General features: G+C 35.5%; 12 protein-coding genes across 15 annotated transcripts; 5 read left to right on the top strand and 7 right to left on the bottom strand.

Annotated features, from left to right (window-relative positions):
• Window positions 1-594: 594 nt before the first annotated feature.
• Window positions 595-7,736, bottom strand: LOC142618305 (UMP-CMP kinase). 2 transcript variants are annotated; one of them, XM_075791212.1, is made up of 9 exons: window positions 7,458-7,736; window positions 6,306-6,359; window positions 5,147-5,201; window positions 2,457-2,574; window positions 2,210-2,366; window positions 1,805-1,885; window positions 1,618-1,725; window positions 1,333-1,398; window positions 595-1,003 (listed from the first exon to the last, which is right to left on the bottom strand). In XM_075791212.1, the coding sequence occupies exons 1-9, from the start codon at window positions 7,524-7,526 to the stop codon at window positions 989-991; spliced, it is 723 nt and encodes a 240-aa protein (XP_075647327.1). In that variant the 5' UTR covers window positions 7,527-7,736; the 3' UTR covers window positions 595-988. The 2 variants fall into 2 exon arrangements, with proteins under 2 accessions (XP_075647327.1, XP_075647326.1); XM_075791211.1 differs by having other exon boundaries at window positions 595-1,000; window positions 7,458-7,671.
• An 11,459-nt stretch (window positions 7,737-19,195) lies between these two features.
• LOC142619028 (MYB-like transcription factor ODO1) lies at window positions 19,196-21,464 on the top strand. Its single transcript, XM_075792100.1, has 2 exons — window positions 19,196-19,514; window positions 20,346-21,464. The coding sequence occupies exons 1-2, from the start codon at window positions 19,252-19,254 to the stop codon at window positions 20,863-20,865; spliced, it is 783 nt and encodes a 260-aa protein (XP_075648215.1). The 5' UTR covers window positions 19,196-19,251; the 3' UTR covers window positions 20,866-21,464.
• Window positions 21,465-30,917: 9,453 nt separating this feature from the next.
• Window positions 30,918-39,831, bottom strand: LOC142620852 (putative serine/threonine protein kinase IRE). The gene is made up of 17 exons (XM_075794155.1): window positions 39,318-39,831; window positions 39,150-39,229; window positions 38,873-39,052; window positions 37,082-38,383; window positions 36,372-36,544; window positions 35,946-36,192; window positions 35,352-35,444; window positions 35,121-35,261; window positions 34,917-35,009; window positions 34,002-34,203; window positions 33,831-33,916; window positions 33,149-33,237; window positions 32,755-32,806; window positions 32,614-32,670; window positions 32,372-32,530; window positions 31,913-31,993; window positions 30,918-31,578 (listed from the first exon to the last, which is right to left on the bottom strand). Exons 1-17 carry the CDS (start codon window positions 39,799-39,801, stop codon window positions 31,507-31,509), a joined length of 3,591 nt encoding a protein of 1,196 aa, XP_075650270.1. The 5' UTR covers window positions 39,802-39,831; the 3' UTR covers window positions 30,918-31,506.
• A 13,199-nt stretch (window positions 39,832-53,030) lies between these two features.
• On the bottom strand, window positions 53,031-55,404 carry LOC142619572 (large ribosomal subunit protein eL38z/eL38y-like). Its single transcript, XM_075792716.1, has 3 exons — window positions 55,264-55,404; window positions 53,513-53,696; window positions 53,031-53,365 (listed from the first exon to the last, which is right to left on the bottom strand). The coding sequence occupies exons 1-3, from the start codon at window positions 55,264-55,266 to the stop codon at window positions 53,343-53,345; spliced, it is 210 nt and encodes a 69-aa protein (XP_075648831.1). The 5' UTR covers window positions 55,267-55,404; the 3' UTR covers window positions 53,031-53,342.
• Window positions 55,405-58,782: 3,378 nt separating this feature from the next.
• Window positions 58,783-66,132, bottom strand: LOC142621010 (FAD-linked sulfhydryl oxidase ERV1). Its single transcript, XM_075794334.1, has 6 exons — window positions 65,847-66,132; window positions 64,599-64,676; window positions 64,006-64,053; window positions 61,242-61,306; window positions 59,853-59,930; window positions 58,783-59,123 (listed from the first exon to the last, which is right to left on the bottom strand). The coding sequence occupies exons 1-6, from the start codon at window positions 66,063-66,065 to the stop codon at window positions 59,003-59,005; spliced, it is 609 nt and encodes a 202-aa protein (XP_075650449.1). The 5' UTR covers window positions 66,066-66,132; the 3' UTR covers window positions 58,783-59,002.
• Window positions 66,133-76,584: 10,452 nt separating this feature from the next.
• Window positions 76,585-77,229, bottom strand: LOC142620278 (uncharacterized). The gene has a single exon (XM_075793677.1). It carries the CDS (start codon window positions 77,227-77,229, stop codon window positions 76,585-76,587), a length of 645 nt encoding a protein of 214 aa, XP_075649792.1.
• A 5,356-nt stretch (window positions 77,230-82,585) lies between these two features.
• LOC142620277 (uncharacterized) lies at window positions 82,586-83,113 on the top strand. The gene has a single exon (XM_075793676.1). The coding sequence runs from the start codon at window positions 82,586-82,588 to the stop codon at window positions 83,111-83,113; it is 528 nt and encodes a 175-aa protein (XP_075649791.1).
• A 2,690-nt stretch (window positions 83,114-85,803) lies between these two features.
• Window positions 85,804-86,454, top strand: LOC142620276 (uncharacterized). Its single transcript, XM_075793674.1, has one exon. The coding sequence runs from the start codon at window positions 85,804-85,806 to the stop codon at window positions 86,452-86,454; it is 651 nt and encodes a 216-aa protein (XP_075649789.1).
• Window positions 86,455-105,707: 19,253 nt separating this feature from the next.
• Window positions 105,708-118,583, top strand: LOC142619686 (mitochondrial intermediate peptidase, mitochondrial). Its single transcript, XM_075792896.1, has 17 exons — window positions 105,708-106,023; window positions 106,128-106,209; window positions 106,789-106,841; window positions 106,937-106,991; window positions 108,846-108,984; window positions 109,092-109,146; window positions 109,298-109,520; window positions 109,793-109,888; window positions 112,316-112,435; window positions 112,546-112,671; window positions 112,854-113,009; window positions 113,782-113,898; window positions 115,413-115,538; window positions 115,647-115,714; window positions 116,956-117,091; window positions 117,200-117,365; window positions 117,971-118,583. The coding sequence occupies exons 1-17, from the start codon at window positions 105,818-105,820 to the stop codon at window positions 118,219-118,221; spliced, it is 2,175 nt and encodes a 724-aa protein (XP_075649011.1). The 5' UTR covers window positions 105,708-105,817; the 3' UTR covers window positions 118,222-118,583.
• A 431-nt stretch (window positions 118,584-119,014) lies between these two features.
• On the bottom strand, window positions 119,015-125,403 carry LOC142619687 (uncharacterized). 3 transcript variants are annotated; one of them, XM_075792899.1, is made up of 15 exons: window positions 125,065-125,403; window positions 124,907-125,032; window positions 123,804-123,937; window positions 123,544-123,693; window positions 123,316-123,427; window positions 122,858-123,161; window positions 121,973-122,186; window positions 121,698-121,787; window positions 121,306-121,561; window positions 121,026-121,138; window positions 120,191-120,289; window positions 120,053-120,100; window positions 119,802-119,912; window positions 119,592-119,682; window positions 119,015-119,463 (listed from the first exon to the last, which is right to left on the bottom strand). In XM_075792899.1, the coding sequence occupies exons 1-15, from the start codon at window positions 125,246-125,248 to the stop codon at window positions 119,363-119,365; spliced, it is 2,133 nt and encodes a 710-aa protein (XP_075649014.1). In that variant the 5' UTR covers window positions 125,249-125,403; the 3' UTR covers window positions 119,015-119,362. The 3 variants fall into 3 exon arrangements, 2 of the variants coding, with proteins under 2 accessions (XP_075649014.1, XP_075649013.1); XM_075792898.1 differs by having other exon boundaries at window positions 124,907-125,377; XR_012841534.1 differs by having other exon boundaries at window positions 119,444-119,463; window positions 119,592-119,696; window positions 124,907-125,381.
• A 961-nt stretch (window positions 125,404-126,364) lies between these two features.
• On the top strand, window positions 126,365-130,065 carry LOC142619000 (protein LPA2). The gene is made up of 2 exons (XM_075792073.1): window positions 126,365-126,853; window positions 129,599-130,065. Exons 1-2 carry the CDS (start codon window positions 126,388-126,390, stop codon window positions 129,742-129,744), a joined length of 612 nt encoding a protein of 203 aa, XP_075648188.1. The 5' UTR covers window positions 126,365-126,387; the 3' UTR covers window positions 129,745-130,065.
• A 5,867-nt stretch (window positions 130,066-135,932) lies between these two features.
• LOC142619058 (protein EXORDIUM-like 3) lies at window positions 135,933-137,272 on the bottom strand. The gene has a single exon (XM_075792134.1). It carries the CDS (start codon window positions 137,183-137,185, stop codon window positions 136,163-136,165), a length of 1,023 nt encoding a protein of 340 aa, XP_075648249.1. The 5' UTR covers window positions 137,186-137,272; the 3' UTR covers window positions 135,933-136,162.
• Between the last annotated feature and the right edge of the window lie 6,907 nt (window positions 137,273-144,179).

Raw genomic sequence — 144,179 nt, 5'->3', positions numbered from 1 at the left:
TTTAGGTACCAAAATTTATATTGATAGAAAGTTTCAATTTATTAACTCAAATTTTGTATTGATGGAAAGTTTCAGTCTATTAACTCACCAGCTATTGTAAATTATAATTCACAAGCTATTGTAAATTATGAAGTGTATTTATATGACTGGTCATCAAACCATTATAAGGTTTATATTTGCATCCAATTGAACTAATGCATTTTTACATAACCAAAGTAACCTAACAATGAAGGAGTTGCATTCACATTGAGACCGCTAATAAAGACTTTGGTCCAAAAATGAACAAGATATTGGGGCCTTTCCTAATCAGGGATTCTCTGTCTAAGACATTGCCTTATGTCAAGAATGGATTCACCATTCACCAGCATGAAAACTAACAATCTTAAGTGATGATTGTAGAGACAAAGTCGTAGTTTTAGATTTCTAACAGATGATTGTAGCAATCATCGGATATGCTCACCTTGAAGGCTAATCATAGAGTTTACTCCATGTATAGATTTGAGATCAATGGTATGCATTTTTTTTTTTAATCTAAGATATAACAAATTGAGTGTCATGTTATAAATGGATTTTTACCTTGTAATAACAGATCTCTTTTGTATTCATTCATAATATTTATTTCTAATCTTTTGGATAGTAGAAAAATGTCATTTAATTATAGTACATATGTATTATCACATTAATAGCAACTAGCTATATTAATTTGTTTCCCAGATTACCATTTTCATTACACAATAAAATGAGCTCTACTTGGCTCTTTTTTTTTTGGGGGGGTGGGGTTGATTGTTGTTAAGAATAGAGGAGTTAAAGCTGCAACACCAATATTTGCCTCAACTGATTTCCCTGCAACTTATACTAAGAATCCCCACCTCCTTAGAAAGCTGATAGTAAGCCCTTAACCTCTAGTAATATCAGCATAGGCAGAGTAACTCCCAACTAAAACCAGGATCTGCCCCACTTCTACTTTTCTTGTCACATAAATTAACTTTCACTGAATCACCTGCTGCAAAATAAATTCCAAGTCATGGTCCTTCAACAAACAAGAATATGATGCTTTTTGGCTGATTGGTACTCTTCCAGCTTGCCTAAAAGCTTATATTAGAACGTTAAAGTATAGAGGCACAAAATTAAATTACATGCCATATTAATTTGTATAGGCATTCCACAAGGTGATTTTGCTAAATACCTATTTATAAGTATCAGAGATTAAAAATTAAGATTTAGTGTGCATGAAAATAAAGTTGTTAATATCATGATAATCATGGGAAAATTCTCGAAGAGAGATGAAGATAAGAACCTGAAAGGGCAAATGTTACTGGCAATAAAACATACCTTGCATGCGGCAAAAACTGGCCAAACTTGTTCAAATATTTCATCTTCTGTTCCTAATGCAGAGATCTGCACACATTTACTTCTCTTATGACATGTAAAATATAATTAAACACCAAATAGGAAATAGAATTCTTTAGACTCAACCAAAAAAAGAAAAGCGAAAACAGGCAGGCAAGCCAATTAGATATATTCGCTTATACATGACAAGGCCGTAAGGCTTGAACACCACCTACTAATAAGAAGATGTAATATTACCCCTGATAAATCATTTAAATATTAAAATACCTTATGAAGTTTTCCTTTCTCCGCATAGTAATTGACAACAGGAAGATTTAATTCTTCAAACACTTCAAGACGTTTCTTGATTGTATCCATATTATCATCAACTCGGCCCTACAATAAACAACATCATACCCTTGAATAACGGTTTCTACATGATCTGAGCATGTGAATAAATATAATACATAAGAACCTGATTACGGTTTAGCAGTCTTTTCACCATCTCTTCTACAGGGCAGTCAAAGAAAAGTACAATATTTGGTTCTGCACCAATCTGCATTTGGAACACAATATGGTAGTATTATATACAAGCAATGTTGTGAAGCTTGTTATGAATGGAATTATTACTGCTTCCAACATCCTTACTACAGTTTTTATATCTGATCATATTCATCCCCCATTTCATCCATCTATAAATTACTTTGCTACATAGTCAAATTTCTTTCAATTGCAACCAGATTTCTATTTCTCAATAGTAAATTTGGAAGGTAAAATGCACATATCTCAATGAGTTCCCTTGACAATTATGTTGCATGGATAAAAATTAAATTTTCTTTAACCAGTTTTAACAAGACAAGTATTTGGGATAGAGATTCACGATTTGCTCAAATGCTACGCGATTTTCCTCACATCGTGGGAAACCATCAATAAGAAATTTTTTATTGTCACTTGACTCCATCTCCTTTTGTATCAGTTTGATCGTCACTTCTGAAGGAACGATTCTTCCATCTTTAATTGTATTAAGAATCATTGACCTGAAATTTTAATTTTATCATCAAAAAACTTCATAAATTTGACAATGTGGATAAAGAATATTCTCAACAATGAAGATGAGGCATCATCACCCATATTCACTCTTAGAAGCTATTTCCCGCCTTAACAGATCTCCGGCACTCAGATGCTTAAATCCAAAAGTTTCAACAATTTTTTCACATTGTGTACCTTTTCCACTTCCAGGGCCACCTGAGAGAACATGAAAAAACAAAAATAGCTTAATGCATAAAAGAAATAAAAATGTCACCAGTTCAACAATTTTGCAAGTAGTTTTTTTTTTTTTTTTTTGGATAAATAATTTTGAAAATCATTAAAGAAAATGCATTAAGAGGTGTAATTCTATTACACGGGGTGCATACAAGAGTAGAACCCTTAAAAATTAGCCATTTTGTGAGCAACATTTACAAAAAGACTTTTTTTAAAGCATAATTAGGAAAAAGTGTTGTCAACTCCCAAGAATCCAATCGTGTATATATAGATTTGGGGGTAAGAGGAAAACTTTCTTTACTACCTGTTCATTGAAGATGTGCTACAAAGAAAAGTTTTGTATGTCTGCTAGATGGCATGTTATTCATATATATAGATTGAGGATGCAAAAATTGACTTTTTTTTTTTTTAATAGGTAATAGAGATTTAATTGAGTAAAAATTACATCGTATTCATGATGATGAACACTCTGTATTTGAAACAATTACAATAAATAAATAAAAAATACTAACAGATTCTAGAAAATCAGAAATGGAAGTACAACTTGTATAGACCCAAATGCGAGACCTCTCAAACAAAGTCCCAACTAGCAAAGACTTCAAAAGATCTAAGGGTCTCTCAATATCTTCAAAAGTACGGCTATTACGCTCCCTCCAAATTAACCACATTAGACAAGCTGGTACCATATTCCAAATATTTGAAAATTCTTTTCCCAACCAATTCCTCCGTGTAAAAAGTAAAGATGCAACCTCTTTCAAAATCACCCACTGAATCCCAAACATAATTAAAAAAAAAATTCACTCCACAAAGCATGAGCAAACTTACAATGGAGTAAAAGATGATCTACAATGTCCCCATTACATCAACACAAGCAACACCAATTAATTAGGGACAATCCCCTCTTAACAAGATTATCAATGGTAAGAATCCTATCCCAAACCGTTGTCCATAAAAAGAGAGACTCTTTTAGGTGCCTTTATTCACCAAATACTCTTCCAAGAGAAAGAAGCATTAAGAGGACTAGACTATAAATTATAATAAGAGCGCACATCAACAACTCTGTCCGAGTCAATTTCCAACTCAAATGATCATCACCCTCACCCCTTGGCAATTTGGAATAAATAATCTCAAGGAAAGAATATACACCCTCCAATTCCCAGTCATGAAAAGTGCAGTGGAATTGTAAATTATAGCTCCTACTTCCCTCTTCTGAGGCTTAGAAAACCAAGTAAGAAATCCAAGCTTCTTTAGACACAAAACATGCAAATAGAACGGGATAAAGGTCCTTTAGAGGAACATTCCCACACCAAGGATCGTACCAAAACCAAATATGATAACCCTCTCCCACCATATATACCACATGTCCAAAAAAACTCTCCGCACCTGTTCTAATATTCTTCCACATCCCTTAGCCACGAGTACCTCTAAACCACCAATCCCCTCTAGTCTCTCCATATTTGGTTGCTATAACCTGATGCCATAACCGGTTACCTCAATTCCTGAAACGCCATAACCATTTTCCAAGCAAAGCTTGGTTAAACAACCCAATCCTTCAAATCCCCAAACCACCGGCCTCCACCGGCATACAAACCTTGTCCCAAGCAACTAGTGTGTTTGTGTGTCCACGGAAAAACCACCAGACCAAGTGGCATACCATTGAAATTCCAGAAATTTTATTGACATATTGAATGTACTAATAATTTGTTCATTAGCTTATCAAAATATCCATCAAAGTTACCAGCAAGGCAAGTTCTCTGTGGTATAGTCTATAGCAAAACAATGGTGTTTAATGGCATATAATTAGCATACTAGTTCAAGTTAAGCAAATATACAGTCTTCCTTTTCAACGTTTTCTTAAAATTAAGATTTAATTACTTAATTCTTATGAAAAAATGCTCATGTCTGTGATTGATCATCTACCAGTAGCATTTGTACTTAAGTAGTATTTCTTCTCCTTTAAGGAGGAGTTCTAGGGTTCAGTTATGGCAAGGGTTTGTGGGGTTAGTGATTTTTTTTATCATTTGACCAAAAGAAAAAAAGTGATCATCCGGTCTTGAAAAACAACAAAGACTAATTAATAACAATTTGGAGGTATATTTTATTCTCAGAGGAAAGTTAGTCTACTGCAGCCAGCTACAGCAAATTTCCCACAAGAAGTTAAGCTGAAGCTGCTGAACTAATATTATTTTGAGATTCTTAATGAATTCATAACTAATCATCTAGTCTTACATTAGTGAAGTTCAAATCGTTTTCTAGTTCCATTTATTATAAGAAAATAGAGAAAAAAAAATTGCTCAAATTCATAATTTGGATTAATCAAACCTTTTACAAGCAGTTAGTGCAAGAAGCAAACATGCAGTGAGCCTAAAGAAGTGAGGCTCAAGAAATGAAAAGAAGGTGAATAACTTCCAACATCTGTTTCTTCGGGCCCAAAGCATTTATTCTGAGAGAACGATTTAAATCATCGAATCTTAAGAACAGAAATATTTTCCCACATAGTGTATATATGAAAATGACCCCATTATTCACCCAACCAATAATGCACTATTATTACCTAAGACAAAAGTTATGAAAGAGATTCTATCTTTGAAGGATATTCCACCTTTTTCCTGCATCAAAATAAGAACAAACAAGAAAATGAATCCCTTGGAACACATGAGACATTGAAGCTCAATAACTGGAACATTTGTAGGTATACCCCTCCTTGCTGAACAATTAATATTGCCACCTCACCCAAGGTATTGATACGACTCGAGCAAATATTACACATAAAAGATATCAACAAATTAATTTTCTTAATCAATATTCTTCAAATAACGATACAAAGAGATCAACCAAAAAATTGGGACCCTACGATAGTTGCTAACTTTTCACAACCTTATTCCATACTCAGGCTTACTACAAGCATGTGAAAGCACAAAGTCTAGACACAACAAAGAAACAATCCTGGAAATTCCTAAAGAAAACCATATGAATAACAGGGAGAAATACAATTGCATGTTCTGTAGAAAAATTGGTGGACCCAAACAGAGTTGTTCATTTATGTGCATGATTTTGCTCAACCAGGAAAAAGCTCAGGTGTAAACAGTTTATCAAGTTAGAAATCCCAGTTCAGACCAGGTCTCTACATCTTGGCTTAATGTCCACAATTTGTTTGACCACCATAACCGAAATTTCACATTGAAAGATTTGAAAGTCCATATAGAAGATATTCTAATATCTAGGAAATGCAATATAATCAAATAACATTTTCTGTGTAATAGCAAGGACCAGATCAGGTTCTAAACATGGCAAATAAGCTGTTGCGTCGTCAACATCTGACACAGACTTGACTTAGCTCCCAAGCTGCCAACTTTACCAAAACCATTATGACAAAATTAAAAGGCAAGTGATAAGTCTCTATCACTAATGATTTAACCACGAGAAAAATGGTGCCAAATATTCATCTAGCCTAGCTCAAATAGCTTAGAAAACACAATGTCAATTATGGAACAAGTTTCTTTCAAAATGCAATCTTGAACATATGGCGTTTACAGTATGTATTAAAAGCACATCTCCATAAATGTAATCACCACAACTTTCAAAACCTTCAGCAAATAAACCTCTAATTCATTGAGCAGTGTTCATACATAGAAACTATAAGTAGAAAGTAGCACATTCTCATAGTTCTCCATGATATAGCACTACCATAAAAGTAAAAAATTATATGGTACCAAGTTGGGTAACTGTGTGGTGAATGATTCCCAAATCTTCAATGTATATGCTGGCTGCAGTCAATATTAGAAAAGAAAAGGTCAAAAGCAGGCCCAAAGTCTGGGCACAAAACCAGAAGGGATGGAGGATTTATGTGTAGCACTTAGAGACAGTTAATTATAGAGGCATAAAACTTATCAAAAAGGATAATCATAAAAGCATTAAGATTGCAGCTTCGGGTGAATAATTGGATATAAAAAATTACGCAATTTACAAAAACCTGAAGGAGCCTTTTCAATCCTCATTATTGTCCCAAATTTTAATCTGTTCTTCAAACCTGGCAAACATGGCCTACCTTTACATCTAAAAATCATATATAATGGATGGGTCATTCTATGATGCACGCACTTTTTTTTTTGTATGTACCATACCTGCCTAATCTAAATCTTCATCTATTATTATAATATATATAAATAAGGCTATATTCAATATTAAGAGTTAAGATTAGGTAAGTATGGGACATGCCAAAAAAAGGGTATGTACTGTAGAACTCTCCACAATTTGATACATACTTACATATAAATATACAAGCACGCATATATATTCACATATGTATGCAAATATAGCTATGGCTTAAATTGGCACTTTCTCCTACCATAAGAAAAGGTGAACTGTGAGGCCGTGGATTCAAAAGTCTACTCTCATTGGGTGTGTAAAACTTACAATCAAAACCACATACAAAAGTAAATGCATATACATGTATTAAACTCACTTGCAATAAGATATGATCATTACTCAGTCAAGATATTGTAACATGTCAAAGTGAGCGATTGGGGAACCATGTGAAGCATAACACTTCAATTTTATAGCTTAACCATCAACCAATCTCAACCAGAAACTTAAGAAACAAAGAAGAACAAAACCATTTTTGGTTTCCCAAAATATCTTAATTCCCCACTTTACAAGTGAAATTATCCAACTAATCAACCTGATTATAGAACTCTTCTAATATCAATAGAAAGTTAAATTCTACTATGATCCATCAAAGTCAGCTCCTTTCATAAACAAAATCTAAGTTCCAGCACTTCTTTCGTCATTGTTAGTTCATTTATGTATACATATGTATGTAAGTATGTATTTTTTTTTTCATTGAGGTTGGAGCTGTTACCTACCTGGTTGAGAATGGATGATGATTTTGTGGGAGAAACGAATTGGGTAAGTGAACTCACGCGCCTCCACATCTCTCTCTCAGTTGGTTTTGATCTGGGTTTTTTGTTTTGGCTTTTGTTTGTTTTTTGTGTTTTTTTTTTAACTTTAGTTTTTAGTTTTGGACTCAGTGAGGCATTATGTCGAACATGTAGCGCGCAATTACTGGTTTTCAGAGAAACGTGCAGCACCGTACGTGGCCAACGCCACAGCGACTTTGTTAAAGCTTGCACGTTCTTTGCAACTGCGATGAAATTGGACCAATTTGTTTAGGTCCCACTTATAACTATCTCTCTTTTTTTCTTTTTTTCTTTTTTTTTTTTAAATTCGGGTGGTCCAGGTTTGTGGGCTTATTTGGGCCAAGGTGAGCAAAATAATATACTATGGGCTGAGTTTCATTTCAATTGGGATTGGGTTGAGTTTAGTCCAAACTCAAACCAACTGTGATTTTGTTGCGTGGTCCAAATCCAATTCTCCAACCATGAGTATTGAATCACACAATTTCACAATTACATGATATGTTGTGATTAATGTTCGATAAAAATTTGTGAATGATAGGCCGGCCATGACAGCATGTAAGCAAAACACTTAAGTATATTATTGGTGAACAAAAGAACATGGGAAGATAAGAAGAGAGGGAACATAATAATTGTAGTATTTATATATTTATGTTGCTCAAATAAATCTATGAAGAATGAAAACAATTAGTTTTCAATTTTCTTTTGGATCAATGAAGTCACATTATCTATATCTTTTATTGTATTTTTACAGCAAATATGTTCCATATATGAGCAAAAATTTATCATTTTTCTTTTTTTATAATTAAAGATATTAGAATCATATTTACAATTGTCACTTGTAACTAGTTTGTAGAGATGCTGAATCTATTGAATGGTTTATATTACAATAAAAATTCACCATTTTATACGCTAAAAAAACATATTGCACCCACCAAAGTTGATAAGACGTCACCCTATCATAAGTACTACCTCATTCATACCGAGCGAGTTCTATCCATAACTATAAGATGGGGAGCTGGGGTCCTAGGGGACCAAATGAAAATGAATGTACTATGAAAAGAAATATCAAAGAATTAGAATAATTAAGTATAGTCATCCATAGGCCGATGGGTCTGGATTCTCAAAAGAAAAAAGTATAGTCATCCATGATTATCAAAACAAAACAAAAAAAAGTCTAGTCATCCACATTCAATCATGATCTAACAATTATAAGTTGGACAAAATTTAGCTACAAAATTTGTTGTAGCTTAAAGATATAACTTTACTCAATAAAATAAATGTTATTACATATTTTGAAAATCTAACCGTTGAATTACATGTTCTACATGCTCTTATTACACATGCCAAATTTTGTGTCGATCAGATATTATTTATGTGGGGACACAATTTTCAGACCAAGCCCAAAATGTAAGGGATCTTGGCCTAGTGAACCCAGTACAATAAATTTGTAGAGAGTGGGTCAAAGAGCTAGGTTTTAGTGCTTGGATAACAGTTAATATGGTTTTGGATGATGAGCCAACAAGAATTGAACCCGGTTTGTGCGAGAAAGTTGGTTCTCGGCACAGTCCGAGGAGCTCTGTTCTAGCGTATATTGGATGACCATGGTTACAGGAGTTGTTGAGATTGCTATAGTGCTTTCTCTTCTCCTTTTTCTTTTTTCTCTCTCTGGGATCTCTACCCTTATTTATATTACATCTCTCCTTTCATCCAAACCCTACATGTGGACTACATGTGGACAGTTGATGGTTTATGCTGATACTTGTCCCATCAGCCCCCTCTAAAAGTCTTCTAGGGTGGTTGTAAGGCTGCCATAATACTGTTCAGAGGTCACTTCCTCATTAATGCAGTGGTAGCAGCTTCCCCTTAGATATTTTTGAGCCCTTATCCCTCTTGTACATTCATGGTGCTCGTTGCTATCATTAGAACTTCCTGAAAGGTCATCTTTAATCATTAGGATCTATACTTAGATTTGCGTTTAACTTTAGTCCGAGGAGATAGTACTCCTCGGACTCGGACGACGCATGCTTCTCGGCCAAAACCACATGCTCTCGGCCAAATCCCAAAATCCATGACCCCACAATAGCCCCTCAAAACTCCGGTTTTCTCCTCGCATCCGAAGAGAAAAGTGGGGTTTTGAATTCTTAAGAGTCGATTCTGCTTTGATCCTTTGATTTACACCTGAGGGAGTGTCGTTTCATGCGCCCCATATTTATACTATGAATTGCTTCTTTCAGAGCTACCAATCTGAGGATTTGGTTATAATATTGGGTCTGTCTTGACACTTAGTGAGAAACAAATAGATGTTGTGGAATGATACTTTCCCAAAGTATGGGATCCGAGGACTGAGGCATGATTGAGTTATAATTTACACTTTGAAGAGAAATGTTATGAAGTTTTAACTTTCTCATATCATCTGGTCCGAGGACCGAGGCATGATTGAGTTATAGTTTAAACACTTTGAAGAGAAATATTATGAAGTGTTTATCTTTCTCATATCATCTGGTCCGAGGACCGAGGCATGATTGAGTTATAGTTTAAACACTTTGAAGAGAAATGTTATGAAGTTTTAACTTTCTCATATCATCTGGTCCGAGGACCGAGGCATGATTGAGTTATAGTTTAAAAACTTTGAAGAGAAATATTATGAAGTGTTTATCTTTCTCATATCATCTGGTCCGAGGACCGAGGCATGATTGAGTTATAGTTTAAAAACTTTGAAGAGAAATATTATGAAGTGTTTATCTTTCTCATATCATCTGGTCCGAGGACCGAGGCATGATTGAGTTATAGTTTAAACACTTTGAAGAGAAATGTTATTATGTGTTAATTTCTCCAAAGCAGGAGGTCCGAGGACCCGTCATAGCTAAGACTCTTTTAACCACTTCAATAGATGTCAGTGTGTGTTAATTTCCCCAAAGCAGGAGGTCTGAGGACCCGACATAGCTAAGGTTCTGTTTAACCACTTCAATAGATGTCAGTGTGTGTTAATTTTCCCAAAGCAGGAGGTCCGAGGACCCGTCATAGCTAAGACTCTTTTAACCACTTCAATAGATGTCAGTGTGTGTTAATTTCCCCAAAGCAGGAGGTCTGAGGACCCGTCATAGCTAAGACTCTTTTAACCACTTCAATAGATGTCAGTGTGTGTTAATTTCCCCAAAGCAGGAGATCCGAGGACCCGACATAGCTAAGGTTCTGTTTAACCACTTCAATAGATGTCAGTGTGTGTTAATTTCCCCAAAGCAGGAGGTCCGAGGACTCGTCATAGCTAAGGTTCTGTTTAACCACTTCAATAGATGTCAGTGTGTGTTAATTTCCCCAAAGCAGGAGGTCCGAGGACCCGTCATAGCTATGGTTCTGTTTAACCACTTCAATAGATGTCAGTGTGTGTTAATTTTCCCAAAGCAGGAGGTCCGAGGACCCGTCATAGCTATGGTTCTGTTTAACCACTTCAATGGATGTCAGTGTGTGTTAATTTCCCCAAAGCAGGAGGTCCGAGGACCCGTCATAGCTATGGTTCTGTTTAACCACTTCAATGGATGTCAGTGTGTGTTAATTTCCCCAAAGCAGGAGGTCGGAGGACCCGTCATAGCTAAGGTTCTGTTTAACCACTTCAATAGATGTCAGTGTGTGTTAATTTCCCCAAAGCAGGAGGTCCGAGGACCCGTCATAGCTAAGGTTCTGTTTAACCACTTCAATAGATGTCAGTGTGTGTTAATTTCCCCAAAGCAGGAGGTCCGAGGACCCGTCATAACTATGGTTCTGTTTAACCACTTCAATAGATGTCAGTGTGTGTTAATTTTCCCAAAGCAGGAGGTCCGAGGACCCGACATAGCTAAGGTTCTGTTTAACCACTTCAATAGATGTCAGTGTGTGTTAATTTTCCCAAAGCAGGAGGTCCGAGGACCCGTCATAGCTAAGGTTCTGTTTAACCACTTCAATAGATGTCAGTGTGTGTTAATTTCCCCAAAGCAGGAGGTCCGAGGACCCGTCATAGCTATGGTTCTGTTTAACCACTTCAATAGATGTCAGTGTGTGTTAATTTTCCCAAAGCAGGAGGTCCGAGGACCCGTCATAGCTAAGGTTCTGTTTAACCACTTCAAAAGATTAGAAGATATCAATATATATACCTTCAAGGACTAGCCCCGTCGCAAATCCCCATTAAATTGTTCATATGTTGCTGCCACTTCCTCTAATGGAGGTTCAGCGAACTCGGCCACCAAATTCGCGAGGACCTGGCCCCTGACAGAGGTACAAGGCATGTGCTTGATGTCAAAAGCCCCCAGAACTGTGCCCCATTTAGCAATCCTCCCCGTACAATCCACACTTTGTAGTATAGACCTGAGCGGAAGCTAAGTTAGGACAACAACTGTGTGCCTCATGTAGTGACTTGCTCACATAGCAAATTGGCCACCATAATGGCTTTCCCCAGGGACTCTTACTGATGGGAGCCCAATTGTATCATATTTAACCGTTGCACTCACTATCACACAAGCTCTTCCCACAGACGGCGCCAATTGTGGGGACACAATTTTCAGACCAAGCCCAAAATGTAAGGGATCTTGGCCTAGTGAACCCAGTACAATAAATTTGTAGAGAGTGGGTCAAAGAGCTAGGTTTTAGTGCTTGGATAACAGTTAATATGGTTTTGGATGATGAGCCAACAAGAATTGAACCCGGTTTGTGCGAGAAAGTTGGTTCTCGGCACAGTCCGAGGAGCTCTGTTCTAGCGTATATTGGATGACCATGGTTACAGGAGTTGTTGAGATTGCTATAGTGCTTTCTCTTCTCCTTTTTCTTTTTTCTCTCTCTGGGATCTCTACCCTTATTTATATTACATCTCTCCTTTCATCCTTACCCTACATGTGGACTACATGTGGACAGTTGATGGTTTATGCTGATACTTGTCCCATCAGCCCCCTCTAAAAGTCTTCTAGGGTGGTTGTAAGGCTGCCATAATACTGTTCAGAGGTCACTTCCTCATTAATGCAGTGGTAGCAGCTTCCCCTTAGATATTTTTGAGCCCTTATCCCTCTTGTACATTCATGGTGCTCGTTGCTATCATTAGAACTTCCTGAAAGGTCATCTTTAATCATTAGGATCTATACTTAGATTTGCGTTTAACTTTAGTCCGAGGAGATAGTACTCCTCGGACTCGGACGACGCATGCTTCTCGGCCAAAACCACATGCTCTCGGCCAAATCCCAAAATCCATGACCCCACAATTTACTATATGATCTATAAGCTTATATATCATGAATAATTTTAAATTACAAAAACTTGCAATTTAAACAATTTATTGATGACATGGCTATTAATCTTTAATTTTTTAGAAATTTTGCACGTATAAAGTATATAAGAAGAAGATGTAATCCAATGATGGATTTCTCAAAATTCACTTTCAATAAAAAGATATTAAGTAAATTTGTAGTCTTAAATTACAACTAATTTTGTAACTAAACTTTTTCCTTACAAGTTTTAATATGTACTCTTGAACCAAAATGAAAATTACCAAATTCAGTAATTTTCATGATAGGCTTTCGATTCCTATTAGACTCAAATGATAATTACCAAATTCAGTAATTTTCATAATAGGCTTTTCATTCCTATTAGACTTAGACACAGTTGGCCAATCAAGGCCCATTTAAGAAGCCGTGTCCTTTCTTTTTTTTATTAAACTTTTAAAACATCGATCATAACCAAAGGTCATAATAATTAGCAGATGGTTTATGAGTTATGACCGCAACTAGAAAGGAGCTAAAAATCAGAAATTTTCACAAATGTAAACAAATTTACTTGACCCAAAAAAAAAAAAAAACTTAATTTTTGTTAATACTATGTGAGCTCGATCTATCATCATCATTACCAAACTTCATTTATGTTATACCAAACATTTATGAAGTCATTTTGACATCTAATCACAACTGGTCAAAAAAATAGCTGTCTTATCTCTCACGAGTGCAAGAAAAGAACCATGCTCTACTCAAAAGCTATATAGCACATTCTCAAAAGAAATCACACATTAAGGAACTAATCCTAGACCTAGAGAGTTTGATTATGATCCATACCTTTTGTTTTACACATGTAAATTACTAAATTGTCGGCAGATGGGTCTCAAAGTCTCACAGTCTCACCCACTTTTTTTGCACAGGTGAAAAAGGTAATTGTGGCCTTGTTGAATATTGCGGATTGCATGGTAATTAAAAAGGATGTTGCGGGCTTCATACTCCAAAAAAAATCCGAAGGCTGGGGGACAAGCTGATATGCTTTACTTCCCCACCATACCACCCATCTAAACATGCTTGAAAAATCCATACCTGCCTTTGAAACATAAATTATGAATCAATTACAACCTCTTTTTAGCCTTTTATGTATTGGGGAAATTAGTTTAATCATAATGACGATATAACTACCACACATTACATCATTAATTCGTAAAATGATATCATATGGTTTTTTTACTATTTTTTCTTATAGTGTACTTTTCATTTTGAGAGGAAAGGGAGAAGATATGTTACATCCATGACATGAGAAACGGAGATTGATAAAGTGTTAATTGAACTACAAACCTATCAACAAAGTGGACCTCATTGTTGAAGGCTAATGGGTGCCTCATATGACTTAGGTACTAGTATTAGAGCAAACTAAACTCATGTTATGTACCGTCTTCCCTATCCATAATAAGATTTTAAATTAAGTGCTACTTCTGCTTTCAAGTCCTACATTGCCAAAATTTGAAAATTTTCATTTTCAATCCTAGGTATCACGGAAAATTATTTAATACTTCCATTGTACAATTTTTTTCTCACATGAATAGTAAGTCCCACTATTCATGTATTAACTATTAAGGAGTATTACATCGTTGTACTTTGAAAGTACTAAATAATTTCTTTTGTATATTATATAGTGAGAATGCAATACTAATTCTAATTACTTAGGCCTTTCTTAAGCTACCATTTTTTTATGTACATAATCATTATTATTTATAGATTTAAAATTTAAATCATTCAAATATATCTGTGTGTGTGTGTGTGTGTGTGTGATCTCGACATCTAAATATAGGGTTAGGTTTAAGTTACATCTAGTGTAACTTTAAGTAAAATTACACCACTTAATATTTTTTAATTAGATACGAATTTTGACAAATTTATTATTAGATTACATTATATTCGTATATTCTCTATGCTTGCAAAATTACAAGGTGATCAAAGATTAATAATTATGTCGTCAATCAATTGTTTAAATTCAAGTTTTTGCAGTTTAAAATAATATAGAATTCATATCTTGAAAATCCCACTATTGAATTACATGTTCTATATGTTCTTAACAATCATGCCAATTTTCATGTCAATTGGATTTTATTTACCATTCGATCTATAAACTCAACTTTTATGCATTATTTTAAATTACAAAAATTTGAATTTACAAAATTGATTGATGACATGGCTAATAATCTTTAATCACCTTGAAATTTGTCAAGCATGGAGAATATACGAAGATAATGTAATCTAACAGTAGATGTGTCAAAATTTGCATCCAATTAAAAAATATTGAGTGATATAACATTACTTAAAATTACACAGAATGTAACTTGAACTCAACTCTCATATATATATATATATATATATATATATATATATATATATATATATATATATATATATATATATATAATTCTTGAACTTGGTCATAAAACAAATGCACCTTATTGGGTTGTGACGTGGCAAATAGTTTCTTAGGTTCGAATAATAGTAAGGTTTAAATCTAAATCCTTATCCTTACGCGTACCCTTTGGATCCATACAAATTATTTGTTTATTTGTCGCATTCTTCAATTACTATATTCAATCATTTCACTATGACTTCGAGTTGCATATGTCATATGACTTAAGAGAAAAATTATTAAGGTAGTTTCTATTACACAAGTTGTATCCAAATAAATGATATGTGATGTGATGACTAGAGTTTTTTTTTTTTTTTTTTTGAGAAACACACACACATATATAGGTTAGAGGGATGAGATAAAGGAATACACTCACACGCCAACACCAAAACTGCATACCGGCAGTTAGTGTCGCGAAGCAAGTGATAATTCCCTTCTCAATATCACACCTTACCGATGTGGGACTACTCAACAACACTAAGTATAGAAGGGGATGAGATAAGGGAATACACTTACACGCCAATACCAAAACTGCATGCCGGCAGTTAGTGTCGCGTAGCAAGTAATAAACCCCTTCTCAATATCACACATTACCGATGTGGAACTACTCAACAACACTGAGTATCTTTTTTTTTTTTTTTTTGAAAAATACATACACACAAATATAGGGGAAGGGGGATGAGTATAATTACCTCATACCAATTTGAATTGAAAAGAGTAATCCTAAGAATATAAGGCTGAATTTTAATAATTTTTATGACAATTTAACCATAAGGGAAGAGTATAATTGCTTTATAATAATGCAAAATTCAAGTTTTGAAAGTAAATAAAGTATGAGAACACAAAAATAAGTATAGACCATCATCTCTTAAAATCATTTTACAAAATCTACAATTTTTAAGGGTCATTATTAAGGTAATATTTTATTTTATACTAAGGCAACAAGGGTAACACCTACATAATATAAGTGTTATGAATCCTATGAAAAGACTTTTTTTTTTTTTAATATAATTTGATAATTACAATGAAATAAGGGATTTGAACCTAGAATATCTCTATTGGAAATACTAATAAATGTCAATCAACTAATAACTGTGCTACAAAGCTTTTAACAAAAGGTTGTTAAAATAACACAAACCCTAAAGGCGACATAATATTGTCTCAACAAATGCTTACAGTAATAGCTTATAAATTTCCTTATGAAATATATTGGTGGTGTCCACAAGTTGTTGTATAGAATTAAATTTTGCATTAAAAAGTTTCTTTTATCACATAATCTTACATTTTTGTACTTGATTAGCCCTTCAAGACCATTTTGTTCATAATTCATATCATTTTTTAAGATCAATGTGATAGCATAGCTGAAGAAAAACTTTTCACTTTATGAACATCAAATACATAAAAACAAAAACAGCATAATGGAATAATCAATAGTGTCCTCACTTATGCAAGTAGAGGCAATAGTAACATAATAAATCATTTTCAAAAATTAATTAACTAAATTGACCCGATGTATGATTTAGAAACAAGACCTCAAGCATGACACAATTTACGTCAAAAAAAAAAAAAAAGTTTTGGGTTCAATAATCATATAAGCCAAATATTTATGATAGCCTCTCATTGTCTAATGTTTAGGCTTACCACTTAGCAAAAGATTAGCCAAAGAGGTTGAAGAAGTTGCTGACGAAATGAATGATGAAATGCTTGAGTAAGAGAGAAACAAGTGGTACAATTTAGGAGCGTGTGAATAAAACGAGAAATAAAACTAGCTTTTGGCTTAGATGTAACTATGTGGTTGGGTACACCACTTTCCACAATCGCATCATGGACCCTACATCTTGTGAAATCAAAATAAAAGGGAACAAACAACTAACGTGTAATTCTTAGGTCCCACGCACCTTTCAATAAACTTATATGAGTTATGATGGGCCACTCACTCTGTCTAGCTCTAACATTTTTCTTTTTCTACAAATGCGAGTGTGCACACGCGCATTGTTTTTGAAAAAGGATCAATTACAAAGTATACATGCTTTGACCTATTTTCAATTTTATATATTTAGTTTCATTGGCTTTCAATGTAATGCTTCCACCGTTAAGTCCACCAAAATACTAAAGTTATGTTTGGTTCGAAAGAATTGGGAGAGAAGAAAAGAAAGGAATCAAAATTCTTTGTCTTGTTAGGACTTCCCAATCCGGTAGAAAAGGTAAAAGAGAAGAGAGAGTTTTAATTGTGGGACATACTTATAAATTATATTTTCTTCTATTTTTTCCTTACAAACTAAACAAGCAAAAGGAAAAATGTTATCATTTCTCTTCTATTTTCTCTCCCCTCTCTTCCTCAATTTCCTTCCCCTTCCCTCGCTCTTCATTTTACCAAACACAGTTTAAAACTACCAACAAGAGTGGATGACACTAGACAAAAAGACAACTTAAATATAGTTTCTTGGGTACAATACATTGGATTCTCCCATTGAATATAAATACATAATTATATTGAATTTAATTATTCTTGTAAAAGATAACATTATTTGTATTGTATTAATAAATGCATCTTTGTATTTGAATTTAATTAAAAAACCTAATGTACTGTACATAAATCAAAGTCTTACCCAAATTGAAAATAGATTAAAGTTTACTGATTGAGAAGAAAACAACAAAAAGAAAACTTAAGATTTAGGCTATTAAAAAAAAAAATTCTTAGTCATATATTAGCAAACATTCAAGATGAGATGAGAGGCATTTTTCAAGAGACCCTAGCAGTAGATATGGCCAAGGGTACAAACTACTCATTTTCTTGTCATGATCACAATGCAACTAACATGATTTCCTAGAAAGGGGCTTTGCGTGGGCTTAGAGAGAGGGTTGAGACTGAGTACCAAATATATTTTCCTATGCGAATGGAAGACTCTTTACCTTAATAAGTTTTGATACTATTGTCTTTTTATTATATAGTTTAGCGATAAAATTTCGGGTTTCTTTGTCAACTTCCAACTTTTTAGTATAATTATACTTTTATATAACTTTTTTAACAAAATAAAAACAAGCTCAGCCAAATGCATTCGAAATCAATATCGTATTTAGAGTTTTGAGCTCCTTTGTTTTTTTCTGGTCAGAAAAGGTGGGGAAAAAAGGACTAATATAAAGATAAATGCTGCTTTCCAGTTTAAAGAAAATTAGCACAAAAAATAGCATATATTCAATTAGAAAATAAAAAGAACCAATCAAATATAGGAATCACTTTCTCAAAAAAAAAAATCACAGGATTCAAAGTCACCAAGATACTTTATACTTGTATTAAATAGGATGAGCTTTGCCTTCCTGTTTCACAAATTTAAAGAAGAAAAAATTTCAATTACATTGTCAACTTAAATGTTTAATATAGCTTTTACATTGTGAATCGATCCAAGCCCAATAAGATTTACAAGAATTACTTGGTCATCACCTTTATATTATATAAAACAAGAGATAAAGCTAAAACAGATCTCATCTAATCATCTATATATAAGAGATAAAGAAGTTTAGTACTAATAATTAATAAAATTACTTGAAAGATTAGCTTGCTTATGCATTAATATTGGGGTTGAGCTATTACTTTTTAAATAATAAAATGATGCTTGGCCCTTACTTGGCTTCAGGGTTTTATTATTTGCGCTTTTTCTCATCCTGGTCAAAAACAAATTTCAAAGTAAATGGCTATCCTTAAATGTATTTGATAGTCACATATTAGCTTCTCATTACTATCAAAAATTAAAAAAGATTTTGATATATACATTAAATGTCATGACCTTTGCCATGACATTAAAAATTACCTTGTTGCTTATTTATTTATTATTATTATTTGTTTGGATGATTATTGTTGTATTTATTTACATAGGAATTGGGAACTCTTGAACAGTTATTTCACACGCGCAAGTCAAGCGTGAGTCTAGCTATTAGCTAACCTCCAAAATATACATTTCATGCGCCCCTATGAAAAGGGAGGTCAGTAGTATATAAAGGTGGGTGAGTTAGGCTTAATTAGGTTCTCCCGAAGTTGGTGGACTACACTAGTGAAGGCAAAAATACTAAAAGCTCAAAAGTGATGGGGAGGCAACCTTGTTGTGACAAGCTTGGAGTGAAGAAAGGGCCATGGACAGTTGAGGAAGACAAGAAATTGGTCAATTTCATCCTCACACATGGCCAATGTTGCTGGCGTGCCGTGCCTAAGCTCGCCGGCCTCCGGCGTTGTGGCAAGAGTTGCCGTCTCCGGTGGACTAACTACCTCAGGCCAGACTTGAAGAGAGGCCTACTTAATGAAGCTGAGGAACAACTTGTTATTGATCTCCATGCTCGTCTTGGCAATAGGTATTTCATTATTGTTAGTGGTACTATATTACTATGTTTTGTGGTTTACTGTTTACATGTTCTGTAAGCATAATTTTTCGAAACATGTTATTGGAGAACTCTGGTCTACTTTTCTAGCTGGGGTCTAGTGCTTTTGTTGTGGGAGGTGTGAAACACATGCATGCGAATGAAATTTGAGGTCTTAAAATTTCTACACCTTGGTTTCAACATGTTGGAATATTGACAATTTGATATAAGCCAAAAAAAGATGATAATGTTACGTTGCATCACTATCTAATCTTACTTTCATTTTCCATGGCTAGCTGTCTGGATTTTACACTTGCACGTCTACCTGTACATGAAATAAACAGCTACAGCTATGGCTAATGATGACAGAATGTGGGGTGTCCAGAAACTCCTAATTACTTAGTACTTTAACTTAGTTTACCATATAGATATGAAGAAAATGGAACTAAATGATAACAGAAATCGATGATAATGAATCTGTATGAGCTATAAAGTTTTTTTTTTTTTTTAAATGACACCTTTTATTTAAAAATATAATGAAAAAATTGCAATATATATAAATTCGGGCAAGATTTTCATCTTGTATCTTGAACATGACACAGATACAACACATGTTGACACATACCGCGCTTTTCGGTGTTGCATTCAATGCTATCTTGAACGTAACACAGATACAACACATGTTGACACATACCGCATTTTTCGGCGTTTGCATCCAATGCATTAAAAGACTAGTCAGAAGTCAAATCATTTTCTATGAAGTAGTTTTAGTGTTTCAATTTTTTTTTCCTCAAAATAATAAAGCTACACTTTCATTTTCTTTAGGTGGTCCAAAATCGCAGCAAGATTGCCTGGAAGAACCGATAATGAGATCAAGAATCATTGGAACACCCACATCAAGAAAAAGCTTATTAAGATGGGTATTGATCCAATTACACATGAACCTCTTAATAAAGAGGCCACCCAACCAAATACCCTTTGTCAAAGTCTTGATCAAAGAGACATTGAAGTCAACCATCAGGAATCAACAAAGATATGTGGCCAAGCCTCCTCCATAGACAATTCTAGTGCCCCAACTGAAAATTCCTCAACTGGTGAATCTCAGTCATTGGACCCAGGTGACAATGACCTATTAATGAGTTACATATGGTCTGAGTCATATCTGGATGATTCACTATGGAATTTCCCAGCAACAGGAGAAGACTACAGTAATTTTGGATCATCATCACCAGAAAATTACTCTGAATTTTCATTGAACTACAAGGACTTTTTTGGAGAGGACTTTGGCTTTGGTTGTTTTAGTGACATGGACATGAATTCTCAAGACATGGGTGGCAAGCACTAACTAGTACTTCAAAAATCACTAGCGGGGTTCATGAGTGGACACTTTTTGGTTCTGCTTCCAATTTCCAATCTTGGCTTAATTTATTTTGAAAACTTTAATTACAGTAACTTACGCAATTAGAAAGCCTACAAGTATATTTACCTTCAAAAGAGAAAGAGTACAAGAAAAACTATTAGTTGGTCAGTCCCATCAAAGATATGTTTATATAGTAGCTACTAGGTGTGGGTTGGTAAGGTGTCATTTTGCCAATTATATTGGGAAGCTTACAATTCAACCTTTTTTTATGTGGAGAAGGATATATTCAGGCCCATGATATGTGCCTTATTTGGCTTGTGATGGCATAACTATTTGGGATTTCTAATTGCATAGGGTAAAATATAGATATGCCCACCAATAGCAATTTTATTTATCTTTTCAGATTTTAGATCATGTTTATGCTACCTAAAGCAAAGGCTCACCCCACTCAAAAGAGTTGTGTGGTTGAAGCACAGGACCGCTATGTAAATGAAAGTACTTTGTAAGCATGTGTATTCCAATAAGATGTAACTAAATTAAATAAAAATTGGGAGGGGAATCATTGATTGATCCCAAGAATATTTTAAGCTTTTTGCCTACTTTTGCAAAATTGAAAGATTCTATTCCTATCAATGGAAGACGCTGCAACAAACTACCTTTTGTGCACATTGCTTTAAGTTTCAACTACTTTTGCATATCTTGGTGAAACAATCAGATTTTAGCCCCAAAAGGCGATTCAATTGATAGGCTCCACTTTAATGGCTTAGCATTCTCATACTATCCCACATGGTTTTACGACTTATATCAGTCAAAAAAACCGGAAAAAAAAAAAAAAAAAAAATCAAGTTTTTTAAGGTCGGATTAAAGTCTAACTGAGGTTGGACTGTGATAATGTCAAAATTAAACTTTAAAATGAATTTTCACAATTTTTATAAAGTTAATAGAAAATAATAAAGCATAAACAAGTATATAAATTTTTTTGTTTAGTAATCTTTCAAATCAAAAATATTGCAGTCTAAAATAAAATCATTTTCAACATAAATTTATAAATTGCATATTCATATGTTAAAGTATAATTCTTGAACCACTAATAAAATTATCAAATAATAATAAATTGAGAGGAAGGTAATATGATAAATTGAAAAACTATAATCTAAACTTAAAATAAATAGAATATGAAATATAGGAATGACATAATAAATGAGCTTGGCTTGGTGGTTGGCATGTCAATATAAAAGCTTTAAAAAAGGTTAGGGTCCCAAGTTCAACCATGTTGTCCAATGTTCCAGGATAAGGCTATAATGAATTTTTTAAAATCTTATATATTCATTTTGTCCAATGTTCTAGGATAACGCTAAAATGATTTTTTTATTAAATCTTATTTATTCATTTTGAAAATAACACTAACTCCAGTCTGGGTGTGACAACCATGTTGTCCAAACTCCAAAACATTCCAGCACAACATATTTTAGGTGGAGCAAGATCCTCTGAAGGTCTTAAGATAACCCTATAATGAAAGTTTAAAAAAATAACACTAATTCCAGTCTAGGTATGACAATCACCAAACTCCAAAATATTCCAGCATAGCATAATTTAGATGGAGCAAGATCCTCTGAAGGTCTTAATATAACTCTTTAATGAAATTTATTAAAAATAACACTAACTCCAATCTAGGTGTGACAATCATGTTTTCCAAACTCCAATAACTCTATAATGAAATTTTTAAAAATAACACTAACTCCAGTCTAGGTGTGACAATCATGTTTTCCAAACTCCAAAATATTCATGCACAGCATATTTTGGGTGGACCAAGATCCTCTAGAGGTCTTAAGATAACTCTATAATGAAAATTTTAAAATCTTATCTATTTATTTTGAAATGAGAGTTAGAATTCTTAACATGACAATATTACTCTATGAAGTTTTTAAAATCTTATCTATTCATTTTGAAATGAGAGTTAGAATTCATAACATGACAATATTATTCTAGAAAGTAAAGAGATAGAAAGTGGTTAATTAAAGCCATGGAAAGCCCACATGGCCAAAAGCAAGCCACACCTAAGTCATGGAATTCACTTGGTGCATCACTGTATAATTACTGCAAGATAATTTATTTGGTTTTGATAAATGCATTTGTCAACTATGATTTATTGTTGAATACATTACCTTGTTTATATTTGCAAACTATGATTTACTAGTGAGTAGTGAGTTCCTTATAGGCTATAGCCTAATTACTTTCACAAAAGAATACTTTTTTTTTTTCAATATACATAACTAGATTTTTTTTCTCAAAAAAAAAAAAAGATTTCTTCTTTCTACATTATTTATCATCTTATTTTCCTTTTATTTTTTGAGATAGTTTTAACCTATGGTATCCGCTCCTGATAATAGCCCTTTATCATCAAACCAAGACATCAATCGATTTTTTTGTGTAGGCAGGGATTGAATCTTAGAACTCTTATTCAACCATCAAAGACTTCACCAATTGAGATAACTGAAACCCACATCTTATTTTTTTTATTGATTCAATTATTTTATTTGCAAGTGGAAATACAACAATAGGGCCACAAAAAGAACCTTCGCCTTGCAAAGCCACAAAAAGCACATGGTGTGACACGCCCAAGTTTTGGAATTCACTTGGCGATGTGTAATTACACTAGATGGCAAATTAATATATCTTTCTTGACTTCATTAGTCAAAAATTAAACATAACTTAAAATTTTGAGATTAATTAGAGTGAAATTCTAGAAGTCACTGCAAAACTTAGCTTAAGAACAAGTCAATATAGTTCTCATTGATGAGGCTTGATTTTTTTCTTTTTCTTTAGAGAGGATGAGGCTTTTTTTATTTTTTAGGGATAATTAGAATATGTGGCTAACTCCACAACTTAAACTTTTTCTCCCCTAAATTTCAAGCACCAATGTTTGGGGAGGTGTCATTTCAGCTACAAGACTCTTAGCCAGAAGAGATGGGACTTGATGTTGGTTTGTCACCGCACAAATTATAACCTCTATATATAAGTGTTGATGCTCATTTTGAAAAACCCAACAACAGGAAGAAGCCCAATTATATGGGCAGGAAGAGAATTAGTGGATTGAGAGAAGAAACTCATCAAACCTGAATTGTAGGAATGATGAGTCTTACGCCCATAAAGCAAACAAATGGGCCTTGGGAAAAGCAAATGGGCCTACAAGAGCCCAAAGGAAGAAGCAGTAAACTCATGGGCATTATGTAATGTAGAAAAGTGAGAATGGACCGCGACAGGCCTGCAGTAATGAAATAAGAAAGTAAGGGGTTGATGGAAAACCCATGAACCCCAAGAATGAAGGGTATAGTAATTGGGCTAGGAAAGCCCAAAAGAGTTAATAAAAGCCCATGGGAATGTAGAATTGGAAACGGGCCGAGGACGCCCAAGGAAGGAAAATGGGCCTAGGATGCCCAATGAGGAAAAAATGGGTCAAATGAGTCCACAAGCAATGTAATGGGTCAAGAAAGTCCAAGGCAACATGACTATAAACCCAATGACAAAATTGGGACATTGTAACTAATTGAGGGAAGGGCATACAGTAGGCCCGAAAGAGGCCCAACAGTCAGGGATCAAATAGCACCACGATTGGAATAACAGAATGACATGGCAGGAAAACTGGCAAGCCAACGGAAGGAACAAATGGTAGGCTAAAAAAGAGAAAAACCCACAATCAAGCAAGGCCTAGCCCTTGGGAGAAGCAAGCCATGAAGAATGGAGGATCAGAAAATAGTTCACGCCACAAGAAGTCAAGAATGAGGGGCAGAATGCACAGACAAGCCTCCAGTCCACGACAAATGCATGAGCAGCAGACAAGTTTTGGACATACACGGAAGTGGAGCACGCACAAGGCCTAGGCACCACCAACATGTACCCAGCTAATACAAGAGTGGTAGGTCATGAGTCAAAGGTAAGAGAGGGTATGGTTTGGCGGTGGGGAGAAGGGAATCCCTATTCCGGGGTTCCTACTCAAACTCTTTTGGGGGGAAATGTCCTGTTGGGATGACATATTACCCAAAAGAATGAGGATGAGTTAGAACCACTAGGTGCATGCCATAAGGGATAGAGAGAGAGAGAGAGAGAGTGCTTACCTTGTTGCGGATAGGAATGCCACGGTGAACAAGCAAACAAAGTAGAATTCTTTGTCTGGTAATGGGGTGTGGCACGACCAGCGCATGTAAGTGATGATGGCCGAGCAGCTGACAAGCCAGTAAGTGGTCTAGAAGTACACCCACGCCCAGACAAAAGTAGTTAAATGGTAAAATAATAAAAACCAGTCACAGTAGGTAGTATATAAAGGGCTCTCGTTATGCACAGTATCATCACCACAACGTTAGCAACCACTAAGAAAGAATCACAACACCGCCATGAACATAACACTATATGAGGGAGCACATTAAAAAAAAAAAAAAAAGTGGGAGAGAATCAAAGTAAAAGAAAATAAAGAGAATTAGGAGGAGAAGTAGAGAGTGTAGAATGGTACGCATGCACCAATAAACTAATCACTTCTCTCCCTCTCAAAGCCTACCCACTGACAAGGATAAAGGATTCGTTTGAGGATAAGTTATTCAGACCTGTTCCCTCAAAGTGAGTAATTTCTAACAGCAAGATCCCTCAGCGAAGTTACCCATGTTAAGGAAGTGGTTCCTTCCTTGGACTTAGTTCTGTAACACAGTTGAACGCGGTAGACTAATCTCTTTCTTTTTGTTTTTATTATTTATCATAATTACCTCTTCCCTTGTCTTCATAATCTCACCCATAACTTGTTTCTTATTGTCATATCATTCTTTTCTTAAGAATTCTTTATTTATTTCATGAAACGGGAAGTATAGTGTTTTTATTATTGTCATCCTGCACATGTCTGTCATAACTCATTTCTAACAGTTTTGCCTGCCATGAGCATGTGACCAAAGTTCAGCAAAAGGGGCATAGTTTGTGCACAAGCCAGCTCAAGGTAGGTTGCAATTGGACTAGTCCCAACTCTCCTATCCAAAACACTCGAGCCTCAGTACAACAGAAGGTAGTCCAACCCAAAATCACAAAAAGGCTCACCACAATAAGTTAGTTTTTTTTTTTTTTTCTAATACAAATAAAAGTAGAAAAATACAAAATACAACATAAAAGATTTATAAAAAATAATCTTTGAAAAAAAAAAAAAAAGGCCAAGGTCCTAGTCCTAAGTGTGACTATTAAATGGCTTTCTGATGCAAGACTTTTGAAGCCAATGAATGCCGAGAAAGCTTGAAAATAGAATATCTATTGGGCCATTAGAAATGGTACAAAACCATTATTTTTGTTTTGATAAAATGGTACGATACCATTAACTTATGACTCTATGGCACTTTTTCTTTTTTCAAATTACACACGTGAGTGGATTTTGAATTCATGACCAAGTTATCCGCACATTCTGGTAAGAGAAGAAATTGTCAGTTAGACAATCCAAGCTTATTGGCTACTTTTAACTTTTTTTTTTTTAATATCTTATTACCTTTGGCTTAAGCTACAATTCGTTTATGCGCAAATGTAATTAAGAATAGAATTATATATATAACATTTATAATTAATAAGTAATAGTCTGTACACATTTAATGTATTACATTGAAGCACAATAAATTTAAATAGATTCTTTTTATATATTTTAAGTTTAAATGTATGAGTTTATATGTAAATATAATTGGCATGAAATTAGAGTATTACTTGAAGAACACATGGCATAAAATTGGAGTTACTTTAAAATTAAAGATAGTTGGCATCAAATTATAGAGCAAATTAAAGAATACTGGGCACAAAATTAGATTACAATTAGAACCTAATTTTTATTCTTGAGTGGGCTTTTCACTTTATTATGGTAAAAAGTTATCGTGATGTCCCTTAATTAGTCAAACCCATTGGTTTCAGTTCTTATGTGTATATTGGTTGTTTTACTCTTGCACTTTTCACCTAAGCAACTTATTAACCGATTGAACAAGTAGCACCTTCTTATTAATAATCCATTGGCTTTAGTTCATGGGTCTGATGGGAATAGCACAAGCACTGAAAATTACCCTTAATTTCCACCAAGGAATGATTGAACAAGTAGCACCTTCTTAATGGTAATCCTTTCTCTCTTTCGTGGTAATTAAGTAAAGATTTGGACAGGCATACTTTTGTTGAAAAAAATAGTAGTGCTCTTTGTGAAGGGAGCGTGATGTATCATGTATGGCACTTACCTCCACATTTAAAGCCTCAATTAGAAAATAAAATGATATTTGTATTGGGGAGCCAAAGGCCTTAATATTGAGGGGTGGAATTAGAAGGAAAAGATAAATTATTTGCTCTTACAAGAAAAGTCCTTTTGTGAAAGGATCTAAGAACTCTTCCTATAAAAATGAATAATCTCTTGAATCGAATGGAAAAGCCAAATAACAAACCTAATGGAAAGATAATAATTTTAACTCGACATCAACGCGAATGAATGACAAGGTCATCCTTATTAAAACATGCTGCGAAAGCCATTTTCACTTGTATACACTAGGCATGTGCCCCATCATAAACAAATTCTAGTGCCAAGTACCCTAATTGCAGAGACACCCTCCCTAGATCGTAGTGCAACAAATGCGACAATGCTTCAAATTTTAATAGTGACTGTGCTTCATCGTGCTTGGCACTATATACCTTGTTTGCGGCCAAAATCGGCTTTTGCCCTTTTTGCGAAAAAAAAAATCAGCATGTTGCCCCCCTTTCCCAAACTAATTAGGAAAATGCACTTCTTTTGAAACTCGATTTTCTTAAAATCGAGTTACGCCCTATAGCGACGTTTTAAGGAGCCTATAGTGATGTTTTTAAGGACCTATAGCTGCATTTGGTAACTCGAGTTCCATGGAGTCGAGTTATAGGTATTAAAAAAATATTTAAAAAAAATTGCATGTAACTCGATTTCATGGAGGTCGAGTTACAAAATACTGCTATAGGTCCTTAAAACGTCATTATAGGCTCTTTAAAATATTGCTATAAGGCTCCAAATTATTTTTTTTTGAAACTCGATTTTGAGAAAATCGAGGTTCAAAAGAGGGCATTTCCCTAATTAATTTAAGAAATGGGGCATTTGCCCATTTTTTTTGTGCGAAATGGGCATTTGCCCATTTTCGCCCCATGTTTGCAGAGCACATATTGAGGTATAGTGAAGTATGTTGTTTACATGTATTAGGGGCCTTGCAAACACAATTTGAACTCTAGCATTGTATTACCCTCTTCCCTCTATAAAAGGAAGTCTTATATTTGAACAGATCATAAAAATATAGTGAAAGTATATACTAGCTTGTGCCCATTGTTTGTCTTTGATTCCATTAGGGTGTCAAATGTTGTGGTAGCTAGCCTTATGTTTTATCCATTTACTGTTTTACCCCTCTAGCTCCAATAATTATCATGTGGCAAGACTCAGTTGCATGAATTGGAAATATGAGATAATATCTCCTTTACTCTTACAAAAACATACCCTAAAATCTTATATTATGAGGTGTATGTGGATTCAAGAATTATGTTGATGCCACCCCCAAATGGTATGGTTTTATTCAATTCATAATTGTTTGAACTAGTGGTGGGTTTACATATTGTGAGAGATCTAAGGCATGTATATCGGAAATAATAGATATCGTTTCTAGCAAGTATAGTAAGTTAGTAACGTACCCTAAAATTTAATGTATTCGTACGTGGGTTCATCATTCATGAATTATGTTGATGTCACCTCCCAAATGGTAGGGTTTTGTTTCACTTAAAGAGCTGTTTGCATACAGGTAAAGTGTGAGATAATAAGATGGAATAGAAAAAGCTTTTGAGCACGATGTTGATATATAGCACGACTAACTTTGGACCACTTCCTTCTTTTCTCCAAAAATAAGTTTCGCTTTTGGCTTAGTAGCAAATCAAAATAGAGTAATGTGGTAATTTGTAGATTTCAAAAAGCCATGAAAGAGAATGCTTATAAAGAGGACCCATCTAATCCTGGGCATGATCATTGTCTCATTTCTTTAACATTTAACGACTAGATTTATAGGTGCCGTTATTTCTGACCTACGCATGGCACCAATTCAGTCATCAAATCATATATAATCATATTAAGATTAAAGAAGTAGAACCCCACTAAAGTTCTATGTCTTTAATCAAAACTATAATATGTATATTTCCACTTTTATAAAACTAATAACAATGTTACAAGACGTCTCATGAGATCGTCCTAACAAATCATCCGTGAACAACGACAACAATATATAAGCCATCAATTTGGTTCCTTGTGCACAAAAGTGAAGGGAAAGTGAAATTCCAAGTCACACAGTTTGTTTTGGTTTCGGATTTTCATTGGGAAACAAAGCCTCTGAAAGCATATTCCTTGGGAGAATCAGCATGGATAGCCTATGCGAGAAAGCAATTTAAGATATCTTTCTGCAGCTCTTCCATGGTGTCTAGTTTTTTGGACAATAAGCAAAAGAGTCTCTTTTTATCCTTACATTCTATCAACTATACCTTTTAGAAAAGGGAAAGAAAAAAAAAAAGATTTGTTAGGTATAGGAATGAGATGAGTAGATAAATTCCATTATGCCTAAGCCTCCAGGTCACTCCAAAAAGGATACGCATGTATGAAGAAAAGTAGAACAAAAGATAGTATCCATGTGTCCATAATGACGATAGAGAAATATGAGTTGCAATTTTCGTCACGCAAATGATGTCATGAAACAAATTTATAATTTCCTCAATCATCAATAAACAAACAAAACAACCCCCACCGCCTCCTCTCCTTCCTCACAACTATCATACTAAGCAGTATTATATAGGGCTTGTACGTTCAATGTAAAATTATTCATTAAACCTAGTATATTATACCCTTCTCTCATATAAAGATAGACTTTACTACGAAGAGCCGCTTGACTCAACTGATTGACATTTTCTAATGTTTACAATGGAAACATTCAGAGTTCAAATCGACCCTCTCTCAACTATCCAATTATTAAAATAATAATAATAAAGGATTTTACCTCGTAATATACATAATAAACATGAGATCTACTTTTTTGTAAGAGGAAGACCATAAACCAGGTATACGAAATAATTTCTCATGTTCTATATCCTACTTTTATCTGTTCAAGACAGACTGTTCTACAATTTCCACCCTCTTTCCAATTGGACATATTGAAATCAAATCAATTTCCCAATTGATTTCTTCCCCTTTTTTTCCCTTCTCAAATGATGTCATTTCTTCCTTAGCCTACTGCAAACAATCTAAGAAATCATATTACAGAGAATGTATGATATGGAGCAAGTTGCTGCTAATTAGTTATATGATGAGGCAGGTAAAAACAAATCTCTCAGCCCATGAGAACTGAAGTTGGGTCTATTGCATCGCCACCACTTACCATCGTCATTAGTTATATCATTCTTTTCTGGAATAAGTAGAATAACCAGCCTTAGCTCAAAGCCCATAGTGTGTGCAGTGCCCCTTAATTCATTCATAACAACGAATTTCCACACTACTCCTGGTTTCAACTTCATGGTTCTCTTGAATTTAATCATTTATATCTCCTGCATTATGCACAACTTCTTTCAGTATGACAAATTTTAGGCAGTGAAAATTTCCTTTCATTGCAAATTAGCTTCAGCCATTGCAAAATTTCCACAATGAATTAATAATTCACAGATTACTTTTGACATCTCTAACAAGCAAGGGAGTATTTTACAACGTACAGATGCTAAAAGAATGACAATCATATTGACTTAAAGGAGGGAATGCATAGATAAAAAAAACTTCATTCCATATTACTTAAGTACAACCAGTTTCAAAATTTATTGCAAAATTGGTTTTTACTTTATATATCCTATAAGTACAAATGCCTATTTACACAACCACCCCGAAGAATATTTGAATTTATATTTTCAGAGGCCATCAAGGAAGCAAAGTACACATTTCAACTTCTAAAATAAAAGAGCAGAATCTGAAATATTCTAATTGACACACTGAAGCTTGTTCATAGCAACATCCCACAGAAAAACTTAACATCTTTCAAGAACCAAGAATGGAAAAAAAAAAACCAATAGAATTATGCCTGCTTGACTAGAGATCTTGTCCATTTCCATAGGGCCAAGGTCAAGTTGTGCAACAATGTCCATTTCCCAATGAATATAGAGGAAAGAAAAGAGAAGCAAATTAAATTACAACAAATTTTCATTTTCCCAATTCTCTTGTTAGATATCTGGTCTCAAGAACAAAGGCGTCTCCAAGAGACCACCACTAAGACATGATTTATAACCTTTTACAAAATTTGAAAACCTAGTAAGGGTACAAAACTAATCAAAAAGAGCATGTAATTATATACACACACAAATACAAAATTACTCATGACCTTTCACAATGAAATGCCATTTTAAGTGCAGATAATGTAAGAGCAGCACACCATACCGGCTTCTAGTGTCCAACAATAAGCTGCTTAGCATGAATTGAGACTTAGACCTATCTTTGTCTTCAGGAAGAACAATTACTATTCAAGAAATAAAAGCCATATCAGACAAGATGAGCCTTTTCATGATCTTTTCAACTTGGAGACTTTCCTCCTTGTCAAAAAACTGCATTATGTACTAATTGTCTAGCGATTCCTTGCTGCTCTTCACAACCAGATCGAAATTGATAGAAGCCAGCTGAGACAAGTTCTGAGAAAATAGGAACCAAGTTTTCAATTTGGATGGCAACCTAATAAATTGATCAACAGTTTCTATAGTTTAAAAGGCATATTAAGAATGAAACCAGTCTGTATTTTCTCCAAAATTCTAAAATAGAAGTTACATTAATTCAAGGGAGAGAATATAGAACTCCTTGCTAGTATTGAAAATAAAACTACTGGAAACCACCTCCCAAATGAAAAATTATGTAGCCACTCAGCAAATATTGAAAGTGGCAGAAGCAAAATGAAAATTTATCATTGCTATGTGACATCTAAAGTTCCCTGATGATGACAAAATTATAACTAGGTGAAGCAGATCTTACCTTGAATGAGAAATTACTAAATGAGTACTTCACCGCAAGGTTTGGGCCATTGAAATCTGCCAAAATACCACATTCGTCACCCTGAACCACAAGTATACAATTGTGAGAACAGTATGTAATCACACAGGGCTGTAAGTAGGTCAAAAAGATTTTATTTTATTTTATTTTAAATGTAGAAATTCACACATATTAGTTTAGGATATTCAACTTCAATTATCTAATATTTAGCTATGAGCATGCTACCAAATCCACATGATTCCATATGAATTTAGGTATCTTATATCAAAGCAAGTCATATCACAGATGACTTTATTTTGCAACCAAATTGATATTAAGATTTTATCAGATCTTAGTTTCCCAGGACAGCTACTGGTATCAAGTGAAGTCAGGTTCATGTTTTGATGTATTGAAAGACCTAGGTGCATAGACATAAAGATCACACCAAAGAAGCATGCATACATATTCATCATGTTCGTTGTTGTATGATCCGCTGCTGCATGTTTCAGTCAAATCATCAAAGTCACTACCTCCGGTGACATGATCATCTTCTATATTCCATATGTACCGGCTCATAAAATAACTCGTATCATGTCCTTCTGCTGTTGGTATGAACATAGCCTGCAGCCAATAACAGTACTTTGAAAATCACAAATTTATCAAAACTTATTCCAAAATATTCAACAAAGTTAAAATAAGAAAACCTTCTGCCTGGCAAGTGTATCCCAGTTTATATCCTTGAAGAAAGGATGTTGCTTCACCTGTCAGGAAAGTCAAGGTTCTGCTTAAATTTTATTGTCATTATAAATTGAAAATAAAATTAATGTAATGGCCTTTAAAATTACCTCCTTGGCTCCAGTTGCTCCTAGTCTTTGAACTGGATTTTCAGTCAGCAATCTGCAATGCAGTGCACAAGCAATCTTAGTTAAAATGAAGATAAGTATTTTCTGAATTCCAGGTAGTAGATTACCACTATCTGCTTAGTTTTCACATGATTATCATGTATCTGAATTAAATTATGAAAGCAATCCAATTTTAATCACATAAAACACGCTATATATAACGAGTACAACACTGGTGTGATTCCAATAACCATTTGCATTATAAATACAGTGACAAAGAGTTATTTTTTGATAAAAATACATTAATAAAATTGGAAAAGTGGTCACAAATCATACAACAACAATACCCTAAGTTATGCATTCCAAAAATGTACAGATCTAATTTTATGAATCTTACTTATTAATCAAATCATGTGCTTCATAGCTCATCTCTTCAGGTATCTTTGGCCAATGTATATCTCTGTTTATTATATTGTCAAAAATTTGCTGCAAATACAAAGGATCCATTAGTAAAAGTTTCACGATCAAGACCAATGATTATCAAATGATTTGGTGCAAAAATCCTACAATTCCCTCTTTAAAGGCTCAAAATGATTCAAGCATGATTTGAAAACAATAAAGTCATGCTTGCAGTCCAAAAAGAACAACCAATGGAAACACAACAGAGCCAAGATATGTACAGAAAGTGCAGATGAAGCTTTTGGAAAGGGGAAAAGAAACAATTAAAATATGGTTCCATATACTCATCATATAATGGCAAAAACTTGATTTTATGTAATTCTCTTTTGTTTTTTTAAATCTGTAAACTCTAAAACCAGCACAAAGCTTTTGGGAAGTATGCTTCACCAATGTTTATAAAATATGCCAGAAGAAAGCAAAGAACATATTTCATGTTGCTTGCATAAAAAGAAACTTTAAAATCCAAACAAATGTAGAGCTTTGTCATATATTTCATTGCGGTAAGGATTAGTTAAAACATACATATGTTGATGACAGTTTAAAAAGAAAACGAAAATCAATCATCTACTCAATTGTTGAAAGCCTCTAAATCTAGCAATGATTTTATTCAGATAGCCTACCAGTGGATGTTCAGCATTGAATGGTGGAATACCCACAAGCATCTCATAAAGGATAACACCCACAGACCACCAATCTGCAGTTGCACCTGCAAGGAGAACAGTGTTGGAAGATCATACAACCAAACTGAAGAATATCCATCATACTATCTAATCTTTAGATAAACTGCCAACCATGTCCCATGCCAAGAAGTATCTCAGGTGCCAAATAATCAGGGGTGCCCACAACTGCTTGTTTTTGGCGCTGCTCTCTTTTTAATGAAGTTTCACTCTTTGGTTCATCATCTCCAAAAAAACCTGCACTGCTATCTGGTGGACCTGATAAGTCATCTGTGCTATTCATAAGACCAACCTTTGAAAGCCCAAAATCTGTCAACTGTAACACGGGATTAGAAATTTGTGAGAAGAAACAAATAAAACCTTCATGGCATAAGATACAATAGAAAGAGGCAAGTGATTACTAATGGAACTCTAAATCTTAAAAGCAAAGAGTGTGTTTCTTGATAAATAAATAAATGAAAACCTCTTAAGAGAAGGTAGCCTGTGTTACAAATCAACTCAACTTCCACATGTATACAGAAAAACTCGAACATATTACATAAGGAAGTAGCATCCTCTGATAATTTGTACCCAAAAAAAAAAAAAAAAAAATGCTCCTTTCCAAAGACAATTTTTTATAAACTTAGATATTGACTAATGAAAGAAAAGCTATATATTTCTAAGGAAATACAAGCTATAGACTTATCAAAAAAAGAAATACAAGCTATAGAATTTCCACACCCTACATATAAAAAGGCCAGATTGAGTATATTCAGTAATTTTGAGGGTATTTCAGGCTATTCAAGATACTTCTTCAATATAAAGCATAAACTTCTTTTAATAGAATTCCTAAACAAATTCCCATAAATAAAAAATAAAAAAGAATTACTAAACAAACTTTGAAACCTAAACGCTCATATAAAATGTACATAAATATTAATTATTCCAAAACTCTCTCCAAAAATGAAGGTTTTTTTTTTTTTTGAGAAACAAAATGAAGGTATTTTAAATCATTTAAACAGTGAGAAATTAAAACTGCAAACCATTGACCTTGAGGTGACCATTTTGACCAATCAACAAATTGTCAGGCTTCAAGTCTCTATGAATAACATTTAAAGAATGCAGGTACTCCAAAGCAAGAACCTGTGGGAAATAAAGGAAAGTATTTGTACCATTTGTGAGAAACTTTTACTGACGCGGATATTAATAGGAAAATCTAAGACAAACAGGGATGGGATATTAATAAGTCCTTACAATTTCTGAAATATAAACACGGGCCATGTCTTCATCCAAGCAGCCTAAATTTCTCAACAAAGAGTAGAGATCTCCACCATTTATATACTCCATGACCAAATATAGATTTTCCCTGCATGTGAAGGAGTAGAAAAACCGGACCTGTTCATCATCAGATCACATTCACATTAGAAATGTATATCCATGTGCAATGCATCCCTGAAAGTTTTATAAATTGTGGGACCTCCTTACCACAAAAGGATTGCGAACTGATATAAGGATGTTACGCTCCGCCAAAATACTTTCAACCGCATTTTTACGGATCATGTCAGCCTTCTTTAAAACCTGTAAAAATATTCAAAACATATTAAAGACTTTGAGATAAAGATTGTCTCAACTTGTAATCCATATGCAAGCAATTAAGCTTTCAGACCAGACACACTCACACACAAGCAGACACATAAAAACTTAAATGAGAACATACTGCAGTAATCAATATCATAATGAAAATAAAAAGAAGCAATAACTCTTATATTCTAACTACTCACTTGATCATCCATGATAAACATATAGAGCTGAGACACGGAATACGTATGTCTTAAGGAAATTAAAAGGAAACAAAAATAACCACCAACAAGACAAGATATTGAGCGAGGACACATTTTGGTCTTTCCCTGTCACATACCACTACACGTACTATTGCATGATGTCTAAACGTCATATATACTGTGAAACAGGAGGTATAAATATGTCAAACTACAGAAATTATATAAGCTTATCTTACCAACTTCTATTTTAATATTTCATCCATTTCATGGTGGTTTGCAGATAGGTATGAATGCTGACCTTTATAGCAAATAAGTCACCAGTTGCTCTTTTCCGGGCAAGAAAAACTCGTCCAAATGCCCCCCTACTAATTGGTTTTATTATTTCAAAATCTTCTATCGATGTCCGATCCTTAGAAGATTGATTAATAGGGCTTGTGCGTATACTGCGACCTGTATCATCTTCCACCGAACTCTCTTCATCAACCATGCCATTTGAGTCTACTTTTTCATCCTCTATCTGCCCACAAAGATGTACATATTTTTCCCTACAAATTTCAGATCACAAACATGTGATGGCAATAGAAGCTGGAAATCAGATTTTTTTTTTTTTTTTTTTACTAATTGTAGAGGTGCTCAAATATAGAGAATCTGTAGACATACTTCAAATTTTGTTAATACCACAATAAACACATGAGATATAGTCTGAGATTAAAAATTGACTCACTGCAATAGTTTCTCTATACGTCTTCCAAAAGTCTCTACAACAAGGGCGTCCACCTTTCTGTCCTGGATGGCATATTTTAGTTCTTCCAGCTTGTCAATCATATACTCCAATGCAACGTAGTCACAATTATTTACATTTGCAACAGAACGAGCAATATCCAGCAACTTGTTTATCTGCCATTCATGGTTTGATTAACAAATAATAATTTCAGCAAAAAGTATGCAATCCCAACATTAGCAGCCAGATAATCATACTAGTTACCAGCAATGTCATTAAATCTCCATACTAATGACCAAAACAAAATGCAAAAAGAACCCCATTGATTAAACCATGTTTTGATAAAGGCTAAGCAAAATGAAAAAGTGTTAAAGAGGCTTATCAACATAATAAAATAAAATAAGAGGAATCCTTAGAAGGTAACATAGGAAAAATTATTTAACACAAAAGGGAAAGTTATGTGTGTCAATCACTGTAGATAGATACTCAAATTTCAGTATCAGTCATTTTTCAGAGATGAAAAAGGGGGGTGGAGAGAGACAGTTTGCATGATGAAGAACCAAATTGATGTATAAGATCCAAAAACACCATAAGCAGGATGGCGAAATTTGTATAAATTTATGCAGAAACCGAAAATAAAAAAGATAACCAAGCCCTGTAATCTTAAGGAATCAAACAATATAAGGGTAAATATTATTTATCAGGTCAAATACCTGCTGATAATTCTCATGCTCTGATAAAGCACTCCATCCATTCAAAAGCAATTCAATCTGGTTGGTTCGTGGTGTTAATAATGGTGATCGCGGTGTCAAGGTTCCTCCTGATGAGGCTTTCGTGCATCGGTCATCTATGACAAGGTTATTATCAGCATCAGGGACACAGTCAAGCACACCTTCAGAGAATAGACAAGCCAAGCTATTTGGCTTATTAGGTGACATATCATCTAAGTAATGCGTACTTAATGTAGACTCTCTAGCAACCTCAAAAGATCCTCTTGGAGTATCGGCGCTTCTAGGGGTGCTCTTTGGAGTCCAAGATTCCAGGATCCTTTCAAGAGTCTCAGCAACTCTTTCAAGCCGTTCATTAACAGTTAAGCCTTTCAAGTCACATCTATCAGCAATTGTACATATTTGAGAGTGCTGTTCTACATGCACAGTTGGTATTTCTACCTCACAAATACGACAGATCATCAAATCCTCATATGCAACATTTTGCTGATCCCAGAGTTTGACTCTCTGTAACCCTGCAGAAGCCTCTGACTGTTCAGGGTGGCATGGCAGAGTATCCAGATTTTCAATAACCTCCTCACCAACAGTTTTTCTTTCATCTTTAATTTGCAGCTCACCAGGCTTTGAGGGTGACTCAAGAGCATCATAGCCTTTCTTAGTTTTCCCAGCAGCACCAGGAAGTTTCTTCCAAGATGACATTCTATAGCCGCTTGAAGCTGAATCATTACTCCTGGCAGTGCTGACTTCCACCTCATCAGCTCCATTACTGATATCTTGTTCTGCTTGACCTTTCTTCTTAATCTGACTTCCTTTTTCCTGCCCATTAGACCTTTTTGCCTGCTTCTTACTCAACTCCTTCACATTCAATGGCCCACTAAAGTCCGGCTGTGTAACTGAATAATCTCCCAGATTACTGCACTGATGAAGTCCCAGGATGTGATCTTCTTCAAAACCACTCTCTTTCTGGAACTGCACAAGCCGGGTGCAACGAGTGAGGATAAAAAGTAGGCGAGTATGTGCTTGTTTGAGGATCCCCATTGGTAGCTCCTGTCTCCGGTCATCCAAATTCTGTACAATTCCTTCACACTTCACCCAAAATTCGGTAGATGGCATCTTTGCACAGCGCTGAGCAACCACCAACAAATCCTCCAACCCCTCCTTCCATTTAGGGTGAGACTCTGAGGTCTTATCAAGCATACCCACCATGTCTCCAGCATATGCACCTAAATCAGAATTAACCTCTTGCTTTAACTTGTCAAACTTTGCCCTTACCGCCACCATAATCTCCTAAAAAATTTAAAGGAACGTAAATACAATGCCACATAACACAACGAAAATCTACCTTCCCCCCTAACAAAGTACGTAATAAACAACCACATCTTTACTATTCAATTCTATATTACAATGTACTTTCAAGCATAGCAAGAACTAATTAAACAGTCTTATCATCCTATAATATTCACATTAAAGTTCTATAGAGATATTTCTTTTCTATTCAGTAACATGTATTACAAAATATCCATTCACGGGTAACAATAACTACAAATCCATTCCAAGAAATTTCTCCCTATAATTAATTACCTAATATGTGTGGGATGAAAAACCACACTCACCATAAGAAACATTTGTGGCATGGCATTATTGGTGTATAATAAAAGTAGTGTACGTCAGTGGTGGAACGAGATGAAATTAGTGTAACTCCAATCATGATAGACTATATCAATAGTTATATAAAATTTTGTATTTCTAGCATTATTCTAGCTTAAATATATATACCTCCACGTAGCCGAATGCGCGAGACTTCCAAATCGGAAATGGACGAACTCCTTTGGAGTTGAGCTCATGAGAGAAGCTCTTAATATCATGATTTCTATTCTTACGCCCACTCGTCACGCGCAGTATCGCTTGGAAACGAGGCGATTGTATTTCCTTGGCAAATGCTGATGCATGATTAACCTGCACACACACACACACACACAAGCACAGAAAACCTAATAATACGTACATTCTTTGAAGGAGAAAAAGAGTACCAATTCATGAACAATTTCATTACCTCAAACCCTAAACTGAGCCCTAGATTGAGTGGCGATGGCGCTCTCATCGCTCTAGTTTCACTCCAATGAACCTTTTTCCCTACACACATTCATCAAAATTCGAGAATTCAGATATCATTTCACGTATAATGTAAAATTTTCACAGAGAGAGAGAGTGAGATCTGTACGCATTTGTTGGTCTGAGGATAACATGGCAGGGTGGCGAGAAAAGACCGATTTGATCGGGATCGTGATCGGGATCTTACGCAAATTCGACTCAGCGGTGCCTGAAGCCGCCGCCGCCGCCGCCGTCGTCGTCGTTGTTGTCGGAGGCGCATCGGCGTTCAACGACGAGAATCGCAGCGGTGAATGAGATGAGCGAGTTCGAATGTGATTAAGCCCCAACGACGACGGTTCCAGAATCGGCTCCGCCGAATCTCTCTCACCATTACTGGGGTCCAATACGCCATCGTTTTCACCTTCTTCTTCTTCTTCTTCTTCTTCTTCATCTTCGTTTTCGTTTTCGTTTTCGGTTTGATCATGCTTCGATGAACGACGTCGGGTTGGGATGCGAGGGATTTTCAGGAGCTTGGATCGTGAGGAAAGCGGAGTGGTGGCGGTTGAAGATGATGGAGACGACGTCGTAGCCGGGTCTTGCTGAGGGTCCGACATGAGAGATCGGATTCGGGTCTTTCATTTCATTTCGTTCGGTCTTTTCCTTCAATTTTTCTTTTTCCAAGTGTAATAAGGAGTGATATTAGAGAGAGAGAGATTTTCGCGGGAGATTAGGGGGAAATAGGGTGACACGAAAGCCAGGTTCGGTTGGAGACTTTGAAAATTCGGTTTTTTCAAAACTATACGTGCTTCCCGCTAAGTATATATATATTCACATTTTTTATTTATTTTTGGTAGGTCGTACGCGTTTTTTTTTTTTTTTTTTTTTTTGGGGGGTGAATCTGTTTCAAGATTACAGACTACAGAGACCAAATAAACAGGATAAATAAACTGAAGCCATCTCTATCCATATTCCAAACAACATTTTGTGGACAGATCACAGATATGGGCTTTGACCCAAAAGGCCTACAAAACAAGCCCATATGAAATTAAGCAATGGGTCGGACCCATTACATTTACATCCACTACTCACAAAAGTAAAAACATCCCTCTAAACCTAACCCACTACTTGTTTAAAAGGTAAATTCTAAAATTAGAATATATTTTACAACAAAATGTTTACAAGCTAATGTACTAGTTAATTTGAATTTTCTTTTATGATTTGTATCATATTAATTTGTGAATTTTATATAATAGAATTTGTAATATTTTATACATCATACTTTCAAAATGTCTTTAAACTAAAAACAAGATAACTTGTAGTGTGCCAATCGGCCCAATCTTAGGTGTCGGAGTTGCTTGGCAATTCAAGGGTGCTATTCAATCATTAAGTTTTACAGCATAGCGTTTTTATTGTTTAGAGAATTGCTTGAGCTTGGCCTCATAAAGGTGAACTCTAAAGTCTAAACTACAAATCCTTCCTTCCAATTGTTCATTCCTTTGATGCTCCTCCTATCTAGAAAGGGTGATCATGAGACATCCAAACCAAGGAACAACTGAGCTGCCCAAGTTGCCATTGCATAATTTGTATTGCACTTGAATTAGCTTGCAACAGGGACACAACTCTAACAATGTAGGCTCTGTATTGTTCTCTTGTTATGGTCTCTACTCACCTCTATGCTATTTCAATCTATTCAAACCCCTTTTTTACTGCTAGGGGTGTAGTCGTGTAGGCGAGTGGATTTTAAGAACAATATCCTTAGTCAAGCGAAATGATTGAGCACTAATTAATGGATAACTATAGAAGCAATGGCATGCAAAGACAATCTTTGTAAACTCATGGCAAAAACATGTTTCACACAGTGTGATTTATAACTGAAAACGTGATTTAAAGTCACGTTTTTAAGTTATAAAACACTACACCAAAATAATTTTATTACATCAAGTGTTAATACATCAAAAATAACACAGTAGTATTAGACATAATATCACATCTACAAATTAAAAGTTGTTGCAATAATAACTTAAAAGTGGTAAATTATTACATTAATAATAATTAGTTGTAATAACTTATAATTTTTAGTTGTAATAACTTAATATCAATTATTTTGCAATCTATTACAATAAAAATTTCAACGTAACAGCTTATTGCAACAAAATATATCATTGCAATAATTAAATATCAATTATTTTACAATCTATTGTAGAGATGGCAATTGCGGCCCAACCCGATAAAGAATAAGGTCGGGTTTGGGTTTAAAAAAAACCGAAGCGGGTCCGGGTTTTTTGTAAAACCCGGCCTGAACCCGGACCTGAACCGACCCAGTTACAAGTTAAGAAAATTACAAAAAAAAACCATACACACTTATAAACCCTAAACTAGTCGTCTCTCATTTCACAACACACTCACCAGCCGCCACTCTTCTCAGCCTTCTCCCACTCTCACTCACTCTCAATCTCAATCTCACCGCCGGCGCTATCACCACCCTGCCTCAAGCACTCCCTCAAGCGATCAAACATATTGGATTCGGCGAAGTTGTACAATTCGAAGACGAAGTCTTGGGAGACTCTGCCGCCAATGAAGAAGCCGAGGAAGATGCGTTCTAATGTGTTCATGGATGAGAAGTTTTATGTGATTGGGGGAATTAGAGGACTTGATTCGAAGGTTCTTTTCATGTTTTTGTGACCAAAATTTGGGTTTGGGTTTTTTTTTTAGCCAAATTTGTTGGGTTTTTTTTTTGGTGTTTCGTTGCTGAGATTTTCAGATTTGCTAAGTTTATTTTCTGGGATTGCAAAATTTCTGGGATTTGTTGGATTTTTTGTACAGATTTGTTTGTTAGATCTTGACATCCGTTTGGATGGCAAGAAAATTGCCAAGAAAATGTTGTGATTGCCAAGAAAATTCCATGCATATTCTGTGATTTGTGATTTTGGGATTGTTCTGATTTCTAGGTGTATGATTTTGGGCCAGGGCCCGACGGGCCGAGTTTGGGTGCAACAAAAAAGCCCGTTTATTAAATGGACCGGGTTCAGGTAACGGGTATATACACGCAGGTTGGGTCTGGGCATAAAGAAACCTGACCCGAACCCAACCCATTGCCATTCCTAATCTATTGCAATGATAAACATGAAGCTGCAACAAATATATTATTACAATAATCTAATACCAATTATTTTACCATTTATTGTAATGAAAAATATGAAACAATTATCTATTACAATGAAGATATCGTTGCAATAACTTAACCCAAATTATTTTTGTCAATTATTTTCAATCTATTGCAATAAACTTTGTGAAATAATAGCCTATTGCTACAAGATATTTGAGGTAATAAATTGTTTATTGCAACAACAAATATATTATTACATCAATATTAAAAAAAATTTATTCCCACCCCCTATTAAAATATTATTTCTTTGTTTCTTTTTTTCTTTTTATCCTATCCCGATTCAGTTCAAATCTGACCTCTCTCTCAACTCTCACCTCTCTCTTAACTTTCATCTCTGCCGAGTTCTTCGTCCTCTCACCGCCGCCAACCCACCACCGAAGCTCAGCTCTCACCAACCCACTCCCCTGCCCCACGCTGCCGACCCACACCGCCGACCTACACACAAAAGAAAAGAAGTAAAAGGTTAGATAATAGAGTGAAAGCCACATCGCAATAGCTACCACCTCTTCTTCCTCTTTCTGTGCTCCAATTCAAAGCAATAACAACGCAAGATTTGATTTGAGCACATACCTCAGACTTTGTCTACTCATCTCATCCTCTTATTTCAATGACCTCTTTCCCACTCCAACAACGACAACAAGGTATTTTTATATGTTCTTATTAATGGCTTGCATTCATATATTCAACAACCTTCAAGCAACTTTTTTTTTTGTGGACTTTTTCTCTACCCCAAGCTTTATTTCTGGACTTTTTCTTTTGTAATTCACATGCATGGCTTTCCCTTTATTTCAATTAGTTTTCAATGTTTTTGGTTTTGGTATATTTGGACTCTTTTTTCTTGGCTGTGGCGGTGGTGGTGGCAGTAGCGATGGTGGCGGCGGCAGTAATGGTTGCGGTGATTGTGATTGTTGTTTACTGTAATAGATATATTATTTTATTGTGATACTTATATTATTTTATTGTGTTGAAAGCTAAAATAAATCCACTAATGGTGGATGTTTTGTAAAGTGAGTAGGTAAAATAAATAAAATAACTTTTTAGAGTATCCACAATTGTGGTGCTAGAAAGCTATTTTTAGCACCACCAAAAAGCTATTGTTAGCACCACCAAAAAGCTAAAAAGCTATTTCATTGTTTTTTTTTTTTTTTGTCTTTACCCTCTTCAGCTTTTGTAGTGATTTGCTCTGTGTTAGGGACTTCTAGGCGGGCTTGTTTTCCACAAAGGCGGTGAACAAATGCCAAACTCATCGACCACCTTCATTTCTGGTTCAAATTTCACTTCCATGCCATTCTAGCTATTATATTTTGTGTAGTTTTGAGCAGTTTTTCTAGCCCTAGGACCATAGTTCCGGAGTTCAAAACTGTCATAACTATCAGCACATACCTTTCCAATACAATCCGTGGATTGTGTACGGTTTTGGAGTAGTTTTGTGCCAGGATCAAGCATGTTTTTCTCTTGGGAAAACACACACACAGAGAGAGAGAGAGAGAGAGAGAGAGAGAGAGAGAGAAATTACAAGGGTGTTTTGATTTTGGTTTGTTTGAAAGAGTGGTAATGGTTGGTGGTGTAGGGGCATTATATTATCAACATCACAGACCCTTTAGTCTTCTGGTCAATTTCTTAACAACAAAGTTTTGATTGAGGGGTTAATATTGATGTTGGAGATAAGCTTTTGGGGTTAAAACAAAATATTATTGTTACACTAGATGATTATTTGCTATCTAGATGATTGAGAAATTGTTTTAGTAAAAAAAAATTGCATAAGTATAATTTGGGTTAAAAAAATTACTTGTTACACACTAGACGATTATTTGCTATCATGAGGCAGCTGCAGCGGCGGTGGTGGTGGCAGCAGTAGCGGTTGCAGTAGTTGTGATTGTTGTTTACTGTAGTGAATATATTATTTTATTGTAGTAGATATATTATTTTATTGTGATGTTTATATTATTTTATTGTGTTCAAAGCTAAAATAGATCCACTGATGCTGAATGTTTTGTAAAGTGAGTAGGTCAAATAGATAAAGTAACTTTTTGTAGTGCCAAATAGCTAAAAAAAAATAGCTCCACCAATGTGGATGCTCTTATTAAAATATTTAAAGTTTATTTCAATGAAATTTTTTGTAGCACAAACCTATTATTTCAAATTTTATTGGAACACTTTGCATAAACTATTGCAATGACTTTAATGTTATTGCAACAATTTTTTTCATTGTAATAAATATTTTTTGTTGTATTGAACATTAAAGAGACAAAGACGTAAACAAATAACTCAATAGCTGTATTGTTCCATCGAGCATAATAGCATATTAATCATAACATGATCTCAAACAAGTAATATGAGAAATATCAATCCCAAACAAATTCCTACACAAAAAACCATCCATCCCCAATTCCCTACTAAGCTAATCAGTAGAGGCAGGGCAGTAACAAGGGCAACGATAGTAGCAATGGCAACAGTGGGAATAGGGGTAGGGGTAGCAGTGGGAGTAGGAGTGGGAGTGGGAGTGGGGACAGGGGCAGCAATGAAGGCATGGGCATGGGGACGCAGATGTTTTTGGAGCAACTAAACAATTTCTGAATTTTGAATCACGATCTTTGTTGTTAAATTTATGAACTTTGAAAATTGACTTCTAATCCATATCAATCCTACCAAAATTTAACGTGCGTACCCAATCCTTGGCTAGCGGGCTTGCTGCTTCACTAGGCTTACAATTTGCTTATTATAGCGGGCTTATGGATATCCTACAATGGGAAACTCCCTAGGACGAATATTGAAGTTGTAATATCACAAACTAGGCTGCCTGAACGATCCTGCTTTTATCTTCCTTCTACTTTCCTCCACTCTCTAGTTATTTCCCTCTCCTAGTGTCCCACCCCAACCCTTTCTGCTTTTCTCTTATTTATAGCCTTTCTTTAGTGGGCTTGCTATGATTACTTTTAGCATTTCTCATGCTGGTGGGGTCCATTGGAATTATTCCTAACGCAATGGGGCCCCACTTTGGAAATAGGGACTTCATCTTTAGGATTTGTCTTAGACGTCGAATGCTTCTTGGTGGCGATATCACCCAGGCCATTATCGAGGTACATCGAGGCAAAACCCAAACAAGATCGAATCTCCCAAATCTTACTAATCCCCGGCTCAGGCTGCCAAGCAACGTAGATTGAGCCTACCAGGAAACCATCATCCACTCCCTAACCTGTGAGCCTACTGGTGATGGGCTAAATTGTACACACCCCATAACCTGTAGGCCTACTGGTAATGGGCTGATAACCGTACATTTAACCTTTAATCCAATTTTTTTTTTTTATCAATATGATTTTTATTTGAATTGAAAGAAAAATTAAAGGGTCCAAATCTCAAACTCAAGATTAGCATTATAAAGTTTCCAATAAAAACAAACCCAAAAAAATAACTACTAACCCCAACCAATACCCATTCTTTCATTTTCACTTCAAATCACCACCAAAAAAAAAAAAAAAAAAACAAACAAAACATATCATCATAAGACACATGTTATTATTATTGACTAAAAGAACAGAAGATGAAGTAGAAGCATACCATGTTGCTGTGAAGTTGGGAGGCTCAACTTCAAACCCTAGCTTAGAGATGTTGAGGCAAATAAAGACACAAAGATAGATAGATAGATATATATAAGCTGGGCTATTTGTTTCTCTGAGAGCGTAGACTAGCCCAAGCGTTATGGTTGGGTTGGGTTGGTGGGCTAAGCTCAATCTAATACATGGGTTAGTGGGCCTCATTAAATTATTCTAATATTAGTGTCTGTTTGTTAACACTTTTATACCACAAATATAAAGCACCACAAAATATTATGAAACTCATCAAACATTAGGAACACTTCTTTTTTTTTTTTTTTTTTTACATAAGTTGACAATTCACATCCATAAATTGTTTCTTGAGGTCTAGAAGTAAAACCAAACATTTAGTTAGGAATAAAAATAGATATCTATTTTGCTAAAAAAGATAAAACTAAATCTCAATCTTAATTCTTAACTGTCTCACGTTTTTTAGATTATACTATATACTTTTTGGAGCTCTAGGACAACCTAGTTTATACTATACTTACTAAAATAAAATTAGTGTAACCATATTTTATATCAGTTTTTATTTATAAGAAAATCTCAGTTAAAAAACCCAAAAGGCTGAAAAAAAAAAGATTAAAAAAAAGTGAAGGTATAAATTAAAAATTTTGTTTGTTTTCATTGGGATGATATAGGATTGAATATGAGGGTTAACTTTTATCTTTAGTTAATTTGTTATATTTCTATGTAACACGCATAGATTAGAAAAAAATGTAAATTTCAAGTACAAGATTTTATGTACAATACGTTAGATTCTTCAATTTAATTCAAATATTTTGTTGTATTGACCAATAAAACATAAAATTTTAATTTTTTTTCAAAAAAAAAATCAAAACAATCAAGTATTTAAATTCAATTTAGGAACTTACTATATTGTATTTAAGGTACTGTAGTACTTAAGTTTTATCTATAAAACATACGTTAATTTATGGAAAAGGCATTTTAAGGACAAATATTGTCGTCGTAGAGAAAAATACCTTCTAAAAATAATGGTTTGCTTTAGTTGCATCTCAAAACTCAATCGCAAAATCATATGATCAATGTAGAGATCAAGTCCTTTGCTCATTTGTTAGGATTCAAGCTTCAAAATTATAAATAATGGGCAATAGGAGTGAGGCTAAAGTTTTTGAAGGTCAAGTCATCTAAAAGCTTTAACATTTGACAATGATATTATCTTATATTGGATTGATTTGTGCTAACAAACTGACGTCCCTTATGATATCGTTTTCAAGGATTCAAATATGCTTCCATGTAATTTAGGGTTTTGCTATGAAATTCAATTGCTTTTGGTTATTATCGACCTGTTAATTCTAAATTTGATTTCAAAGCTTGTCTTTAATCAAGTTTTCTAATTCAGCATTTAGGGGGTGTTTGGTAAGAGTGTTTAAACAACAGTTTTCAGTATTTAAACACCGAAACACATATTTTCACAGCAATTTTTAACCCACATGTATTTTCACAACACTCAAACAACGATACTAAAAATTTCTAACCAAACAGGCCCCTAACTACTATCTATTGTAGACACAAAATGTAGGCCCCAAGTTATATATACTTATGAGCATAGACACAAAAAAGGAAGATGGCTCAACTTGTGACCTTATAGATGGAGCCTGCTAATAATTGAGCCTAAAAAATTTCCAAGTTTAATCAATGATGTCAACTCCAACCAACCATTAATACTGACTGTTAGCGTTTTTTCCCCTTCACTTTATGCTGATTCTAAGCAATACGACGTGTTGACTCATAAGTTTATCATTTATTTTCCCTTTTTTTTTGGGGTTGTCTAGCACCTGTTCAGGGGCCTTTTTCGGTTGCTCGGCCACGTGTGGTCCTTTGGAGGGGTGACCTTATTAGACCCGGGTTCGTTTGGAGAGTTGCGTCCCGGAACTCAACATTGGGCCATGTGGTCCAACGGCTACCGGTGTATTTTTGAGCCTACCAAACCATTAAAGCTAAAGTCTAAGAATCATGATAATGGTCGAATAAATATGTAATATGCGTTTGATATAATAGTTTTGATTAGTAGTTGTGATAGTAGTTGAAATAAAGTAGTATTTATTTAGAAGTAAAGCAATCATGTACTCAATGATATAAAGTTAAAGATAAGGAAACAAAGTCATTTATCTTCGTATGGTTTGTAGCCTAGCTGTGTAGCATCAGTGAGCTGATAAGATTCCAGCAGAATGCCAACGGTAGAGACTAGTTAAGCTTGCCCTTCTTATCATGCATTTAAATGAGTTTAAGCCTTGGTTAATAGTTGAAATAAAGTAATATGTATTTAAATGTGAAGTAATCATGTACTAAATGATGTACATTTAAAGATATGGAAGCAAAATCACTTATCTTTGTATGGTTTGTAGCCCAACTGTACAATTTCTGTGAGTTGATAATATCCCAGCAGAGTAACCCCAGCGGTAGAGAGGCAGTTTGACATGATAACTTCAAGATTGAGGGGGAAAATAGGTGCAACTGGAGGGAGAGAGAGTATGTCCAGCTGTGTGTAGGGGCTGGTTAAGCTTGCCCCTCTTATCATGCACTTAAATGAGTTTTCACATTGACAATGCTCTTTTAGTTGTTGTGAAGTTATGAATAGTGTTTCCTTCCATGAGAAGGGCTTTTGTATGAAGTACTTGTGCCTTCTAAGAGAAAAGCTTTGCGTAAGATGAATTTGTGTCTTCCATGAAAAGAGCTTTGATATGAGATCTTGATAAAAGAGATAGAGAAGAGTATTGATATGTGTTTATGAGTAGCAAAACAGTAGAACTTCAGAGTGAGAGAGTATGAGAATGGAGTTTCGAAGAGTGTAGTGAGTCATGTGTAATGATGTAATAAATGTGTATGAGATTGTGTAAGAGAAGTGGAGAAAGAGATGTTTTGTGGGATGAAGTATTTGTAATATGTATGGTATATGGAAGTATGAGAGACATGGTAGTTAAGGATAGTAAAAATATGAGATTATAACCGTTGGAGAAGTTGTAGAGATTGCTTTCCAAGAGGAAAGATTTTGTAAGAGAAAAGTATGGAGATGTGTTTAAGTATTTGTGAATAGGATCAGCAAAATAGGTGTATTTTCTGAGTATGAAGAGTGAGAGAATGAGTATAAGAGGGGTAATAGTGTTGTATTGTGTTTAGCAATGTTGTTGGGATTTACTGCTAAGCTTTTCTGCTGGGAGGATGTATGAAGGCTTATGAATGGCATTTATGAGCTAAGGGCTAAAGAGTTTAGTTCCTAATTTAGAAACTGAAAAACTCAGAACTTCTTTAAGAGCTTGAGAAGATAATTAGAGGGAGAGACAATAGAGAGGTTTGTGAAAGAGTTGCTCTTCCCTCTTGGTGTCCTCTTTTGAGGTGTTGATGAGGGGTCCTATTTAGCTGAGTTTAAAGGGGTAGTTTAGCAAAGAATCTCAGCGAAAAATCTGTCCCAAATAGTAATGAATTTTCAGAAAATCCATCTTAAGATTTAGGCAAAAATGATATGTTTAACTTCAAAAAATCCATCTTAAGATTTAGGCAAAAATCGTGTCTCAGCCATGTCTAAAATAATATATACATACGTGTGATGAGACTCTCTTCATTTATTTATTTATTTGGTTTAATGTTTTGATTTTTCATTCATCTCAATTTGGAGTGTCATATTTTCCAATCATGAAATAGATTCCCTTATTTTTACTGATGTTCAAAGGTTATTAATTACGCAATCATTGAATTAAAAATTTTGAAATTAGTTTGAGTGATAAATCTAATCAAAGTAGCAATAACATAATCAAGAAAGCAATTTCCGAAGTGTTAAATAATAACAGTATAATCATTGATGGATAGCAAGGGTGAAGTTCTTGTGCCTTCTTATTAATCTAATCAATGACTTTCAAATGAAATATATAAGAAAAAAATGAAAATGAAGTATTATCGTCGATTCCCTTATTTTTACTGGTGTTCAAAGGTTAGTAATTACACAATCATTGAATTAAGAATTTGAAATTAGCTTGAGTGACAAATCTAATCAAAGTACCAATGGCATAATTAAGAAATTAATTTCCATAGTGCGGGGTAATTTTGGAAAGAAATCAAACTCATTCACAATAGATGAAACTGTCGGGTTAAATAAACTCGTCGACCATGCTATACATTTAATAAAGAAGACAACGCCTACACACCCAAAGCTGACAACTCTGGTCTTGACCCATCAACTCTTCTTCCAAGCAAACGACATTTTCAACCCGATAACTAGAACGTCCGGACAGGAGGGAGAGCTGACGGGCTTAAGTTGACGGGGATAAAGAAACCCTTGACGGACTCAACGTGGTTTTGCTTGGACTCCACGCATGAGCATATAAAGAAACATTTTGTGCCCCACGATTATCCCTGATTGAGGGAATCCCCGTAAGGAAGGGATCCTACAAGATATTCACAATCATGGAGATCTTCCTTACAAGGAAGAGCCTTCTACGCCAAGGAACAAATGTCAACCCTACCTACTATAAAAACTCAAAACCCTCGCAAACTAATGTATGCATAATTCACCCTAACTCTGGTACTCTAGAGTTGTGAAAATTCTCTAACTTGACTATCGGAGGGTATTTGGCCGGTACCACACCGGTACTCTTCGTAAAGTCTTTATTTTTTGTGTTGTGCAGGTTTTTGTCTAGAGTACATGAGGACCGTGTAGGTTACTGACAATTTTCAACATCATCAGTACTAAATAACTAAACAATATAATTGTTGATGGATAGCGAGGGTAAAGTTCTCGTGCCTTCTTTTTAAATCTAATCAACGACATTCAAATGAAATATATAAGAGGAAAAAAAAAATGCCTTCAAGCAAAAGAATGGAACAATGAAATAAATAAAACACCAACTTAAAAAATCAGAATAAAGGAAAATATAATTCTGAAAACAATTAAACTAAAACTTTATCTAAGTAAATACGTCGAAGTACAAAAAAAATGGCCAGTGAAGTACTAAAAAAAACAATGGATCTTTGAAAAGTAATATGAACAAATTTTGATAAAGACAGAATATTAAAAACCATACTATAAGTGTTTGTATTGTTAATTATCTCATTAGATAATGACATTATTAAAAAGAAATATTTTATTAAATACCTTCAAATTCTATTTGAGTTGTTGCCTCAGCTCATTCTTCTCGCTACTTGTTTGTGTTTTTTGGAATTTGCAGCCTCAACTCATTCTTCTCACTACTTGTGTGTTTTTTGGAATTGCAGGAGACTTGAGGATAGATATTGGACACCATTGTAACTTCTTGATGTAAGAGGAAATTTGAAATTCTAAAAGAGTGGAAGACTGAACATTTAAATTTCAATTTGTAAACTGATGACAGAGTGCAATAGTTAGACATTTTTTTAGGGTGTGTTAATAGGTATCTTTACTGCTTTATCCTCAATTCTTTTCATTAATTAAACATTGAATGCAATGGTATTTTTGAACCACAAAAAAGTTCAATTCAGAGAGGGAAATCTTATTATAAATAGTATAGATACATATTTATACTTTTTCCTCTCACATGCTATCAACATGCAATTGTAGTATGCTTCAACCAATTGGTGCATCAAAGAATGAAGATCTAGAATATCAATTGGTATTGCTTCCCTCATAACTAAATCATTTAGAAACACAATATTCTATAACTACAAATAAATTAAACATCTAGATAGTATCATATTTATTTTTTTGGGGCTAATTTAGAATAGTGTCAATAACAATATAAAAAATATATATTAATTATAAATTCTTAAAAAGGAAAAGTTGTATTCTAGTGCTTTTAATATCAACACACTTAGAGTATTCACATCAGTTTGTCTAAAATTTTCCGTCTATTTTAGCATAAGAATCTACTTTTTATATTTACACAAACACTTTACACAAAACACCTACATTAATTTATCTATTATAAACACTATTTATTTAAGTAATATTTTTCCTCACTTGTTTTTTTTTTTTTTTCTCACCTACCCCCTCCTGACACTCTTTCTCCCTTTTTTTCTTTGATCATAGACTCCCTTTCTTCTTCTTTTCCTCATCTCTATTTTTCCTGAACGTGCCTCTCTTTCTTCTCCTTCTTCTTCTTCTTTTGCAATTTGGGTTTTATTATAGAGGATGATTTTGGGTTTGCAATTTGGGTTTGATTGTGGGTAGTGATTTTGGGCAGAAAAAATGGTGATTTTGGGCTGATTTGCAGTTGCTTCTTCAGCATCTTCTTCTTTCTTTCTTTTTCTTCTCCTCCTTTTTTCAATTTGGGTTTGATTATTTATATGAATTTGTATATGAGTTTGATGAATTTAGATCTAGATTTAGAACGATTTTGATTATTTGGATAGATATGTTGTTGCTAGATTGAAGAAAAGGTAAAGGAGGAAGAGGGTAGAAGAAGAGAGAGGTTGGATGAGAGAGAAAATAAAGTAAAATAATCATATAAAAAGCTACAGTAACCGTGCAAAGTAATAATATTGGATATAAACAGTAATATAAACAGACTGATGTAGCTGACTTTTGAGCAAAAATGTGTAAAATTATGCACTTTTTTTTTATTTTATTTTACACCTACTGGTGCAAGAGCTCTTAATTTTTAGTTTTAACGTGAATGATGAAACAGAGTTATCTTACATGGCAAGATGTGGTCCTCTATAAGTGTATTTGGATTATCTTATATTACTGATACCTGAAAACTGAAAACACTGTAGCAAAATAATTTTTAAATGTCTGAATAGTACAAACCCATTTTTAATGAAATTTTTATTGAAAAAAGAAGTTTGTAAGTCCCGTGAACAGTACACAAGACCCACTAGAAAGCTGAAACCCGCTTATCAAAAAAAAAAATGCCAAAATGCAGACGCCGTGGGTTTTCATCCATATCCAAACAGATACTATGACAAACAAATAGACACAGCAACAGTTACAAATAATATAAACACTACGCAAGGATCAGGCAAGCTTAAATGCAAGAGAACATATGCAACATGCTTAACAACCTGGCCACCATAATATTCCACTCTGCTGCTGCTAGTCTAGCCTCTTAACAGACTAGTCCAACCCAGGGAACATCATTCTAATTGCAAAAAATTGAAAAAATCGCTTAGCCTCATACTAATTTCAAACCGAAAAGGTAAAGATAAAGAATACAGCTAAACCATCCATAAATTGAACAAACAGAAAAAACAAACAAAAGTCCAAATATAACTGCAATAATGCAAAATTCCTGAGTTCAGATTTTCAAATGCTTTTGAGGGGTCACATATCCTCCTAGAACTTGGGGGATGACAAGGCCCAAACCCGTTAGAAATTAAGTACTTCAACTACTGCAAAAAAGCACAAAATAAAGCAAAATCTCATTCTCTCTAGTAACCATTTGACATGTTGGTCCAGGTCCCATTTTCACAGGTCTTGCACGCTCAAACCTGCAAACAAGAAAGCCAGGACAAGTCAGCTAATTGTCAATAGAAATAAGGTCTTCCAGTACCCAAAGATGAAAAATAAAAAACCAAAATAAGACACCAAATGCACCCATCATGCCCATTAATAAAAAATAATTTTTTCATACTGACCAGGCGGGAGAGATTGCTTCAACTTTTCAGCCTTCTCCGCGTCAAACACACAAAGTGTGTACAGGTACTTGGAGCAACGAACCTTGAACTTGACAACATCCTTGCCCTTCTTGATTTTCACAGAACGTGCATCTTTCCTTCTTGCAGTGAGAAGGAAATCTTTAATCTCGTGGATTTGCTTAGGCTGTGTATTGGAACAGATAACAGAAACAATTAGCGAAATAATTGACAAGGCAATCAAATAAGAGAATGAAGAGTTAGCAACTCAAGAACTATATAAATCACTTTGAATTGCATCAAAAGAAGGATAATCAGAGAACAAAAGATATGGTACAATATCTTACGCCTCTCAAGCATTCATTTTTTTTGTAAGTACACCTCTCAAGAATTCATTAGAGCAAGATGTATTAGTAAATATCGCCATGATCAAGATATAATTTAAATTTTAAAATCAAAGTTCTCTTTCAACTTCAAGATAATTTGACACTAAAATTATGACTTCTGTGGTTATAAGTAGAGAACATCCTAAGCCTTTAAGAAGGAAATTTTGATAAGAGTGTAACAATTTCAGCAATCGGACATTGATCCCAATACAAAATTTAGAATCCAACTGAAATAAGGAAGATTTGAATTGTAGAAAAAAATTCACAGCAATAAGAGATAGGTGATGTCTTCTAAACGAAAAACCACAATTTCAACCTATTAGAACGCACCACTATGTCTAAACCTCAGAATAGGAACAAAAGCTACTGCTAATTGCTATCCAGCAGATATATCTAGAAAGATGTAGTAGATAGTGCTTGAACTTAACTTCAGATATCCCTGCATCTGCAGACTCAATTATACATTTGTGTGAAGGAAAGATATAAATAAGAAAGAAAAACCTCTCTGTATCACCCATCAAGTTTCTTTTTACGTTACCAAGCACCCATCTACATCTATCCAACAAAAAAATACAGGGAAATAGAATTGATTAGTGGAAGGATGATGACAAGAAAGTGCGAGGTAACGCAAGAGCACAACACAAGCATGTGCCGCTTCCCTCTTTGTCTCGTGCCTGGAACCACACCACACAAAAGAAGAGCCCCATTGACCAACAAAGAAAGACAACGCGCTATCCTAGGAAGCAAACCCTCGTTCATAAATCGGTAAGCATCCACCAACATATGCCTGCCTAAAAAAATTAAAACATCCATACAATTTTCCTATAGCACTCAGCTCATTGTAACAGCAATCCTCTAACTAATCCACTACTCCCACTATTTCTTGTAATCTCCAGACAGAGTCAAGGTAGTCAGATTATCCCAAGAGACTAATTTGTTAAGTTTATCTTGCTTATAACTAGACTTCTTCTTCTTCTTTTTCATAAAGATATTTTTGGAGCAACTAAATCAATCACCATTTTTGTAGTTCAATTTATGAATTTTGAAAATTTGACCTCTGATCTATATCAATCCTAGCTATAATATTTAAAACTTAAATCTAATTTTTTATTTTAACTGAAAGAAATTAATGGGTCTGAATCCCACACACAAAATCAGCATAACGAAGCTTCCAATAAAATAAACTCAAAACAATAACTACTAATCTCAACCAATACCCATGCTTTCATTTTCCACACTTCAAATCACAAATCACTAAAAAAAATACAGAACATATCAAACCAAAAACAATATGACAACCGAAACATCATACAACACATGTTATTATTATGATTAACAAAAAGAAGAGAAGATAGAGTAGAAAGATACCATGTTGCTCTGAAGCTGGGACTAGGGACGCAGAAATTGAAAACCCTAGTTCGGAGATGTTGAGGCAAATGAAGACACAACGATATGTATATATAAGCTGGGCTATCTGTGTTTTTTGCTTGGGTTGGTGTGGCTTTTCGTGGGCTGAGCTCAATTTGATACATGTGTTAGTGGGCCTCTTTAAATTATTCTCGTATTAGGGTCCGTTTGTTAATAACAATATATAACCATTAATGGGTCTATGAAACTCGTCAAACATCATGAGACATGAACACTTTTTTTTATATTTAATTTAGACAATTCAAAGATCGTTTCTTGAGCTCTAAAAGTAAAAATAAACATTTAGTTAGGAATTGAAATAGATATACGTCTCGCTAAAAAAAGATAAAACTAAGTAGTTTGAGATTGGATTATAGCTTACAGGTTATTTTTCTTACTATTTACAGGTCTCATGTGAATTACTTTTTTAGGCAAATTACAACTTACACACTTGTAGTTTAACCGAAATTTAAGTTTCCTACTCGTGATTTGAAATTTGACACTTTACCCACCTGAAGTTAGCTTAGTTAGAGTTTTATAACCTATTTATGTTAAAAACATGGCAAATATATAATTTTACTCCACTTTTATATCTCTCTTCTCCAAAAACACAAAAAATATAAAAATACAAAAGCAAATAAGATAAAAAAAAATAACCCAATAAAACACTTGCATCATGGGATTTCAAATTACAGGTAGACAACTTAAATTTCAATCAAACCTCAAGTGGGTAAAGTATCAAATTTCAAATTATAAGTAAGCAACTTAAATTTCTGTCAAATCATAAATGGGTAAGTTGTAATTTACCATTTTTTTTAATTTAAATTTTAACTTTTACTTATTTTTCCTTCTATTTGCAGATCCCATGTGAGTTTTCTACTTACTTTATTTAACTTTTACCTTTTATCTATAGTATTTTCAGTAGAATGTAGATAAACTATTCACAAACAGACAATTAAATCTCAATCTTAACTCCCAATAAAAGGATGGGTAAAATAAAGTTCACACCCCTAAGGTTTTGGATACTCCCAGCTATCCAAGGATTTTCAAAAACTGGCTAACTTGTTCCCTAATCATTGTGAGAAAGAGGAGAAAATAAGTAACAATTTAGGAACCAAGTCAGGTAGTTTTGAAAATACTTTTGGTATTAACTCGAACCTTAGAGGTGTTACTGTATTTTACCCTACAAGAACTTAATAGGAGAAAATAACTACCTCTCATTGTCTAGCCTCTAGTTAATACTCTACTCTACTCTATTCTACTACAATCTCATTTATACTACCTAATATAAAAGAGGGTAACTACAGTTTAATTTTTTTTATTTATATGAAAAACTCACTAAAAACAGATTTAAAAAAAAAAATCAAAAGGCTTATTAAAAAAATTAAAGGTAGAAAATTAAAAATTTGTTTGTTTCATTAGATAATAAAGGATAGAATATGAGGGTTAACTTTTATCTTTAGATAATTTGTTACATTTCTATGTAACACACGTAGATTTTTTTTAAAATAAAATTTAAGTACATTGTGGTATGTACAAAACATTAGATTTCCCAATTAAATTCAAACACATGGTTGCATTGATTATTAAAACATAAATAGTTTTACTTTTTCCACAAAAAACAATCAAGTATTTAAATTTAATTTGAGAACATAAATATATTGTATTTAAAATACTATACCTAAATTTTATCCATAAAAAATATGTTGATATGTGGAAAACACAAATAGTAAGGCCAAAGATTGTCATCATAGAATGAAATACCTTCTATAGATCATGGTTTTTTTAGTTGTGTCTCAAATTTCAATCGCAAACTCATATGATCAAGGTAGAGATCAAGTCCTTTGCCCATTTGTTAAGATTCAAGATTCAAAATCATATTTATGGGCAATAGAAAGGAGGCTAAAGTACTAGAAGGTCAATTCATCCAAAATCTTTAACATATGACAATGATATTATCTTTTATCGGATTGATTTGTGTTGACAAATTGATGTCTTCCTAAATGACCTCCCATGCATATAACATCGTTTTCAAGGATCCAAATATGCTTCCATGTATTTTAGGGTTTTGCTCTGAAATTTAATTGCTTTCAGTTACTATTGATCTTGTAATTTTGAATTTGATTTCAAGGCTTGTCTTTAGTCAAGTTTTTTAATTCTGTATCTAACTACTGCTAACACAAGATGTAGACTTCGGGTAATACATACTTATGATTGTAGAGTGCAGACACCAAAAAAAAGAGATGGCTAAGCTTGTGGCTTTGTGGATGGAGCCCGCCAATAATTAGGCCTAAAGACTTGCCAAGCCCGACTATTTAATAATTAAGTTTTTCTTATGTACTTTGTTATTCTCTATTCAAAAATGCTTTCAATTTTGTAAAATAGATTTGGGATTGAAAAATTTTAATAAAAAAAAAATATAAATATATATATATATATATATCTTTTAGTCTTATGATTTGATATCGAGTCCAGCCAGCCCTTCTAACTCCTAGTGATTTCTTTCGCTTGATGCTGACTCATAGGTTTATCATTTATTTTCCCTTTGCATTGTCTTGGGTTGTCTTGCGCCAAACCACCACATTATCAATTTAATATAAATGAAGATATGTAAATTAAAGGAGCGACTAAAATCCACCAAGAATTATGACTCCCACTACTAAATTAATATTTCAACCTCTCTTAAATTTAGTACATGTTGCTACTCTTCAACAATCTAATTATAGTTACTCCTAAACTCTCAGTTGTTCAAATTTCTTATCTACTCTTAATCAGTTTATCTTACATATCATCTTTTCAAACTACATTTCTATTTTTCTCTTATTCATTCACATTGCTAGGAAGTATGAACTACCAAATCTACTTATTTCATGCCCCATTTCATAACAGTAAACCCACTGCATAGGCTTCTTCCTTTTCAAATTCAAATACATAACAGATGATAAAATGTGAGAGATGGTGTGTTTGTATGTTCCAACTCCACTAGAGGCATTAGTGGTAAACGGAATATCAAGCTAAAAGCACAAATCGACGAAACAGTGCCAACAGAGTGACTAGAGGTTGATCTAAGCACTAATGAAAACATCTAAGTTGTTGGACAATCGAGAAAGAGAGAGACAGAGAGATTATGTCATAACTGTGTCTCTGGCTCTGCCATGTCCAAAATAATATATACATATATACATACTTTTTCCTCTTCACACGCTATAGAGACATGCAATTGTGTCCAACATATTCTGTGTCCGACATAGACACAGGAGATTTTGCTATGTCCTTGCATCCAAGCTTTATTTACTTGCTTCCCTTTTGGTCAGTTAAAACTATCTTATTAGTCTATTGAAGATCAATAATTTTTTTTTTTAATAAATTACAATATTTCATAATTGAAGACCCATAATTGATCCCAAAAGTTTGGGGATTAATACTTTGTTGTTGTTGATGCATAGTTTACATGCTTCAACCAATTGGTGCATCAAAGAATGAAGATCTAGAATATCAATTGGTGTTGTTTCCATGAGAACTAAATCATTTAATAACATAATATTCTATAACTACAAATAAATTAAACATCTAGATAGTATCTTTTTTATTCTGTTTGGCCAATTTAGAATAGTGTCATTGACAATAAAAAAAATAATAATATTATTTGCAAGTTCTTAAAAAATAAAAGTTGTATTCTAATGCTTTTAATACCAACACACTAATGTTTTTCTTCCCCAAATTCTGTTGTACTGCCCAGTAGATCACATGCACGCTGCTCACACTCCAACTTACCCCACCTTGCATCAACTCGTTCGCATGGGAATACCAGTTTGCCAAGGCTGTAGTAATCACCCTTATATTAGCTCTAACAAGTTTAAGAAGAAACATTTCTACTAGGGAGCCAAAATAAACAAGATTAAGAAGGTATTCAATGTAATTAAATTTTCTGGTTTCTGAGGCTTCTAATGTCAAATTGCATCTACATTTCAGATGACAAGGGCCGGTGAAATGTTCATACAGTCAGCAAGTTCTACAGTGATATTTCAGATACTAACATGTGTCTTCTCAGAAACTAGCATGATCTGTTGCATGCTAGGCAACTTGGAATATATGATTGTTCATCTAGCAATGTACTAGTTTGGTTGTATGTAAAATGAGAAGGGGTCCTATTTGTTGTTAATATGTACATATATAGCACTGCAAAGGGGGCAATCACCCTTAAAGAATCTGAAACAATGGCATTTCTAGCAATTTCCCATGGATTATATTTCAACATTATGATGACTCCCAAATTTTATGAAAACACATTCAAGTTGACGAACATATCTGTTATATACTACAGAAGATGCAAATGGTTCATTCAAATTCCTACATACAAACTGGACTTTTCCACTCCAAACTTAACTATATATGATCTATGGTATTGTTTCAAACCTACCTACATCCCCAGCAAAGGAATACAATCAATCAAGGTGGCCCACTGACAAGCCAGTGTCAAAACTATGAGCAATTTGGTCATAAATAATGGAGTAGGAAATTTGAATTTGACTAATTATTTGAACAATTACCTTCTGTTGACAACATTATGCACATGACATAGCCATTGGGAAAATTCAGCATGAGATCCAGCCTGTACAGGATTTGCTCTGTCATATATGTACCAAAGATGCACCCACAAGTTAGAAATTATATAAATGGAGCGTAAGTGCATAAGCATATAGTTTATTTAGAATGGAGCATAAGCATAACTTTCCCAATCTGTGCGTTCTATTTAAAAACCACAAAATTGTTTAACATGGTGGAATAAAAAAGTCATAAAAAAATTATGAGCAAATGTGAGATGACCTCCCAAGTCCCATTATAAAAGGAGAGATTTGTTATTTTTTGTTTTTTGTTTTTTTCAGCAGCATGCAGCAGACAAAATGTCAAAAAACTACACACTTACTTGGTGGGTCTTGAACCCATGACCTCACTCTCCCATTGCTCTTACAAGGGGAGGAGGTGCCATTTGAGCTAGAGATCATTGGCATTGAAATGGCTTAATTTCACTCCAACTAGTCCCCAAGGGATTCCAAAATCTTTAATCCAAATAAGAATGGGAGACTTGCCTATCACCTCCCCCCCGCCCCTCTGTATTTACTATTTACCCTTTTTTTAGCTCCATAAAATGGAGTAATGGTCAAAACTTCCACATAGCTTGGATATGGCAACAAACCCCTGAGGACATTGATTTGACCCAAAGCATCACAAGTATGAATGACATTCTATGTTACATAGATCATTATGATGTGCATAGCATTTACATATCTACAAGCATTCACATGCATGCACAGACGATTAGTTTAAGATTTGAAGAAATGACAGGTCAATGTGTTGCTTGATTATTACTCTATATAGAAATCCTTTCACAACTCCGTTCTTGTTTTGCAATGATGCATTACCATTTGTGTCCTAAGATACAATTGGGGAACATACAGGAACATCACTCAAATGGACCCTCCAAAGCACATCCTTTGACTCATGTTCAGTTGGCTTAAAGCAGATGTCTAAGCTTAAGTACAGTGGTAGATCACAGGCTATAAAAGCTGCTAATATAATGACATTCCTATTAACAAGCTATAGCAGTTTAAAATTATATAGTCCCAGCTGCAGAAAGGATTGGCAAGTTAGTGAGGAAAGATAGATTGTTGACAATGAACATGCTAACAATTGAATATGAAACGGGTGTATTAGTAAATATCCATGGGTTAACTAAAAATCTTTTGCTCAGAGTTTTTATTGTTCCATTTTTATTTTTATTTTGCAAAAATTAAGCATTAAATAAATGGTAAGAAGTTGAATTGCTATGTACAAACTATCAATCCAGATATGCAGAAAGTATAACACAAAAAATTACAATAAAAAAAAATAGCTCAGATGAAAAATTACACAGCTGCAGGGCATAGAGAATAATGTACCTCAGAACTTCTTTAAAGTGATCTGCACACTCCTTGCAAGGGTACATTCGAGATAATATTGCCATCTGCATGACAAATGTGATCCTGTTAGTTGCTAACGATAGTCAACAAGGACAACAAATACGACTATGACACTTGATAAATAAATTAAAAGAATATGGATATGTTATACTACTATTACAACAACAACAACAACTAAGCCTTAGTTCCAAAACTTTGGAGTCGGTTATGAATTCTCAATAGACTAATTAGGGTCAAGCACATGTAATTTTTTTTATTACAAAATAAAAATAAAAACTTTTTATTTTTATTTTTAAAAGACATGTGATTACTGGTTCCATTAGTATGCCAATCACAATTCCAGTGCAGTATCCACTAATGCGCCAAACTTTCTGATGCAGAATAGTGATCACCTCAGTCTATCTACTACCTTCACTTCAGCTCAGCCATACCAACTATTTTGGCCAAAAGCCATAACTTCTTACTATCTAAACTAAGTAAAATGTCAATTCGTGGGGCCATCCATTATCTTAGTAGTAGCCCACATTTCAACACGCCACAAACATCCTGCACAGTCCTCTAGGTTCATAACCAACCTTAAAAATAAAAGATAAATGGAACTGTGGGGGGTCAAAAGATTTAAAACAGTCGGAAAGAATGGAAGAGTGATAAAGGGGGATAAATATACCAAGTGCGGATACAGGCGGCATTACCATACCCAGTACCCAGTCTCTCGCTCTTCATTAGGGAATCCGATCTCCAAAAATGCTCCTCAAAAGGCAGGCCGGATAGTGAGATAGGGTCATGGTCACATTATTTGCACCCCCAACCATCACGCCTAGCATTAAATGGGTTGTGACTTGTCCCCCAGGCGGGAATTCCAAAAGCCCACGTGGGCACACATTTTAGTGCACAACAACAAGATGAGCATCTGACCAGAAAATGTGGGAATTACAAGTATAAAACTATAGATACCCCATCCCCCATTTCACACAGATATGAAATCTCATCACAAACACTTTAACCAACAATCCAAGTCCAATTACTCTAACTTAATCATTAGAGTGCTTGCTAGCAACCACAAGGGGCCACCATGATCACTGTGGTATCTGTTGACGTGCAGGCAATCACTGGAGCCATCCTCCTCTTTTGTAAGAGACCTACCATATTCACCCACTAACGATTAACCAACCACCTACAGGAACCTAAATTGACCCAAACTAGAAACAGATACTTGAACTGCATGGATTCAATCCAAAAAGAGTAACATTATGAACTTCTTAGATATGGTGTATAAATTTTTTTTTTTCTTTATCAACAAAATGAAAGGTAAAACAATCTTCTGAAGTCGGTTCACAGTCATCAATCACATTTAATAGTCACTCAAGCCACCCTTAATCTACAGCCTCCTATTGAGGACCTTAAATATTGCTTAATTTTCTGTAGGCATCTAGGTTTCTTCTGGAAAGACAATGTACCAGTACAGGATCAATCTAATTTTTTTTCCAGACTTAATACAGATACCACGAATATAGCATACAGATGAAACAACCAAAATGTCCACACTGCATTGAACGTTTTCTCTGTCAAGGATAACAATCTTAGTATATTAATTTCCATAAGAAAAGGAGAACTCTTTTTAAACCAAAAGAAGCAGAAAATATTGGTGATTAGCCTCAGGGTCAGCCACCTAAGGCTGATATTGGGTTAAGTTGAGTCAATGATTGCCCTTTATATCCTCAGAGCTGCTCATGCTGCAGCCTGGCCTTTTGGTGTATATAAGTTTATAGCTAGGACGTACGGGTGTGGATTCGGGTTTAGATGCGGGTGCGGTGCGGCGACATGGCAATTTTTGAAAAAGTAGGACACGGGTGCAACGGGATATGTTTATTGATTAATTATTAAATATATTTTTATTTTTATTTTCTATATATTGTTAAACATTTTTTTTTTCATATAATGGTAAACATATACCAATTTAAGAGTAATAGTAGATAATAAAGAGAATTGAGATGATTTTAGGGTTTTTCGTTTTTCCCTTAATGTCTGCTAGTAAAATGATGTGTTTTGATCTAATATTTTACCCTTTTTTTTTGTTAAACAAGAATTTTGGCCCATATCGGACTGATTCAGGTCTTGTTTCAGACCGAATTGAAAAAAATAAATAAATAAATCATCCCCGGACATGAGCCACATGGCGCGTCCGTGTGAATTGGACTCGGGTGTGCTGGCCAAATCGGCGCACCCGTGCTTCCCAGGTTTATAGACAACAAAATTGAGCTTTACACAAAGAATAGTTCTATCCAAATACTTCCTTCCATTGGAACCATAGTCATATTTGGCTAATCTCGTGTTTCGAAAAACCTAGATCAGTCTTTTTCATGTCTACTATGAAATTCAGGATAAACCAGCTGATATTCAACTTAAACCACACCTATGACTTGACAAACTGTTTAGTGTCACTTAGAATGTCAGCATACCTTTATCATTCAAATAAATAATCCGCATGAACATTACTTTCCTGAAATCCTTCAATAAAGTCCATTAGGTTCTAATAAACATCATTACCTAGAATCACTGCTAATTGTTTCTTCCAGGCTTCTTCCCATCATTAACCACATAATTGAAAATCAACAGTAAACTAAACGGTGGTGTAGGTTGAAGAGAAATTATAAGTAGCTTTCAATTATCAATGTAAACAGCCAATTGACAAATGAATGAAAATATCAGAACAGACCACACAAAGAGGGCCAGAGTAACGTACTAATTCTTTTACATCCTTCTTCTGTTGCCTTGTTGGATTATCTGGATACTGAGAAGATCAAAAGCTCTTTATTAATAATATAGACAGTTTTGTTGTTGTGGCTGCATGAGAAAGTGTAAAGAAGCATTATGAACTTCCACATATGCTTTACTTTTTGTATATTAGAGACAAATCTTTATGCAACAATGGGATGTTGAGGTTTCCTATGAGGTGATACCAAAGAGTAACAATCTCATTCTTTTTTTTTTGTGTGGGGGGGGGGGGGGGGGGGGGGGGTTCCTTGGTCAATAGAGAATGAAAGATTCAGAGAAAGTTTTCCCAGAATGAAAGCAAGATGCATTTGGGAAAATGCTTTTTAGAAATCTATGGGGAGGAATAAATAAGGTAATAAATTGACATAGACTATTGCCTCTCTCACCCAAAAAGAAGACTCATTTTTCTTCCAGCAGGTCATATTAACCCAAAAGATAAATAATTTTTTCAGAAATGAAAAACACATATCCTCTAGAGTTGTGAATTCAAGAAGCATAAGTGCCTAACCAACCAAGGGGAGGGGATGATGCAAAATCATCAAGCAATGGAAATGAGAACACCTGAGCAGCAAGGGTGTGAAGAAAAGTCCATGTGGCCCTTCCAAGATCTTCTTTAGTTACAGGTGAAGTAGATTTTCCCTGAAGAGACAGGTTTTTAAAACTGAATCAATCATGCCGTTTTATCACATAAATTGGTACATAAATGATTTTTTGTTAATCAATTGGTACATAAATTATAATTCAATAAGTTGATATAAATCCCAAGAAATATATATTTTTTGATAGGTAATAAAAAAAATTTATCAAAAAGAGACTACTTCATACAAAAAAGGCATGAAGTAGCCTAAAGAATTACAAAAGATAGAAAAGACTATGTACAAAGATATAGAGACTCAATAAACATAGGAATGGAATCTCTTTTCTTGAGTCCCTAAGAACGTGCCCAATCAAACAAAGTAACAACAAAATAAGCTAAGAGCTGGTCCCTTGTCTTCTCCATGTCAAACGTTCGCCTTTTCTTCTCTTGTCAAATAACCCACATCAAACACAACGGAACCAAATTCCAAAGTCTCAGCAAAATATGTAGTCAAAATGCAACTTACGAAGAAGAAAACCATATTTTGTTTTTAAATTTTTCCAACAGGATAGAAACTCACATGCTAGTGATGAGTGGAGAGTATGGATCTCACTGGATCACCCTCTATACACATGGTTACTTCAGAAGTACTTAAAACCCTCCATGAAAAATCCTATGTTCTCACCCATTCAATTAGGATCTGTTAGAATGATGAAACGATCACAGTCCAAAAGACACTCTTCCATGCAATTTAAATGGGTCAATTCAACATTTGGCTACAGACTGGCATAGTAGCATGTAATGGATACAGGAACTGTTTCTGTATATGGCTCCAAACAATGAAATTTTTTTACATATATTCTCCACTAACCACATCCCCAGCTGAAAAGTCTAAAGTAATTGATAACATTGGCTAAGCAAACCCAATAAAAATCAATGCACTCACAATACATACAACAAAACCCAGTCTATACAATTATAAGATACACCAATGACCAATCAAGCAAAACAAATAACATGGCTACAACAATTATAAAATAAAGACCCCACATGCAATAAGATACAAAAATCACAGTGAAATATTCAGCTCAGACTTTCGTCAAACAGTTACTGAACTTCAACTCCATGGTACAGAAAAAACAAATAATTAAACCAAAAGCACCAAAGTTTCAAATAAAATTCAAACACAAAGCGTATAAGTTAGTGTAGAGGAGACGAAAACAAATGGGTACCTTGTCGAGAATGTGTTTGGGTTGGAGAGAGGCAGCAGAGTCAGTGTTTGATGGGTTTACTTTGGATTTGGATGGGAAAGAAAGAGAGAAGAGAGGGTTTATGGTAGTGGGTGATGACGGGTGGTGAGGTTGGCCTATGAGATTGGAGAGATGGGTTTGGACGGAGTTTGAGATTTTCTCAAAGGTTTGGAAGAGAGCCTGCAATGGATTCTCGGACATTCTTGACTGAGCGGGAAAGACAGCAGAGGATGGAAGGTTTGGAAGTTGGAGGTAAATTTGCGGTAAAATTTAGAACACTCACATTAAAGTTCCTGCAAATTATGCTGTATTTTTTTTTTTTTTAATACAAGATAGAAATTATATTTTGATTTAATTTAAGTATATATGAGTGTGAAAGCTCACTCTTATAAATTATAGTAGCTTTTACTAGTAACTCAAAAAACTATTTTATCTATTTTAACAACTCACTTTACAATACATCTATCATCAAAACATCTAAAATTTTATGGAGCCTATTGCATACAAATATCCGACCACAACTTTAATTACCTACTTGAAGCTTTGATCTCCACAACAAACCCTAGGATGGCAATATAGGCTGCAAAAATTATTAGAAGACATATAGCCACAACCAAGATTTGCCCTCTAATCACTCTTAGTCTTATACCAGTGTGTGTGCCACATCTAATTATTTAAAATTGCGGTTAAGATTCTGCCATATAAGTTTTTTCTCGTAAGATGTAAGTGTATTTTTTTGTTAAATTTTAAGGAAATCTAAAAAACAACACATAAGATATTATACTTAAATTTTGTCTATATATATTTATATATATAAACACACACATCCACGAGAACCACCATCACATCAACAAGCTTGACTGCTTGATTGAGTGCATAATTTAAGATGGCAATCTCTAGCCGCACCAACATAATAATTATAAGCCATTTTCTAGTACTAGTCATTTTGGTCCTCTTGTTTGTAAGCTTAACAAATTACAACACATATAACACGTTACTGTTGACTCTTTTCACTCTTTAATTTCCAAAAAATTGGATGGAAAGTGAGTATGGGTTGTGTACTTGTATGATGTATCCCAACAAATTACGACTTTTATCCCTCAAAAATAAAATACCTTAATGGCCTGTTTGGGAGTTTAGAAAAGGAGGAGAGTAGAGGGGAGTAGAGGGGAGGGGAGTAGTGGGGAGGAGAGTAGAGTAGAATGATTACCCTCCACCTTGTTTGGATGTTTTTATAATTAATAAGGGGGAAGGGAGTAATTAGCCTTTCCCCTTGTTTTTAACATTGTAATTTTATAAATATAATAAGGGTAAATTAGATAATTTACTTTATCAATAATTTTATGTGCTCTACTCTCCCTCCAAATCTCTCCAATTTGGGGGAATTAAAAATGAAGGGGTTGGAAGTAGTTGAAACCCCTTCAAACCCTTCCAAACCCCTCCCCTTCCTTCCTTAAAAAACTCTCAAACAAGGTAATTGAATTACTCCCCTTCCCTCTACTCTACTCCCCCTCCTTTTTTAAACATCCAAACAGGCCATAAAAGTTTCAATCTCACTGAACTCCTAAAATTAAATCAGATATGGGTATTGGCCCTAAACAGCCACAAAACAAGCATCACACTATTCCCTTAGGTCAATTGAAGAAACATATACTTAGGTTGGCATACCCGAGCTTACCTAGTGATGGATCCTCTCTTTTAGCATAAAATGCATATGACAATCGATGTGGGCATTAAATGAGGCTACAACAAAATAAATGATCTCCAGCTAGACAACTTTCTAAGTGGGGGTGTTTTGTCAATCTTTACGTGGTATTAGTATTATCTTTACCGTCACATGATGTGGAGTTGATAAGTCTACATATCTTGAACTACGTTCAACTTTCCTAAATTGTTTGGTTAACAAGGAATCAACTAGGTGCAAGTGTGCAACACCTCATGTATATCCTAGAGTCATGGTGTCAAGTTAGGCCCTAAGTAATTGGGCCTACCTGGGCTAGGCCTAGCAATGCGGGGCCAATGAGGGTTTCTTCCTTACAGATCATTTCAAAAATACATGTTCCTATGTTTCTTTCTTTGTCTCACAGATGATAATTGGTAATAGAATGCAATGGAAATCTATCATCAATCTAACAAATTTAGTAACAATCTACAAAGTGTCTTGTTATTGAAATTTCAAATGATAAGGCCTTTATTTATATTAATATATATATATATATATATATATGTATATATTTTTCTTTTTCTTTTTTGGCATATAAACTTAGGTTAGAACCTTAGCCTCCCCAACAAACAAGAGAAATAAAGAAAGACAGTAAAATGGTCAGGCCTAAAGATGTATATACAAGTGAAGTTGGCATGTGAACTTTCTTTGTTGTTGTTTTTTTTTTTTTTTTTCCATATAAACTTTTCATCTATTCTAACTCAACAACTATTAAAGTGAGAGCTATATATATATATATATATATATATATATATAGTGTGTGTGTGTGTGTTGGGAAGGGGGGGAGGGAATACAATCATCTTTTATTTTATTATTATTATTATTTTTTAATTTGATAGTAATAAAGATGGAGGAGGGAATTCAAAGAGATTCTCATCATTACCATTGAGTTATAAGACCACACCCTTGGTTAATATTCAATTTTTATGCGAAAGGAAAAAAATAATATTAATAAAATTAGATAAAATACTATTTTGATTCCTAAACTATATCAAAATTTTATTTTTCATCTCTAAATTTTTTTTTTAATATTTAAACTTTGTAAAGAGTTCTTTTTTTTTAATAAATTAGAGACAAAAGAAGGAATGAAAAAAGTACATTTTTCAATAGTTTAATGATAAAAAATATTTTTAAAATCATATTATTATTATATATAATGAAAGTTAGACTTAGACGTTGTGGTTGTGCCACGTGGCTTCACCAAATTGCAGAAATTTTATTAAATTTTTAGATTTTCAAAGAACTAAAAATGAATAATATACTACCAAAACTCTAATTTATTCTTATTGTAAGGACCAAAAATCATGTAAAAGACTTAGCAACCACCACAACATTTTATGACTAAAGATCTTAAAACAATGAATTTGTATAGAGGGTAGCAACAACAAAGCTTTCGACGTCCCCCCTTCCTGTGTCTCTCCTCTCTTATTTATACTTTTTCCCCTTACTATCTCAGCCCTACACCTCTCCATCTACTCCACCCCTTCTACTGACACTTGTCCATTCCCTTGTAGTCGGTAATGGAGAGAAGCTTTAGCTCTGTGCTTTGTACTGTTCAGGTCATTTCTACATTAATGCAATGGATAAAGCTAGTACTCCCTATTCAATGCGGCCAGAATGGTTGGTGCAGAACATTCAATGCAACGTTCATAGTTATCCAACCCCCACCCAGATATTTGCAATATACCTCATATATCATCAATTTACCTTTCATCCTTTGCCCAGCCATCCCACTTCATCCTCAGGAAAGTGACTTTTATTCTCCTCTACTCCTTATGCCTTTCAGTATGTCCTCGGGTCTTCAGATCTTTGGGTCCTCGGGTCTTGAGATTTTTGGGTCCTCACAACAGCCCCTTAACACTTGGGTTATTAACCACTAATTAATAGCCAAGTTTTAACTTCTCGGATACGCCTCTTACGTGCATTTTGCTTTCACACGTACGGACGTCTTTTCGCTGCCCATGACACGCTTCTAACGCCTCGGAGTCCACGATGGAGCATTTATGGTGTCAGGCGGTTCCTTACCTACGCACGTTCTACGGCTGGATGAGCATCGTATGGCTCAAATGTCGATCTCAATTATGAGCGGGAAAATTACCGCCCTTCCATTTTTATTTTTATTTTTTCCCCCTATAAAAGCAAACCTTCAGGCTGGCTGAGGTTCATTTTGGCGTTTTGAAGGATTAAAGGAAAAAGGACCTCCCGAAGAGCAGTTTTAAGCATTCTTCAGAGGTGTGTCAGCTCTCCTATTGCTTCTTTTTTATTGTTTATTTTCCTTTTTCTGTCGTAAAGGTTAATGGGTAGATACGCTAAACTAGTAAAAACAGATGAGGCGAAGGTCGCTTTTAAGACCCAATATAGGATTCCTGACGATGTAGACATTCAATATTGTGAGGAAGAAGATTGTCTACTTGTATCCAGGCCACCATAGTTAGTTTTAATTCCCATGATCGCTTTTATCGAAGGCGGAATGGAAATTCCCATGGGTAGGGTGACCCGGGAGTTTCTTATGAATTATAGACTTACCCCAGCCCAATGTTCTCCCAATGTCCTTAGGATTTTGGGATGTGTAGATGCCCTAAATCGTAAAATGGGAACCAACTTGACTTGGCATGACGTAAATTGGGTGTATAATTGCCAAAAAGGGGAAAAAACCAAATATTACATTAAGTGTAGAGTCTCAGCCGTTAGGTTGATCTCCTGCTTGCCTGACTCAAGTAAAGGCATGGACGAGGATTACCTCATCATCTCGGGGAATTGGCATGACGGCTTACACTACCCTACCCAAGATGGGGTGCCAGGTAGGGTTCCCGAGGACCGATATAATACTTAGGAATAACCGTCTTCTTTTTATGATCTAACATTGATTAATTCTTCCTAACAGTTTTTATTCCTCACTGCAGACGACTACCACACCGCTCCAAACATAGCTGCTGTGAACCGTCAAGATCTGAACAGAATTCTCCGGTCAGAAATATTCTTGCACAGAGACGGACAACTCTGGGCAGCCCACGTCATCCTCGGCTACACCCCTTCCACCAAACGATTTCAAAGTCCAAAGAACGTAATCCGAGCCAGGGATCTTCGGCTAGCTCGAATTGACGTTACAGTTCCTGGCTTCTTACTACCTGCACCTCCTCCAGCAAGAACCCAAGAAGCACAACTTCCCGCCCCTCTCGCAGCCAAATTACTTTACCCCCAAGAGCAATCCACTGATCTTGTGGTAGAAGAAAAAACTTCAACTCCCGAGCCGAGTCGCCCCGAGGTGACGGAAAAAGACTTTGAAGTTTTTTACCGTGAAGACGCCCCTCGCAATTCACATCCTTCAACCAGCAATATGGGCTTCCAAGAGAAAGAACCCGATCTTCTGGCCTTGCTACAAGCACATGCAGGCAGCTCTTGCCCTGCTGTGGCCGTACCCCCTCGTCCAATCACCCCCACCATGACACGCACCCCTCCCTCCGAGGTCGTGGACAAAAAAAGAAAAAGGGGTCAAAGTAGCAAAAACGTAATAGAAATCGAAGAAGGAGAGAACCCCAACCTTCCTTCTAAAGATAGTAGGGCAGGGAAAGTCCTTACCAAGAAGCCCGCTCATACTAGATCTTCTAAGGACACCAGTAGTGAGCCAACAAGAAAAAGCAACGGTTTGGCGCCCCAACTTTACCCTAAGTTCAGGCAGCCCCATTCTTGATGATGCCAATCTCAGAGATCCGAAAAAGGGAAGCTCAAGCTTGGTGGTCGAGTGCTTGGAAAAGGCCTTATGCCTTCCCGAGGACATGGCTGAACTGTGGTCTTTCCGCAAAAGAGAAGTCTTCCTATCTCTAAAACAGGACTTAGCTAAGGTATTTTCCCAATTCTATATCATTTTATCTTCATTATTATTGAAAGCATTACTCATATAACTCTCGTAATTTATGTACATTATAGGTTGTCCAGGCTTCATTCATGGCTGAGGAGTGGGTGGATCATTCCTTGGACTTAGCCAGGAAAGCCGAGCACAATGCCGAGGTAGCTGTGAGGGCTCAGAACGAAGCGGAACAGAATTTGAAGGAAACCCTCATTCGCTTAGCCGAGGTAGAAAAAGCCCACAAAAACACAGAATCTACCTTGCAGAGTTATGAGTCGCAGGCTAATATTGCTCTTGAAGCCCAAAAATAAGCTCAAAACAGACTTGCTCTTACTGTGGTGGAACTTAAGTAGGTGCAAAGGGAACTAGCCTCTAAGGAGCAGAAGAAGGCTGATGCTGAGCAAGCAGCATATGATGCCGGTATGAAGAAAGCTGCTGACAGCCTCACCGCTCAACTAAAAGGGGTTGCCCGTACATTCTGTTTAGAAGTGTGGGGGTCAGGCCGTAGATGCTGCCGGAGTATCCACCGAGTCTGAGCTTCGAGCTCCCGACAATGTTTATTACCCTTCTGCCTTACAACTAGCTCTTGCTCCCCCTAAACCTACAAGTGACTCCAGTTCCGTTCCTCCCGCAGCTGCAACCACTTCGGACCCTGATCCTTCTTCTGTTCATCCCCAGGGCCAAGAAATAGCTGAAAACCCTTCTCCTAACGCCAAGCCAGTGAATGAAGGAAATGAAGCCGATCCGAAGGAAGTGGGACAAGCAAAAAAGAAGAAAAAAGAGAAAGAAGCAAAGAAGAAGAACCCTAAAGACAAACAAACAAGCACTTGATTCTGTTGTTTTTCTATTTGTTCTTTTTGTTGTCGTTTTTTTTTTTTTTTGAACTGAATGGAAGGAATTAATAGTCGTGCCGTGCATATTGTTATTGTTAACATATTGCAATACTCAAGTATTTACTTTGTTTCTACTCATTTGCCAAGTACAATGCCTTACCGCTAAGATAATAAATTTTCATGCACACATAACATAGATCACGATGATCAATTTTGCAACATAAGCCAACAGTAAACAGTGTTCATTTTTTGTCTTACACTTATGATTTGAGGAGCTGACCAAGAACTAAGATTAGTTAACACTTGACTTTTCTTTAGGGGGTTATTATTTTTTAGACTTGTGGCCCGAAGAGCTATACAAGGCCTAAAGTTAGCTTAACACTTGAATTTTTATAAGGTGTTGATTTCTCTTAGACTTGTGGCCCGAGGAGCCGAACAAGGCCTAAGGTCAGCTTAATACTTGGGTATAGTTTATTCTAGTAAAAGAAAACACACAGACTAATGGAACAAAATAAGCCTACAATTGATACAAAAGATGGCTCTTCCTTTAATAGTAATAACGTCGCAAGTTATTTACATTCCAGGGGCGATGAACTACCCTTCCATCTAAATCTTCTAAACGATAAGCCCCTACACCTGCTACAGACGTAATTTGATACGGTCCTTCCCAATTAGGCCCTAGTTTACCCCAGGCAGGATTTCTCGCTGTCCCTACCACTTTTCTTAATACCAAGTCTCTTGGTACTAAAGGTCTTGACTTTACTCCCTTGTCATATGTCTGCTTGAGTTTCTATTGGTAACTGCCCATCTTCACACTGGCTACTTCCCTTCTTTCTTCAATGGTATTCAAACTATCGCACAGCATATCATGATTACTCGCATCGTTATACTGATCAAATTTCAAGGTGGGAAAGCCTGACTCCAATGGGATTACCGCTTCCATTCCATATGTCATTGAAAAGGGTGTCTCGCTTGTTGATCTTCGGGGGGTAGTACGATAAGTCCACAACACATGAGGCAACTCTTCTACCCATCTTCCTTTAGCATCGTCTAATCGCTTCTTTAATCCTGCCAGAATAACTTTATTTGTAGCCTCAGCTTGACCATTTCCTTGAAGGTAGGCCGGTGTTGAATATCCATTCCTTATTCTCATATCTGCACAATACCTATGGAAAGCCTTGCTATCAAATTGAAGTCCATTATCAGAAATCAAAGTATGCGGGACTCTAAAGCAAGTTATGATATTCTTCCAAATAAACTTCTTAGTGTCTGCATCCCTGATATTAGCTAACGGTTCGGCTTCCACCCACTTAGTAAAATAATCCGTGCCGACAAGGAGCCATCTTCTATTACCGATCGCCCGAGTAAAGGGTCCGACGATATCCAAGCCCCACTTAGCAAAAGGCCATGGGCTAGATAATGGATTCAAGGCTCCCCCTGGTTGATGAATGTTTGGTGCAAACCTTTGACACTAGTCACACTTCCTTGCATATTCCTGAGAGGCCCTCTGCATATTTGGCCACCAATACCCTTGAGTCATGGCTCTGTGGGCTAACGATCTTCCCCTCGTATGACTTCCACATATTCCTTCGTGTAACTCTTCCAATAAAGGCTCAACAGCTTCAGGATGTACGCAAAGCAAATATGGCCCCGAGTAGGAACGTTTGTACAACCTATGCTCCCCAGAAAGCCAATATGGGGGGGCACTTCTCCGTACCTTCTCGGCTTCCACTTTATCCTCGAGTAACACACCGCACTGTAGGAATGTCACAATCAGATCCATCCAGCTCGGGCCAACGCGAATGCTGTGAACTTCGACTGTCGGGATGCCAGTAAGGCTAGAGGTCAACAAGTCCTCTACCATTACCGTCCATGGTAACTTTGAGCCCAAAGATGTGGCTAACATGGCCAACGAGTCGGCATGAGCGTTCTACCCTCTCGGAATTTGTCGTACTTTAAAACTCTTAAACAGACCTAACACCCCTTTGACTCGTTCGAGGTATTTTTTTATTCTTTCATCTCTTGCCTCAAACTCTCCATTAACTTGCTTCACAACTAATCTGGAATCACAATACAACTCCACTATTTCACCTCCCAAATGCCTAACCATTTGAGGACCTACTAAGAGAGCTTCATACTCGGCCTCATTATTAGTGGCTACAAATCCTAGCCGCAGTGACTTTTTCATAATTAATTTCTCAGAGGTAATCAGCACAATTCCAATCCCGGCTCCCTTTCGATTTGATGCCCCATCCGTATACACTTCCCAAAGAAGGACATTCCCAAGCCCAATAGACATTACAACTAGCATAACATCTTCTTGCTTAGTGCCACTTTCTGTGAATTCGGCCACGAAATCGGCAAGAACCTGCCCTTTAATAGCCGTCCGGGGCAATACTTAACATCATAAGCTCCAAGCTTAGTTCCCCACTTAGCCACGCGACCAGTGCAGTCAGATTTCCTCATGATAGCCTGCAAGGCAATTGGGTAAATACTACTATCGTATGAGCTTGAAAATAATGGGGAAGCTTCCTTGTTGCATTTACGATGGCTAGAAGAGCCTTTTCCAAAGGTAAATATCGCTGCTCAGCCTCTTGCAAGGATTTACTAATATAATATACCAGTTTTTGAACCCCATCATCATTCCGTATTAGGACAAGACTTACAGCATAGTCCGTGACTGCTAAATAGGCATACAACACCTCTTCCTTCTCCGGCCGTGATAATATTGGCGGATTTGCCAAATATTGCTTCAAATCCTCAAAGGCTAAATTACACTCCTCTGTCCACTGGAAATCTTTCCATTTATGCAAAAGGCGATAAAAAGGTCGGCACCTATCTGCAGACCACGATATAAACCGATTCAAGGCCGCAAACATTCTAGTTAGCTTTTGTACCTCCTTAGGATTCCGAGGAGGATGCAACCCTAAGATAGCCTTGATTTGATCAGGATTAACTTCAATTCCTTGATGCGTTATCATGTACCCGAGGAACTTTCCCGAACTTACTCCAAAAGAACACTTGGAAGCATTCAAACGCAATTTGTACCTCCTAAGAACTGAGAAGGTTCTGTGTAAGTCCTTCACATGGTCTCCCACTTCCTTACTTTTAATCACCATGTCATTGATATATGCCTCCATATTACACCCCAATTGCAACTCAAACATTCTAGTCACCATCCTCTAATAAGTGGAGCATGCATTCTTAAGACCAAAGGGCATTACTCGATAATGATAATTGCCATTAGGAGCACGAAAAGCTATCTTCTCCTGATCACTTAATGACATAGGGATCTGATGATAACCCTGAAAAGCATCCAGGAAACTCATCCGGGGGTACCCAACAGTTGCATCCACCAACTGATCAATTCTCGGAATAAGGAAAGGATCCTTTGGACATGCCTTATTTAGATTAGTGAAATCGACGCAAACTCTCCACTTTCCGTTCTTCTTTTTAACCACAACAATGTTGGCCAGCCACTCAGGATAAAAAATTTTCTTAATTGCCCCCGCTTGCTTTAACTTGTTAACCTTCTCTTTAACTGCCTCAGCATGCTCTTGGGACGCACGCCGAGGAGGCTGCTTACGGGACACTGCGTTGGGACTAACATTCAAATGGTTACAAATAAATTCTGGATCAATTCTCGGGACGTCATAGGTCACCCATGCAAAAACATCAATGTTATCCTGTCAAAAACTTAACTAATTCCTCCCTTTTCGGCACTGGTAATTGGGATCCCACCTGAAAATATTTCTCCTTATCTTCTCCTATAAATATCTTGTCCAGCTCTTCAGCGAAACCTCCATCCCTATTGACACCTATTCCTCGAGCAGGTTTCTGTAATTGCTATAATGCTTCTGGAGTCGCCCGCACTGATAAACCTTGCCCTGTTCTAATACTTACAGCCATCAGACATTGCCTGGCTACTGACTGGCTACCATGTAATATTCCCACCCTTCCTTAGATAGGATATTTCACCATTACGTGCAAAGTTGAAGAAACTGCCACCATTGCATGGAGCCAAGGCCTAGCTAGAATGGCCGTGTAAGGTGAATACGCCCTAACTACTATGAAGTTAACTTGGACTTCGGTACCCTCTACCTGCACAGGCAGCCTAATCATCCCCCGAGGAATCACCTGTTTCCCGTCAAAGCTTACTAACAGGGAATCATACTTCTCTAAATCCTCCTTTTTCAACTTTAAACCATTAAACAAGTCAGGATACATAATTTTTGCACCATTTCCATCATCCACCAAGACTCGTTTCACATCATATCCTTCGATACGAATAGTTACTACCAATGCATCATCATGGGGTTAAGAGGTTCCCTCCTTATCTTCTTCAGAAAAACCCAATACTGGCGTCGCCGAGAACCTCATTCTTTTAGCCAGTTGGTTGTTTCCCTCCATGATTTCGTTTCCAAAGCTACTATGCACGGACATGATCCGAGAAGGGTCCCCGACTTCTTTTATCGACTGCGCCAAAATAACATTAATGGTGCCTAAAGCCGGCTGAGGGGTATTTCCATAATACATTCGCGTACCTTGATGTCCCACTTGCCCATCCGGCCTATACAGGAAATGATTGATCTTTCCCGCCTTGGCTAACTGGTTCAAATGGTCACGCAACGTCCGACACTCTTCAGTGGTATGTCCCTTATCTTGATGATAATGACAATGAAGATTTTGATTCCTCGTACATGCATTTCCACTCATCTTGTTAGGTGGTCTAAAGTATGGTTCATTTCGGATTTTATCCAATATGTGATGCATAGGCTCCTTGAACAATGAATTAACCAAAGGAGTTTCAGCTGACAATGGACTACTTGGAAAGTCTCGCCTAGGCTGACTGCCTTGAAACCCCACTTCCCGAAGATCTTTCTTCTCCGGATATACCTTCGCTTTTCCTTTGCTTTGAATCTGGTCCTCCTCCACCCGTTTATATTTGTCTATACGGTCCATAAGCTAGCGCATGTCTACAGCTGCCTTCATTGTCAAGGACTTCCTCAATCCATGCTCCGTGGGGAGCCCCACCTTAAAAGTTCTTACAGCTACATTTTCAACATCTCCGTCAATTTCATTATACATTTCCCAAAATCGATTAGAATAAGTTTTGAGCGTTTCTCCTTCCCTCATGGCCATAGACAGTAGTGCATCCAAGGGTTTTGGGATCCTGCTACAGGTTATGAACCGTGTCCCGAATGCCTTTGTCAACTCTTCAAAGGACTTTAGGGAACTTTCCGCCAAAGCATCAAACCACCGTATGGCCACCAGTCCCAGACTGGAGGGAAATACTTTGCACATCAATGCTTTATTATTCGAATAGACTGCCATCTTTTAATTAAAATGACTGACGTGTTCTACAGGATCAGTCCTTCCATTATAAATAGTAAATATAGGTTAAGAAAACCTGCGGGGGAGTTTTGCATTATTTATCCTGGCCACGAAAGGGGATTTAGAAATTTGCCTCAAAGCTTTACCCATTGGATCATTCCCCTCACCGTGGTATGCCCCATTTTGACCTTGCACCTTCTCCCGCCTCTTTGCCCTAACACCCGAAGAAGTACGCAAACGGGCCTCACTGTGAAGAGACTCAAGTGCAAGAAGTTCATTTCCTCCAGGTTTTTCCTCAGAACTATTACTGGAAGAATAAGACGGGCTCCTTCTACCACGCTTCTTACAATCTAAGCGCTTGCGCAAGTAATCTATCTCGGACTGCATTTGTTGCAACATATCATCGCGAGACATTTGCCTCTCGATCGGTGATCGTTGCCCAGCCACTTGACCACTACGATATGATTCCACCACCACACTTGGGGTGTGTTTCTTTCCAACCCCCTATTGTATATTTACAGTTAGGTTTCTCCTTTATGAACCTACTGATTCTTCTCTTTCTTGACTTGCCTCCGCCATATACCCTTAAACCAGAACGCCCCACTTTATTGTCCCCACAGACGGCGCTAATTGTAAGGACCAAAAATCATGTAAAAGACTTAGCAACCACCACAACATGTTATGACTAAAGATCTTAAAACAATGAATTTGTAGAGAGGGTAGCAACAAAAAAGCTTTCGACGTCCCCCTTTCCTGTGTCTCTCCTCTCTTATTTATACCCTTTGTCCTTACTATCTCAGCCCTACACTTCTCCATCTACTCCACCCCTTCTACTAACACTTGTCCATTCCCTTGTAGTCGATAATGGAGAGAAGCTTTAGCTCTGTGCTTTGTACTGTTCAGGTCATTTCTACATTAATGCAATGGATAAAGCTGGTACTCCCTATTCAATGTGGCCAGAATGGTTGGTGCAGAACATTCAATGCAACGTTCATATTTATCCAGCCCCCACCCAGATATTTGCAATATACCCCATATATCATCAATCTACCTTTCATCCTTTGCCCGGCCATCCCACTTCATCCTCGGGAAAGTGACTTTTATTCTCCTCTACTCCTTATGCCTTTCAGTATGTACTCGGGTCTTTAGATCTTTGGGTCCTCGAGTCTTCGGATTTTTGGGTCCTCACACTTATCATTAAATAAAATGAGATTAACATTATTTTTTATTTGTTAGGATATATTTCTTAAATTAAGGAATAATATTTAACATACAAAATTTTAATTTAGATAATATTTATCATCCAAATAACATTATTTTTTTATTTGTTAGGATATATTTCTTAAATTAGGGGATAATATTTAACATACGAATATTTAATTTAGATAATATTTATCATCTAAATTTTCAAAATTTTAATATATTAAATTAATATTATTTTATCAGAATATCAAGCTACAAAACTTGATTATTAAGGGAAAAGCACATTCCAAATTCTTTAAGAGGTCACGTTCTCTTTCTCTCTCTTTTTTTTAAATTTTTTATATGTTACGTTATGTTGAATCAACTCTTTTTTTTTTTTTTTTTTCATCCTATTCATATGACCTTTTTTTAATTCCAATTTTTATGGGATAAAAACAAACACATTGATTAGATATCTTTAATTTCAATAAGATTTAAATGAATTATATTTCAAATGGAACTCTACTAATATATATCCTTTTTCTGAATGCCTAAATCGTGACAATGCAGGTATGCATTCTTTCTTCTTTTATTATTATTATTATTATTTTCATTTTGTTTATTTTCTTTAGTGTTATTATTGGTTTTTTGTCTTCATGTGATTTTAATTAATGAATTCAAAACACTGTTAAGTTTCTAAAGGCTCCTTCTTTGTTTTTGTATTTTGTTTTTTATTAAATTGATTAGGTTTTTTGTATTGGTTGCCTTTTGTTTAAACTAATTTTCTTAGCTTTGATCTAATTTATATGCTTAGGGTTAGGGTCTTAGAATTAATGATTAAATATGGTTAGAATTAATAGATTAATTTTAACAATTTTCTTATTTGATTTTTATGTTACATCAAATTATCAAGATGTTCTACACATGTATTCTTGAATTAAAAATTTTACTTTTAATTTATAATATTATCAAGATTATATTAATTTTAGATTTATCAATTTTTTAGTACGTTCTTTTTTAAATAATTATCAATTTAAAATTCAATTTGGAATTATCAATTTAATTTAGTTTTAGGAAGAAATCTTACCCCTTATTTTAGTGAGATAATTATTGACACTTGATAATTTTTTCTTTTATCTTTATTGAATCTATTAAAATATATAATTATTTATACATTTATTTTATAAGTTTTTTCATAAAACCGTGCAACACACGGGTCTATAACTAGTTTAAGGATATAAAATGAAACATTTTTAATAGTTAGGAAAGAAATACAAATTTTTTTCAATAGTTTAGAAATGAAAAACAAATTTTTAATAAAATTGAAAAACAAAAATTGTATTTTACCCAATGAAATTTTCACTCCACTAACGTAAGTAAAATTCTTATATCAGAAAACAAACATGTCAGTTTATGTCAACTGTACTTTTCTCTAACGTCTTTCATTGAGTGGGTTTTATTTTTTTTGGCTGACCATTGAGTGGTTACTCTTAAGCTTCATAACTAGAATATTAAATGCTTCAATAACTTTCAATATTGGCCGACTTATTCTAACTTTGCTACAAATATATATATATATATATATATATATATCCACCAAGAGCCAGCATCGATCACAATTCACAACAAGAAGCTTAAGTGCATTGTTAAAGATGGCAGTCTCTAGTGGCACCAACAGAATTATAAGGCATTCTCTATTACTAGTCATTTTGTTCGTCTTCCTTGTTCCCTCTTATGCCCGGAAATGGAGTAAGTTAGATTATTGGCATGAAGTTGCGTGCATCTTAAAAAATTTGAACCCTTTCGGTGATTATAATTGTTGGGTAGTATGAGCATCAGCATGAATGGATATACCTAAAGCTTGAAGGGTTGTTTTTATAATAAAAAAATAAATATTGACATAAACCTTGAAGGTTAAATGATATATTTAGAGAAGTAAGATGGGGTTATATACAAAAAGAAAAATAGAAAATAGAAAAAGGATATACCCAGAATTTCTCTATTGTATTATGTATGTATAAGGAAAAATTTGAGGAAATCGAGTAAAGTGTAATTTAAACTAATGCTTCTTTCATAACTCTTGTTCTATTTTATATTTAAGGTAAACTTAACAAATAATAGTACATATATATAAAAATTCAAGTGGCTCCCCTTGTGTAGGAGCTCTCCCTCTCGTGTAAACGAGCTATACCTCCCTGGGTTTGTCCTAGGGCTTCATAATACTGATTCCTTCTTGATTCCTTTCTTTTCTTTATTTTCACAACTCCATCCACTCCATTATTTTTATAGTAGCGAATATGGCCGAAGATGTTATCAACAATATGGTGAAAATGAAATTGACGTCCGACGAGGAAGAAGACATACAGGTATCAGAAGAGGGTCGAAAGGATGAGATCGACAATTGTGGTTTAAGTTTGATAGGGAAGTTTTTAACGTGTAAACCCTTTAATCGAAAGGCAGCAAGTATTACTCTTCGCAAAGCATGGGGTCTAGATAAAGAGCTGCAAATATCTGAAGTGGGGTCGAACCTTTTTCAATTTAAGTTTCCATCTGAATACGAGCTTGACCGGATTCTCAGGGGTGGGCCGTGGACGTTTGATAATCAACTATTGATGCTTACGCGGTGGAAGAAGGGGATGAGTGCAAATAATGTTGTCCTAGAGCACGCTTCTTTGTGGGTGCAGATTTGGGGCGTGCCTTTTGATATGATGTCTCCGAAGGTGGTAGAAGAGATAGGTAAGATGATGGGGGAGGTGGAAGATGTGGAGCGACAACAACGAACAGATGCGCAAAATTTTTTCCTGAGAGTTAGAGTTGCCTTACCAATCTCAAAGCCGCTTCGGAGAGGGGGATTTTTGATAGATTCAGATGGGAAGCGGTATTGGGTGGATTACAAATATGAAAGACTACCAATATTTTGTCATTATTGTGGCATCCTTGGGCATGATCTCCGGCACTGCCCTAAGTACTTTGAAGCGTCCAAAAAGAGTTCTTCAGTGGAATACTAGTATTGTGATTGGCTGAAAGCAGCAAGTAGCAGAAATAATTCTCCATCACGCCGGCGTAATCCTAGTAGGCCTGGGGAGTCATCACTAGGCAGGGAGGGCAACACGGCGGCAGCGAGTAGAGAGATGCAAGCTGTGGAGACAGTGGCGGCGAGGGTTTCGTCTCCTAGCGAAGGCCACACTTCCCATTATGGTAAGGACAAGATTAACGGCAAAATCCCACATATTCAGGCGGATATGGCGTCAAGGCATTTAATGAAAAATCATGAGCCATTATTAGCACCAGATGGAGTGTTAATTTCAAATTCAATCAAGGTTTCTAGTGTTGGGCCGAAATTGGATGTAAAGAACTTGGGCCAGGTCAAACCACAGCCCAGTAGCACAAAAAGGACTTGGACAAGGATTAGTAGAATGGAAGTTGGGCCTTTTGAAAGTAGTTTGGTATCTCAGCCTTCTATGTTGGGTAAAAGGCAATTAGATGATACTCTGGAAACCAATGGTGAAACAGAGTGTTCGTTGTTACACCAGAAGCGTACAAAAGTAATTGGTGGAGATGATTTTTCTGTGTCTATATCGGCAGGGGTGGAGGATCACCCTTGCTAGAAGCCATGAAAATACTAAGTTGGAATTGCCAAGGGCTTAGGAACCCTTGGACAGTTCGGAACCTTCGCAAGATAGTGAAGGAACAAGTTCCCTCAATTTGTTTTCTCATGGAAACTAGATTGGACAGAGAAGGTATTAACCAGTGGTGCAAGGAATTATCGTATAAAAATAAATTTGTTGTTAAAAAATCGGGCATGGGAGGCGGACTTGCAATGATGTGGAAGGAAGACGTTAACTTGGATATTTTCAAGTTTTCTGAGAATCAAGTTTCAGCGGTGGTGACCGAGAGTGACGGTTTTCAGTGGGTGTTAACATGCTTTTACGAGTGGCCGGAGACATTTGAACGTTATAAATCTTGGGCTCTTCTTTCTCATGTTTCTTCCCTTATGGACGGAGCTTGGATGTGTATCGGCGACTTTAACGGAATGTTAAGTTCGTCGGAAAAATTAAGTAGGAGACTAATCCCTCCGAGGCAAATGGATGCTTTTCGTGAAGTTTTAGAAACTTGCAAGTTGACTAATCTCGGATTCATCAGCTATCCATATACTTGGAATAATCGACGACTAGGGGATGCTAATACTAAGGAAAGGTTGGATAGAGCAGTAGCAAACGAGGCTTGGAGGACGAAATTTCCTAAAACAATGGTCACGCATATAATTTCACATTCATCAGATCATCTTCCTCTAATTCTTCAAAACCATGAATCACCAAAAAGGACATGAAGGGGCAACGTGGTTTTAAGTTCGAAGAAGCATGGTTATTATGGGATGAGTGCGAGGCAGTAATCAAAGAGGCCTAGGAGACCAGCCGAGTATTCAGCTTTGGAAAATGTCAGGGAGAAAATTAGTGTGTGCGCCTCAGAACTGAAGGCATGGGGTGCTACAAAAACACAACCTGGTATAAATGAGATAAAAACTCTGCAAAAAAGAATTGAAGACTTGAACTGTGCCCAACCGTCTTTACAGAATAGAAAGGAGTTCATTAAGGCCAGTAAGGAGCTAGATGGCTGGCTTAGAAGACAGGAAATTTATTGGGCACAAAGATCACGTGTCAACTGGATAAACTATGGAGACAGAAACACTAAATTTTTTCACATGAAGGCATCCCCGAGAAGGCAAAGAAATCTCATCTAGGGAATAATGGATTCACAAGGCAAATGGGTTGAGGACAGTGAAGAAGTGGCAAAAGTTTCAGTACAATATTTTAATGATATCTTCTCTCCGGGCCTTTGTAACAGAGTTGACGAATGCTTGGAAGCAGTATCTCAAAAGGTGACACCTGACATGCAACTTTTCCTGTCCAGTGAATTTAACGCAGATGAAATAAAAGTTGCCCTGTTTCAAATGGGGCCTACGAAGGCGCCTGGTCCTGATGGTATGAATGCCTTTTTTTTCCAAAAAATTTGGCATATTGTTGGTGATACAGTTGTGGCTGCTGTCCTTGATTTTCTACATTCTGGTCATATGTTACCTGCTCTTAACCATACTCATATTGTTCTTATTCCAAAAGTTAAAAATCCTATTAAGATGACTGCTTTTAGACCTATTAGCCTGTGTAATGTTATCTATAAGATTATTGCAAAAGTGCTGGCTAACATGTTAAAACAGGTTCTGCCCCAAATAATAGCTCCAACACAGAGTGCTTTTGTTCCAGGACGTTTGATTACAGATAATGTTCTTGTGACCTATGAAGCTTTACACACGATGCATGGCTGGAAAAAAGGAAAAACAGGGACTTTGGCCTTGAAGCTGAATGTGAGTAAGGCCTATGATAGGGTTAAATGGAATTTCCTAAGGCAGATTATGCTTAAACTGGGCTTCCCTAGTGATTGGGTGGAAAAGGTGATGAGCTGTATTTCCTCTACCTCCTTCTCCATTTTAATTAATGGCAAACCCTTTGGAATGATTAATCCCACTAGAGGCCTCCGACAAGGAGACCCTTTGTCACCTTATCTATTTTTTTTATGTGCAGAGGGTTTTACATCTCTTTTGCAGAAAGCAGAATTGGAGGGAAACATCCATGAAGTCTCTATTTGTAGAAGGGTGCCTAAAATCTCCCATCTTTTGTTCGCCAACGATTCACTCTTATTTTGCCAAGCATCAGAAAGAGATACATAGGAAACTTTGGAGGTCTTGAAATTATACGCAGAAGCATCGGGTCAATGTCTAAATATGGAGAAATCTTCTGTGTACTTTAGCTCTAATACTTCACCACGGAAAAGGGAGGCGATCAAGGCAATGTTAGGAGTGAAGGAGGTGGAAAGGTTTGAGTCCTATTTGGGTTTGCCTACTTTGGTTGGAAGAAGGAAATACCATACATTTTCTTTTCTTAAAGATAGGGTGTGGAAAAAGCTGCAAGGGTGGAAAGGGAAAACTTTATCAAGAGCAGGCAAGGAAATTCTAATTAAACCTGTGGCCTAATCGATCCCAACATATACTATGGGGGTTTTTCAATTACCTATTAAGCTGTGTGAAGAACTCCAATCAATGTGTGCTCGGTATTGGTGGGGACAGATGGGACATGAAAGGAAAGTTCACTGGCTAAGCTGGGAAAAATTATCGAGGACAAAATCTGAAGGCGAAATGGGATTCAAGGATCTTAGGCAATTTAATCTAGCTATGCTTGCGAAACAAGGCTGGAGACTAATGCAAGATGAAGGGACGCTGCTTTTTAAATGTCTAAAAGCTCGATATTTTCCAAGATGCCATTTTTTGGAGGCTTGTGATTCCCCTACTAGCTCTTATACGTGGAAGGGCATCATGGCAGCCAAACCAATTCTTAAGCGGGGGTCATGTTGGAGGGTCGGTAACGAGGAGAATATAAGGATTCTAAAGGATGCTTGGCTTCCAAACTCACCCATTAAAAAAGTTTTATATCCGGTTCAGAATGTTGATGAAAGGATGAGGGTAGTTGAACTGATGGACCCTTTTTCTAGGGGGTGGGATAGAGAGTTCATACTGCGGAGTTATAACCGAGAAGAGGCTGAAGCCATTTTACGTATACCTCTTAGCTATAGATTCACCCCGGATACTCTGTTTTGGCTAGCCGAAAAATCTAGGAAGTATTCAGTGAGGACAAGTTACCATATGGCTTGTAGGATGGCAAAAGAGCAAGATTGGGTTGAATGCTCAAATGGTGTTGTGGGAGGAGGTGTGTGGAGAACTCTTTGGAAACTACGGGTGCCAAATAAAGTTAAGATTTTTGGGTGGCGGGCTTGCTGTAGTATCTTGCCAACACGAGTAAACCTGACAAAGAAGCGAATAATAGAGGATAACAGATGTGCAGTATGCAAGACTGAACCTGAAACGGAAGTTCATGCTTTGTGGAATTGTGGACTGGCAAAAGACATTTGGTCAGGTTGTTCTGCGCACATTCAAAAGTGTAGGGGGGATTTGAGGACTTCCTTCAGTTAATGGAGGAATTAATTGCCAGACTGCCCACTGATGAGCTTGAACTATTTCTTGTCCAAGCTTGGTTTATATGGCATCAACGAAATGCATTGATCCATGGGAAGCACGTTCAGGCACCTGGTATTTTAAACAAGAGAGCTGCAGATTTTTTGGAAGAATTTAGGCGAGCAAAAACCCGGTTGTCCTCTAATTCACCCACATCGAGCCTGTGTAGATGGAGACCTCCACCTTCATCCCGGTTTAAACTGAATTTAGACGCCGCAATCTTTAAGGAGGATGATGCATCTGGAATGGGAGCCATTATTCGTAATGAAAAGGGAGAAGTGATGGCAGCCTTATCTGCTATAGGACCATTGGTAACATGCAGTGAGGAAGCCGAAGTTCTAGCTTGTCGTCGTGCCGTCGAGTTTGCTATGGAGTGTGGCTTCTCGGAGGTGGTGGTTGAGGGAGATAATCAGATGGTCATGTCGGCCATTCAGCTGAGGAAAAGGCTTTCGTCTGGGATTGGCCATATTATACAGGATGTGTTATGTCTGCTCAATAATTTTTGGTTGTCGCAAGTGCACTATATAAGGAGAAGTGCAAATTCAACAGCCCATGCTTTAGCTAGGTTTGCCAAAAATGTAACTAATGAACTTTTGCCAAAAATGTAACTAATGAACTTATCTGGATGGAGGATTCCCCTCCTCCAGCGATTGAAGCTTTGTACTCTAATTCCAATCCTGTTTAATGAAAGCTAAGGATGATGTCCACTTCAAAAAAAAAAATAGTACATATATATAACACCATAATTTTTTTTTTTTTTTAGAGATAGTTTCAACTTCATGCATTTACTCATGATGATTACTTTTATTATTATATTTTTTTTAGAGAGTTTCAACCTATAACGTCCACTCTTGATGATACTTTTTATCATTAGACCAAGACACCAATTGGTTTTTGGTGTAGGCGGGGATTGAATCCCAGATCTCTTACTCAACCATCAGAGACTTTACCAGTTGAGCTAACTAGAACCCACTTTTATTATTATATTAAGACACTAATTAATATTGGTGAAAATGGCGATTAACCCAAATTTTTTATTCTATAATAAAAATTTTTATCAGTTAAGCTAACTAACATATAACACATTAATATTAATTAATTTGTTGTAACTTGTATTCCAAAAATTACAGCTTTTATTCTTCAAAAGTTCCAATTTCACTAAACTCCTGAAACTAAATCAGATATGGGTATTGGCCCCAAATAGCCTACAAAACAAGCATCACACTATTCACTTTGGTCAATAATTGAAGGAACATGTACCTAGGTTGGCATACCCAAGCTTACCTAGTGATGGATCCTCTCTTGTAGCATCCTATTAGAACAAATTTTTAGGTGGGGGTTCTGTCATTCTTCATGTGGTATTACCCTTACAGACATGGGCAGCTCCACAGTATGTCTAGGTCACAAGACCACCTGACTCGGAAAAAATTAATTAGTTAATTATTATATATAAATTTTTTTAAAAAAAAATTATGATTTTTTATCCTTTAAAAAAATTGTGACCACCTTAAATTTTTTTAGGCCCAACATAATTAAATTTTGAATAAAGTTTAGCAACAAATTTGATTATAGTCTTGTAGACTAGGTTACAACTTCAATCAATATTTTTTTTTATGTGAAATTTGACATATGTTTTAAGAACATGCAATTCTATAGTTAGATTTTCAAAATATGTAGTCATATTAATTTGTTTAGTGAAAATTGTAGCCTTAGGTTATAAGTAAGTTTGTAGCCAAGCATTGTCTTTAAACTTTTGTCCTCTTAACAATATATTAGGTGTTTACAAACAAAAAGAAAAGGCCTAAGAAAAATTTTATATAACTAAAATTTTGAAAGAGATGTAGCTTGCAGCATTAATAATGAGACTATCATGCAAAAATTTCAAATTAAAACAAAAAATTCTTGAAGGAAATTATAAGATTTTTTGTATTTGCGTGTTTTTTTTTTGTCAATATATGAAGTTATCTTTTTATTAGATTTTGTATAGTTCAAATTTTTTAATGACTTCCCAAGAAAAATTCCTAGAGCTGCCACTAGGGTGTTTACGGTGCAGTGCGATTTTTAGCACCGCACTTTGCGGTGTAGTTTAGCCAAAATCATAATCATACCGCATTTCATTTTTGCGGTCACATGTACAGTGCTGTGCAGTTTAGAGTTTAATCAAAACCATAACTGCACAACACTTCATTTTTGCGATCACATGTGTGGTGTAGTGTATAAGATGCAACTTGAAACTGATATATTTGTCAAATTTTGAGTTTTCCTTGCTCAATCTTAAACTGATTTTTCCCTCTATTTTGGGCCAAGTTTTAAACTATTAAGCTAGTTTTTTCTTTATTTTGAGCTAACTTTCCAAATCAACACTTACTAGGGTTATTAAACTTTTTTTTTTGGAAACTAGGGTTATTAAACTATTAATAATATATTTAATATTAAAAAATAAATATATTAATATATAGAGAGGGTGCGGTGTGGTTTGTGTAGTTTTCTTATTATAAAACCACAAACTGCATGGCACCACGCAGTGCAATGCACTGTTACGTACGGTGAGGTGCGGTTATGACATTTTGCAGACACTTTTTACAGTTTGTGCGATTTGTGTAATTTGGTGAACACCCCTAGTTGCTACTACTTACGGTCACATGACGTGAGTTAGATGAGTCCACGTTTGAGAGACTTAGGATACTTTGTTCCCAAGCAAATAGCTTGCCAACTCTCAGACTATGTTCGGCTTTCCTAAATTATTTGGTTAACAAGAAAAAAACTAGATGCAGCACCTCATGTTTATCCTAGAGTCGTGGTGTCAAGTTAGGCCCAAGTAATTGGGCCTACTTTGAGGGTTTCTTCCTTACAGAGTACTTCAAAAATACATGTCCCTGTGTTTCTTTCTCAGTCTCACAGAGAAGAAAATTGGTAATAGAATGCAATGGAAATCTATCTATATAGAGCCTAGCATGTTGGCGGCATTATCCAAACTAATTTCCAAGACAACTACTTCAACCTCTTATGGATCTAACATATTTAGTTACAATCTACAGAGAGTCTTGTTATTAAAATTTTAAATGATGATACACCTTTATTATTATTATTATTATTTTTTGGCATATAAACTTAGGTTAGAACCTTCGCCTCCCAAAAAACAAGAGAAATTAAGAAAGTAAAATGATCAGGCAGGCCTAAAGATGCATATACAAGTGAAGTTGGCAACTTTTATATATTTATATATATATATATATATATATATATATATATATATATATATATATAAAATTCGTTTTATTATCCACTCAAATTATTTAAACTAGTCAAAGGTTTTGTAATTGAATTGGTACATCCCTGTGTATAAAGTGCTTGGAAGTTTAGGAGGAAAAGAGTTCGAGCTGTGGGGTTAGCAGCATGTTGTAATTATCTCTTAAAAAAAGTCATTTAAACTAAAGCTCTAAATCTAAATCCTTCTTTCTTTCTTTCACTTCCCTAAAGGTTTTGTACAAGAAATTCTCCTTGAGAAAACTTTTACTGAACTATTGATTGGCTTGTTTGAACATTTTCTTAGCACAGTTAAGTACAAATAAAGCAACACTCAACTCAAGAGAGAAAAAAAGTACAAATAAAGCAACCTTCTCAATCAGCCAATGGTGGACAGTGTTAGCTGGTCTCCTAGTACTTGGGGTCTCACAATGAAAATGGCAAACCTTCTCGAGCAAAAGTTCAAAATTTATCTTATCTATTTCATGGTTATTAAATTGATTCTTGTACTCTCGTACTAATTAATTTATTCACAAATATATTACTATGTTTTGATGAGTTTATTCACAAATATATTATTATATTTCAACTTGGTTTGTTAAAGAGTTAAACCTAAACTTTAGCATAAGCTTGAATTATTTATTAAATAGCTAATATAATAAACAAGTTTTTTCTTGAACTGAGCTCAAATTTTTGATAAATAACCTAGTTTATTTACCACCCTAAATGTTGGATTGCCTTAAGCTTTGGAAGACATATTCTTGAAAGAATAAAGCTCTTTGGCTAAAGCTTTGGAAGACATTTTCATGAAAGATTAAAGCTCTTCACATGGAGGCTAGCATAGGAAATTAGTCCCATGAACAACATCCTTAACATACATTGGTGGGGATCAAAAACTGCCACCTCTACAATTCCTCAATCCTATCCTTGAAACATTGTAAATCTTAAGGGCCCGTTTGGATGGAAGAGGGAAATAGGGAAAGTAAAGGGGGGCAGAGTAGAGTTTGTTGAAAATAAACTAATTTTGGGCCAAATTTATTCTACCCCCTCTCTCCCTTCATTCCAAATGGACCATAAGAAAGCTTGGCTTAGATGTCCTAGGTCATCGTTCCATCATAATCAATAGGGGTGTCCAGACCTGACTGTGACTCGCCAGACCGACCAACCTGCCCGATCTCCACCTGAGCTCAGCCTGAACCGACGCTCCTGTTGGTCAGTTTCGGGTTTCTGCACCCAAAGCCCTACGCCGGCGGGTCGAGTGGTGGGTTTTCTTCTCCAAAACCCGAGCCACCCGACCCGACGAAGGTTCTATACAAATCCGGCGAAATCACGCTCAAATCCGAGGAGATCCAACGAGTTCTCAACCATATTTGGTGAGATTTAGCCAGATCCAACCATTCCCAGCAGATTTTAGTGATTTTGGTGTAGATTTTGGCGATTTTGATGCAGATTTAGTGAGTTTTTACATTTTCCGGCGAGGATTGTAGATTCCGACGATGATTTTGCAACTTCAACGACAACCCCATCTCCACCCCGAACCCAAAACCAACCCGACCGATTGACGCCGGCGGTCGATTTTGGGTCACTTTTCTGTCCACCCGCCGCTGGCGGGTCGGGTTCGGATTGGGTCGAAAACCGACCCGGCCCAACCCGTGGACACCCCTAACACAAAAAATACTAAAGTTGGTATAAATTTTATTACAAAATGCATATAATTTAATGTGATAATAAATATGATCTCGGTGTCACAACAATAATATAATAAAAATATTTTTCTAACAAAATTATCTTATTATTTTGTGTTTTAATAATTAATTCATAATTGGTGAAATATCTGTAGTGAATTTGTAGGAATACATTAATTTGTCAAAAAATCAATTTCAATATCTCAATAAATTTATATAGACTATAACACTTATTAAAGTAGCTCGCACATATTTATATGTATATTACTATTTAACTATCCCACTATTTTGTTAAATTTTATCCATGGGAAACTTTACCTTGCACAAGAGAGTAGCACCATCAACCCTATATAGGAAGCTGTAAAATTACATAGTAAACAAAATTCAACGTACAGATCGATTCAGTTCCCCAATAGACAATAGTAAAAAAAAAAAAAAAAAAAAAGTCAAATCATTATTGTTTCAAATGAGAAGTGAGAATTGTTTCGAAAAAAAAAAAGAATCAAATTAAGCAAGCCACAATTAATATTTAACAAAATTAGCATATGCGCATTCCAGTGTGAGTCATTTGATTAAGGAGACATGTCAGTTTATGTTAGATTTAATTGTTTTCAACGTACTCGGTTCTTAATTGGGTGTTTACTACCAGTCCACATAACTTAAATTAACCTCCTCAATTTAATTTCATTTATGACTGACTTATTTATTTGTGCTATATATTTTCACTTGAACCATTGTCACTGTCACTGCCACAGCCTTGAGTTCATTCATTATCATACTCAAAAGAATTTAAAAAAAAATATCAAATAAAAAATGGCAGCCTCTAGTCTAAGCAAAAAATTTATATATATCAGCTATTTTCTAATATTTCTTGTTTTGGCCCTTTTCTTTGTTCCCACAAATGCCCGACGGATGAGTGTAAAGGGCCTAGACGCAGGGGTGGTCATTGATGGCGCGAAGGTGTTTGTGGAAACCTTGAAAATGGTCTTCGATAGGTTTCTTCCAAAGGACAAAAAAGAGTAGTTTGTTTGTTTTGCAGTTTAGAGAGAAATAAAATGTATGATGGAATGGCCAGAGGATCAATTAAATAAGAAAAGAGCATGTAAACTTTCTCAATTTGGTTAATTAGGTGCTCATAAAGATGAATTATCTTTGTGATATTTATTTTTTCATAAGGTTTATCGTGAAATTACAACATTAATTGTTCTTTTATCTCTTTATGAACCTGGTTATAATTTATATTCATGTGGAAAGTGAAGTGGCTGAATTTGAGGTTTTTGTTCCTTTTTAATCTTTTTATTTTTATTACAAACTTGAGTTCTTAATTTCTAAAAAAGAGATTTTTATATCTCTATCATATATATATATATATATATATATATATATATATATATATATATATATATATATATATTTGTGTCTTATTTTTATTTTGACTTTCTTCGGAGAAGAGAGGGGAGATGCATCAAACCCACAACATGTATTATAGAAATAATTACGAAACGATGCATTGATATTATCCAATATCAAAATATTTTGTCCTCTAACCAAATAGTAAACGGCATTCGTACGATATTGCATACCTCGCGAATCATAAAGTCTAATTGCAACTTCTCTCCCAGATCCTAATATCATTTATTATTGTTATTTTTTAAAATTTGACAATACAACAGAGGAGAGGGGATTTGAACTTTAGTTTTCATAATAAAAAAGAATAAATTATATCATGTGGGGTTCCGTGGACCCAAGAACCCGAAGACTCGAGGAAAGGAAGGCCGACATGCATTAAGCAAGATGAAGCAAAGGAGTAAGGGAAGTTACCTGGAGATACCCGAAGATGAAGTGGCATGGGCGTTGCTGACATAAGGGTTGCAAATATCCGAAGGTGGCAGGCTAATTTAGAGGGTTGCATTAAATGCCCGGCAACAACCATTCTGGCCGCATTAATTAGAAGATACCAACTCAATCCGTTGCATTAATGTAGATATGACCTGAACAGTGCTGAACGCAAAGTTAGAACTCTGCTCCACTACCGACAGACAGGTGTCAGGAGGAAAAACATAGTAGATTGCGAGGTGTAAGGCCATGATGAAAGGAACAAATGATATAAATAGGAATCAGGAAACTACGGAGAAGGGACTTTTGTTGTTGAACCCTCTCTACCAAATGTATTGTATATGGACCTTTAGTGAATAAACAAACAGCCAAGTCTCTAAGCTGATTTTATGCGTTTTTGGTCCTTACAATTGGCGCCGTCTGTGGGAACAACAACAACGTAACACATTCCATCTAGAAGTATATGGCGGGGGTGTATCTAGAAGGGGAGGAATCAGTGAATTCCCAAAGCAGGGATGTAACTGCAGGTTTCCAGCAAGGAAAAGGGAAGGGACATATCTTAGCGGTGGCGAAAGCACACGACAGTAGACGGGGGGCTGAACAGCGATCACCGACTGAGGGGCACATATCTCGCGATGAGGTGTTGCACCAAATGCAATCTGAAATAGCTTACTTGCGCAAGCGTGTGGATAGTAGAAAACAGAGACGTAAGAGTTATGCTTGTGATTCCAGTGATAGTTCGGAAGCGAACCCTGGAGGAAATGAGCCCCCAGTGTCTGAGCCTACTCGGAGTGCAACCCGTGTCAGCGTATCTTCGGGTGTTAGGGCAAAGAAGGAGAGGGAGGTAGCGAGGCCAACTACTGATGGGATATATCATGATGGAAGCGATGCAATGGGTAAAGCCCTAAGGCAAATTGCCAAATCCCCTTTCGTGATTGGGATTAATAGGGCGAAACTGCCTCGTAGGTTTTCTCAGCCCATTTTTACCATGTACAACGGGCGGACTGATCCAGTGGAACACGTTAGTCATTTTAGTCAAAAGATGGCCGTTTACTCACACAATGAGGCGTTGATGTGCAGAGTTTTTCCCTCTAGTTTGGGGCCGGTGGCCATGAGGTGGTTTGATGCTCTGGCTGAAGGTTCTCTGAAGTCTTTTGAAGAGTTGACTAGGGCGTTTGGAGCTAGGTTCATAACTTGTACGAGGATTCCTAAACCCTTGGATGCTCTATTGTCCATGACTATGAGGGAAGGTGAAACACTCAAGACCTATTCTGATCGGTATTGGGAAATGTATAATGAAGTTGACGGAGATGTGGAGAGCGTAGCTGTGAGAACTTTCAAAGTGGGCCTTCCCACGGAGCATGGGTTAAGGAAGTCTTTGACGATGAAGGCCGCGGTAGATATGCGTCAACTCATGGACCGGATAGACAAGTATAAACGGGTAGAAGAGGACCAGTTGCAATGCAAAGGAAAGATGAAAGTGTATCCGGAGAGGAAAGATCCTCGGGGAGGGGGGTTTCAGGATAGTCGGCCTAAACGAAACTTTTCAAGCCACTCGATGACTGCCGAAATGCCTTTAATTAACTCCTTATTCAAGGAACCCGTGCATCATATATTGGAGAAGATTCGGCACGAGCCATACTTTCGGCCACCCAACAAAATGAGTGGCGATGCAGCTATGAGAAATCAGAATCTCCACTGCCATTATCATCAGGATAAGGGACACACCACGGAGGAGTGCCGGACACTGCGCGATCATTTGAATCAATTGATTAAGGCCGGGAAGATCAATCACCTACTGGCAAAGCCAGATGGGAAAAAGGAACAACTAGACACTCGAAAATATTGGGGTCATGCCCCTCAACCATCTCTAGGTACTATTAACGTCATCTTGACCCAGCCGAGGGGAGAATTTGGGAAACCTTCTCGGGTCATGACTGTTCAAAACAAGTGTGGGAGTGAGGGCGTAGAAGAGAATCATCAAGCAAACAAAAGAATGAGGTCCTTGGCGACGCCCATATTGGGATTTTCTGATAAGGATAAAGAAGGCACGTTTCAACCCCACGATGATGCCTTGGTCGTTACAGTTCGTATCGGGGGATATGATGTGAAACGGGTCTTGGTGGATGATGGAAGTGGTGCCGAGATTATGTATCCGGACCTATTCAATGGATTAAAGTTGAAAGAAGAGAACTTGGAAAAATACGACCATCTGTTGGTTGGTTTTGATGGAAACCAGGTGATCCCACGGGGAATGATTAGATTGCCTGTGCAGGTGGAGGGTTCCGAAGTACAGGTAAACTTCATAGTTGTTATGGCATACTCTCCGTACACGGCCATTTTTGGCTAGACCATGGCTGCATGCAATGGAGGCAGTTTCATCTACTTTACATGTAATGGTGAAGTACCCTATACGAGGAAACGTGGGAGTATTACATGGCAGTCAAATGGTAGCCAGGCAATGTCTAACGTCTGCCACTATTCGAACAGGCCGAGGATCATTGGAAGGGGAAGTTCTTGAGACATCATAGCAATTAAAGGAGGCTGCTCGGGAAGTCGGCCTAGATGAGGATGAAGGCTCTGCCGAGCAGCTAGCCAAGGTAATTATTGGGGTAGATAAAGAGAAATATTTTCAAGTCGGATCCAAGCTGCCGATACAGGAAAGAGAAGAGTTGGTTCAATTCTTGCGGGATAATATTGATGTTTTTGCATGGACGACTTATGACGTACCAGGAATTAATCCGGAAGTTATCTGCCACCATTTGAATATTAACCCCCATGCGACGCCTAGACAGCAGCCTCCTTGGCGAGCATCTCAAGAACACGCAGAGGCAGTTAGAGAGGAGGTTAGTAAGCTAAAGCAAGCTGGTGCGATCAAGGAGATCTTCTATCCTGAATGGCTGGCCAATACTATCGTGATAAAAAAGAAGAATGGGAAATGGAGAGTTTGTATTGACTTTACAGATCTGAATAAGGCATGTCCTAAGGATCCCTTCCCCATACCCAGAATTGATCAATTGGTGGATGCAACTGTGGGGCACCCCCGAATGAGCTTCTTGGATGCATTCCAAGGGTATCATCAGATCCCTTTGTCATTGAATGATCAGGAGAAGACGGCTTTTTGTGCCCCTAATGGTAACTACCATTACCGAGTGATGCCCTTTGGTCTAAAGAATGCAGGATCCACTTATCAACGAATGGTGACTAGAATGTTTGATGCGCAGTTGGGGCGTAATATGGAAGCTTATATCGATGACATGGTAATTAAAAGTAAGAGGACAGAAGACCATTTGACAGATTTGCAGGAGACCTTCTCGGTGTTAAGAAAATATAAGTTACGCTTGAATGCATCAAAGTGTTCCTTTGGAGTGGGCTCGGGAAAGTTTTTAGGGTACATGATTACTCATCGGGGAATTGAAGTTAATCCCGATCAAATTAAGGCTGTCTTAGGCTTGCATTCCCCTCAGAATCTGAAAGAAGTGCAGAAGTTAGCTGGTATGATTGCAGCCTTGAACAGGTTCATATCTCGGTCCGCAGACAGGTGCCGCCCATTTTATCGCCTTTTGCATAAGTGGAAAGATTTCCGGTGGACTGATGAATGTAACTTGGCTTTTGAGGACTTAAAGCAATACCTATCTAAACCGCCGATATTATCAAGACCCGAGAAGGAAGAAGTGTTATATGCTTACCTAGCCGTCACAAATCACTCCGTAAGTCTTGTCTTAATACGGAATAATGATGGGGTCCAGAAACCAATATATTATATCAGCAAGTCTTTACAGGAAGTAGAACAGCGGTATCTACTTTTGGAAAAAGCGCTTCTAGCCGTGGTGCATGCAACAAGGAAATTGCCTCATTACTTCCAAGCACACACCGTAGTAATACTCACTCAATTGCCTCTGCAAGCTATCATGAGAAAGTCAGATTACACGGGTCATGTAGCAAAGTGGGGAATCAAACTGGGAGCTTATGATATCAAGTATATGCCTCGGACAGCTATCAAAGGGCAAATCCTTGCCGACTTCGTGGCTGAGTTCACGGAAGGTCAGATTAACCACGAAGATACCATAATGGCAATAATGTCCATTGGGGTGGAACACGTCAATCCTTGGGAAGTCTACACGGATGGGGCATCAAATCGAAAAGGAGCCGGGGTTGGAGTCGTGCTAATATCTCCCGAAAAGGTAGTCATTGAAAAGTCATTGAGGTTGGGATTCTCAGCCACTAATAATGAGGCCGAGTACGAGGCTCTCTTGGTGGGCGCCCAAATGGTTAAACACTTGGGAGGAAAGGTAGTGAGGTTGTATTGTGATTCCCGATTAGTGGTAGGGCAAGTTAATGGAGAATTTGAGGCAAAAGATGAACGAATGAAAAGCTATCTCAAACGAGTCCAAGGAGTGTTGGGTTTGTTTGAAAGTTTCAAGGTACAACAAGTCCCAAGGGGACATAATGCTCATGCTGATTCATTAGCAATGTTAGCCACTTCACTGGGTTCGAGGTTACCGCGTATGGTCATGGTGGAGGATTTACTGACCTCTAGCTTGACCAGCATCTCGGCAGTACGGGTTCATAGCGTTCATGTAGGCCCAAGCTGGATGGACCCAATTATAGCTTTCTTGCAGCACGAAATACTACCTGAAGATGGCACAATGGCTGAGAAGGTACGAAGAAGCGCTCCCCGTTACTGGCTATCAGAGGAGCAAAAACTCTATAGGCGTTCCTATGCAGGGCCGTACTTGCTTTGTGTACATCCTGAAGCCGTGGAACCTTTGCTGGAAGAATTGCATGAAGGTGTATGTGGGAGCCATACCGGAGGAAGATCATTAGCTCATAGAGCCATGACCCAAGGGTATTGGTGGCCAAGCATGCAGAGAACCTCTCAAGATTATGCCAAGAAATGTGATCAATGTCAAAGATTTGCGCCAAACATACATCAACCAGGAGGTAACTTAAATCCGTTTTCCAGCCCATGGCCCTTCGCTAAGTGGGGTTTAGATATCGTCGGACCTTTTCCTCGGGCAACAGGTAATAGGAGATGGCTCATTGTCGGCACGGATTACTTCACGAAATGGGTGGAGGCCGAGCCATTAGCCAACATTAGGGATGTGGATGCGAAGAAATTCATCTGGAAAAATATCATAACTCGCTTCGGAGTCCCTCATACCTTGATTTCTGATAATGGGCTTCAATTTGATAGCAGAAATGGGAATAAGAAATGGATATTCAACACCGTCCTATCCTCAAGGAAATGGTCAGGCCGAAGCAACAAATAAAGTAATCTTGGCAGGTTTGAAGAAACGATTGGATGATGCTAAAGGAGGCTGGGTAGAAGAATTACCACATGTATTATGGGCTTATCGCACTACACCCCGAAGATCGACAGGCGAGACTTCCTTTTCAATGGCGTATGGAATGGAAGCCGTAATACCATTAGAATCGAGTTTTCCCACCTTGAAGTCCGACCGGTATGACGAAGCAAACAATCACGATAGGATGTATGATTGTTTGAATACTATTGAGGAAAGGAGAGAAATAGCCAATGTGAAGATGGGCAGCTATCAGCAGAAGCTCAAGCAGACATACGACAAGGGAGTTAGGTCCAGGCCCTTGGTACCAGGTGATTTGGTACTGAGAAAAGTAGTGGGGGTAGCAAGAAATCCTGCTTGGGGAAAGTTGGGTCCTAATTGGGAGGGGCCGTATAAGATTACCTCATTAGCAGGTATAGGGGCTTATCGTTTAGAAGATCTGGATGGAAGGGTGATTCCTCGCCCTTGGAATGTAAATAACTTACGACGGTATTATTATTGAGAAAAGAATCTCTTTTTGTGCTAAAGATGTGTGTGCGTGGTTTCCATTCGTATCAATTCTGCATCAATCAAAACACAAGTGTTAAACTGACCTTAGTTCTTGTTCGGCTAGTCTAAGAGAAATTAATCACTTGCAAAAACACAAGCGTTAAACTGACCTTAGTTCTTGTTCGGCTCCTCTGGCCACAAGTCTAAGAGAAATTAATCACTTGCAAAAACACAAGTGTTAAACTGACCTTAGTTCTTGTTCGGCTCCTCGGGCCACAAGACTAAGAGAAATTAATCACTTGCAAAAACACAAGTGTTAAACTGACCTTAGTTCTTGTTCGGCTCCTCGGGCCGCAAGTCTAAGAGAAATTAATCACTTGCAAAAGCACAAGTGTTAAACTGACCTTAGTTCTTGTTCGGCTCCTCGGGCCACAAGTCTAAGATAGTAAATATTATCGGGAGTTCGGAGTACAGCGTCAGCATCTACCCCAGTAGCGTCCAAAGCACGACCCCACACCTCCGAGCAGAACGCCCTGGCGACCCCTCTAAGTTGGGCAGTTAAGCTGTCAGAGGCTTTTTTCATCCCAGCATCGTATGCCGCTTGCTCAGCAGTGGCTTGCTCCTGCTCCTTGGTAGCCAGTAATCCTTGCACTTGTTTGAGCTTGACAACAGTGAGGGCGAGCCTGCTTTGAGCCTGGTTTTGGGCCTCAAGAGCAAGATTTGCTTGCGACTCATAACTTTTCAGGGCCGACTCAGCATTCTTGTGAGCTTTTTCTACCTCGGACAGGCGAGTGATGGTCTCTTTTAAATTTGACTCGGCTTCTTTTTGTGCCTTCACTGCCGCCTCGGCATTGTGATCAGCTTTTCGGGCAAGGTCCAGTGAATGATCTACCCACTCCTCAGCCATAAAAGAAGCCTGGACCGCCTATGATATATTCAAATTAATAGAGTTAGTCATAATAAAGAGTTAGACTCATAAATGGAATGTGCAAAGACTTAGAAAATACCTTGGCTAAGTCCTGTTTCAAGGACAAGAAAACTTCCCTCTTACAGAAGGACCGCAACTCAGCTATGTCTTTGGGAAGGCATAGAGCCTTCTCTAAACACTCGGCCACTAAGCTCGAGCTTCCCTTCTTCGGGTCCCTCAAGTTAGCGTCATCCAAAATAGGGCTACCCGAGCTGAGGGTGAAGTTGGGTCGCCAGGTTGACGCCTTCTTTGTAGACTCACTACTGGGGTCCTTCGACGAACCAGTAGGAGCAGCTTTTTTGGAAAGGGCTTTCCCAGCCCTGGTATCTTTAACAGAAGGGTCAAGACTCTCCCCTTCTTCGATCTCTATCACGTTTTTGCTACTTTGGCCTCTTTTTCATTTTTTGTCCGCCACCTCCGAGGAAGGTGCACGAGTAATAGCCGGAGTAACTGGACGAGGTGGGACCGGAATCGCCGGTGAAGAGTCGCCTGCGTGCGCCTGCAGTAAGGCCAACATGTCAGGCTCTTTCTCTTGAAAACCTATTTCGCTGGTTGATGGATTGGAGCTGGAAGGAGCGTCTGGACGGTAGAACACTTCAAAATCCTTATCGGTCACCTCGGGAGGATTTGGCTCGGGCGTGGCAGCTCTTTCCTCGGCGACAAGATTAGCAGCTTGGTCCAAAGGAGGATAAAGTAATTGGGCGGCAAGAGGGGCAGGAAGCTGTGCGTCTTGAGTTCCTGCAGGCGGAGGTGCGGGCAACAGGAATCCCGGAGCCGCAACGTCAATTTGAGCTAGTCGTAGATCCCTTGCTCTTATTACGTTCTTCGGGCTTTGGAAACGTTTGGTGGATGGGGTATATCCGAGGATGATGTGGGTTGCTCGAAGTTGTTCGTCCCGGTGTATAAAAATCTCTGATCGAAGAATCCTGTTTAGATCGGCACGGTTCACAGTAGACAAATTCGGAGCGGTATGATAATCGTCTGTAATGAGGAATGAAATCGTTAGAATAAATACGTTAAGTAGTACAAAGAACATAAAAGGAATTTGGTCAATCCTAAGTACTAGGTTAGTCCTCGGGAACCCTACCTGGCACCCCTTCTCGGGTAGGGCAGTGTAAACCGTCATGCTAATTGCCCGAGACGACAAGGTAATCTTCATCCATCCCTTTGCTTGAATCAGGTAGACAAGAAATCAACCTAACGGAGGGGATCCTACACTTCATATAGTATTTAGTCCTGTCCCCTTTTTGGCAGTTATATACCCAATTTACATCCTGCCAAGTTAGATTGGTCCCCATTTTCCGGTTAAGGGCGTCTGTACATCCTAAAATTCTAAGGATATTTGGGGAACATTGCGAGGGGGTAAGCCTATAGTTTATTAGAAAGTCCCTAGTTACTCTACCCATAGGAATTTCCATGCCCCCCTCGATAAAGGCAATCATCAGAATCAAAACGGATTCAGGTGGCCGAGACACGAGTGGAATCTCTTCTTCCTCACAATACGTAATATCTACGTCATCGGGAATCCTATATCGGTTTTTAAAGGCGGCTTTCGCCTCATCTGTGTTTACTAGCTTAGCGTACCTACCCATTAATCCCCGCAGCAAGAGGAGAAAAGCAAGCAAATAGAGAGAAACAAAAGGAAAATGAACACACCTCTGAAGATCGCTTAAGGATGGTCCTCGGGAGCTCACTCTTCTTTCAATCCTTCAGAATGCCAAAATGAACTTCATCCAGCCAAAAGGTTTGCTTTTATAGGGGTGAGGTAAAAGAAATAAGAGCGGTAACTTTCCCGCTCATAATTGAGAGCGGGATCTAAGTCGTACATTACCCATCCAGCCGTAGAACGTGTGCGGGAAAAGAAGCGCCAGACTCCATAAATGCTCCATCGTGGGATACGAGGCGCCAGACACGGGACATGGGGCAGTGAAAAGACGGTTGTACGTGTGAAAACAAAGGGAAGGTAAGAAGCGTGTGTGAGAAGTTAAAACATGGTTATTAATTGATCGTTAATAACTCAAGTGTTAAAGGGGCTGTTGTGGGGTTCCGAGGACCCAAGAACCCGAAGACCCGAGGAAAGGAAGGCCGACATGCATTAAGCAAGATGAAGTAAAGGATTAAGGGAAGTTACCTGGAGATACCCGAAGATGAAGTGGCATGGGCACTGCTGACATGAGGATTGTAAATATTCGAAGGTGGCAGGCTAATTTAGAGGGTTGCATTAAATGCCCTGCAACAACCATTCTGGCCGCATTAATTAGAAGATACCAACTCAATCCGTTGCATTAATGTAGATATGACCTGAACAGTGTTAAACGCAAAGTTAGAACTCTGCTCCACTACCGACAGACAGGTGTCAGGAGGAAAAACATAGTAGATTGCGAGGTGTAAGGCCATGATGAAAGGAACAAATGATATAAATAGGAATCAGGAAACTACGGAGAAGGGACTTTTGTTGTTGAACCCTCTCTAACAAATGTATTGTATATGGACCTTTAGTGAATAAACAAACAGCCAAGTCTCTAAGCTGATTTTATGCGTTTTTGGTCCTTACATATCATTATACAATTTTTTTTTTTTGAGAAAACTATATCATTATATAATTGAGTTACAAGACTTTTGGTAGTATGTCTTGTTTAATTAACTATATGTATAATCATCCAATTAAAAATTAATTATAACTCAAAAATATCATTTAATTATATCATAACATATTCTTTACAAATACTTATATAGAGAAATGCTATGTCCATAACATTTTCACATAAATCATAGGTGGTAGGTTGTTATTAGTAATTATGAGTGGAAAAAAAAAATTTAAGTTGTGAATTCAAATTAGAACCAATAACAACTCACCACCAATAATTTGTTGTGAAAATATTATGGATATAACATTTCTCTAACTTATAAGGATCCAAATATCATATTTGTAACCATCACTTGTTACTGTGATAATCTTTTAAATGATCAACTAAATAAAAAATTTATATTGTTAGCTTAACGTAGTGATTTCCTGAATGAAGTATTTAATATAAATTATTTAATAAATACATTATTTTACATATCATTTGAAAAATCACTTGAATAATATAGGAATATTTACAATATTCTTCACATACCTTTGTTTTCCATTTGGAATATAATGTGAATATTAGAGGAATTTAAAATGTTTCTCACTAACTTAATCTAGGTCGAACGGTTCAAAGAATAACCATAAAAATGAGAGGTTTAAGTTTTTTGAAGTTGGATTAGTTTTTGACCTAGGTCGAACCAGGAGAATGTAACAATAATTTAATAGTAAAATAAAATGCAAAATAGAACAAATTTATAAAAATGAGCAATCTTGATTTAAAATGTCTTTAAAAAGTCAAATATATTTTCACAAATTTCATATAAGAAAATTGAAATTAATAAAACATAAAAAAGACCGTAAATTACAATTATCTTTCAAGTGTATTAGTTATAATGAGAAATGCTAAATATCTTTCAAGAATGAAATATAATGATAAATGTTAATATATTATTATTAATATAAAGTAATATGAACATTGTTATTTTATGGGATAAGGCGGTGTTATTCAATAATAGATATTCTTAAAATGAATTTCAATACAACAATTTTCCATCAATGATCAACAGAAGCATGTAGTCCAGTTGTTATGAAGCAGGACTTGTCAATGAACTTCTTGAAAGGAGGTTCCAGTATTTCTAGCCGAGAAGACTATACCTTTTTTATCAAACCAAAAAAAAAAATCTTTTGACTCTCTTATAGGCATTTTTTTTTGGGGGAGAGAATTCTTATAGGCAATTGAGTGTATTGTTCTTTATAGAAATAAAAATAAAGAAATTTGGATATTATTAATCACTCAATAACATAATGAGTGATTCTAGAAATATTGCAAAATTTATCAACCTAATGTATCACCAATTACCATAAAAAGGGACAATATTAAAGTGACGTTAGAAATATTACAAATTTTATCATATAATATTTTATAAACATTTATATTACTGTTTTCCAAAAAAAATTAAATATTTATTTATTATGTTGTTGAGATATACCAAGCATATATATAGCTAAGCCACCTATATATTGTTAAGCTTGTAATTATAAGACTTGTAAGGTTATTGTGTTTGGCATTGACTGAAAAATGCAGTTTTTTTTTATTATTTAATTTATTTTTGCTACAATTCAGCTTATTTTTGTTACCATTCATAAATTTCATTGCACTTTTTGATATTATTCACAAATTATATTGTAAAAATTTATAATTTTAGTTAAATAAACTGTTCTCAAACAGACCGACTGTTTAGGAGTTTTTATAGTAAAACCATAAACATGCGGGGGCGGGGACGGGGCGGGGGGAAGAAAAAAAAAAAAAGAGAGAATACTTTACTGCACAGTGATTGAATCATAGAAGCTAAAGACAAAAACAAATTAATGAAAAGAAGAAGAAGGCAAAAATGGATGAAAGTAAGAGGAACTTGTAACAAAAAGATAGAATCATAGAAGCTAAAGACAAAAACAGATTGACCAAAAGAAAGACAAAAATTGATGAAAGTTGGCTGAACCAACAACAACCAAGTTTTCTATCATGTTTTTTCTCCATTTTGGAGAGACTTGTTTTATGGGATTAACCAAGTTTTAAATCAAAGATGATAAAATTCTATTTATATGACTATCATTGAACAAAAACCATGCTTAAATTGGACAAGGTATGGTGGGAATATGAGAATTGTTCCATGGACATTTCTTTCATGGAAGACGCATTATTGCTTAAAAACTATATTGTTTTCCCATGATTTGGATATATGCTCTAAAGTCACGTTTTAATTCTTAAAATTAATTTATTTCCCATGGAATGTGTGTAATTACATTTATAGTTGTTTCTAAAGAAACTGTCACATTTTAACTGAATTAGTCCCACAATTTTTTTTGGAGTGCGTGTTCCTTAAAAAGTTCATTTAATTTTCCATTTTATTGAGCATGTCCAAATTCAATTAAACCGGGGTCATTACAATTTTATTCAACATTTTAAGTTAGTATAGACCCTAACCATGCCAAGTGGCGGCATCTAGTTGGAGCACTTGCCTAAATTGCTTTAACAAATTTTGCTTAGGTTACAACCAATTTGGTTTCTCCGGGCACAACTGAATTTCCCCCTTTCTCCAAACAATTTGCAGCCAACAAGAAGGAAACTCTCCCATTAAATTCACCATGCTCTCATATACATGGGTCTGAGAGCATCTGTAAAGTACACAAGGGTATTTCGTCTGTGCATTTTCACGAGCCTTTTCCTCTTTGTTGATTTAATCATGATGATTATTTCAAATTAAATTGTTGAGAATATTTACAATTTATACGTAGATTATTGTATTTATTTTTAAAAAACTATATATTTTTTATTGCAAATTTTTTAAAAATAAATGTATTATTCCCTTTTATATGCATACCATTCTTTCCTCATTTCTGTATTTTTATGCCAAAATTTTAAAATGTAATTTTCATAAAAAATACTACATAATATCCATCTATATACTTAATTACTTAGCGTATTATACACGTGGGGGGCTAGGCTTGGGAAATCATGTCAACCCACTTGGACAAGGCCCAACATGAAGCCCAAAACCCATCAGGTGATATAAGCTCAATACGCACAAGGGTTAACTTCGGGCTTTACCACAATGGGCCTGACCTCCAACTATGGACCATGGGTTGGGGTGGCGGCACCTGAGGGGTTCCTATGGGGTTGGCAGGGCGTTGACCGACCTTAAAGGAAGTTAGGGTAAGGCATAACCCCAGCAAGATCGGTAACCAAGAACTAGTGGTTCTAGAAGGGTTCCACTCCCGAACACTATCCGGTGTCTGAAACAAGTTCCAACGGTATTCGGTGCTACTGCCCCAACCCCTGATCCATAGTTGGAGGTTGGGTCCATTGTGGTAAAGCCTGGGGTTACCCCGTGCGTATCGAGTTTATATCACCTGATGGGCTTTGGGCTTCATGTTGGGCTTTCTCCAGGCAGGCTGACATGGTTCCCTAGGCCCAGCCCCCCACAACACACCTACTATATTTTACTAATTATGCTTATTAGTCATATCAATAATGAGGATAAACAAAAATACCAATCAGAAAACGAAAAATCTCAAATTTAAGAGACCAAAATAAAAGTATAAAACTAACACCAATAAAGCATTGAGATTACTTTTTTACACCAATAATTACTTGTAGACTATTTAAAAATTGTTGTGAAAATATTATCTAAACAACATTTCTCATAAGTTAAAAAGGCTTAATTCAGTAAAGGATAATCTCCAAAAAGTTTAAACACTCTCATCTTACCCCCAAAAAAAAAGAGAGAAAGTTTAAACGCTCTCTAGCCGAGCGCACACACTGTGGCACCACCCACAAAACGCGGCCTCTCAACCACTAACAGAACCATCATGTGGCACCTAATCCGTAGAATCGCACCAAATCTCCGTCGCAAACCATTTATCGGATCCAGTAATTCGGATCCTACCCGGACCCAACATTACCACACCTCCGTCGTCGCTCCACGTCAAAGCGGAGCCTCCACCGGCCTCTACGGCTTCGATCATCTCAAATCGCCCAATGGCTTTCAACGCTTCGTCGACGAAGCCATCGAAAGGTACACTCTCTCTCTATAAACGTTGATTTTCAAAAATGCATTTCTATATCATTGTGAAAATTTTTATATATTTTTTAATAAATTTTTGGTTGTATTATTGTTAGGTCTGCGGAGCTTGTTTCATACATCTCAGCCATGCCTGAGTCCTCCGAAATCATCCGAGCTATGGATGAAATTTCCGATACGGTACGTTCATCATTTTATATGTGTGTGTGTGTATGTGTTTGTTTGTTATTGTTATTGTTTCACTTTGAATATAGTAATAGCTTATTTTTCATCAACTTCACTGTTCTTGTTTAACTGTGCTTTGTGCTTGTTTAAATTTTTAAGTACTTAATTAGCTTATTTGATTATTCACAACTTTTATGAGTAAAATAAATTAATGAAAACATAATTAAGCTATATCAAACCAAGTTTTGTTCCTAATATTTGATTTTTCGCCATTGAAATTTAGAGAGTTCAATTTTTGTCTTTGAAATATGTAAAAAGTAATAATATGTCCATTTCGTTTATTTTCTTTTAAATTTATTATAGGTCATGTAATCTGCCTGATATGTATGCAATTTTTTTCAACAAAAAGACTAAATTGATATCTTTTAGTCTTCTAGGGACTAAATTGTAAAATGATAATTGAATTTGGACCTAAATTTGCAGATGAGAAGTATATTTTAAAAGAAGAATCTGTATGCTTGTATTGATATTTATGTTGTATTGTTATTTGATATTTAAAGAGCTACTATTTGTTTTTGTTGTCGGATTTGATAGGTTTGTTCGGTGGTTGACTCGGCAGAGCTTTGTAGAAATACTCATCCGGACAGGTTGATTATTTGTCTAATTTTATAATAAAGATTTATAAAAAAAAAAAAAAAAAATCATTCTAATGTGTTTTTGTTTTGTTGCTTTGGTAAATCAGGGAGTTCGTTGAGGAGGCTAACAAGGCATCAATGAGAATCAATGAGTATCTACATGTGAGGTGACTGGCGATCTATTTGTTTCCAGATAAATCATAATTAGTATTTTGCAGCTTCTTCTCTGTCATTGTTCTCATGCTTGTAAAATTTTATATTATCATTGTTTGTTAGTGTGTGCGTGAACAAATACAAAATTTTAATGACAAAATGTTGGAAAAATATGGCCCATCTAAGAGGATTAAGAAGATGAGCCTAAGATCTGATGTTAGATATGGTGAAGAGTGGTAGCTTGGGCGATAATGTGTTACAGCAGAGGATATTATTATTGATAATAAAAAGATACTTTGGTGTGCTGGTTAATGGGTATTGGGTTTGCTTTGCTGAAGAAAATTTTGTTGGAGTAGAATTAAATACGATTTGATTGGCTGCACAACTATTAAGTTGGAGTCTCATATGTTGCGGTGATATCGTCATACAAGTATATTAAAGCTTTAGACTATATGTTAAATGGAAAGTTGGGTGCCCACTTTTAGGGATTTTGTATTGGAAATTCTTGATGGTTCTTGTGGTTGGCTTTGAGACAACTTGAAGTTCTGAACTACTGATTGATGGTGTGAATGTTTATTTAGAATAGTTGTTACTATCTTTAGTACTGAACTCAAGTTGCACTCTAGTGAAATGATATGCCTTGTTTGGCTGAATATCGAAAGTGTTAGGGGAAGCAAATTGTCCTCATTGATAAGGTTTTAGAGGAAGCTAGGTTTTTAGACAGAGAGAGTGAGAGAGAGAGAGCCACTGTCACTGCTGTAACCTTAGAGTTCATACTTAAAGATAGAAGTCTTTGGTGGAACCAAGTTTATCAGCCGCTTTCTAATATTGCTTATTTTAGCCCTCTTCTTTATTCCCTCATATGATATTAACTGGGATGCACTTTGGACTGCAATCATAAAGGGGACTGGAATCTCAAAGCTTTTCGCTCCAACGTAGCACTTGTTGTTATTATTATTATTTTGGGTGGGGTGGTGAGAGGTGGATCCAATTAAAAGAAAATAGCCGTCAGATTAACCAGCAGTAGAGTCTTTACCCTTCAAACAGTAATTGAGCGCACACTTGAATCAGAGCAAGATTTAAGTATAGCTTGTGAGTGTCTTACTGACAGTAAATGTAGGCAGTAGCTTGTCACTTAAGCAGTGAGTTCTGTGCATGACTGTTGCACCTGCTTCATTTTGCATGTGGTCAGATGCCATTCCCCATTGTGGTAAAATTCCATACGATCGCATATCAAGAAGTGAAGCTCTTTCTGTGTTCTAGTGATATGAGACACCTTAAAACTTATCTTTTAATATTTTATCTCTGTTCTGACCTTTGTTTGTTTTCAAAAGCCCATCTATATTCTTATCAAGCAAAACTCATAATTCCCATTTCCAAGCTCAAGTTTACATCTAGCCTGCCCTGACTTGGCTTATAGACTGCCTTGTCTGTCTCATTTTAGCAGATGGGCTCAAGCTCAAATCACATCAGTGAGGTTGTAAGTTCAAGACCCTCCAGTTGCATGTAATTACCAATAAAAAATAAAAAAATTTAATTGACTGTCTTGTGTCACTTAGGTATCTCAGCTCGCAGTTATCAAACTATGTTTTTCTTTTATACTAGATATCCTAAGTTCAGATTTCATGTAAATATTGAAAATTTTAAATTAATTGCCAAAATATCCTAAATGTGTGATAAACATTTTGATTACAAAAGAGGAAACCATTTCTAGCAAATATAAGAAGAAAAGTTTAAAAGTTGATTAAGACTCATTTAACCTTGGTGCAGCTATGGTTTGGACATGTTGTCACTGTCATAATTTTATGCTTGTTGGTCATGAACTATTGCATTGACGCTTTGGTATTTTTCTGCTGCATGCAGTATCTAAATACAAATCATACTCTGTATGATGCAGTCAGAAAGGCTGAGCAAGAGAAACATCTGCTTACGGAAGAAGCTCAAAGGGCAGCCCATTTCCTACGTGTTGACTTTGAGAGGGGTGGAATCCATCTTTCTGCTGGCATGGGTTTTTTTTTTAATTTTTTTTAATTTTTAATTGTTGACTTCCATTGCTATCACAGTCAGTATTTTCTTTTTTTGAAAGTTATTCTTTGCTTTGCTTTCCAGATAAATTAGATCGGGTGAATCAGCTGAATATAGAAATATCTCAGTTGTGCAGGGAGTAAGTATGATGTTTTAATCAATCTTCACATTGCTTTGTTGATGCTCTCTGATTGCAGTGCTCTTATGAGAGACACAAGAGTAGTCATTAACCATCCAAATTATTGCCAAATTGACTGCGTTCCATCTTGTATGTATTTGGTTTTGGTCAGGTTCAATGAAAATATTATCATTGACCCAGGTTCTGTGGATATATTTCCTTCCTCGCGCATGCCTAAAAGTGTGCACCATCTCCTCAAGCCCATCTACCGTTCCACACCTGGTATATTAAGGGAAACAGTGTTGCCAAGGGACACCATGAAAGAGAAGGGATTTCAAATAACAACAGACCCACAGAATTTATCTTCCGTTCTGCAACATGTATCAGATGATGAGGTAGCTTTCATTTTTTTAAAAATAAAATATATGGTACTTTTGATATAGACTCTGCATACTTTTGGATGAACTGAGCCAGACACTGGTTTAGGGTTGCTAGAATTTGGCAAATTGCTTAATACTCTTGTTGTATTATTGGTTTCTTGTATGGTTTTACTTAGTAAAAGAACTTAGGACCCCTTTGAGATAATTGCGCATTTTTGCATCAGCTGCCACTTTCTAGCTGTAGTTAATAATATTTATTTTCTTTTTTCCCATGTATTTGTCTCCAGGTTAGAAAAATGGCATATATCCAAGGGAACTCTGTCCCGGTTGCAAACCTTGGCATTCTTGATAAGCTTATAGCTACCCGCCATGAGCTAGCTCAGGTTCTTTACCTTATTTGCAGCATCTGACAGTAATGGTATCACTTTTTTTATTGAATATGCTTGGGAACTTACTGAATTTGAATTTATTGTGACCTTTAAATTGAGACTTTAAATTTGCCACATTGGATAAATTTTCTTTATTCACTCATGTTTTGCCCAGTTGAATTACACATTAGCTGGTGACAAGTTATACATTATGACTGTGGAAGGTGGTATCTAAAACCTGGGTAAATTTTGTTGCCTTACTTCAGCATGCTGAGGTTTCTGTTCTAAATGTTTATAGTATCCAACTTATGTACAGTATACTGATACATACATATTTATACATAATTAAAAGTTTATTGCCTATTTAAAAAAGGTGGTCAACTTATGTATAGCATTGTGAAGTTCTGTGTGCGCATTTGTTTATTCAAAAAGTGTCATATGACAAATGAAATATGTAATAGCCTGTAATTTATGCCATTGATACAAATTCAACAAGATATGTACTTATCACCCAAAAAAAAAGAACAATAAAATATGTCATTGGTACTATATTACTTTGTCAAATAATCTGCAGATATTTAAACTATTGTTTAAGTTAATATATTAATTAAAACTTTATCCATCCTTAAAAATGGTTTAACACAACGCCAATGAGCTCTAGCTCATCTAGCATCTCCTCCCCTTATGCTCTAGGGGAAGGGTGGGGTCATGGGTTCAAGACCCTTTGGGTGCATGTGTACCTTTTCAATCAAAATTAAAATACAAAAAATGATTTAACACATAACATGATCTGTTCTGAATAGAAAATGATTCTTCTATTGTACCTTTGGGGTATGTACCCACTTTGATTATAAACAATTTTTCATTTTTAAGTGTTTGAATCTTAGCCTTTTATTTATATTAATGAAGGAATGGTGGAGATTAAAACACTTGAAACTATATAGTTATGATTATAGCAGGTAACATATCCTCAAAAATCATATAGGTACTGTAGCATTTTTCGAATAAAAAATGAAGGAAGAAAAGAAAGAACAAAACTTTATGTTGTTGATGGCTAATCCACAGAAAGTCATGCAAATTTCTCAAGCTTTTACTCTGTAGGTCTTACTGTGTTATGCTGAAATATATATGGAATAATGAAATTGGTGAAACGTCATGAGGAAAGAAATTTTAAGTTCTATGAATGAGAAGTTCATAAAAAAAATTTGTTAACGGGAAGAAAATTTCAAAGATCATAAAAGTTTAGAAATAAAGCAGAAAGAACTGTTAACTAAGTAGTTTTGGCCTTAAATTTATGCCTCTCATGTATCTTTATAGAATCAAAGAAGAGATTATTTTAGAGTTCTCAAATCATCTTTCATGTAAACCTAGTCATACTAGATTAAATAAGCCTGTGTTTTGAATTTTATTGTAGAATAAATCAGCACATAAACTTTTTAAGGGATAGGAAGTGTATCACAAGATCCATGCCATCATGTTAAGGTAATAGGATACATACTAAAATGTGTAAAATATGTACCATAATAGGTAGTATTTGTAAGATTTAGTCATTCTGCTGCAGTTCTCCTGGGAAGTCCTCGTATTGCACCCCTTTCTTTTACTTATCAAAAAAAAAAAAAAGAAGAGAAAAATATCTGCTGCAATTGGTTAAAAATTTAACCTTTTTCTATGTTGAGTTTTCTGTTGTGCTTCATTACTGAATTGTTGGGTGATGTTTGACGATCTTAATATTAACCTAATATTGTACATGATTATGTTGGGTTTTGCTTGATAATAGTCATTATACATGTATTATGTACTATTTTCTTCATGTTGTCTTTCTGATGTTTTATATGATGTATCAGAATTTTTAAATTTTAAAGTTGTTGATAATATGTTAATAAAAGCTTGTAGATTAGTTTAAATAATAGAGAATTAATCGAAATGAAGTGGATACCTAACCAAAGTGGAGGGCACAGATTTCTGATTTTTGTGGTTGTTTACTTAGATATCCTTGTTGGCATGCATGGATGATAACTCGTAAGTGTGAGAGATTCTATATGGTGAACATGGACAGATTTTGTTGGTCAGTAAGGGATATATATTACTTATCAACTTTGATGTTATTATTATGTTTATAAGCTTATGTGGTTTACGAACTTGATCAAAGTGATATTCAATATTGTTTTTAAACTTATGATTATAGCAATGTTCATGGACAATTAGCTGTCTGGAATTGTACATATCCTGAATGAAAAAATGATGCATTGAAAAAGTGGAGCTTAGGTAATACTTCATTTGAATTCTTATAGAGCTATATTCATAGTTGAATGAAAACATATTTTTATTCATTGCATGGTAAATATGTCCTGATTGTAAGTTTTACGTTATGCACCAATAAAAAAACTGTGAGTTTGGTTATGTTAGTAAGCCATTAACTTTTCTTACTATTGGTGAAAGCAGATAATGGGATATAGATCTTATGCTGAGTTTACCATGAAGCCTAACATGGCTTCATCACCAGCGGTTGTGTTGTCCTTTTTGCATGAGATTGGCAAGATGGTCCGGCCCAGAGCTGATGAGGTATGATGTTCCTTTTTGACTTTCTGAGGTGTGGAACTGTTTCTACTCATAATGGCTGTCAAATATGTTGCAGTGTTTGTAATCTAACGAAACATTTATTTTCACTTTAGGAGTTTAGGAAAATTAGGGATTTTAAAAGAGAAAAAAGTGGTAGAGAATCTGGAGATTTGGAGCCATGGGATGAAGCATACTACACAGCATTGATGAAGTCTTCCACCTATAACTTGGATTCTTCTGTAAGTCTTGCACTCCTGTTTGTTTTGCATGTCGTATAATGGGCAGGGTTCTTTTTTGCTGCTTCTATGGTAATTGGAAACTTTCAATGTTAAGTTTGTTTTTCGTATCCTTGACCTTGACCAGAGTATCACTTTGCTTTTTTTATTGAAACATTCTATTCTTGATTCTTTCAAATTTGCAGGTTGTAGCTTCATATTTTCCTTTGCCACAGTGTATTGAGGGTTTGAAAGTGATGGTGGAGTCATTGTTTGGTGCAACATTTCATAGCATTCCCCTGGCACCAGGTGAATCATGGCATGAAGATGTGCTTAAACTGTCTCTTCATCATCCTGAAGAGGTATCTACATGAATGATAGGAAGTGTAAATTCTTCTTGCTGTCTTGAAAAACTTTTTAAGTAATTTGTGAGCAATTTCAAATGTACACAACAATATCTATGTATCTTGAGTCTGTTGTGTAGAATACAATATATTTTATGAGAATTTTTGAAGTTTCAAATAATTCCCAAATCACTTCTCATTAACTTTTAAGGTAACATCTGCTTGTTTTTATAACTTCTAAGATGGTAAAAGAAAAGAATGTAAGCAAATAAATGAAGGAAATGATAACGGAAGAAAAGAGAAAATGGTTTTATGTAATTATATGAGTAAAATAGCTGTAATAACCCTGGTTGCATGAGCTAAGTTTAGGCTTTGCAAAGTTGTGCAAGAAAGCGGTTGAAGAAAGGGTGTAGGCATGTAGCCAATCATTATTGATTTAGGAGGGAGGTTTAAGAAGAGGAACTATTGCAGTCACAGCTGGGTTTCTGCAGCTATCATAATTGAGAGAGATAATGACCACAATTATCTTGGCCCTTGATGAGGTCAAGGAATTTAATCTTAAGACTAGAGGTGTGCATATTTGGCAGACCAATTTAATGCTTGGCCATAATGCAAACTTCACATGTGACTTCTATTTCTTCTCTCTCTCTCTCTCTCTCTCTCTCTCTCTCTCTCTTAAAATGATTTCATATATATTATTTGCTGTTTCACTCTTGTGCATTTCTGAATATGTTTGCCTATTCTTCCACGTATTTCATTCTGGAATTATGTTATTGTACTTATGTTTCAGGGTGACTTGGGGTATCTGTACCTTGATTTGTATTCAAGGAAGGGGAAATATCCAGGTTTTGCTCATTTTGCAATCAAAGGGGGCCGCAGGATTTCTGAAACAGAGTACCAACTTCCTGTATGTAAAAATAGATAATGATTCTTCTTGTCAAGGTTTATTACATGTTATGTTTTTTGTCTACATACAATCAATCCTTAATTATCAGTTCACTAGTACTTGCCCCAGATGCTATTTTCAATAATTAAAGTTACATGAATATGTATATAACATCTAGCAACTATTGATGGATGTTGGTGCTGTCCTAATTATTTGAGGTTTATGAATTATGAGGTCTCTTAGTCTCCATTTGGAAGAAGGGAAAAATAGGAGGAAGCAATAGAAGGCAAGGTGGTTATTTTTAAGGGGTTGACATTTTATTGAAGCAAAGATAATTAAATTTAGTCTTTTGCTGTTATACCCTTGCATGTTTAGGGAATAAGGGTGAAGCTGATTAGAACACAATGCCCTCATCACTTCCACGTTTTTATTGCCTAAACCTATCTTTGGGTTAAAACAGAATAAAGGAGATTTGGAAATCCACCCACCAACTTTACCACTCACTCTTGTGCCCCCCTCCACTAAACAAAAGTAAATGACTAACTACTCTTCATTTTTTGTCCTTCTGTTTCTCCTTCCTACCAAATAGACCTTAATTAGTGGCACATATCATGATCATCATGGTTTCAATGTTGCACCTGTGTGTCGAAATTGAGTTTGAAAATGATGTTTGATGATTTGCTGTTTATGTTCATGGATGCAAGAAATGTTTTTGAGATACACATATGAAATAATCATTGATGGATGTGGGTACTGCAGATATGTTTGACACACCAATTGCTGTACATGTATGTAAGAGGTTTAACAAAGAAAAAGAAGAGCATGTCCCTCAATTTACTATATATTCAATCTTGTGCTCTTTGTTGAACTCCTTATTCCTATGTTCCTTATATGAATGGAGGCTGGCTGGCTGCCCTTCTTCAGCAGATTTTTCGCATTCATAAATAAGCTGAATTTTAGATGTCTTTCTTTTATTTCATTTGCTTTTTTTTTTTTCTTATGGCACTTTTTTTGCATACTTCCCATGTACTAGAGTTGCACCCCATTTTTTTGCACTTTAAATGCATTTTATTTACTTATAAAAAGAATGAAAGAATGTAATTATGCTTGATTGTATTATATGTGTGTGTGTATATATATATATATAGTTTTGTTTTACTATCAACACAGGAACTGTAGGTTACAGTATTGATGATGCCTCCTTTGATTTCTTAACATCTATGGGAATTCATTTTCTGGAAGATGGACAAAGTCTAGGGGATAGATGTAGTGGCTTGTACATGAGATTTAGACTTGATGTCATGTACAAAGTAAGGGGGTAGATGTAGTGACTTATCAAAAAAGTATTACCTCTTTCCATCCGTTACCTCTGAACTGGAAAGCATTTGTTATTTGACATCCAGTGGTTTTTTTTTTTTATCAGCGTAATGTGTGATTGGGATACATGATTTCAATTTTATATATAAACTCATTGGATGATCTTTTAAGTTATACTATTATGTCTTGATTAGCTTTGGTTTTTGATGATTCTGCAGGTTGTAGCACTTGTTTGCAATTTTTCTGGTTCACGCAATTCTTCAACTGCGAGGCTTAACCATTGGGAACTAGAAACTCTTTTTCATGAGTTTGGACATGCTCTTCATTCATTGCTCTCACGAACGGTATTCCACCATTATTATATTCTTGATTAGTGTTATTCTATTATTACCTTACTACAAGCAATTGGAGCATTGTTTACCTTATAACACATCTTTCAATTGATCTTGTAGGATTACCAGCATTTTTCTGGTACCAGGGTGGTTCTTGATTTAGCTGAAACACCTTCAAATCTCTTTGAGTGAGTAGAATGCTGAAATTACCCAAATATAAACTGTTATACTTTCCTTTTAGCTTATGAAGATTGCAATAAAAATATGTGTTAAGCTACCAATTATCCCCAAAGCTTAAAGCTTTTAAGACAATCGATAATTTAACATAATATCAAGATATGAAATTCTGAGTTCAGTTCTTGTGTCCTCCACTTGACCTCCCTTTTAAAATCCCACCTGTTGGGTCTTACCTATTAAAGGTAGTTTTCGCCCGCACGTGAAGGGAAGTGTTAGAATTGTGTGGTTAAATGATTAAATTTACCATATCCGAATAGTTTAAGCTTTTGGGACAATTCGTATTTTGACAATACGAAATACAATGTATTTGAATAGTTTGAGTAGGTGCTACTTGTTATGCTACCATGCACTAGTTTTTTTTTTTTCCAGAATTGCTGCAGAACTTACTTTCCTGACAAGGGATTAACCAGACCATGAGAAATATATGAACATAAATTTTATATAATTAGTGGGGGATAAGATTTTATTTTATTTTATATTTTTAAGTTTACATACTCATCCGGTGGGTGGTTTTGAACCCATGACCTTACCGTCCACCCTTTCTTGTGGGGGGAGAGAAGTTGCTGTTTGAGGGTGACCTAGCTACATGCCAAATTAATAATGCAATCAATGCTGTAATTTTGATGGTGGGATGTATCGGATAGTGTCTTATTGGCAAATGGAGAGAATAAAGTTTATGCACTCCCCATTATACACACACACACACACACACACACATATATATATATATATAAATAATACATGAGTATAAATTTTATGACATACTAAAATTTAACTTTCCACCCTTGGTTTGTCAAAATCGCCGTCATCACCCTTGTATTTAAGTAAAAATAATGATTATTCTATTGTGGAAACCTTAGATTACATGATTGAATTCAACTTACTAGAACAGCAGATTTAACATCATATAACCTTTTTTCCTCCAGTTTGCATCTGACATCATATAACAAATCTAAGCCTTTTGCATTCAAACTGTGGCATATTTGATTTGACTCTTACTATCGGAAGAGGGAACACCCAAACACCTCATCTGCTTATCCTCTTGAAACCCTTGTTGCAATCATCATACGTTCATATGTATGTTTGTATCCTAATGCTATTATGAATTTTTCATGTATCATGTATAGTGAAGTAGTAGGTGGATTATTGCCTTGATAGTAGTGAGCCCCTCATATTCTGGTGATTTGTCTAGGTACTTTGCATGGGATTATCGAGTCTTGAAGACATTTGCTAGACATTATTCAACTGGTGAAATAATTCCTGAGAAGTTGGTCAAGTCAATGCAGGGTGCCAGAAAGATGTTTGCTGCAACTGAATTGCAACGTCAGGTTTACATTTCTAAGACCAAAATAAATCTACAATTCCTTTAAGCAAATGTATCTTTGTAAAAAATGAAACAGTAAAAAATTGTTGCTTGTTTGTATGCATTTTGTCAGATTTTCTATGCCCTAATCGACCAGACACTTTTTGGGGAACAGCCAGCTACTCCAAGAGACACGAGTTCTATTGTTGCAGATCTGAAAAGAAAATATACTAGTTGGAACCATGTGGAGGGTACACATTGGCAGACTCGATTCAATCACCTCCTGAATTATGGTGCAGGTATGTCTGAAATTGTTCAAACTTATAGAATTGCATTGGAGATTGAAAATCTGATATATATGGTTGTCACTTAATAATCTTGAACACACTAATGGTTTTCTTGGCTAGTAGATTATCTTCATTTGTGGAGTGGAGATATATATTGTCCGGAAAAGTACTTGCCATATTTTTGTTTCCATTGATTCTTGCTTCTTGTATGCTAAATGTTAGCACTATCTTATCTTAGTGTTTGGACCTGGCTAGAGCTGTGAAAGTTCTAATGAAACCATGGGAAATATGTATCAGATAATGCCCCATTTCCAATTACTCTTAGGGAAATGATAAAATGTTTACTTGCATAAAGAAGTCTCCAATTTGCTGTTGCAAGTAATCCTTTTATATCATATAAAAATATATGTAAGATGTGTATATCTCTCTCTGTAAATGGATTCCCCAGTAAAATGATCATGACTGGGGGAAAAAGGACTGCTTTTGAGGCTAGCGCACGCTTTAGATTCTGGAATGGAAACTGTAGAACACTATCTTCTTATACTGCTGCATTTCATTTTGATATATTTTTTTAATCCTTTCTTCCTCTTATAAGATTAATTTCCACTGTGTTTTAGGTTATTATAGCTACTTGTATGCCAAATGTTTCGCTGCCACCATATGGCAGAAGCTGTGCCAGGAGGATCCATTATCTTTAACCACAGGGACTGCACTAAGAACAATTCTATTACAGCATGGGGGAGCCAGAGAACCAGCTGGTTTGTTGAATGGTCTAGTAGGAGAAGGTATTTTAAGGCATTGCAATGGAGGAATTATTCCTGACATAACGAATCTTTGTGAGGAGATGAAACTGGGTGAAAATATTTAAGAGCAGGTCCCCTGTCACTGCATAGACTTCAAAATTGAAAAATCAACCAGTGATGATGAACTATAACAGAGGAAAAAGGAGGGGTTGTGAGGGGGAGAGGTTGGAGGTACAAAACAGCTGCTCCTCGGATGTGGAGTGATGGTGATTTCTGTAAAGATGTTGCCAGGAGTTGCTTCATGGTGACATCCCTGATCAAATTGAGCAAGGGAAACAATTTTCTAGCAAAATGCTTGACTATGTGCGGAGACTCAGACTAATTCTTTGTCAAAAAGGAATGTTTCCAAGTTTAATGCTTTTGAGGCTAGAAGCAGAAGGGCCGCTGTGTTAGTGATTGTATGTACAATATTTTATTTTTTGGGTTATTAACTTCTTGCACGCACAATTTTTTCTGTTTAAATACATGCTATGAGCAAATCAAGCATTTATATCAACTTAGAGCATTTTTAAAAAAAAATTATCCACCTTTTACCTTCAGTTTTTATTTTTAATAAAGAATATCATATATTTATTGACGGTAAATAAATTTGCTATTCTATACTCGGTTACTCCTATTTCCTACGGAATATTTAATTTACTGACATAGTTGCTAACATGCAATGTTTATATAGACCATTATTATGAAGTATATGGCATAATGGTCTGAAGCCCGTGGCAAGCTCCATTTGTGTCCGAGTGGTCTCATATCATAACACGATGCATTTTCACTCGGGCCATTTCTGAAAGGGCTCACCTAAAGGGGAGAGCTCTTCCTGCTTACAGCAGATTGTTGGAAATCATTTGCAATGAGAATCTAAAAATTAAGAGTTATGGAGATTAGAATAGAGACAGTTATTGCGAACAAATACAACTGGAAATTTACATTGAAAGTGGTCATCTGATGTTTGGACCTACATTATAAATAACCAATTTCTCTTTTCTATTTTACTTTGACCTGAATCGTACGATCATGAATATGGGTGATTGACTAATTTCAATACCATCTGAATATGGATGACTGACTAATTTCCAAGAAATTGAAAGGTAAAAAAAGAAAAAGAAAAAGAAAAAAAGGATGGCAAAAGACACAAGGAGCAAATAGGAAATGAGGCCAAAAGCTTTTTTTTTTTTTTTTCCGTGGACAGTGGCCAAGCACCAATTATATCTATGAAAGGCTCTCAGCAGGAAGTTTACTTTGGACTGACGCTAACCATTCACAGATCATAGAATTCACATCGTCTGGCAGCTCATCATGAGGGCAATGGCCTGGGATATTGACACGAAAAACAAGAAATTTGATAAAATTGGAATGTACAATACTATTTTACCAGAACCCATGGAGGACCAGGAAAAAAATGAAGTGAGAAAATTTTCGGGATAAATTTTTTATTTACCTGCATCCAATTCCTTGATTGCAACTCCTGCACAATGCTCTTTAAGCATAGCCAATTTAGACTTTGAATCAGAGATTGGATCTTTCATCCCCTAGTAGTAAAAAATTGACCAAAAAAGGAGGAAAAATTAGATAAACAAGTAGAAGTCATTTTCATGGACACTGTCCAGAAATAAAGGTTGTTTACTCTTTTCTGCATGTCAAGCGTTACCTGTATAATTAAAACCTTTTCCTCGATTCCTTCCAAGAGGAAATTTAAGGGAATTGAGAGATTAAAGCTGAATATACTTTCCAAAACCACTGGCACACCAGGATCATACGACTAATTTATGTTAAGGTAATGCTTTCATTAAAGCAGACATGTTTCTTTCTTCAGAGTCTATAGGAACTAGGAAGTCATAACTGATTGCTATACATATTGATAAAAATATATACGAACTTTCCATTAATTAACGAGGATACTGCTCTTAGCATTTCATTAACAAGCCAATCATCAACTCGTTCAGGTTTCTGCAAAGCAAGACATAGTTATAAATCAATTGGCACTGAGCTTCCAGAAGCAACATTTGAAAGTTTGCACAGAAATGAAGCCATACTTACAGTTGGATAGTAATCCTTCATTATGTCCTTAAGTCTTAACCTCAAGAAGAACAAAAGTAGTCGAGCACCCAACCATGAAGCACCTGAAGTTTGTCTATCCTGAAACAATTTTAAATGACCAAGACATGAAATATTTAAATATTACAATTGGACTAATGTAAAATGGAAATACGCTGTAAAGAGAAGTTAAAAGTGCTGGCTTAAAGTACATTGGAAATAATAAAATAGTCCTAGAATACAGTATTTAGCAGAATATCCACCTAGTCTAAGTTTTGGGCTAGCAAAATAATAATTATAACTGACATACATGATCCTTTGATTTGTATCTCAATGATAGGCTGATTCCCATCCTTCTCATCTTGCATATTCCTTTAAATTATAATGCATACGCATACATAATCCATCCAGTAATATTCATGCAGTTAAAAAATACATACATACATGTATATATAAAAATAGGAAATAAACATGAATATGATGGAAAGGTATTTCATTTTAAATAGTACTAGTCTCAACATTGTTTGCGATGCTGCACGTTTGGAGAGCCATACGGAAGAACTGAATCGAGTGTAATTCTTAGTTTGTAATTGTTTCGATAAACATCTAGTCAACATTTAAATATTTTATTGCAACGGGCAAAAATCATGGCAAGTTCAGATAAGAACTGTTACTGTTAGAGAATGAGCAGTATATTACACATAAAAATACTGATCTAACAGTGAGATGGAACAAAATTGGCAGTTATCAGTTATCACACATAACAAAGAAATAACTCACAAGGTTGTGATAAAAACCTTTTTGGTATAGAGCTTAAATAGATTTCATGCAGACTTACTTTGGTGAATGGCACAAAAGAGTATCCTGGAATAACATTGCCAGCACTATTGATAAGGACAATGGATTTCACCAAAGCATGCCAAGAACAAGCAACAATAGCAACAATATAACCTGGACAAAGACGATGGTCAATTAGATTACCAACAGAGAGCAATAATAAATATATGAGAGACGTGATAACAGTGTATATGCATGTGTGCTGTGCATTTGAGAGAGAGAGAGAGAGGAAGGAGTTAGAGCAGATGTTTTATGCAAGCTACAGACACTTTAGGACATACCACCAATTGAGTTACCAACAAGATGCACTGGTTCACCAACAACTTCAACAATAAAATCTCTGAGCAAGTCAGCCCACATGACTTCAGTGTAAACAGTATTTGGCTTTTCTGATTTGCCAAATCCCAAAATTGTAAGGGCCCAAACTCTGTTTCCACCCTCAGCTATACCACATATATTATCACGGTAATGCTCCAAAAATGCACCAAAACCATGCACAAGAAGAATGGCAGGACCTTCATGACCGGAAACGGTATACTGAAAAAGAATAATTCCTCAATGGAAGGTTAAATTGCATAAACATACAGCCTGTCTTGATAGGCATAAAATAACTTTGATAATTCACACAGGGAACCGATTACCAAAATGTGCAAATAATATTCCAATTGTGTACCTGAATTAGATGGCCCTTCCATCTCCAAATTTGAATTGAATACATTCCATTGTAACTTGCAATACTTTTTAGACCCAAGAGCCAATACCACTGCAACAAATAGATAAATGAAATTAAAACCCTCACGCACACAAACACAAAATTGAGATGGTTCTTTCTATGAAAAACAATAGCTCGTCACATACTAACATTCTTGAAAGGCACATATCATAGAACCACACCAAATAAATTACAATATAATAATCATCAATACAGAATACAGTAAAAACTAACACCTCCATTGAGCAGACAGCATCAGCTGCTGCACCAATAGTGACTGCCGAATATCCAAAAGGAGATAGAAATCCAGCATTTCGATCTTTCTCATATGTGATAGCTTCATAATGCACTCTTCTTCTGGATATGATGCCAAGACATAGGGCAGGGCCAAAGAGTGCTGTAAATGATGCCCCATCCCGAGTTTCAGCATTGCGGACCTGTTCATGTACCCTGCAAAAGAAATCAAGCCAAAAGAACATGTCCCTTAATGTACTGTTCAAATGATTATTAAGTAATTAAATCACCCTTTACTATCAGCTTAAGCTTTTGGGAAAAGTGGTAGATATCATGTACATCCAAAGTCTTAATAGCATGTGATATTTTAAATTGCTAATTCTATCCTTCAAAGAACTTTTTTCCTTTCAAAACCATAGAATATGAAATAAAATCCAATCATTCATTAAGGCATACCAGGAAAAATAGAAACATGACATCCTTTGGATACCCAGCTGAAACTAATTAATCAATAGGAGGTCTCAATAGCCAAGGAAGTAGTCAAAATTGATTACGCATCAAACTTCAAATACAAAAAACAATGCTTGAACCCTCCGAAGCCCAAGCATCAAACTAAGTGTTTCTTAGTTGTGTATCCCCCGACATCTAGGGAAAAAAGAAAAGGAAAAATCTAATGCATATTTTTGGGTGGAAACACTTTTCATGCAAAAAAGTAATTCAAAGATTACACCTCCTTCACTCATATAAACACTCACCAAGATTAATAAGACCTAGGTAATGAAGAAACAACTCACATGCAAATAATAACTATATATGTATATAATGACACAGTCAAATTCATATTCAATCATCTGTATAGTCCTAAGACAAAATAAATCACCACTTACTCCTGCCAGTCATCTCGAGCTGTTCCCTCCAAATATCTCAAGTAAGCAGCCAATGCGTTTAAAACGGTGTTTGTCCCACCTCCTACAATATTTCCTTTTTGTGTGATAAAAGCAGATTTCTCTACTTGTTTTCTTGGGGTGCGCCTTACACTTAAATCATTTCGGTTGCTTTTATCAGGCTTCCGTAATTTCCTCCGCAATATACTTTCAGCTGATTTCTCCTTGATTAAAGTCCATCCTTTTTGTCGATTGCATCCATTTTTATTCATAAATTCCTTCAAAACATCAAAAGTGGGTAGAGGACCTAATTCATAGCACAATTATCATATTCCCCAGCATTAGTCATATTGCATATTAGCAACTCTTGGGAAATCAACATCTAAAGTTTGAGGTTTTAGAGGAAGGAAAAGTGAGAGAAGATGAGTTCACGCATAAATGCTAACAACTTAGGAGCTTACCCCAATCCAGTTCCAATTTTGCACTAGGTAATGTTGGGGGTGGAACCGGTGAAGTTATAGAGAATTGAAGTTTCTGAAAGTCATCATGTGATGCAGGAAGGTCCTTCAAGGTCTATAATAAAAAAATCGTGAACAAACAAATTACTATTCATATTCAACACTTAATAAAACAATATTGAAATTTCAGATAACCAGCCAAAATTAGAGCAAGTCAAACATGATTATTACCGTTATATCATAGAATGGAGTCTGCCACAGCACAAGTCTTGCGCTCCTCTCCTCAGAATACACTGTTTCCAAGGTCTCCTTCACTACATCCATAATCATGCGAACATCATACTCTACTTCTTCTTCAGCATATACATTCGTAGCTTTCACCTGTTTGAATCCTTGGCGATGAATTTAACAAAACAATCGATGAGTGGTTGAAGTACTCCTCATGCCGGGATCATTAAATATCACAGTAAGCAAACCTAACATGTAACAACCTCTTTCACAAGTTCTTGAATGACATTTTCTGCACTGCCAAACCTGATCATCAGATCAGAACCCAGTTCCTTCAGTGACTTTCTCAGATCCTCCACCGCAAAAAGAACCATCTCTTGCATTTCATCAGAAAAACCTGCACATTAATTTCAAGAATTAACATGCTAGGTTTCACTCATTGTCCACAATCAAATAAAGCAAATAGTACGATGAAGAACTGAGGCTTCGCAACAGTTATTAAGCTGTTATTCTACGGTAGCATCTGCATCTCAAATTCGTTTGGATTTTCTTATATCTATCTTTTCTTCGCTCCTAGAATGCTTTACTTCCCATTTCTCTCATTCATATTATATTATATTACTGCTCGGTCAAAAACCATATCACTAACTCTCTCTCTCTCTCTCTCTCTCTTATATAAACAAAATGTAGAGAGAGCAAGGTCGTGAGTTCGAATCCGTGAACCTGTGCATTAGGGTTGTCTACCAATCATGTCTCCTAGACGCTGCAAAAGTGGAAGCCGTGTGCATTAGGTATGACCTTTTTTATTACTTGCTAATCAAATAAATTGATTACATTCATCTGGCCTAATTAACCATTAAGTTTTGTCACATGTTTACAACAAGTGATCTAAATATTGAGAACCGATATATAATAGATGGTGTACAGTTTTCGAGCTAGAACAAAGATTTAGTCCCAAAACTTTGTGACTCGCTATGAATCGTCAACAAACTAATCAGAATCGAACACATCTAAGTTTTTGAGCAACAAGTATGAAAGGAATACAAAGCCAAGCATTGGTATATGCTTCAATCAATTTCACCTCGACAAAATACATTCACTTCTCTACTTATAATCACTTCCAACAATATAATTTGGATAACATTGCTATCATACTATACAAAATCAATGAGTTTCTATAACCAAACGCAAACAGTTCCTATCCAAATTTAGGTGTTCCAAATCTAAATTCCAAAATTGCAAATCGATACCATAGCTAACTTCAATTTCACTATTCCATTACAATTCCTTATATATGCATATATATACACACACACACACACACACACATGTAAGAATTTATGTATGGATGTGAAGTGAAACTCACGGGAGAGAATGCGGTGATCGAAGACGTAGAGAGGGATGAGAGCTTGAGAATCGGAGGCGGCGGCGATGAGGCCAGGGTGATCGTCGACGCGGAGGTCGTGCTTGAACCACAGGATCGACGAAGCAGCTCCATTACTTGGTTCTCCTTTGTCGGTGGACTCTGCGATTTTGGCTCGGAGAGAAAGGCGAGCGAGTCGTGGAGTTGGAGAGGGAAGGAGGCGAGTGTTTGGGAGGAAAGAAAGTGAGGGAAAGTGCGAGAAAGTGGTGGTGAGACTGAGAAGCGGCATCGAGAGAGAAAAGGAAAGAAATAGAAGAGAAAGTAAGTGTTGAATTGAATGTCCATTTGAAAAAAAGAGAGAGAAGAGAGATTTAAACCAAAAAAAAAAAAAAAATTACTAATAAAAAAGAGGGATTTAGATTTGAAGAAGGAGATGAAATTGTTTGTGTGTGTGTGTGTGTGGTGGAGAATTGGTTTTAAATTGATTTTGTATTTGTGTATGAGGGAGAGTGAGAGGAACTGTGAGTCTGTGAGAGTGTTTGTTTTGGACACCTTTTTTTTTTGGGTCTGATTTGCACCTGGCCCAGAAATATACTGCCAATTATCCATTTATATTTCATTCATTTTTTTGGGCTATCCATTTCAATTTATTCAATAAACCCAAGTTCCTGAAAGAATGTCTGATCAATTGCTTAATGCATAATAAAGTAATCTTTGGTCAATGTTGAAGATCATTTGTATAATAAATTTAACCAATTTAAGATACAAACTCATGAGGGAGTTTTTGTCGTTTGTGACATACTGAAAACTGCAACGTTTATTAAAAAAATAAAGGCAGAACAATAATCTATATTGCAACCCTCCAAGATAGCAGAAAATACATTATACATATTACCCCAAAAAAAACCCCTTTAAGAGAAGCAACTAATCTGCTAGGGCATGCTTCACTAAATTTAACAATCTCCTAACCCAGTAGAACTCACATTTAACAAAAAAACAACTAAGTTCGAAAGATTTCCAATGACTATAGCAATAGGCCAATTTTAGGTTTATAGTGAGATGACAATTAATTGAACTACAAAGCTTTTAACATCCTATTCTAATTTTATTATAAAAGAAATTGGTGACACAAAATTATTTATGATAATTTTCACTATTGTTGAAGTGATTTGTTGTGATTAATACATTATCAAAGTGGTGGAAAGTGGGAAACCATGTAATATAATGTTGCACTAAATCCATATAAGAAAAATATTGCACTAATTACCATTTATCACCTTTAGCAAATTCTAGTGGAAAAAAAAAAGAAAAAAAAAGCCAGCTTCCTAAAGTAGAAAACTATAGATGTAGGGGAAAGTCTAATTATCACAAACCATATGGGTGGCATGTGCTATTGTCGTAAACTTCAGGGGAGCCCAATGCCATTATCAGAAACAAACACCACCACACAAAACCCAACACATCATTAACCAACTAAACTGAAAATGGCGCTACATCTCCACTCTGCAACTTCCTTCACAAAAAAACCTTATCATCATCTTCCTCACACACCTCACTTCCACTCCCCCACAAGACTCAAACTCATTGTCAAGTCTCAAAACCCCTCAGAAACCCAAAAACCCAACACCAACCTCAATGAGAAAACCTCTGAACCAACCCCACCAAAGAAAACCAGCTCACCTGGTCTGGGGTTTGGTTCTTCTTCATCATCATCACCTTCTAGTAAACCAAATTTGAGTGCTAGTGTCACTAGCAACAAGAAGCAGAAGAGTAAAAAAGAGAGAGCATCGATAATTAGGCGGTCACCGGTTGAGAAACCAGCTGCTTTTGTGGACCAAGAAGATAAGGCTAAGGCTAAAGAGAACAGTAGGAATGAGAGTGCTTTTCTTCTTACTTGGTTGGGTCTTGGTGGGATCATTCTTGTCGAGGGCATTGTTCTCGCGGCTTCAGGTATGAATTATTATTATTATTATTTTTTTAATGTTGTTATAGGATTGAAAATTGTTTTTGAAATGTTGAATGCATTAAATTCTTTAGTGGTGGAAGTGAATTCTGAATTTGCCTTTTGAAATTGTGTTATCGGTATCTTTTTTATTTATTTATGGTTGTGGGTCTTGATGTTTGTTATCTGTTGTAGTATTGAAAATTGTTTTGGCACTAATGTTGAATGCAATAAATTTTGTAGTAGTGGTAGTGTACTATGAATTAGGCTTTGAAATTGTGTTATAGCCTTATAGGTCTTGCGGTTTGTATGGCTTTGAGCCTTGTGGCATAGAGTTTCAAGGATTGTAGATTTTTTTTGGCTACTTATTTTGAAGATGAGCAGCCTTTTTGATTGGCATGCCTTGCAGTAATTCAGTTGGGATTTCTGGAAATTAAGTTAGGATTTGGTGGAATTGAACTTAGTTATAACTTCTAAAGAGGTAAGAGTTCAGTTCATCCAACCTGGGCCAAAAAAGGAAAAATGAAACAAATTGGGATAGATTTTGAATTAGTTCATTATTGAGGGTTTTGCTAGTTTAGCCTATGAGAATTGTGAGGAATATTACAAGTTTTACTGCATAAGCTTTATAAACTGGTGTGGTGTTAATCATAATAAAAAAAATCAGACATTTATTTATTAAGTTGTTAAAGTGACTTAAATTCATTATCACGTCAATTGGTAAGTCTTTTTGCAGTAAAATTGGTAATAGTTTTAGCATTTTTCTTAGCCAATTTGGGTAATTTTTCAATCATAAATAGTTCCTCTTCTTATTTCTGTATGTAGAATGGTCTCATTCAATTATATACTATCACTACCTAATTCGTTTTTACCTACCATAGTTGTGTAGTCTAGCTATGACTTTACTGCAACCTCTTTGAAACATCTAATGCAAGTTTCATTTATAATCCTATTGTTAAACTGATACTGACTATCTGGTTGGTGAATACTTTTCTTTTTTAATTTTTTGCTGAGCTGTTTGATCCCTTACCACACCTGTTGTGGATCTGGATAAGGCATTTCATTTATGCATTAGGGTTGTTGCTAATAAATATTTTCATCTAGGTATCTTTTGGTTTTTCAGTTAAGTTTTTCACCTAATTGATTTTTGCATATTCTGTAACTTTTTGACTTCCATAGAGGACTTGTACTGCTTTATTTTTTGGACCCAATTTTGAACTGGATGGTCTTAGCATCTAAAATTGTGTTTTTAAGGATTGCTAGCTATGTATTTCTTATCTGAAGATTGTATTAGTTTCTCTTGTTTCTAAATTTGTCTTTTTCAAAAACCACCAGTTTTGTAACCCTCACAAACCCTCTGAAGATAAGTTGTAAAATACCTTCCTCCCACCTCTCAAATTTGCCACAACATCCTTGTGGGCTTGTGGCTATGCCTACAATGATTAAATTACTCAGGAAAAGACTATCAACTACTTCAATTTAGCCCACAATACAATAGGCATTTATTATGGTCTCATGGATGCAAAATAAATTTTCAGCAATGAATATGGCTTGCAAAGTAACTTCAATATTGAATATGCTGAGGCCATTCCTTATTTAATTAGAGGAAACTGGTGCAGCAGTTCTGTTAACCTGTTTGGAAGCTGATTTTTAGCTATTGCACTGATGAGTTTGAGCCATACTTCCATTGAAGTCACTGAGTTTACATAAGCTTTTTGCAGTTCTCCTACCATTCTGGAGTCTATGAGACATTTTTTGGGGGTCATGGCTGAATTCATTGTTTCTAAATATTTAGTACAATAACTAGTGTTAACCTTTTACATTCATGCATGTTAGATTTCAAATTAATTCATACTGCCTATGTTGCATTTTACTGCCTGTTAGATTTCAGTGTATTTTTATTTGTGCACATAAAAAAAAGTTTGTTGGGATTGGTCACACAGGCTGGAGAGCATTGACTCAGCCAACAACATATTTTCACTTTCTTCAAAGCATATGCCTATAAATGCTTCTCACTATTCTTTTAAGTTGCTTCAATTAAAACCTCTTGTATAGGGAAACATAGGCGCTTATAGACTTTAGTTATATGATTAGAAGTTAATAATATGACTGAGAAGCATAAAAGTAACCCAACCATATTTGAATATAAATCCTCTATCTTATTTTTAATATCTACTTCATGCTCCACCAATTGTAGTATGTCATGTGTCAAATTGTTTTTCATTTTAAACTTTGGTTACTTTATAAAGAAAAAAAATGTGTGCCAGATTGATGGAGCATAAAGTAATACACTTGTGCTCTATTGCCTCCAACATATGACAAAAGTTATTTCTTGTCAAGCATGGTTGCCTTAGACTTTTAAAACACATTTTTTTATTAAAAAAAATCCTAAATTAGGCAATGATCTTTTTCTTGGTTATCTAATTAAGTCTGAATTTGGTAAGGATGGGTGCAAAACCCATGTTAGAGATCAACACATTAACTTTTTACTTAAAACTTAATACATCCTACCACACATAATAATGTTTTCATAAACTCATGGTTGAGTTGGATTTTTAAATGGTTATTAGAGTTGATTGAGTGTGATTCTGCCTATTTTTTTATATGTAATATGATAATGTGACATGTAGGGATTGGATGGTGTAAAACTTGAGTTTTACATCACATCTTTATAGAATTTAATCTCTATCAATTTATTATCATTTATTTTTCTTGTATGGTGTAACTGATTAGCTAATAATTTGCATTTACAGGGTTCCTGCCAGAAGAGTGGGATAAATTCTTTGTGAAGTATTTGTATCCATCCTTTACCCCAACAGTCTTCTTGTTTGTTGCTGGAACAGTAACTTATGGAGTGCTCAAGTACCTGCAGAATGAGAATCTTGGAGATCAGAAATGATATATTTAGTTAATTTAAAATAATAATTTCAGGTTCTATAAGGAGAAATTTGTCACAGTTTCTTAGTAACTATTTCTTTAGTTTCTTTAGGTTGCATGAGTCCCTTTCATGCTTGATACAAAGATGGATACCAAAAGAAAATTACAGTCTTTTGCAAACATGTCAATGGCACCCTCTCTCTCTCTCTCTCAAAGTCTTTTTCCAGGGAGTGATTTACCTTAGGCAATTCTATGTGCCATAAATTGATTAGTTTGGCCTTTATGAGCAAAATGGTTCTCTTTCATTTGGAGACAGTCAGCTGAAAATTTTAAGTTATTACGACATGGGTGAAAAGTTGCATATTATATGAAAATGAGCACAATACGTACTGAATGAATTTATTTATAGTGGTTGCTAGTTGCTAATTAATTTCTATATATAACGTTGATAGTATAATTACTCTAAGTCCAAGAATAGTTGTACTTATTATTGCATATTTAGTTAGTTAGTTATATCGGCTCTCATAATTATTTTTAAAAATGTTTTTTTTATTTTTGAGAAAAAATTACAACATGCTGCTAATCCTGCAGCTCGAACCCTTTTCTCCCTAGACCTCTAAGTACTTTGGGGAGGTGTCAATTCAGTTACAAGGCCTTTGGTTATTTTTAAAAATGTTAGAACACCCAAATTATATTATTAAAATAGATCTATTTCATAGTTCAGATTAGATATTAAAAATTTAAAGATATATGTAATCCTATACGCTATTTATCACATCAAATATAAATGATGTCATTTTATAGACTGTTAGATCTAAAAAATAAAATCATCATTGAAAAATAAATTATTCCCATTTCAAGTGAAATAGATAGGATATTGTTAGCTTGAAGTGAGACTATTATAGCCTTGTAGTTTAAGAATATGATGGCCATGATGCTCTTTTTAATCTATTGATGTAAATTCTGATTGAATTTGTTCGAGATCATCATATTTTTTTGGTGCACTCTAAGGTCATTTTTTAGAGGACTACCCAACCATTGGATAAATTATACCGTCCTTTGGTGATTTACGTCACTTATCTACCATTTCACTAAAAAACTTCCATTTGTTTAAAATTGCTGAGTCAATAATTAGTTTCTGTTTGAAAAAAATTCTAATTCAAACAGATGAGAGTCTTTTAGTGGAATAATAGATCACGTCACTTGTCCACCACGATAACCTTATAATTTCTCCAACTATTGGATCACCATCCATTGCGGCATTACAGTTGGCTTCTGTTTCTCAAAGACTCAACCCATTCAATGTTGCTAGTGTCAATCCACCATTAGTCGAATGAGACTTTAAATGAAATTTAGACTAAGGTCCCTCTTCTAATTATTGTTCCTACCTCTTTGCCGTTATCCCCATTTAATGCTAGTCAGCCTCCACCATTCGTTACGCATATGCCTTATTCCCTTTTTTTTTTCTTTTTTTCTTTTTTGTGTTTAATTTGTTTAAGTTCTATTAACGGATGCTTTGTTAATGTACTATCTTTAAAAAAATTTAATATCATGACTTTCATTGAAAATATAAAAAACTGTCAAAAGAATTAATAATTTTTTTTCCTTTAAAACTTTCTAAAAATAATTTCTAAACCAATATCTTTAAGGTATCCGTTAACTTTTCTCAATTTATTTTGTAAGATGAGTTTTGATATAGGTGTGATTGGTACCTAGTTCACAATCATCTACTCAATTTAGTTAAATCAAGATAAGTTCAGCAAATGACCTACTAGATCAGTACAATCTAAGAGAGAGAATACAAATCTCAGCTCAAAGACTAGTTGTAAACCCATGAATTAATTTCGTTCTAGAGTTACATTCTGTTATCTGCTATTAATCACAACAATAAAATTTAAGAAAATATTTTTCCATAATTACCCACTAATTTTTTTAAATTTTTTAAGTTTTTATCTTATGATAAAAAATACTAAGATTTAATATTAATAAATTGAGCTACAGAGCTCTTGACTACCAAAAAAAAAAACTTTTAACTAGAAGTCTTCAACAATGCGCGACACTAAAATCATCCAAAAATACTGACTTAGCATTGGAGGATCGATCACACCGTTGACACTTCGATTACTTCTTTTGTAGGGTCTATTTGTCAATTCAAACAACCAACCAACTCATTCATATACTTTCAACTATTCCTAATACAACATACAGCATAGGAACATACATACTTATACGCATGCAATAAGCTAATTATTAAGATTCAAGTTTTTTTTCTTTTGCTGAAATATTCAAGTATGTTCAATGCTAGCTTGATGACCCACTGAAGAGTGACACATTAAAAAAATCAAATAAAATAACAAAAAATGTAATAATAATTAAAATAATAGAATAGAGTGAACATTTTTTCTAAGCACGCCAGAGCTTAAGGTCAAAGACCAAGCCCAGCGCCGCGAATGCTTTTTGCGCCGGTGCCAACCATTGATGATTGATGAGTCTTACTATATACATATACTATAATTAATGAAATGCATATTTTTTTCGTAGTGCACTTTGCCTTTACAGCTTATATTCAACCTACTCTATGAGACTAGGATTGTTGGTTTCACTCGAGGTCAAATATATTTCATTCAGTTTTGCAATGTGATTGATTTTGATACCACTAGTTGAAGAAGTGAGAGCCAGCTGGTTTTCCCAAACTACGTTTACCGATGACTTTGATGAACTCAGATTTTTTTGTGTGTCTTCAATCCAAATTTGTCTTTTTTTTTCTTTTTTCTTTTATTGGTGGGGTTGCCCAAATTGGATCGACAAAAATGCTACTAAAGAACAATAATAATAGATAAATGCAACTTCAAGTCTTGAACATTAGGTGAAGTGTTAAGTCCTCCGAATCTAATAATAGAGTAGAGTTGCTGATGTTTTTGTGATGTAATATGGTGACAATTTTATCTTATTAAAATTGTGAATGTACTAGAATCTAGAAATGTGTGAATTATAGATTGAAAGTTATTGTATTATTTTATTATTTTTTTCTAAAACTATATTTTTATCAATAAAGAGGAATGAAAATGAAAACCTATAACTATTTGTTGGAACATTTTAATGAATTTATTTGGTAGATTAAGTGAGAAGAAAAGTGAGTTTAATGTGGTTAATGAGTCTTAAGTGAAGAGTTAGACTCTTTATTTAAAAAAAAAATTGAATCCTATAAATAGAAATACCCAATAAGTGTATTATATTTCTTAAATATATACCAGAATACTTTTATATAAGAGGCAACTTGGCAAATGTGTTTTTTAAGTATGTGTGTTAAGCATGGTGAATTATTTGTTAACACCCACAATGATAATGAGATAATAACTTTATTTATTTGTTAGGTATGGTGAATTATTTGTAAGTTTAATGTATCAGAAAATGGGTCTAACACACGTGTATGAAAAATGAGCCTATAAATAGACAATATAAGAATTAAGGACTAAGGATCACAATGGGGCGGGGCGGGGCAGGTCCAAAGAATGGGGTATTCGCCCCTGCCTCGCATAGTTTTGTCTTCTCCTATTCCCACCCCACCTCGTATGACGGGAAAAATTTTCTTGTCCCCTCCCTGCCACTTAGGGCCCCACAAAGCCACGCCCCACGCCCATAAAACTCTACTTATTGTTAATTTGCTCACAACTATTACAATTGTTTTTAATAAAACTTGTTTCGTTAATAAAAATATACTTGAAATTACAGATAAATTTATCCCATCAAATCAAACTAATTTTTAGCAAAAATTGAATAATATTATTAAAGTGTTTAACAAGACAATATCACAATAAAAGCAAAAATCTCATAATACAAAATCAATGATTTAATAGTATATAAATTTGTTTATAATAAAGAAAAAAAATTTTAATTGATACCTTATTTCTAACCTTATTAGAGAAAAAAAAATGAGGCAAAAAGCTTTGTTGAGTAGAATAAAATAAGTTGATTATATGGTTGTTTAAATAGTAGGATTTTAGAATATGAAAATTTTATAACTTAATCCTTATCAATGCAGACATGGCAGGACAAATTGGGTTTAAAAAATCTAGAAAAATCATATGGTATGAGTATGAGGTGATAGGCAAATTGTGGTGGAAAATGGATTTGAGCTTTTCCACGTTGGATTTGCAAGAATTATACAATAAAAATCATAAATTAAAACACTTCTACTCCTCCTCTAGGTGTTTTACCCTAGTTTTGGTTGAATTGATATGAATCATGCTGGTTTATTACCCACATATATAATTAAATATTCATTTCGATGAATTGACAGCGTAAGATTCGGCTCCCTTATTCAATTATTACTGTCACAAATCACAATCCTCTCTTTGAACCCCTAACCCTAAGACAAACGTTTATTCTGGATTATATAGCAAATTCAATGACAACACATGCAATAATCTCAACATATAATCTTCTAGAAATTACTTTGCCTACTCATTCAGATAACGATGTGTATAAATGAGCATGCACTGAAAATGAAAGAGAATACTAGCTAGTAGCTGCAACTTGCATGTCCATATCACTGGCAACAACAATAACTACAGCAATAATATAAGTAGTAAACTAAAATTTCTTTTATGGAGTTCATCTTTTCGTCTTTTCATTACTTGGAGACCCTCCTAATAATAGCACCGCACTTTAACTCACAGTAGTAGTGTGAAAGTGAAACCATATATATATATAGACACACTAACTTTGATTTGCTTTTGGTTAGCAAAAAAAAACTTTGATTTGCTTTCGTTGATTTATATGTGAAACCCTTTTTTTGTGGGGGGCTAAAAATACGTGTGAAATCAAATACTACCACTTGCTGACATTTACACTCTTCCCTGATGGGTTAAGCATTTGGTGCCTCAGTTTTATTACAGTATATTACATAACAAAACGTGGCTACTGCCCCTTAAAGAAAGGAAACTGAAAAATAAGTGTTCAAATTTGTCCCTCAAAATTAAAAGAAAAAAGAAAAGATTGCATCACAAGCCTTAGCGGCTCAAATCCCAATAAAGCTAGCTTAGAAAATGGCAAAAAAGAAGAGTAGATGGGTCCCATTTTAGATATGCTGTAAAGGAAAGGTTTGCCCGGAGTTGTTAGATAAATTAACCAGCATAGGTTTAGCTGAAAATGACACAAGTTTTTTTTCTACAAGATATTTTTTTTATGAAGAGATCTTGTGAGGTTATTGTGCAACAAAATAGAGGAAGTCTCCCACCAAAACATGTATAGGACTCGTGTTTTCAAGCTATATCTATTTCGCTTATTTGGTTCGTGTAGTAGAATTTTATGAATCTTTACGTATTTTTGTTACCCAATGAATCAATTAAAATATGCTTTTAAGTCTCAAATATACACATAGGTAGTAACGCATGAACTTCTTTTTGAAAAGAGTAACGCATGAACTTAAGCGTATTTAAAAGAGTATATCGTTGGTACAAAGTTTTAGCATAACCTACTTATCCATTAGTAAAAATATCTTATACAACTAAGACATTTATTATCTCTCACAAAATATGTGAGATATGCATGTCACAATTACCTGATATCCACGTATTCTATAAAAGATGATAGGTACATATATTGAATGTATAAAATTTCTATAGAAGATGATAGGTACATATATTGAATGTATAAGATAACCATGCATCGCCCAAATGATTTGGATGCACCCTATTTGAAACGAAACCAGAAAATGTAGAGATATGAAATTTCACTACAGGTTACATATATATTGAAATGATGGCAAATAATTGACATTAAGTCATGAAAGAAACAAAAAATATATATATATATATATATATATATATATATTCTAATACTCAAGTCGATTGTATCAAAATCATGTGTCGTGCATTATAAGCCAGCCAAACGAAGAAAAAAAAACGAACTATAACCTAAAAATCATAGGCAGCACAGTATACATAGAGAACATAATAACATAACTCCAACCAGAAAAGAATCAAAAGAATGAATGACCACACGAGAGAGGATACAAAATCCTCTTTCTCGTCTTTGTCTTTGTCGATTCCAGCACCAAAAACCTAGGGCCCCACAACTTCTATAGTAAAGTGGGCCACCCACAATGCAATGTAAAATTTAATTCTAAACGATAAAAATATGTATCTTTTAAGCTCAGCACCATCACCACCAAACTCACTTAAAAATGAGGCGGGAACACCATCTATCTGTATACAAAGATCGTATACAATAATTTTTATAGTAATAACATTATGCTTATTACAGAATTAACAAACTTAACTAACCTTAACTAAATCAAAAACATTAACAAAAGTAACAAACCTCGCCAAAACCCAAACCCCCATTTAATAAAAACACCAAAAAAAGAAAGAAAAAAAAAACCCAAATACACGAAAAATAGAGAGAGTGGTGATGGACCATTGGTATTACTATTACTATTACTGATCAAGTGCATTTGGTCCAGAACAATAATTAACCATGTGATTCCAAACCCACTGAACCAAGAACCGCCGTCTGATCCCATTCATGTTAAACGTGGCACCATCCTCGCCGTTGAATAGTTGTCCGGTGTAGGACCCACCACCACCGGTACCATAGATTCCTTCACACAAGTCAGCTATCTCTACTGGGAAGCTCGGGTCTTGCCCAGCGTACCAAGCGTTCACCAAAGGGTTCGTTGCCAGCTCAGCAATCTCATGCCCAATGACGCTCACCATGCCATCCACACCCACGTCACCGTTGGGTGACTTTAGCGGCTTCAGCCCCGGGATATAATCCGGTACGGCGAACGGGTACGCACACACGCCTGGGCAAAACTTCTGAGAGTTCCCCACCCACGCGTAGGGGAGCGTGTACCCCACGATTGACGGGAACGTAAAATAGTGGAACCCACAAACTTGTCCGCAAAAATCCTGAACGACCACGTCATCAGATGTGAGCAAAAGATACAAACCGCTTTTCGCGTTTATCGGTAATGGTTTCGACCTGGCCGTTACGGCGCTCTTAATCACGCTCTGAATGGATAAGCGCGTGAGTGACTTTCCGTGCGAGTAAAACCTGTCGTTCTTCTCCTGTCCTAAACGCACCGTTTTGGAAATGTTCGAGCCGGTTTGGTCCGTGTACATCTGTACGGTCTTCCACCACCCTGAGACCGATGGGTGCCGAGAATCCACGGCTGAGATCGAGTTGATGAACTCGCGGATGATCTTCTTCTGGCTTCTCTGCCACGTGCCGTACCAGATTGTGTGGACGGTTATGTTGGCAGTTAAGACAGGTCCCATGTGGTATTTCAAGTGGACAAACTCCGATGAGCCCTCGAATTTCTTGGAGTCTCCGAAGATTGACTCTTGAGCGTTGGTTTTGTTGTGGGGCCATGGGCGCCACGCAATCGTAGGGCTGAGAAATAGGAGCACTGTGACGGCGAGGAGCGCCGGATACAGGGTAACACAGCCCAGGCGCATTTTAGTGAGAGTGAGAGAGAGTGTGAGTGTTTTTTTTGTGTTTTTGAGTTTTTATACAATATAGACTACAAAATGTGAAGCAAATGGAACTGAGGTTTATATATAGTGGAGGATTTGAATTTTTGGTTTTGTTTTCGAAAAATATTTTTTTTTTATTTGTTAGTATTTTTTGAAATTTTAAAAAAAGTTAGGGGCATTGATTTGCGGGTAATGGAGGACAGGTAGATTCTTAAAAGTGGGGATGGAGGTGGGGCCTACTAGTCAGAGAGGTGGGGTCAGGAGAAAGGAGCGTCGTCGAGAATATCATGATCATCATAGTGGGTTGTCGACATTTGATCTGATGTGAGCTTAACTCTGTAGTATTATTCTGTTTTTCTATCTCGCATGCTTAGCGCGGGAAATGGGCGGGAAGGGTAATTTGGGGATTTAGTTTTATGCCTTACGTACTTTAGAAAATCAATAAATTGCACACCTTTTTTGCAATATTTTAATAAGTTTAGAATTACAATATTTTTCACATTAATTAAAGGCAATCAATTTCAGAAAAAGAAAAATGTGGTATTAATAACTAACGATTTAGGGATGTTTGGTAAGCATGTTTAAATATATTTTCACACATTTTAAACAATATTATACACATTTTCATACACTTTTTCACTCACATATATATCAAAAACATTCAAACAACATAACTTAAACTACTCTTCCAAACACCCCTTTAGTGCTTTTTTATTATTTATTTTATGGAACTAATATACTAGTGTCGGTTTTAACTTTTAAATAAAAAATTGTGTTAGTGTTGAACTCATATAATAATAGATAATAACTTTATAAACCCGATGGTTATAAAAAAATATTTTGTCATTGGGATATCACCTAAACTATACAACTACTTGTTCAAGATATAGCTCATATTAATCTCTAGTTTAGAGGCTTGTGCAAATTTAAACCCAAACTAGGGTCTTTTTTGATAGCGTAAATATGTTGTAAACTTAAAATTTTCATATAGTCAAATTCCTAATTGCTCACGGATGTAAGTATATAGTTGAACCACGTACTGAATGTTGAATTTTTACATAGAATGTCAATCTTCAACACCAATCAATGTGTCTCCTTACAATGGGCAATAAACACTTTCCCCCCTTATTGCTCAAATTTTTGTTAAATGTAACTCCAAAAATCAATTTTCATCACTTTTTTTAGAAAAAAATTTAGTTGAATTTGATTGCAATTCCAAAAGTAGATACAAAATGCTTATTACCGATATTCAAAAGAGAAAACATTGTTAAAGTAGCCAACGGGAGTTGGTTCAGTTAGTAAGGCTCAAACACTTCTCTTAAAATGTCTAAGTTTGAGTCTCGCTTTCAAGAATCCTTTTTGATGGACGATCTATAAATTCAATGTAAGTCCTCTCTGAAGCCTACGGTTTACCTGAACCTAGTATGGAGTAACCTCCCCTCATCTAAACTTTTTTTTCTACCCAAAAAAAAAAAAAAACATTGCTCGAGTCTTTTTGAAGTTCAAGGGACATTATAATTGTACCACTACAAGTTAAAGGCAAAATACAATTAACCCAAAGGGGAAAATTTTCTCTATAGGGGACCATGAGGTACAGTGTGTGGTCCGAGACTGAGGCTGAGCTAGAGAGGTGGAGTGTACCGACCCTGGACTCAACAAGGTTCCAAGTATTGACACCTGGCTAGCCATTATCTGTCAAGATCAGTTGGTGCTAAGATAAGCTGTTGGTTTGTTTCTTGGCACCAATTGAAAATTTATTAATAACCACTTTGTTTGCAAGCTCTGTACGAAAGACATGTTTCCTTTGTTTTGTTATTGGATAAATAAAATAAATTTGACCCCTCAACTCTTTAGAATTAAGAAATTGAACTTGACCGGTAAAATCTTCCTCTCCACATATATAAGGGCACTATCTTAGAGTCATAGAGAAGAGAATCGTACATTGTTTAACTCTTAGGACATTGATTTAGGTGATTGATTATAAAAAACAGTGAGATTGAATAATGATTTTTATAAGTCAATTCAATAAGCATGTGATTAGCTTTTGAGAGGCTTTTGCTAAATGGAAAGGGGGCTTCAAAAATCTATGAGAATGTTCATTGCGTTAATTAAGGAGTTTTGGATTAGGGCATCATTTTGTGAAAGATGATGCTATTAGCATTACTTAGGGAATAACACACATTTGGTGTATATAGAATTTGCTTGTGTTTCGAAATGGGAGAAATTATATTTTTCACCGTTAAATTTGTATCTCATTTAGAGCATTAGTATTAGTGGTGCCAAAAATTTAGCAATTTGACACCACAAAAAACTATTTTATCTACTTTATAAAACACTCAACATTAATAGTTTTATTTGAGCATTTAACACAATAAAATAACATATTTACTATAATAAACAATTACCACAACCACCAATACAATAGAATAATATAACTTTTAATAAATTATTTTTTTACCATTATAGCTACGGTGCACGGTCATCTTTGGCTATGCACTGTAGCTCAACAGCCAAATTTTTGGCTATCCCTCCACCATTGCAACATGCTTTTTAGTATTGGTGGTGCTAAAAATAGTAATATGACTTTTTAACACCACCAATACTAAGATAAAATGAGAGAATTATATTAGTGTTCCCCATTATATAAATTAAAGATAAAATGAGATAGAAATAGGGTTTAATGACAAAATTACCCACACTAAATGAAATGAAAAATCACCATATTCATTTCATTTAACATTTGATTTAAATAAGGGTCCAGTTAATGTGTACCTTAAAGGCACACATTAAACCATCCATTTATAGTAAATTTTTTTCGAGAATTGAAAAAGTTGTCAATACTTTTTTAGTTCTCAAATTTTTTTTTTTCTAAAATAAATAATTATTATTTGCTTTTAGGGTACACATTAGCAAAATCTTTTATAATAGAGAGTAGATGATATAATCCTCTTAACTTGGGGTGTCAATCTGGTTAAAATGAGATAAAATTTTAGAATGGAATTGGAAAAGTATAAACTACCTTTTCAAAAATCATTGCAACATAATCAACATTGATGAATTTCAGTCTCTTGGTTCAGTCTCTTGTTTTTTTTTTTTTTTTTTTTTTGGGTTCAAATTCTGATTCATCTATACAATACAATACAATATGACCTCATGAATGGTTGTTCTACGTCTTGTCCTCAATAATTTAACAAAACAAGGACAATCAGTACACGATTCACCGCCTTTGCAGAGATAGGACGACAGAAATTAGAATGGGGGTAGATGAAAGTAGAACCCACGTTTGACTAGGCTATAAAGAAAAGTAGGGCAAGAATTTTTTATAGGATTCTATTAATACATTAATACACTATTTAAGGAAAAAAAATGAAAAAGTGATTAGGAGGAGGTTTGATTTAGGAATTTTTATTACTCAATTCTCAAATTTTGCAGCCCCAGTTTAAAGATGCTTGTTTAGTGTAATTTTTTTTATCTCAATTCTCATGACTTATTGCTCAAAATAGTGAGTTAGAGTTATGAAAACTAAAAATAACTTTTAGGAATTTTCAAAAATTGAAAATTGAGTTATGAGATATGAGTTAAGAGTGATGAGTTTCTTATAATTGATGGTTAATGTATGCCCTAAAGCCCATGAGGACGTGATTTTTTTCATCCTAAAATTCACATTTCTTTTCTAATCTGGCTTTGTGTTACAATAATAAGAGGATCAAATGGTTAATTTTTGAAGAATTAGGATGAATCTCGCTTTAACCACTAAACTATAATTGTTACGATGTGATTATTTATTGTATATAAATGAAAGTAAACTCAAGAATATCCGGAGGGCCCCCGTCAATGCCTATGAACCGAAAAGACGGAATTTTCAACCGAGAATTAAGGTAAATGGTCGTAAATATCTTGACACCTTAATATATTATAAAATTGTGTATAAAACTAGATGAATCAACAGAGTTGTTGTTTGTGTTTCGGTTATATATATATATATATATATATAATCGAAACCCCTGAAATTCTTATAATTTTTCACGTTAGCATAATATTAAAATAAATTATTTTTTGTTTAGTCCAAATTTAACAAGGAATGAAACTCTATCTTTCTAATAAGTCTAAATTAAACTCAAACTCATCATTATTATTATTATTATTAACATTTAAATAAAATTATTTTTGTTTAGTCCAAACTTAACAAGAATTGAAATTTTATCTCTCTAACAAGTTCAACTAAAACTCAAACTCATCATTATTATTTTTTAAAAATATTTAACTAAAATTATTATTTTATTTAAATAAAATTATTTTTTTTTAGTCAAAACTTAACAATGAGTGAAACATTATCTCTCTAACAAGTCAAACTTTAACTCAAACATTGATAATTTATTTCCAAATTTGCGAGATTAATCATGAATATTATAAAAGCAAAGCATACTCCAATATATTTATTTTTTTAAAGCCAAGTAGAGGTATGAGCTCTTCTTATGTTATTTTTTTCTCCTCTATTTTGTTAAAAAAAAATTATTTTATGGTTTTTCATGTATTTTTTTAAAAGTAATTTTTATACATGAATCACCAAACTCTCTCTAGCCGTTTTTTACAAGATAAAAAAGCTTGCAATAATTAAAATTATTCTTTTGAATGTAACTCATCTTTCTCTTATATTTCTCTATTATTTAGTCATATATATTTTTTTGTTTCAATAATTTCTAAGCAGTGAATCATCTGATTCTTTAATATATTTTGGTCTTTTAGAAGTTTTAATATCTGAATTTTTGAGTTATTTTTTTGCTGTATCTAAAACTGTCTCACAAATTTTTTGTAAGTCATTGTAAGTTCAAGCAATGACTTTTTCATCAAATTGTAATATAAAGTCATACAAGAGCAAATTATGCAATGGTGTAGTTTCTTAAATTTTTTATAAAATTATTTTAATCTACCTCAAAAATAGGTAGGTAGTGACAAGTATTTTATAAAAGTGTGTAAAACTAGGTGAATTAATGGAGTTATTGTTTCTGTTATGATGAGCCCAAATGAGGTACCATGTAAAAGAGTACAAAATATATATATATATATATATATATATATATATATATATATATATATATATATATATATATATATGTAAGGACCTGAAAATTCACAAACTTGTTAAAATGCCTCCCAATCGTTTCTTGATCAAAGATCCTTATACAATATATTTGGTAGAGAGGGTCCAACAACAAAAGTCCCCCTTCCGTAGTGTCCTGACTCCTGACTCTTATTTATATCGTTTGTTCCTTTCATCGTGGCCTTACACCTCACAATCTACTATGCTTTTCCCTCTGACACCTGTTTGTCGGTAATGGAGCAGAGTTCTAACTTTGCGTTCAGCACTGTTCAGGTCATATCCACATTAATGCAACGGATTGTGTTGGTATCCTCCAATTAATGCGGCCAGAATGGTTGTTGCCGGGCATTTAATGCAACCCTCTAAATTAGCCTGCCACCTTCGGATATTTGTAACCCTTATGTCAGCAGTGCCCATGCCACATCATCTTCGGGTATCCCCAGGTAACTTCCCTTACTCCTTTACTTCATCTTGATTAATGCATGTCGGCCTTCTTTTCCTCGGGTCTTCGGGTTCTTGGGTCCTCAGAACCTCACAATATATAGATATATATATTTACAAGATAAAAATTCTACTCTAACCTAAATTTTGTGTATACATATGTGAAAATCTGTCTTCAAGATTTGAACCTCGACTCTTACACCCGCACTCCATAAGGACTTATACTTGTGAGTTAACCACCGTACCAAAGGTGCGCAATGATAGAGCGCGAATATTCTTATTATAAATAGTGTAATTTCTTTTCTTTTCTTTTTGAGAAATATATAGTGTAATATCAGTTTAGACAAACAGTTCTATATTTATTAAGTACCAATAATACATACTACTGTAATAATAATAATAGTAACATCTTACTCAATAATTATGCAATAAGTTATGAAAAAAAAAATGGGATTTTTTATTTTCTTCCATGGGATTTCATCTCAGTTGTACGACGTGACAGGACTCACCGGTAGATATAGAGTAGTCGGAAGAAATGTTAATACCATTAAATTGGGTGAAATCAATATTCAATTATTTCTGTATTCTTCTCCTGTCCAATCCAATATACTACCCAATATTTCCTGCTCACACTGACTCCATTCAAACAGAATGACAGCCAGTGCAGATTTCTGGTTTCATTGAGTAAATAGCAGTGCCCTAGTACTTAAAAACGTTTTTTTATTTAACATCATTTCATATGACAAAACTGTAAGGATTGGAATTTGGAGTGGGAATGTATGAGAAAAATGTTACCCAAAAACAGAGTCACATATCGATGAATCGGGTAAAAAGTATCGTACTCATATTATAATTTTTCAAAAATAGCTCTAGTTGGTATGTACCATACCAATATCTATTTACATATCACTTCTTCATAGGTAAAAAGTGTCCATCAAAGTTTAACTTTTATAAAGATTTAAGGCTGTTTTGTGACAGAAGAAAGGAAAGGTACTTATTTATAATGATTAAAAACGAACAAAATGAGAAACATCAAACAATTTGGCCATGATCCCAACATTGGCCTTTCCCCCAATTTAAGATTACTGCCTTTAGCTTTATTATTATTATTGTACGGTACAAAACTACAAATAACGAAAGGAACGGGACCTCTCTCAATGGTAGGACCGTTCTTACAAGTTACAACAACAAGGGCATTCTTGAATTTATGATTTCTTTTTGGGATTAAGAAAGAAAGAAACTCCATTGTGGCTTTATATGACAATTTATTTAAAGATAATTTGGTAATTGTAATGAGAAAAGTTTGAAATATCACAAGATACTAGTTGAATTACAAAATTTTTATAGAACAAAGACGGATTCAGATCTTTTAGATTTTCTAGGGTGCTCTACCAAATAGATTTCCTTAAATTTTAACCATTCTTTAATGATTTA

The sequence above is a fragment of the Castanea sativa genome, chromosome 12 (genome assembly GCF_040712315.1).
Source record: "Castanea sativa cultivar Marrone di Chiusa Pesio chromosome 12, ASM4071231v1".
Taxonomy (NCBI): domain Eukaryota; kingdom Viridiplantae; phylum Streptophyta; class Magnoliopsida; order Fagales; family Fagaceae; genus Castanea; species Castanea sativa.
Note: the sequence above shows the minus strand (reverse complement) of the source record. Positions and strands in the feature narration are given on the sequence as shown.

Bases quoted from the DNA above. Each gene is read 5' to 3' on its own strand.
- LOC142618305 (XM_075791212.1), bottom strand. From the start codon at position 7,526: ATGTGGAGGCGCGTGAGTTCACTTACCCAATTCGTTTCTCCCACAAAA. The intron at 2,367-2,456 runs GTGATGATGCCT...TTAAAATTTCAG, and splicing joins GCTTCTAAGAGTGAATATGG to GTCAATGATTCTTAATACAA. The intron at 1,886-2,209 runs GTGAATCTCTAT...TTCCAAATGCAG, and splicing joins GCGTAGCATTTGAGCAAATC to ATTGGTGCAGAACCAAATAT.
- LOC142619028 (XM_075792100.1), top strand. From the start codon at position 19,252: ATGGGGAGGCAACCTTGTTGTGACAAGCTTGGAGTGAAGAAAGGGCCA. The intron at 19,515-20,345 runs GTATTTCATTAT...CATTTTCTTTAG, and splicing joins CATGCTCGTCTTGGCAATAG to GTGGTCCAAAATCGCAGCAA.
- LOC142620852 (XM_075794155.1), bottom strand. From the start codon at position 39,801: ATGTCGGACCCTCAGCAAGACCCGGCTACGACGTCGTCTCCATCATCT. The intron at 39,230-39,317 runs GTACAGATCTCA...GAATGTGTGTAG, and splicing joins ATCCTCAGACCAACAAATGC to GGAAAAAGGTTCATTGGAGT. The intron at 32,531-32,613 runs GTTTTCTTATTT...TATTGGCTGCAG, and splicing joins ATACACTTGCCAGGCAGAAG to GCTATGTTCATACCAACAGC.
- LOC142619572 (XM_075792716.1), bottom strand. The intron at 53,366-53,512 runs GTCAGTATGAAA...TCTTGTTTGCAG, and splicing joins GAAGCAATCTCTCCCGCCTG to GTTTGAGCGTGCAAGACCTG.
- LOC142621010 (XM_075794334.1), bottom strand. From the start codon at position 66,065: ATGTCCGAGAATCCATTGCAGGCTCTCTTCCAAACCTTTGAGAAAATC. The intron at 64,677-65,846 runs GTACCCATTTGT...CTGTCTCTTCAG, and splicing joins CCAAACACATTCTCGACAAG to GGAAAATCTACTTCACCTGT. The intron at 64,054-64,598 runs GTGTTCTCATTT...TGATCTTCTCAG, and splicing joins TTCACACCCTTGCTGCTCAG to TATCCAGATAATCCAACAAG.
- LOC142620278 (XM_075793677.1), bottom strand. From the start codon at position 77,229: ATGGACCGTATAGACAAATATAAACGGGTGGAGGAGGACCAGATTCAA.
- LOC142620277 (XM_075793676.1), top strand. From the start codon at position 82,586: ATGGGAGGCGGACTTGCAATGATGTGGAAGGAAGACGTTAACTTGGAT.
- LOC142620276 (XM_075793674.1), top strand. From the start codon at position 85,804: ATGGAGGAATTAATTGCCAGACTGCCCACTGATGAGCTTGAACTATTT.
- LOC142619686 (XM_075792896.1), top strand. From the start codon at position 105,818: ATGTGGCACCTAATCCGTAGAATCGCACCAAATCTCCGTCGCAAACCA. The intron at 112,436-112,545 runs GTATGATGTTCC...TTTTCACTTTAG, and splicing joins TCCGGCCCAGAGCTGATGAG to GAGTTTAGGAAAATTAGGGA. The intron at 115,539-115,646 runs GTATTCCACCAT...TTGATCTTGTAG, and splicing joins ATTCATTGCTCTCACGAACG to GATTACCAGCATTTTTCTGG.
- LOC142619687 (XM_075792899.1), bottom strand. From the start codon at position 125,248: ATGGACATTCAATTCAACACTTACTTTCTCTTCTATTTCTTTCCTTTT. The intron at 123,938-124,906 runs GTGAGTTTCACT...ATTAATGTGCAG, and splicing joins CGATCACCGCATTCTCTCCC to GTTTTTCTGATGAAATGCAA. The intron at 119,683-119,801 runs GTAACGCTTGAC...TTTTACTACTAG, and splicing joins AAAAGGTTTTAATTATACAG to GGGATGAAAGATCCAATCTC.
- LOC142619000 (XM_075792073.1), top strand. From the start codon at position 126,388: ATGGCGCTACATCTCCACTCTGCAACTTCCTTCACAAAAAAACCTTAT. The intron at 126,854-129,598 runs GTATGAATTATT...TTGCATTTACAG, and splicing joins CATTGTTCTCGCGGCTTCAG to GGTTCCTGCCAGAAGAGTGG.
- LOC142619058 (XM_075792134.1), bottom strand. From the start codon at position 137,185: ATGCGCCTGGGCTGTGTTACCCTGTATCCGGCGCTCCTCGCCGTCACA.